General features: G+C 65.2%; 2 protein-coding genes across 3 annotated transcripts; one reads left to right on the forward strand and one right to left on the reverse strand.

Annotated features, from left to right (window-relative positions):
* Window positions 1-2,851: 2,851 nt before the first annotated feature.
* Window positions 2,852-78,691, forward strand: ADGRB1 (adhesion G protein-coupled receptor B1). The gene is given in 32 exon segments (XM_045078201.1): window positions 2,852-3,140; window positions 15,780-16,778; window positions 27,124-27,285; window positions 28,500-28,610; window positions 29,082-29,246; window positions 29,360-29,524; window positions 29,959-30,123; window positions 30,369-30,533; window positions 30,746-30,847; window positions 31,870-31,976; window positions 32,195-32,389; window positions 32,590-32,658; window positions 33,295-33,403; window positions 35,157-35,300; window positions 35,752-35,827; window positions 35,973-36,075; window positions 37,029-37,072; window positions 51,590-51,731; window positions 57,584-57,687; window positions 59,620-59,722; window positions 59,975-60,125; window positions 60,673-60,742; window positions 62,126-62,192; window positions 64,341-64,426; window positions 68,698-68,869; window positions 71,447-71,542; window positions 73,079-73,118; window positions 75,237-75,698; window positions 75,701-75,915; window positions 77,016-77,051; window positions 77,176-77,280; window positions 77,887-78,691. Coding segments are annotated over 31 exon segments (4,722 nt in total). The 5' UTR covers window positions 2,852-3,140; window positions 15,780-15,985; the 3' UTR covers window positions 78,085-78,691.
* Window positions 78,692-88,953: 10,262 nt separating this feature from the next.
* Window positions 88,954-121,276, reverse strand: LOC101689755 (maestro heat-like repeat family member 5). 2 transcript variants are annotated; one of them, XM_045078202.1, is made up of 29 exons: window positions 121,137-121,276; window positions 120,643-120,730; window positions 117,613-117,730; window positions 115,288-115,436; window positions 114,690-114,773; window positions 114,226-114,342; window positions 113,746-113,865; window positions 113,121-113,270; window positions 112,844-112,966; window positions 112,659-112,735; window positions 111,883-112,018; window positions 108,361-108,549; window positions 107,762-107,857; window positions 107,068-107,172; window positions 106,485-106,620; window positions 106,319-106,413; window positions 105,112-105,261; window positions 104,739-104,893; window positions 103,546-103,690; window positions 103,055-103,239; window positions 102,591-102,728; window positions 102,290-102,401; window positions 101,910-102,053; window positions 101,309-101,485; window positions 100,386-100,541; window positions 98,850-98,972; window positions 94,608-94,710; window positions 94,297-94,371; window positions 88,954-93,987 (listed from the first exon to the last, which is right to left on the reverse strand). In XM_045078202.1, the coding sequence occupies exons 3-29, from the start codon at window positions 117,698-117,700 to the stop codon at window positions 93,887-93,889; spliced, it is 3,429 nt and encodes a 1,142-aa protein (XP_044934137.1). In that variant the 5' UTR covers window positions 117,701-117,730; window positions 120,643-120,730; window positions 121,137-121,276; the 3' UTR covers window positions 88,954-93,886. The 2 variants fall into 2 exon arrangements, with proteins under 2 accessions (XP_044934137.1, XP_044934139.1); XM_045078204.1 differs by lacking the exons at window positions 88,954-93,987; window positions 94,297-94,371; window positions 94,608-94,710; window positions 98,850-98,972 and having other exon boundaries at window positions 100,453-100,541; window positions 101,910-102,042.
* Between the last annotated feature and the right edge of the window lie 14,644 nt (window positions 121,277-135,920).

The raw sequence follows: 135,920 nt of genomic DNA on the forward strand, positions 1-135,920 counted from the left end.
GACTGAGCCCATCCTGGGTTTCTTCAGGCTGTGGCCAGGCCTCCAGTTTTGGGTGTGAGCAGTGAGGGTCGAAGGTCAAGGTGGAAGGGTTGCCGGGTATAAATTGGTCGTGAATCTCTGGGAAAGGGGCCCTCGCTCGGCTCAGAGGTCTAGAATCTGGGAGTGTCTGGGCCCCAAGAAGCCTTCAGAACTGTCCAGCCAAGGTGCTCGCGCAGTAACAGGGTTAGACACGGCGCTGTGATGGGGTGAGGGCCAGGGTCTTTATTTCAAGCCACCCGCCGAGAGCCGGGCGGGAGCAGCGGGCAGAGACGACACCGGATCTTCGGGTTGACTCGTCTTTCTCCCCGGGGAGGGGCAGGCGGGGTCCTGGGCCCGCTCTGCCTGCAGGTGCGGGACCTCTCTGGATTCTGGGTCGGGATCCGGACAAGGGGTCCATTTTCTAAAAGGGGCGGGTCGGGGAGGGAGGCGAGGAGCGCCCACGAGGGGAGAGGCAAGGCCTGGCCCTGCTGAGAAGCCCCAGTGCAAGGGGGCGCCGCCTCGCCCTGGGAACCCCAAGCCGAGACCCAGAGCAGGGCGGCGGGAGCGGCAGGGAGAAGGGCGGGTGGGGAAGCGGCTGAAACCCTGACTCAGAGCAGCCTGAGCACCGGCGCTGCCTCGCGGCGCATGTCCCAGGCCCCCTGGTGGCCACGGGCTGCTGGTGCCGCAGGACGGCAAGGCCAAGCAGCTGCAGGAAGGACCCAGCAGAGGTGGGAAGGGTGGGCAGGTGTGGGGGGTGGGGCAGGGAGGGGGCGCTCAGAGGCAGCCCCCCCTCCGCACTGCCTCCATCTCTCCCAGCTCAGAGACTTGGGGAAGGGGGCTCGGTCCCTCAGGAGGGAAGGGACCCTTAAGGGTGTCTGAAGGTTGTCCTGGGGAGGACCCTCCCCTGCCTCGTGGTCTTCGTCTCCCCTGGCCGGTCTGACCAGCCCCTCAGGACGCCCCTAGAGCTTTGGGCCCCAAGGTGGCCTCGGGAGAGGGTCTGGTTTGGACAGACTCCATCTGCTGAGACGACCAGAGAGCCAGGAGCCAGGCGGACTCAAGTTGCCCCCCGCCGCCCCCCAGGGCCTGTGATGGTGTTGGCTGTGATGGGGATATCAGGGCTCTGGGTGGGGGTATGGTGACGATCACAGGGAGAGCGGCACAAGGGTGGATGGTGACGAGGACTATGCATTGATGTGTGACGTGACAGTGATGGAGTCTCTCACTGTGTCTGCCGAGAAGAGCGGACAGTTGGACCAGATGTTGGGCTTGAACAGCGGAAGTGTACGTGGACTGCTATGGTGACGCGTGTGCAACTTATCAGGTATTCAGGCAGAGCCGAAAAGGATCTTGCATTCAGAGTGGACCACAAGTTGTGCAGAAGGAGCGAGGACCTGCGAGGCAGTGGCATCCGAGTAGAAAAGAACCTTGAAGTAATTTCCCTGAGTCCTCCAAGACTCTGGATTTCACTCTAGAGAGGCCCCCTGTGGGGCTCTGGGTACAGGTCTCAGAAGAGGAGGGGTTATGGACACTTTAGGATGTGAGATAAAGCAGCTAAAGGGGCGTCGCCACCAGTTTATGGAAAAACAAAATCCAAATATGGAACTGGGATGTCCCCACTGTCACCAAGTCAAAGGAGAAGGGATGGGGGATGAGGACAGAGTGAGGACAGCCACACAGGGTGACGGGGGCTACACCTTTCCTTTCAGCCCCGCTCCTCTGGGCTCTTGTCCTAGGCGCCTCCCATGGCACTTCCTCGGAGCCCCCCCAAGGAGACAGTGGAGGAACCCAGCCCCAGGGAACAAGTCGGCCCTGCCTTCCCCCTCCCCCCTCTCATCCTCTAGGGTGGCTCTACCACCTGCCCAGAACTCACTGCTCCTTCCATCCAACCCAGCGTCCCCTGCCCTCCGCCACAGGCCACCGCCTCCGGCCCTCCCTCCGCTCTGGGCTGCTCATCGGGCTCCGCACCCGGCTAGCCGGTCCGTCCTCACGGGCCTCTCCTCCGTCCACACACCCACCCTCCATTCTTCATCCAACACCCACCCATCTCCCTGGCTTCAGATCCGTCCATCTACCCTCCGGCACACCTCCTTCCTCTGCACCGCTTGCCTCACCCATCCTTCCGTGGGCCTCTAGTTTCTCCGCACAACACCCTGTAACTTCCTTCCCTCCTTCCATCCGTCCGTCCATCCGTCCATCCATCCGTCCGTCCATCCATCCATCCACCCATCCATCCACCAACCAGCTAGTGGACAGCCACTCCTCGGTTCCTGGAAGAGACAGAGAACAGAGACCCAACTCTTGGCTTTCCTGCTGCATGGGGCAGGAGCTGGGCTCTCCTTGGCGTGCGCGCCTGTATGCATTTGATCCGTCCCCCCCCCATCTCTCTCCCCTCCCCCACACCCCGCCCCCCGCTCGCGCTCCCCTCTAATGTGTGATCTGGAAGCTCTATAAGCCTGATGTAATCCGTAATGCAGTCTCTGGCTCCCGATTCGGGATCCAGTTTCAGAGAGCGAGAGATTGGGGAGCGCCGGCAGCCCGGTGGGGGGAAGCAGCTCGCCTCTCTCTCCTCCTCCTTCTCCCCGTCCTCGGCCTCCTCCTCCTCCTCCCCTCGCCGCCCCGCCCCCGGCTCAGCTCGGCTCGCCCCCCCCTCAGGAAGGGGAAAAAAGGCGAGAAGAGCGGGGCAGGCGAGAGGAGCGGAGCGGCGGCGGCCGGAGAGGGAGCGGCGGGCGCAGGCGGCGGCGGCGGGCGCGGCGTTGGCGGCGGCCCCGGCGGAGCGAGCGCGGAGCCGGCGAGCCGGGAGCACAGGCGGCCGCGCCGCGTCCTGGCCGGGCCCGGGCCCGCGCGCCCCGCATCGCCTGCAGCCCGGGCATCCGGACCCCCCGGCGCCTGGGGGGATCCAGCAGGCGGAGGGAGGGGGAGGGGGCCTGCGTGCGCCGGCGGGGGCACCCCGGGGTGCGTCCGGCTAGGCCTGGAGCGGGCCGGGGGCGGCGGCGGCAGGAGGAGCCCCCCCCCTCCGCTCGGGTCGGGCTCCGGGCTCGGCCGCCGGCGACGCGGGGCGCTCCTGGGGATTTGCAACTCGCCGGATCAAGTCTTCGCTGGCGGAGCCGCCACTACTGGGGAAGGTAAGGAAGGCTTTGGCTGGGAATTGGGGGCTGGGGGCGCGGCGAGAGGGTCGCAGCGAGGGTGGGAGGGGGTCGGGGGAGGGGCAGGCGCCCGGACTTCTTAACTTCGCCGTTTGGGGCTTCGCAGCTCCGAGGTTTGCGCTCAGAGCTCGGGAGTTTGGACCCCCCCACCCCCAGCCCCCTGCCTCCTCCAGCGGCAGCCACGGAATCCGGCAGGTCTCTGAGCGCTCTGCCGGGCAGGCTGAGGAGGGGGCGACCCTGGCCGCGGCAGAGCTCCTTGGCGCTGCTCACCTCCCCCGAGTGCACACACGCAGCCTGGCCAGGCTGGCAGCCGGGGCTGGGGAAGGCATCCGCTCCCCATCACATGCACAGACCCAGGGCAGGCTGGAGAAGGCGTTCCCGTTGTGTCCCCAGCACATACAGATGATGGCAGGGGTCTTTGGGAGCCCCAGATGTAACCCCCCACAGCCACGCATAGACCCAGGTAGGTAAAGGAGAGACACCCCAGTGTGTCCCCCTTCCCTTCACGAGCCCCCTACAGACATTGTAGGGGCCGGAGATGTCCTCCCCCCACGCAGAGCCCCCAGGCAAGCACGAGAAGCCGCCGTCTCAGCCCTCACCCATAGACCAGGCACTGGCTTTGGAGACCCCCGGAGGTTCTCTTCCCCCTGAATCCGCCGAGGGCCACCCTAGCGCCCACCACCACCCCCACACACACACGACCTGGCTCCTTCCGTTCTCGTCGTCTTTTCCACTCGCTCGGACAGGCCGTGCGGATAAGCCGCTCCGAACTTTAGGTCGGCCCTGCGCCCTCTCCGCGCGAAGCAGCGAGGCCAGGAGTCGGGTACTCCTCGGTCCCCATCCCCAGCGGGCAGAGGCCGCCGGCCCTCCGCCGCCGCCTCGCTCTCCGGGAGCTGCGCGTAGCTGCCTCGAGGAATGAGCACTGCCCCCCTCCCGGGGAGGCTGGGGGCTCTGGGCACGAACAGGCGCCCTGTCCCCGGGTCCCCGTGGCCCCCTGGGCAGGCAGAGCGCGCCTCCGGCCTGCCTCAGAACGGGCGGCACAGAGGAGAACCGCCGTGGAGCCAGGCGGCCGGGAGAGCTAGACCGAGGTTGCGGCTCGGAGCCCCGGTCCCTCCGCCGAGCTTCGGCGACTCCTGCTGGGTCACTTCCCAGGCAGCTCCGAGAGAGCGCCCAGCCTGGCAGCCAGGCCCCAGCCCGCTGGGCACCTTACCCTTCCCACTTTTATTTTGGGCTTCCAAGTTTCTTGGAGCGCAAGGACCCAAGCTGGGACCTGACGAGCCTTAACCCATCCCTCCTCAGCACCCTTCGGCTTCGCGCGCTCGCATCACGTCCCATTCCCCCGGCCGGGGGTACGAATTCCTTCGCCACAACTCGGGAGGAGTTGAAAGGCGGAAGGCGCGTGGGTGGGCAGGGGGCGCGCACCCCCGCCCTAGAGGAGCTTTATAGCGTACTGTGTTAGGGAGGTGGCTGGGGGATGTGCGCTCCCACCCCACCCTGGGGACCCAAGGAGACCCTTGGTGCCCTCCCCCACAGACACAAACCCACGCCCCCTCGGAGCAGCGGCCGCGCGGGCGGTGGAGTGGGGGGGAGCACCCGAGGCTGGGGTCCCTTTTTGTTTCCGGGAGGCAGTGTATGGTGTTTGGGGTCTGGAGAAGCGGCCATGGCGTCTCCTAGAACCCCGCAGCCTTCCATTCCCCGACGACCCCCGCAGTCGAGGAGGCAAGGAGGGAGGTCGAGGAGGGGGCCGCTCCCTCCTCGACCGCAGGCGACAGAGAAACTCCGCGCCCGGACGCCGGGTGCCGCCGGGTCCAGCTTTGAGTACCCCGGCAAGGTCAAGCAGGCGAGGGAAGGGGCGGGGGCTCTTGAGCGCGCCCCCGCCCGCGCAGAGTCGCAGCGTGGGGAGGGGATGTGGGCCGCCCGCCGAGTCACCCGAGCACCCGCCACCCGAGCCTGGTCCCCGGAGGCGGGCGTTGCGCGCATTCGGGGATCCCGGAGCGCCCCGCGCCGAGCCCGGTGCCTTCCTTCCCGGCTCGCTCGCTGCTCCTCGGCGCTGCTTTCAGACTTGTTGCGCCTGGATCTGGGGGGCGGGGGACGGCCCGGGAGCCCGGGAGCCCGGGCGGCTGGGGGCCGAGCCCTAGGCCGGCAGGAATGCGCCTCCGCGGCGCGCGACTCCGCGGACGGGCACGGCGCGGGGGACTAGAGCGGGGAGTTTGCTGCCTCCGATCCTGGAGAAGGACGCCTGTCCCCGCCGCGCTCCCGCGCGGGGGCGGACACAAGGCGATTCAAGGCCCTCGGCCTCCCGCCGCACTCCGCGGGCCCCCGGCGAGGAGGGACCCAGCTAAGTTGCCGAGCCCTCCAAGTCCCTTCCCTCGTCCGCAGGCTCCGGCCCCTCTCGGGCCTCCGCGGCCGCGTCCGTGCAATGGGAGCGCGGGTTATGCTCTCGGAGCCCTTCCAGCCCAGGCCCTCGGTGCTCGTCCGCGATCCAGCGTGGTGGGCTCGCAGCGGGCTGGGTCTGCGGCGTCCGGGCCGGCGAGGTCCCGAGGCAGCTGCGCGCCTGCAGACACTCGGCTGCGAGGCCCGGCCCTAGGCGGCCCCGGCAGGCCCGGGCGAGCGGCCGAACGCAGGCGGCCTCGCTTGGCGCCCTCGCCACCGCCCCCCCCCCCCGTCCCCGGCCAGCCCGCCGGGCCCGGACCCGCCTCCCGGAGCCGGTCCGGGAGCCCCCGAGCCCGCCCCCTGGGGACACCTCCGGGCTGGGGCCCGGGCGGCCGGCGTGGGGCTGCGGTGGCGGTGGCAGAGGGCGGCGCGCTGCCCCGGGCGGCCGGGAGAGGGCGCGCGCGCCCGCCCGCCGGCCTGCCCGCCCCTTCCGTCTCCTCCGCGCCCGCCCGTGCCCGCCCCATCCTGGGCAGCCCCGGCCGCCCCGCCCTCCCGCCGGGCCCTCTGCTGCCCGCCCGGCCGGTCACTGGCGTCTCGGCCAGGCCCCGTCACCTGTCCGTCCGCTCCCCCAGCCCCCGTGCCCTTGTGCACCGTGCACAGGCGCGCGCGAGCGTGTTTGTGCACGCGTGTGGCACGCACGCCGCCGGCATGCGTGTGCAGGCATGCACACTGTCACATCTGCGTGCGTGGCGCGGTGCAGGTCTCCCGGGAGTGTGCGCCCCGGCTGCACGCCCGGGATGGCCGTTTTTCGTTGAGCCGCCTTTCACCCTTGGGCAGGCCCTGTGTGTGCACCGTGGGCAGGAGGTGAGCCCCGGGAGCCAAGCTCTATGGGAGCCCCAGGAAGACCCTGAACCTGGAGGGGGCTGTTAACCCCATTGGTGCCAGCAAGCCCACGCTCTCCCATTGTCCTCTGGAATCCTCCCACCTCCGGCCTCCCTGGCTGCCGCTGCGCCATAGGGCAGAGCGTGCTTTCCAGGTAAACACACATGCCTCCCCATGCGCAGTCCGCAGGCACACCCGGACTAAACCTGGGCGTGCCCACGTGTATACTTGCCCTGGGGGCACAGTGAGGGCCATGGGAAGGGCATGGTTGCACCCCCACGCCCCCAGAGTGAAGGCTGACCGGAGGATGTGAGTGAAGACACTTGGACAAGCTCTACGAATCAGCTCTAGGGGGTGAGGGATAGCAGCCGGCCCGCAGGGGTCCAGATGTGGGGCTCCCACAGAGGCTTTAGCCAGGAAGCGACAGTTCACCAGGGCCCACAGAAGGGGTGGGTGGGTGGGTGTGGTGAAGGGAAGGGAACAGCCGTGCAAAGGCCCTGTGGCAGGTGACAGGACAGCTGTGAGGCGTGGACAGGACTTGGAAAGGACCGTGGATGGCAAGTGGGAGCTTCAGAGGGAATGGGGCCCGACCTAAGCCCTAGAGGCTTTGGGCTGCTTCCTGGCAGGTGGGGGAGGACTAATGGGGTCCTCAGTAGGGATGGGGTTTGGGCCCGATGGACACCCAGAGCAGTGGTGAGCTCCCCTGTGGACAGTGGGGTCACAGGAGACAGAGCGCCCAGCCGGCGACAAGGGCTGCCATAGCCCCCACCTGTGCCGCTCTACAGGCTACATTCATCAGGACGGAATGCCCCCCTCCCTGGCCCACCCAAGACCCCCCACATCACCGTGCAACAGGAGTAGACGCCCAGTTGAGTGTGCACAGAAGACCCTGCCCCGGGGCCTGGGTCCCACCGCACATGGGCACATCCCAGGCTGCAGTGCTCCTCGACGGGGACAAGGTCTCAAAGGGGACAGTCTCCATGGGCACAGCGGCAGGGGGCGCAACATGAACCCCTCCCCCCGGGGGGCCACTCTCTGCCAGGATCCCTGAGACCTGCAGAGGTGGCTGGAGGCGGAGCCCCGGGCACGGACCCCTGAGGAGCCTCCCCAGGCTCTGTGTCCTCAGCTGTGTGCTGGGGCCAGCCGTCCCCCCGTGTCACGGGGCAAGACAAAGGCTGGAGCTCAGGGACGAAGCACCATGCGCGCTCAGGGGCACCTCTGTCCTGCTCATCCTCCCTCCTGTGCCCGTTAACCCAAGAAGTGGCAACACAGGGAACAGAAGCAGGGCAGGGGACAACAGGGCGCGTCCAAGTCAGCCCCAAACCCCAGGCCCTCCTGTCCCATGTGAACCTTAGCAGTTCCCTGACTTTCCACACAACAGCTACGTACGTCTGTCCTGAAAATGGCTTAGGCAAATGACAATGTCCAGTGCACACTGTGGGTCCCTGCCTGTCCCCCACCCCCCGCTGTCACCTTTAACACCTCGATTATCGTTGTGCGGCTCCCACCGCCTGTCTTCCTGCCCACGGACCCCTGTGAGCCCCAGCTCCTCCCGAAGCCCGGAGAGGCCTCAGGGCAGGCACGAGAGTTGGGCCCCAGCCCAAGCAGTTTGGGGAGGCTGGCTGCCAGTTTTGGGGTGCCGACTCTTGGCTGAGATGTGGGCTGAGGGTCCCTGAGAAGGAGATGCTGAGGGCCGGTGGGCAGAGGCCTTGGAGCTCTGCAGGGGTCCCCAGGGACAGTCACTGACCGTCCCCCAACCTGGATGGGGGGGCAGAGGGAGAACCAGGCCCCACCCGTTGAAGTCTGTGCCTAGCCCCCAAGCCTGGTTAAGCCCTGAGCCTGTGTGGGAGTTGATGGCCCCAAGCTCCCTCCTGCTTGGCAAGGTGACTTTGGACCAGCCGCTTCTCTGAGACTCCGTGACTCAGGGCCGGGAGCCCTGCCGCCCAGTGCCCCCGAGTGCCGGCACTGCAAAGGGCGCGGCCGAGGTTGGGGATGCCGAGGGCAGGTCTTGGTGAGGATATGGTCTGCCTGGGCAGGGGAGGTGGTGACATCCAGTGCCCTGGGGGACGCACGGAAGGAGAAGGACTCAGCAGGCGGGAGAGCACGCCATCCGCCGCCCGCTGCCCCTGCTCCCAGCTGGTCCCAGAGGAGCCCTGACCTGTCCCTGGCTCCCGCCTCACAGCTGGCACCTCCTGAAGCCTTCTTCTTGACAAGAGCACACGAACTCTTGACAAGAGCACACCCACACGTGTACATGCACACACGTGCAAGCCAGAGACCCGCTCACACTGCAAGTGTGCACACGCTCTCCTTCCCCCCACAAAGCCTCATCCGTGCACACTTGTCCTGGGACACACACTCCCTCATACACAGCACGCACACGTGTGTGCATGTGTGCTCCGCACCCACACATACTCCTCAGAACCCCAGCCGGTCCATCTGGGGGCCCCATGGTCCTGCTCAGGAGCGCCAGGTCCCCTTGTCCAGGTCTCCTCCAGAGCCGGGGGCGGGGGGGGTGGCCTTGAGTTCCAGCCCCTCCCCCTCTGCCTGTCCTTCTCCTCTCCTGCCCCCCACAGAGAGCTGAGGTCACCCGTGGGTGGTGGTGGAGGCCCCGGGTGCAGCCTCCAGCTGGGGGAGCCTCCGCCCCTCCGAGCCTGAGACGGGACATCAGTGCTGCAGCCTGGGGTGCTATGGGGGAGGTGCAGGGACCCCGGGAGCCAGGGGTCCCTGGTTCCGTGAGACAGTTGTGGGCTAAGTTGCGATCTCCACGCGTTCCTTCCTCGCGCTCGCCACGGGACCCGCGTGGGCTCCGCCTGGCCAGGCCTGCCCGGAATGTCCCGGGGACCTCACACATTCTGCCCAGGGCAGCCCCACGACTGGAGTGTGTCCCCCAGCCCCTGCCTGACCGCTTCTTCCCACCTTTCTGCTGTCGGCTGGCCCTCTCCACGTGACCTTGGGCAGGTGACCTTGGACAAGCCCGTCCTGCTGGGGACCTGGGGAGCACAGATCCTAGTGTGGGGGCGTGGAGAGGAGCACCACTCGCAAGCCAGCAGCCGGCTGGGCAGGGCAGCAGGGCTTCCGCCCGTCACAGGGCGGAGGGCTCGCTCGGGCACTGAGCCGGCGATGCAGAGAGGAGAGAGCCCAGGCACCTCTGTCACACTCAGAATTGGAGCGACCCACTCCTCATGACCGCCCCCCCCCCTGCAGGGAGCCCCTAGCCCTGGGACAGAAGCTCTCGCTGTCCCCACATGGGACGCTCCCCAGGAGAGCCAGTCCGTGTGCACGTTTGCACTCGTGTGCGCGTGCCGGCCTCGGGTGTACGTCGCCCCACGTGCCTGTGTGTGCGAGGGCACATGCGTGCGTCGGAGTGCAGGCCACATCCACTCCCAGGAGGGCCTGCAGGGCTCAGGTGCGGCTTCCTGGGGCAGGCCCGTGCCCCGTGGCCCAAAGGGCAAGAAGGCGCGCTGGGCGGGGGCCACGGGGCCCCCCCGGGCAGGGCAGAACAGAGGCAAAGCCAGGAGCCCGAGTGCCCGGAGTGTCCTCAGGGAGCAGTTTGGGGTGATGGGATTCTGGGCCAGAGGAGGTGTGGTGAGGCCCATCAGAGAGCTGGCCCTTGGTTCCAGGCCAGGGGGGCCTGGGGCAGTGGGGGCGGCACGGAGTGATGGCGTGTCTGTTGGCCTCCTTTGTGAAATAGAGGCGAGACCTCCTTGCCCTCCGTGGGAGGGGGGACCAGGTACGAGCCTGTAGGGGTGGCCTGGAGCAGACCAGGCACAGGACGGGCCCCTCCCAGCCACGGACGCTCGGGTGGGGAGGGGGGCTTCCTCTCTTCACTTGCACAGTTCTGCCTGGCTTCCAGCCAGGATCCCCCCACGACCCCCATGCCCAGGCAGGTGGCAAGGGAAGGAGGCTTCCTGAGGGGCTGGGGCTGGCGGGCACAGTGATGGGGGACATCTCAGGGGCCTGGCCTGGGGCTCTTCAAGGCAAGCATGGGATACCCCGCAGGTCAGCTGGGGGATCACTGGGAGCCTGGTTCGCACAGGCTGGGAGCAGGGGCTGCTGGTGGCTTGGGGGGGGGCAAGTTCTCACACCCCACCTGCTTCTGTGCTCATGGAGGGAGGCCTGCCCGGGCTCTCCCGGCCCCTCTGTGTCCTGGGTTGTCCTGGACCAATGTCAGCAGCCCCTCCCCGCCCAGGGACCAGGCTGCCACAGCCCAGGAGGGATACATGGGGGCTCACAGGACCACCCCCCGGCGCAGGGAGGACAGGCCGCTGCGGGCAGAGGTGGTTGCTTGTCCCTGGACGGCCTCTCCTGCTCGCTCTCCTGGCCCCTGCCTGCCAGCCAGCCCCTGGGCTACTGCTGGTGCCGAGGGGGCGCAGCCACCCCTCCCCCAGTGCAGCCTCTTCCCAGGACACACAGGCAGGCACTGTTCAGGGGGCCGGCCGGGACAACAGAGTGCCTTTTGTGGCTGGCATCTGGGATGCCATTGGTGGCCTGGGGTGGGTGGGGAGGGGATGGGGAGGCTGGGCCTGAGGTGGGTCTGTGTGTGCACTGGGCCTGGCGGGGGAGGGTCGGACAGACCCAAATGAAGTTGGAGAGTCCTGGAGCCCGTGGAGGCAGTGTCCAGCCCAGGCCCTTGTACAGCGGGGAAACCGAGGCACTCGGGGCCTCTGATGGCAGGGCAGGGGCACGGACGCCTCTGGGATGGTGTGGAAGGTCGGCGCGGCGCCCCACACTGATGGTGGCCCTGAGAGGCCCACTGTGGGCTTGATTCTGCTCCTACCCCACGGGGGTGCTGTGACATTGAACAAGGGGTCCCTGAGGAGCCGCCTGCGGTCAGTGCTCAGGAAATGGCCATCCCTCTCGCCCTGGCTCCCAGCTTCCTGTCCCCGCCTGGCACAGCCGGTTCTCTTTGTCCCCCTGCCCACTGTCACACCCCTCCTGTTCCAGTGGCCTCTACCCTGTGACCCCACTCAGACACCTGCAGGCTCCCTTGCCCTCCTCCTGAGCCCACAGCACAGGCTCTGGGAGGCCTCCCTGCCGGGCGGGACGGACGCCGGCCAGGGGGTGGGGACTGGACACCAGGAAGAACTTCCCGGCAGCAAAGGCAGTGTGGGAGAGGCAGGACCCCAAAGAGGCTCGGGTGCTCATGCCACCGTCCTTGGGAGCCCAAGAGGGGCAGTAGGCGACCAAAGCTGCAGTGACCCAGGCTGGGAGCTGGGGGGCCGATGACCAGACCAGCGGCCTGTGTGGGGAGGAGGCGGCCCCTGTGAGCGCTCGTGGAAAGGACCAGCGGGAGCCTCATCAGAGCCCGGCACCGGGGGCTGAGTGGGGCCTCCGTGCGCCCCTCACCAGGGGCCAGCCGGCTCAGAGAGCTCTGACGGCTTGCTGATGCCTGGGGGCCAAATGTGGTTGAGAAGGGGCCCGAGCCAGCCCAGGGCACCCCAGATCTGGCCCACCAGTCTGAGGCCCTGCCTTGGGCTCATCAGGGCTCTGGCTTGGCCACTGGGCTCTCCCCAAGCCATCCCCTCCAGGTCCCCTCCTGTCCCAGCCCTGGTGTGCGTCAGGCTGACCCTCACATCCCAGAGAACACGTGCGGAGCCCGGCTCTCCTCTTGCCGTGGAGCCTTGCGTGAGTGTGGTACAGGTGTGCGTGCCGGCGCAGGTCTGTGGACACGCACACACCCCTGTGCTCTCACACACGTGCCCACACGTAGGCGTGTTCTGAGACGCGCCTGCATCCACACCTGTGCCCCATCTCTGTGACCCCGGCTTCCCCCGGCCCAGAGCCCATGCAGGCCACTTCCTCGCTCTCCCTGCCTGCACCTGCCCCTGGCCGTTAGAGGGACCCCAGAATGGTCAGATCAGGCCCTGCCCCCACTCATCTGGGGACCAGACCCGGACACCCTCCCCTCCAGGACCCCACCCTGAGTGCCAGGGGGGCCAGGCCCATGCCTGTCTGCCCCTGCCCTGTGTCGGCACCAGTCCCCCTGGCCTGAGATAGACTCCACTTAGCCTCCCCCGTGGCTGTGTGACCTGGGGCCGGACCCGAGTGCGCCGCAAGCCTGCCCCGCTCCCTGCCTGCCATGGGCCACCTTTGGCGCAAGAAGGCTCAGATGGGCCTCGGGCCCGTTTATCCACAGTCTCCTTGGAGGGGCCTCGGGCCCGTTTATCCACAGTCTCGTTGGAGGGGATCAGGCAGGTGGCTCCAGGGGATGGAGGAGGCCTCGTCTCACTGGAGAGGCCTGGGAGGCAGAGGGCGAGTGCCCGCCGGCAGGTGCAGGAGCCATCACAATGACCGCCTGGGCCTCCTGCCCTCTCGGCCCTGCGACCCTGCCTGCGGAGCCCGCTGGGGCCGTGATGCTCCCCCTCGCCGCTGGGACAGCCTTCTGGCCAGCGGAGCCTTCCCCAACGCCCAGGGTGTGGAGCAGTTTGAGTCCAAGATGCGAGCTGAGCCTAGCTCCCTGGTGGCCCTCGCAGGGAGAACCCCAGAGCTCCCAGGCACACTGTTTGAGAACCCCATGGCTAAACACTTTTAGGTCATCTTCAGGTCCCCGGAGTCCGTGAAGACGAACTCCAGAGCCTCGGTCCTGGGCTGCAGCTGCCCGAGAGGGTTCTGAGCTCTGTCTGACCTGCCCCTTACCACACCTCCACCCTCGCACGCCCCACCCCAGGGTCTAGGCAGGGAATGTCCCCCCAAACACACACACACACACACACACATCCCACAGCCCAGCGGGCCACTGGGACTCTTCTGTCTTCTCTCCCGAGCACCCGCCCCTGCCTCCTACCCCCTCACGACCCCTGCCCCGCCCCGCCTCCCTTCCCTTCCCCCAAGGCCACTCCCTGCCACCGACCACAGGGCGGCCCTTCTTGGGGGCACTGTCCTGCCTCCAGCCCTCCCTGACTCCTCTCTCCTGGTGTGCAGGACCCAGCAGGCCAACAGGTGCTCCAAGAGTGTGTGAGCTGGTGGGGGATGTGCAGAGGACCTTGGCTCGGCCTGGCTCCTGCAGGCCCTGGGACAGTGCGTGGTGGACCGGTAGACCGGGCCCAGCATCCTGGCTCAGGCACCCGGCACCTGGCACCTGGCACCGCTGAGCCCCACGGAGGCACAGCTCCCCAGGAGTTCCAGGGGAAACCCTAGCAGGTGTGCCCAGTTATAGCTCACTGCTGTCACCATGAAATGCCCAGCACAGCTCAGAGCCCCACAGAATGCCCCACCAGCCCAGACCCACCGAACCCGCGTGGGCGTGGAGCGGGCGGCCATGCCCTTGTAGGCAGCACCACGTGGCTGAGCCTCCCTTTGTTCCAGATGGGATGATGGAGGCCCTAGAGGACCCCCTGCCTGGCACAGGCCCTCATGCCCCCTCCTGCCCCCGCTCTTGGCTCCCCAGAACCAGCTCTCCCCCATGGGAACACTGTGGGACAGGCTGCCTGGGGGCCTGGCTGAGGTGCGGGAGCTGGGCTGTTGTGTGCGGAGCTCAGTTTCTGCTGGGCTCTGCCAGCACCCCCCCCCCAGGACTGGGGCATCACGGAGAGTCTGTCCCAGGGCTGGGGGCTGGCTCTCACCTTAGGTCCTGACATGGGGGGTTGCTGCCTCGGGGGTAAGGCTCGGGCAAGGTTCTGGAACACGTGACCATAAGACTGTGGGGACCTCCCGGGTCTGGGATTGGCTGCAGGACCCTGCCCTTTCTGTCCCCATAATGCGGGGACTGGTGGGCTCTTCTAGAGGCGTCTAGAAGCTGGGGGGCACCGAGGGCCTCCCAGAGGTAAGGGCCAAGGGCAGAGTCTGCTCAGCTCTGCCCAGAGGTGCCAGCATGAGAAGCTGCCAAATTCTTTTCTTGGGACCCCTAATGTCTGCCACGAAAGAGCCCCCAGAGGACCAGGTTTGGCCCAGCTCCCCCTGGTGATCCAGAGCCCTGCTCCCGCCTCCTCTCCCCTCAGGAGTCACCTCCTGCCCCGAACACAGGGAAACCCCCCGGTCTAGCTCTTACCCTCTTGCAGAAAGAGTGAGGCTTCATATTCTTTCTACCTGGGCAGCAAGGGACTCGCCCAAGGCCACACAGCCAGGAGGAGCAGCCTGAGTCCAGGCACCCCCACTCCAGTCTGCTCGGGGCCCGGGGCCACCTCTTCCCAGCTCCGTGCTCTGCTACCAGCCCGTGCAGGAAGGGTGCCGGCCAGCTGGGCCTGGGCAGCAGGACGTGGCGAGCACCTGTGGGCAGGTGGCCGCACGGGAAGGTTGACAGAGGGGAGGGGAGGCCAGGCCACCTGGGGAGCCGGCGGCAGCCCTCCCTTCTCACCCACCAGCTCAGCGGCTGCGAGGGACAGACAGTGGCCCAGCTAGGGGCCTTGGTGGTAGTGGGGAAACTGAGGACCGGAGGCAGAGGAGCCTTCCAGAGTCCGCGTGGTGGCGAATCCAGGCGGGGCATCGCCCATTCTGAGCCCAGAGTGGCTCCACTGTGTCCCTGCGCCATACGGCTGGTGGCTGCCCCCCCCCACCAGAGCAGAGGGGGGAGCCCTGTGAGCTGTGGCACCGGCTGGGATCTGTGGGGGGTCCGCGGTGGCTTCTCCTACCAGTCACCGTGACCTCCTTCGAGTCGCTTACCCTCTTAGCCTCGGTCTCCCCGTCCTGAAGCTGGAGGGCCACGGCCCAGCCTGGCAAAGAAGGGGTGAGACAAGGGGCCAGCGTTGGCTGAAGCCGGGTGAATGGGGTTCTAGTGACTCTGTCCCCGGCCCTCCCTGCCCAGAGCTGCAGGGCCCTGGAGCCAGTGGGGGCGAGGGTGGGGGGAGGAGGGGGGTGGCCTGAGAGGCCGCAGTGACCCCATCACAACGGCACGGTCCGAGCCAGAGGCCCGGGTGGCCGGCGAGGGGTAGGGACACCCACCCCGGGATGGGGGGACGGCTTCTCCCTCCACAGCCCCCCACTTCCTTCCTCCGAGGTTTGTGGGTTCTTCCCTGAAAGACAGGGAGGGGGTGGAGACGAAGGGCAGAGAGGGCAAAGACCCGGAGCCAGCGGGCCGGGAGGGAAAGCCAGGCCCCCACCAGAGGCCCCGGGGGCGAATGGCGGCTGTGGCAGGGACAGGAGCAAGCAGGCAGGCCCTGAGCCCATGGGAGCCACGCCAGGCTGCTCAGCCGGACGGACACAGTGAAGGCCCCTATGGCACTCGGCCCTGGCCCGGCGCTGCCCACCCCTCCCCGATCCGGCCTGGCTGGAGGAGGAGGAGGCCCCCTGTCCCGCTGCAGGTGGACACACTGGCAGGAGGCGGACACGGTGCCTGGGAGCCACGCCAGGGCCAGGCCGGGCAGCGGGGCAAGGCCGCAGCGTCCCACGGGGCTCACCCTGTCCCCTGTTCTGCTCTTCCCACAGCTGCTGCTGAAGGCCGCAGGCCCGCGTCGGGGCCCCGGACTTTAGGAGCTGCTGCTGCACTCGAGGTCGTCGGAAGCGTTCTCCTCCTCCGGCCCCCCGGCTCCCGCCCCGCCTGGCACCCCGCCGCCGCCGGACCCTGGCATGTCAAGGCCTGGCCCGCGCCTGCCTGCCCAGCCCGCGGAACCCCGGCGGCCCCGCGAGCTAGGATGAGGGGCCAGGCCGCCGCCCCGGGCCCCCTCTGCCGGATCCTCTGCCTGCGGCTGCCGCTGCTACTGCTGCTGCTGCTGCTGCTGCTGGTGCTGGGGCGTCGGGCGCGGGCGGCCGCAGGGGCCGACGCAGGGCCCGGGGCCGAGCCGTGCGCCACGCTGGTGCAGGGCAAGTTCTTCGGCTACTTCTCGGCGGCCGCCGTGTTCCCCTCCAACGCCTCGCGCTGCTCCTGGACCCTGCGCAACCCCGACCCCCGCCGCTACACGCTCTACATGAAGGTGGCCAAGCCGCCTGCCCCCTGCGGCGGCCCTGGCCGCATCCGTACCTACCAGTTCGACTCCTTCCTGGAGTCCACGCGCACCTACCTGGGCGTGGAGAGCTTCGACGACGTGCTGCAGCTCTGCGACCCCTCGGCACCCCTGGCCTTCCTGCAGGCCAGCAAGCAGTTCCTGCAAATGCTGCGCCAGCAGCCGCCTCCTGACCCCGGCCCCCGGCTGCTGGGGGCGTCCCCGGGCCCCAGCGATGACTTCTCCGTGGAGTACCTGGTCGTGGGCAACCGCCACCCGAGCCGGGCCGCCTGCCAGATGCTGTGTCGCTGGCTGGACGCCTGTCTGGCCGGCAGCCGCAGCTCGCACCCCTGCGGGATCATGCAGACCCCCTGCGCCTGTGTGGGTGGGGACGGCGGCGCCCCGGCCCCCCGCGGGGACGTCTGCCTGAGGGACGGTGTGGCCGGCGGCCCTGAGAACTGCCTCACCAGCCTGACCCAGGATCGGGGCGGAGACGGCGCAGCAGGTGAGTGCCCGGTGGGAAGAGCACCGCCCGCTGGCTCTCTGGGCAGAGGGTGGGCGGGGGAGGGAGTCATCTCAGCAGGGCTGCCCCGGTCCCCTGTCCCTGGAGAGAGCCACCAGGGAAGCCGAGGGCGTGGAGGTGAGGCTGCTGGGCGAGTGTGTTTGTCCCCGGCCTTGGGGTCCACATACCCAGCCCCCAGGTGCTGCCCGCTGGCTGTCAGTGAGGGGATGAGCGACAGATTTCCGCCAGGATGAAGGACTGTCTCTGGCTGGGGGGGGGTCCTTCCATTTTAGGTCAGGAGCAGTGGGCTGCCGTGGCCTGCGGCGGGGTCCGTGGGGCCTCCAGGGACACGGGCCACCTGGAAGAAAACTGAGCCGAGCGGACCGTTTGGAGATGTGGTCGGGACCTTAGATTTGGGGATCGTACGTGGTTGAACCCCTCCGGTCTTGTAGCCTCAGCTGTACTGCGCGCCCGCAGGGTGCCGGGGTGCCAAGGACGCACAGGGACAATGACAAGGGCCCGTTGTGGGGAGGCCGCCCTCAGGGTGGGAGAAGGTGCCGGCAGCCCTGCGGGAGCACATCAGGGAAACGCAGGGCAAGAGTCCCTGGCGGGCCCCGGAGGCCGGGGTCGCCTGGACCAGGGGGCCGTGTTCAGGATTCCGGGATGCGTGCATGAGTCCCGGGGTGTCGAAGGGCATCGCCAGCTGCAGACGGGGCAGACGTGTGTCAGGGGTCCTCGCGGCAGGGCTGATGGGTCTTGTGCGTTCTCGGCCCTGGGAGCACCTTGGCTTCTCCTTGGAGAGCTGGGAGCCCGTGCGGGAGGATGAGACTCGGGGGATGGGGCGCCGGTGGGGCTCGGTGGGCAGTCCTGGTGGTGGAAGCCCCCTGGCAGGAGGCCTGGGGTTTTGTGGGAGCATCCAGGACCCTGGAGCTGTGGCCAGACTGGGGGGGCCACAGGCGACAGCTCTTCTCAGACTGCTGAGCTGTCCAGGCGGCTGAATACAGGCACCAGGCACCCGGGGGCTGGGCCTGGCTGAGGGTTCCACGCTGTGCAGGCCACTCTGCGGCCAGGTGACATTGTCCAGTGCCCTCAGCCAGTGGGGTCAGAGGACTGGTCAGAACCAAGTCTTTAAATGCAGAAAATAAGCTCTAAGAGGTTACAAGGAAGCCAGTTATCTGGGAACAAGGTTCCAATCTGGCCCCCAGCTGTAGATCCTGCAGCATCCAGGAAGCGGTGAGGATAGCTGGAGAGAAGCAGTGGGATGGGGGGAGGGCACCGCCTCTCCCATGGTCTCAGGAGGAGGCCAGCAGAGTCCCCGGGAGATGGGGACTGACGGGGGGTGCCCAGGAAACCAGCGCAAATGCCCTGGGGACATTAGATGTGGGGGCAGAGGCAGCAGCAAGGTAGGAGGCTCGAAGGGCTGACCTTTGGGCTGGGCGAGATGTAGGACACTGTGCCCTTGACTTGGGCAGCTTCTGAGGCAAGGCGGGATGGAAGCAGTCCGCGGGGGGACGAGGAGGAGCAGAGCTTCGGGTCGTGGCCCGTTTGGGAGGTGGGAGGACCCTGCGAGGCAGGGCCAGGCCCTGGCTGGCCTGTAGTCTGGCTCTGCCACTCCCCAGCGGACCTCGGTTGCTTTGTCGGCAAGGAAGGACTGTAGGCCCACATTGGGTCTGACGGGCCCAGGGCCAGCCCCTCATGGCAGCCATGTGCATAAGAGCTGGGTGTGTTCACATCGCGGGGCTTTAAGCAGAAGAGTGACGCGCTCTGGCGGTCCTCGGGCTGTCCGTGCAGAAGGCCGTGGAGCTCGGAGCAGGCTGGTCAGGGTGGGAGGGGGAGGGCCTGGCGGTAGGAGCTGATGGCTGTGCTGGTACGCGGGACACAGGGCAGGAGACAGCTAGACCCCCCCCCCAAATTTCCAGCCAGGAGCTGGGAAAGCACTGGGTAGGGGCACAGTGGGGAGGAAGATCCAGAGGTCAGAGTGGGACTCCAGTGTGGGATTGCTGGGGCACCCCCCCTCCCCAGGTGGGACTGTCCCTTGAGCAGGGCACTCTGGGATCTGGGGCACCAGGACAGGACCAGGTCAGCCCGCCCCGCACTCGCTGGGAGTCCTGGGCCAATCCCAGAAGCTCGGTTGGCCCCTCGGGCCGCTTGTCTTTAAAATGGAAAGACAAAAATAGTCTTTCCTGGGTTGCGTGAGGAACGCAGATCAGGAGGAAGCGATTCTAAGCAAACACGATGCTAGTAATGAAACACCAAGGCCGGTGTCCACTGCTGGGTGCGGGGTGTCGGGGGAGGGGCGCTGGGGCGGAGCCGGAGGCGGGGGAGGACACGTTCGGAAGTGGTGCTCTCGGAAGAGGACGGAAAGGCGTGTGTGTTCACACCTCCACGTGCGTGTGTGTAAGCGTCGTGCACTGTATCATACGTGTATGTGTGCATCAGTGTGTGCGCACCGTGTGTCCGTGGGTACAAGTGTGTGTGCGCGTGTGTTCACACAAGCCTCACCCGTGTGTGCACAGGAGTGCCGATGTGCATGTGCAGGATAGCGAGCATGCACGGGTGCACGTTCACACGTACGTGTGTGTACACGCATGTGCACAGGATGCCACGAGTCCCCGGTGCTCGTGTGGGAACGAGCGCATGCGAGCACCCACGGCCCGTATGCGTGTTTGTGCGTGCACTTGCACACACGTGTGCACGGCTGGTGCATATGCGTGCGGAGCGCGTGTGCATTCTGAGGCTGGGCTCCGCGCAGGGCCGATGCCAGCGCCCTTGGAAAAGGACAGGGCCCAGGCTATGTGGCCAGGCCTGGTGGTCTTGTGGGAAGACCATTTGGAGCATGTGGGCTCGGACTGCACGCCCTGTGGAGGAGGAGCCGCGCTGGGCAAGATGGGCCGGACGGCGTGACCCGGGCCAGAGACCGGGCGCCCCTCGGGGCGTGTCCCCAGACCGGAACACACTGATACTTCTAGGACCTTGGGAATAAATACTCTTGTAGCAGTGTCACCAGCAGCCAGGTCCCGAGGGTGTCCTCTGTGCTGGAAACATCCGCACATATTAACAAGTTTCCTCTTTCCAGCAGCCCAGGAGTTGGCCCACCAAAGCACCCACCTTCCCCCGGGCCTTTGCACTCTCTGTTCCTCTGCCTGCAACACTCTCGCCCAGACCCGAGCAGGGCTCCCAAGTCCTTGCTCAGACATGCCCTCTCCACAAGCCCTGACCGTGCTGTGTCAGACGGCACCAGCCCAAGCCCACGCTCCACCCCCACACACTGTCTCCTTTTGTGAACACACTGCGAACTCCCTGATTTGGTTGGGTCCGTCCCCACCCTCTGTCTCTGCTGGGGCACAAGCACCCCGGGACAGGTGTTGGCCCTGCCCACCCTGGAGCCCCCGGCATGTGGAACGTGCCCGGCACAGAGCAGGAGTTCCTTGGAATAAGGCACAGAGATGTTCAGGCGGCAGCCAGAGTCACACAGCTCGTAAGGGGTGGGCTGGCCGCAGCGCCCGTGGCTCCCAGGGGGTGTCTGGGGGGAAGCTTGCACTTCCGTGCACGTTGTGTGCCGGCACATGGGCCGGGGAGAGGCAGCAAACACTTGGAAGACACACCGCTAAGCTAGGCAGGCGCCAGACCCCAGATCGCGGCCGCTGAGCCAGGTGCCCCGGGAGCTCCGCCCCCTCGCGCTGGCCAGGGGAGGCCGGAGCGGGCGCAGCTCTCCATCTGCACCCCAAGAAGGCCGCGTAGGCCGGCGCCGGGAGCGGGCAGGCGGCCTGGCCAGCCTGTGGCCCATTTTCCGCCCTCCCCCTGCCCAGCCTGTCCAAACGCCACATGGCCGCGTCACGCCTCCGACCCGGCGAGCGCTCCTCAGGCCAGAGCAACTGTCCCCCGTCCTCCCCGCCAGCTGTCTGCGGCCTGCGCCGCAGTCTCTCAGGCCGGTCCCACGGCTCACCTGCCCGGCTCTTTCCCACAGTCTCTCTTTGCATTTTTCTGCCTCTGGTGAGATGGGCCATTTCTCTCAAGGGTTGTTTTAAATATTCATGTTTTAATTAAAGAATTTTATTGCAGAAGCGACACAGAAGATAATGAAAAAGCAGCATCCTGGGGGCTGGGAGCAAGCTCATGTGTGTTCCTGTCTGTGTCCCCATGTGTGTCCCCATGTGTGTGTCCCCATGTATCTGTGTCCCCATGTGTGTGTCCCCGTGTGTCTGTGTCCCCATGTGTGTCCCCATGTGTCTGTGTCCCTGTCTGTGCCCCCATGTGTGTCCCTGTGTGACTGTGTCACTGTCTGTGTCCCCATGTGTGTCCCCGTGTCTGTGTCACTGTCTGTGTCCCCATGTGTGTCCCCGTGTCTGTGTCCTGTGTCCCCATGTGTGTTTCCTCATATGTGGCCCTCTGTGTTTCTGTGTCCCCATCTGTGTCCTTATGTGTCCCTGTGTGTCCCCGTGTGTCTGTGTCCATGTGTGTCCCTGTGTCCCCATGTGTATCCTTGTGTGTCCGTGTTCCCATCTGTGTCATATGTCCTTGTGTGTCCTCATGTCCACATGTGTGTCCCTGTGTGTCCATGTCCACGTGTCACTGTCCATGTCCACATGTGTGCCTATATCTGTGTTTGTGTCCCTGTGTCCTCATGTGTCCACATGTGTCCCCATGTGTGTCCCTGTGTGTCTTCGTGTCCCCATCTGTGTCCTCATGTGTCCATGTATGTCCATGTCCATGTGTGTTCCCTGTGTCCATGTCCCATGTGTGTCCCTGCGCGTCCGTATCCATGTGTGTCCACATGTGTGTCCATGTCCATGTGTGTCCCTGTCCATGTCCCCGTGTGTGTCCGTGTCTCCCTGTGCATAGATGTTTCTGTGTGTCTATGCGTGTGCACCACCCACCATCACATGCCTGCACAAGTAGGGGTGCTGGGCTGCAGTGGGGGTCACCCGCCAGCATGTGGGTCCCGGGGATTTGGGTGTGGGACAAGGCTGTGACGCAGGGCTGAGAAGCCAGACTTGCTCAAGGCCACAGCCCTGGCCCCGGGCCTGTCACCTCTCAGCCACGACACACAGGCCTCTGCAGGGCTTCAGGGTGTCCCAACCCTAAGTGCACCTCGACTCCCCTCAGAAAGAAGGGTCTGGAGCCCCTCCTCGGGGTCGACAGGGTACAGAAAGAGGGTGGGCTTGGGCCGTGGATGGAGGATGGGGTCCAGGTGGAAGCGCAGCATCTCCGGACTTTGGGGGTGACAGGGGGAGTGGTGGGGGCTGGGAGGGTGTGCGGGCCTTCCTGCCAGGGACCAGGGCTGGTCATCTCAGCCAGGAATCTGCTCTTTTTGTACCAAGACCTGTTCACAAAAATCCAGAAAACCAGGTCCAGGACCCTTGTAGACAAGGCCTGTTCCGGATGAAACAGGAAGTGAGCCCAGGAAAAGGACAGACTCAGGGAAGCCACAGGGAAGCCACGCGCGGTCAGAGCCCCCCCCATCGCCCCCCAGCCCAGGCTGCCGGGGATGCGGAGCGATACGGCCCTGTCTGCCTTCCACGTCCCAGGACGATGGTGAGAAGGGCTGTCGGCTGAGCAGCCGAGGCCCAAGGGGAGAAGCAGCGTGCGGGGGCCACTGATGCCGCAGGCCAGAGCTGCAGTGGGCGCCGGCCAGGCTTTTAACAGGACACCCTTCCCAGGACGGGGATAGATACCTGCCTGGCTGAGGGAGAGAGGCCACCAGAAGCATGTACACCTGCAGAGGAGGCCATGCCAGCCACGTAGGCAAGCCTCGTTGTCCCCACTGTGAAGTGGGGACGTGACAGGCCTGGTCCCAGGGTCTGCGTGAGGCTGAAGGAGACAGAGCGTCTGGCACAGGTACTCGCGGGAGCTCTCCCTGTCCCCCATACCTGAGCCGTGGCCCATGGCCAGTGGGCACAGCTCTCGGCCCTGTCCTGAGATCTGATGGTGGTTGCTGTGGCTGGTGGCCTGTTGGCCACTCGGGCTCTGAGAGTGGGAGCCGCGAGCCCCGGTGCAGGGTCAGCTAAGGGTGGTCCCCTGTGGACAGGGTTGGGTTGGAGAGGGCGTCCCCAGGGGTCCACATTTGCGCATTCATGTGGGCACGGGAGAGGAGGAGCCTGGGTGCCCCCTGGATAGGCCCAAGCTCGGTAGGGAGCAGGGGGTGGGGGGGGGTGCTGGAGCAGACAGCGGGTCCCTGGGGAGGGGAGCTGGGCCAGCCCTGGCAGCAGTGGCAGGGACCCACGGGCCGCCCCCACCTGCGGGGCCGGGGAGACCTCTGCTGGAGGACACGGGAAGTGCAAGCCCTCCTCTGAAGGGACCGAGGCCCCGGGGAGGCCTCGGACGTGGGGGGCCTGGCGCGCCCCCGGCCGGCCTAGACTCGGGGCAGCACAGCCTGCAGGCTGGGGCGCCGGGGTGGGAAGGCGGCCGCAGAGGCCCCTCGCCGTTTCTCTCTCCTGGGCGGCCATTAATCGTCTCCATTCATCCATTAATGAGATGGAAATGAGACGCCGAGACAGAGGGGCATTGAGCGGGGGAAGAATACGGCTTCTTTCCGTGCCCGGAGGGGCCGCCCGCCCCCCAGCCTTGCCCACGGCTCCGGCCTCGGGAAGCCCGCTGGGCACTGGGGCCGAGGAGAGCTTGCGGGGGGACCCGCGGTCACGGACGCCTTTGCTCGGCCAACACCGACGCAGGGGCAGCCATGTGTGGGAACGCGTGCTACAAGCAAAAACGGTGACAGAAATAGCAGCTCCCATCTCCCGAGTGATCGCCAGTGGCCAGAGCACGGCCAAGGCTGGGGACCGGTATGTGACGGGGCCCGGGCCTCCGTGCGTGATCGGGCAGCGGGGACCTGCGCCCAGCGTCCCAAGTCAGTCCGTCATGAGGATCGAGGCTCCGAGCGGGACCAGACTCAGGGCTAGACCTAGAGGCTGGCCTGTCCTCCGGGCCGGGCCGTGGCCCCCCTCCCCAGCCTCTCCTGACGCGCCCCCTCCTCCGCGCCCCTCCCCCCCCACCTGGGTCACCAAGGTAACCAGCCCTGAAATAGTGGGTGTTTTGGCAGCTGAGGCCTAACCTGAGTCTATCCTGAGACTCTGCGCTCGCAGCAGTTGCCATGGGAACCGAGTGGCATCCTCCAATTAGCCCGGCTTGGACACCCTCTCTCCCACCCACTGCCAGTTTCCGCGTCACTCAGGCTTCCTTTTGGGGGCTGGGCTGGAGCAGCCAGGAAGGACGGGCGGGACGTACCCCCCGACCCTGTCACCCGGCCTGTCGCCCCAGGCTCTGGGCTTCTCCGTTCCTTTGGGTCCACGTGACGGGATGGCGCCACCACTGAGGCCTGCGGCCCGGGCTGGGGGCTTGTGGGCAGTCCTGGCCGGCAGCCTTAGTCGGGAGGCACAGGGGACTCTTAGAAGCTGATTCTGGGCTCCTATGCTTGCCAGCGGGAGGTACCACGGCCTCCCTAGCTGCACCTGCCCGTCGGCGTGGGCACCGGGCTGCTGCCCGAGCCACCCACCCACCCTGGCCCCTGGCTGCTGGAGACTTGCCACCCCTCCCCGGGCCCCTAGTCTACGCACCTGATCGCGTGCCCAGCCCACCTCCCCACCGGCCGGCCTGCATCTCGGGGGCATAACATGAAACGACATCCACATGTGTATTTCCCACTCGGCACTGAGACCTGGCTTCGTGCACCTCTGAGGCGCGGGCTTCCTCGGTGCCAGCCCCCCACCTCCCAGCCCCTGGCAGACCTTCGTAGCGGCAGCCTGGCACTAGCCCCTGGCTGTTGTGATCACCATTCTCTGAGCCTCAGTTTCCTCTGCTGTAATCAGGGTGAAGCTGGCCTCCTGGGTGGGCTAGGGCTCAAGGCTCCTGTGCCGAGGTGCCTGTCACAGAGGAGGGCCCCCCAGGCAGGCACCGGGACAGGAGGTCCACTGTGCAGGAGGTCCCCCAGAGGAACTGGCCCTGGTGGCCGGGGAAGGAGCCTCCTTCCTTGGAGTGTCCGATAGCCTAGCTCGATTGTCCTTTGGCCTCTTCCTAGCTGGGGGGCGTGGACACCCCTCCACTTAAGCTGGCCTTGGTCTTCATATGAACAGTGGGAGCCACAGCGTGGCCCCTCCACGCTCCCCGCCCCTCCGAGGGAGGAACCAGGTAATGTGTAGCCACCCCCCAACATCACGTGCCTGCACGGGTAGGAGTGGCCCTGGCAGGCCCTTCCAGGGCCTGCCAGCACATCTGGGAGCCCCTTGTGTTCCTGTGGGGGGGCCCCAGAGAGCAGGGTGCACGCCCAGCCCCTGTGGGGTGGGGACTGCGGTCTGAGCCAGCCCCTCCCATGCGGTCCCTGTGGCCTGGATGCTGAGCTGGCCTGCCTTTCCTGTCCGCCAGCACCAGCCCACCGACGGTGAGGGCAAGAGGCTCACCCACCACGTGCCCTTGGCAGAGGTGCTCTGTCCCTCTGGGCCCAAGGGGAGGCAGCACCCACCAGCCAGGCCTTCCCGTGCGGCGGCCACTGGCTCCCCCTGCCGGTCGCATCCCAGCACAGGCCCACAGGCAACGAGGAGGGGCTCTGGCACCTTCCAAAGTGGCCGTTCAGAACAGATCAGCACTGCCCTGAGTCACCTGGACGCCAAGTAGGTTCTCCCCGGGGAAACTCTGACCCCAGTGAGTGCCCGCACCGGTCCTCCCCCAGCCCTTTCTTGCCACCGATCTCCACACCATCAGTTCTGGGAAGTGGCTCCCCGCCACCCTCAGAGAAGAGGCCTGAGGCCAGGGCGGGATGAACTTGACCATCCCACAGCCAGCAAGCGGTGGTGGGGGCAGCGAGCGGTGGTGGGGGCAGCGGGGAACCTGGTCTCCTGGTCTCTGGGCTCCAGCCCCGCCCCCTGCCCCGGCCCCAGGGCCCTGCTCCGGGTCTCCGGCAGCCTCATTCTCTCCCATGGGCTGGGGTCTGCTTCCCCAAGCCACAGACTCAGCTGAACTCCCACAGGCACCCGGGGCCCTTGTCACAGGCCTCGTGTGACCTGCCCTTGGCCCTCGGGACGGCCCTGCCCCTGCCTCAGATGAGCCGCATGGGACAGTGGTCCGCCTGAGCGCAGCTTCCCCGTGGGTCCTGGCAATGCCTTCCAGTTCCCTGGACCCCGTGGAAGCTGGTGCCACGTCGGGGCGCCCCACCCATCGTCAGGGCTTGGCGGAGCTGCTTACCTTGACCGAGTGTGCTCTCATCCTGCTTCTGGGAGTGGGTGTCCTCAAGGAGACATGGGCAGGCGGTGGCCAGAGCCATGGTCCAGGCCCCTAAAGCATGGCCCTTGGACAGAAGCAGCCATCCTCAGCTCATCAGCGTGGCCTCCACTCTCTGGCCTGAGACAGGCCTGACTCGGCCCTTACGGTCCCCCCCGCCCGCTGCGCTGTACTTCGTCCGCTTGGCAAGCTTAGTGGACTCGGGCCACCCGGGGGCTCAGACCCAGGGATGGATTTGGGAGGCGACAGGGCCAGGATGGAGGAGACTCACGACAGAGGCTGAAAGGGGGTGGCTGGAGGCCTTCGTCCCCAAGCCCCCTCAGCAGCCAGGAACCTGCTCTGCCAGGTTGGGGGGTGGGCCTTGGTCTTCATATGAACAGTGGGACCACCAGGTGTGGGACCGTGGTCGCCTCTGGTGGAGTGAGGGAGAGAGCACAGGTCATGGCCAGGAGGTCGGGGGTTCAGAGGACACTGGACGGAGGACCATGGGAAGGGCCTAGCAGGGCTTGAGGCTCAGTGTCTGGGAGTGAGGGCCCCCTCTGCCCTGGGGCCTGTAGCCAGAACCTTACAAGAGGCAGCCATGCTGGGGCAGGTGGGGCAGGTGGGGCAGGTGGGGCAGGTGGGGCAGGTGGGGCAGGTGCGGCAGGCTGTCTTTCATTCATTCCTTCATTCTTCAGACACCCTTGGCGCTCCCAGCTGTGTCCGGCCCCTGCACCGGGGCCCTGGGTTCAAAGCCTGTAGAGACCTTGGCACGGGTACCTGTAGATGGAGAACTGGAGAGCACTGTGGCCTGGCGCCCCAGAGGGACATCTGGGGAGTGGGGGAGGCACCAGGCCCCAGGGCCATCCCCCAAGGCAGACCCTTTCCCCAGCCCCTCTGCCCCTCGCTGACCCTGCGGGCCTCTGCTTCACAGGCCCAGGGCGGCTGTCCAGGCCCGACCTCCTCCCAGCCCGCCCTCCGCAGTGCTGTGCTGCCTCGCTGCCCGCTTCCCGGGGCGCGCAGGCTTCATACCAGCGGGTCCCGGGTGCAGGGACCCATGCCCTATGACCTCTAGACTCCCAGAGGTCACTCCCTGGAAGACACCCCAGCCCTCCGCCCCGCCCCGCGCCCTGACCCCCCGCCCTCTGATTCCTCCCAGGTGGCTGGAAGCTGTGGTCCCTGTGGGGCGAGTGCACGCGGGACTGCGGGGGAGGCCTGCAGACGCGGACCCGCACCTGCCTGCCGGCCCCCGGCGCGGAGGGCGGCGGCTGCGAGGGGGTGCTGGAGGAGGGGCGCCTGTGCAACCGCAAGGCCTGCGGCCGTGAGTGCGCGGACGACGCGCGGGCGCTTGGGCCTGGGGGGCCAGGTGTAGGACCCGGGTCGGCGAGGCCAGAGAGGGAGGGAGCGGCCCAGGGCGGGGCCGGGGGAGGCGCAGGAAGAACCCGGGGCCGGGTGGGACCGGGGAGGCGGGAAAGGAAACCTTCAGAGCAACGTCGGGTAGTGGAGCGAGGGGGTCCGGGGCGAGGCCAGGGGAGGGGAGGGAGGAGCCCGGGGCGGAGCCCGGGGTGGGCGGGGCCGGGGTGTCAGGAGAGGGGGAGGGGACTGGGGCGGGGCCACGAGAGGGAGGAGCCCGAGGCGGAGCCAAGGTGGGAGGAGCCCGGGGCGGGGCCAGAGGAAGGAGTGGCCCGGGGCGGGGCCAGAGGAAGGAGTGGCCCGGGGCGGGGCCAGAGGAAGGAGTGGCCCGGGGCGGGGCCAGAGGAAGGAGTGGCCCGGGGCGTGGTGGGACCCGACAGAGGGGAAGGAAACCTCGTGGGCGAGGCAGGGGGAGGAGAGGGCTTGGTGGGAGAGAGGGAACCGGACTTTGTGGGGCGGGGTCTGGGGCGGGGCGGGGCCGAGGCCTGTCCTGGTGCCCCTAGGACCTTCAGAGAAGACTCAGAAGCAGGGCTGGGACCCCAGCCCCGCCCCGCCCCGCCCCACCAGGAGGTGGAACTGGGTGGAGGACCTGCTGGCCCCAGCCTGACCCTAACTCCAGGCTGTGTTTCTCTAATAAGCCTTCAACGTCCTGATGCATATCTTCCCGCTCCCCTCATGTTAAATCAGCCCGTAATGAGCCTGTCCTTCCGTGGTTTGTCCCGTGAGGGGCCTTTCCTGGGAGAGGAGCTCTTCTCAAGAAGCTGGGGCGGAATCGGGGGCGTCAGGAGGCCGGGCCTGGGAGGCAGGAGCGCTGGCGGGAGGCTGAGCGGGAGAGGGCGGCAGCCACTCAGACGTGGTCCTCTGGAGGAAGAGAGGGAAGGGGCTTAGGGCAGGGGAGACCCATAGGAGGAGTCTCCTGGGGACCTCACGGGCTGGTGTCAGGCCAGGGTGTCCCAGTCCCAGGTTCCCAACCGTCCAGGGGGACCAAATAACCCGGATGTGGAAAGCCTGACCCCACTCTGGCCCGGGACAGAGGGACACAGGGCCCAGAGCGCCCCTCCTGAATTCCCAAGGCGGTGCTGCAGGCGGTGGCCGGGACACTGACCTGAGCCCGTCCTGCAGCGGCCGGGCGTGCCAGCTCCCGAAGCCAGTCCCTGCGGTCCACTGACGCCCGGCGGCGCGAGGAGCTGGGGGATGAGCTACAGCGTTTCGGCTTCCCGTCCCCGCAGACAGGTGAGCCGCGGGCTGGGCGGGCCTGATGCGCCTGCAGTCGGACTGAAACCCTACAAAGTGGGGAAGGTTGGTTTCAGGGCGTGGGGTCTTTGGGCAAGAACTGCATGGTATTAGTTGCCGCTACATCTAGGTAACAACCTTGATGACTTACCTTCCGACTCCCTCTTAAGTGTCCGGCGCTTGTCTCCAAGCAGACTGGCTTTAGGGGATGGGTGCCAGGCAAGGGAGCCTGTTTGGGGCTAGACCCGGGGACCCAGAGGTGGCACAAGGACACCCACAGGGACTGTGAGCCTTGTAGGGGAGACGGCAAGTCCTGAAGGTCAGCCCCGGTCGGAACTAAGCCTCGCTGGCCGCCTGCTGCCCAGCGCGAAGGGGGTTGGGGGAGGTGGGGGCGTTCCTCCTCGGAGTCTGACCGCAGCCTCAGCACGGAGGCAGTGGCAAGCCTTCGATGCTGTCGGTCTGGGCCCGCAGGTGACCCCGCGGCCGAGGAGTGGTCCCCGTGGAGCGTGTGCTCCAGCACCTGCGGCGAAGGCTGGCAGACCCGCACGCGCTTCTGCGTGTCCTCCTCCTACAGCACGCAGTGCAGCGGGCCTCTGCGCGAGCAGCGGCTGTGCAACAATTCCGCGGTGTGTCCAGGTACGTCTGGGAGGGGGCGGGCCTGGGAGCGGGGCGGGCGGGCCAGGGGCCTGGGCAGCTGCGTCCCACCCCGAGGTGGCTGAGCCCAGCCGTGCCCTCCATTCCCTTCGCAGTGCACGGCGCCTGGGATGAGTGGTCGCCTTGGAGCCTCTGCTCCAGCACCTGTGGCCGTGGCTTCCGAGACCGCACGCGCACCTGCAGGCCCCCCCAGTTTGGAGGCAACCCCTGTGAGGGCCCTGAGAAGCAAACTAAGTTTTGCAACATTGCCCTGTGTCCTGGTAGGTGAGAGGGAGGGAGCTGGGCTGGGCGATGGGCAGCCCCAGGAGTCCAGGGGGGCGTGCTGGGGTGCTCAAAGGTCGGAGAGCCTAGGGCATTCTTACTTGTATGTCATGGGTGTTGGGACGGCATGGCCCCCCCCAGGTGGTCACACCCGTGTCCCAGGCTTGGTGGTGGTGCAGTGGGCCTCAGAGGTATTCACACCTAGGACCCAGGATGCATGGTGGACGGGCAGGCCCCTAGAGGGGCTCATGCTTGTGACCCAGGCTCCTGTCCCACCTTCACAGGCTTGGGCGGTGAGACCCCCCCAGGCGTGCAGTTGTCCCCTGTGGCCCAGGCGTGGTGGGGTGGGGGGTCCCCGGAGGCATTCGCACCCGTGCCCCAGGCTGGGTGTTCACGCTGGCTTCCTGTCCCGTGTCTCCCCCGGGCCGGGCAGTGGATGGAAACTGGAACGAGTGGTCGAGCTGGAGCGCGTGCTCCGCCAGCTGCTCCCAGGGCCGGCAGCAGCGCACACGGGAGTGCAACGGGCCGTCCTACGGGGGCGCTGAGTGCCAGGGCCACTGGGTGGAGACTCGGGACTGCTTCCTCCAGCAGTGCCCAGGTCAGGACCATGCCCTGGGTCCCATGGGGGGTACCTGGCGGGCATCTGGGGGGATCCGTGGGACAACGGGGGTGGTTGTGGGGCCTGTGCTTGCGGCGGGGGGTGGGGGGGTCCTGGTTTCTTTTTTCCCTTGTGGCTTCCTGCTGCTACATCCCTGGGTCCCTGTGTCTCTGTGAGCCCTGGCACCCGGAACTGTGCCTTCCTTGTCCCCATCTGTGTGCCCCGTGCCTGGCTGTGCCCTGCAGTGGATGGCAAGTGGCAGACCTGGGCGTCATGGGGCGGCTGCAGTGTGACGTGCGGGGGCGGCACCCAGCGACGAGAACGAGTCTGCTCCGGTCCGTTCTTCGGGGGAGCTGCCTGCCAGGGCCCTCAGGACGAGCAGCGGCCGTGCGGCGCCCAGCGGTGTCCCGGTGAGTGTCCTGCTGCCCACCCCCCGCTGGGCTCTGGGGAGGGGAGCCACCCCCCCCCCAGCAGCTGGGCGGGGCTTGGGGCTTAGCTCGCTGGGAACAGCTCTGCCTGGAGAGTGGGTGTTCTGGAAGGGTCTTGGTTCCCCCGTCTGCTGCCAGCCCCCGGCCCCCCTTCCCACACCCCGCCCCACGTACTGCCTCTGGCCTCTCGGCAGAGCCCCATGAGATCTGTGACGAGGACAACTTCGGCACGGTGGTCTGGAAGGAGACTCCAGCAGGAGAGGTGGCTGCAGTCCGGTGTCCCCGCAATGCCACAGGTGAGGGCTGGGGGGACAGGCCATGTGGGGCTCCCATCCCACCTCACGGACAGGCACCGACACGCCCTCCGGGCCTGCCCCAAAGAGCCGTCAGCTCGTGCCCACTGAAGCCAGGGCAGCACGGCTGGGCCCGCTGCGACCCGCCCCAGTGCTCTAAACGCTCCCCAAGAGCCAGTAGCCCCACAAAGCCCATCACAAGGGATGGACCCTTATTGCTATGTGACGTTAGGACGTGACTTGACCTCTCTGAGCCTCCATTTTCTCGCTGTAAAAGGGGCTCTCCAGATAGTGCTGTCCTAAGGAGAGGGTGGGGCGGTACACGCAGCGCGGGGACCGTGGTGGGGGCGCTGGGGCAGGTGGGCTTGCGTATCCCTGAGCCCCGCCCCATCTGGGTTACGTGTTCCCGGGAGCACATGGCAAACAGAGAAGCAAGATTAAGGAAACACAGGTCACACGATGGTGTGACCTCTGGACTTTGGTCTGCAAGTGTGACCACATCCCCCCTTACTGTGATCCTGCGCCTCACTCTGGAACAGGCGTCCGTTCCCCCACTTCGTGCGGCTCGTGGCCCGTGTCAGGTGGCTGTTCTCTGCGGCCAGCACCATGGTGTGCACGCACAGCCATGCCCGGCCCTGGCCACGCCCCGGAAGTGCGTTCCCTGGCCCCGGGGGCCCCTGAGGTGTCCACGGGATGCCCAAGCCAGCTGAGGCCCCTGCTGTGCTGTGGGTGGCGCTGGGCAGGACCCCGGCTTTTCCGCTCTTCCCGGGGGCTCTGGGCTGAGAGGAGCCGCAGGACAGGCCTCCCGACGAGCCGCGGCCTCCACCTCCATGCAGGCGGCGTGCTGGGTCCTTGCGGGAGCTGCCGCTGTACCTGCTGGAGGAAGAAAACAAGAGAGGCGGCTGTGCGGCCTCAGTGGGAGGCGGCCGGCCCGTCCCTGCTTCTGGGGGCTAGAGGCGCTTGTGCTGGGGAGCGGAGGGTGGGATCTCCCCGCTGCAGGCAGAGATGACCCGCCGTCTCCCCAGGCCTCATCCTGCGACGCTGCGAGCTGGACGAGGAGGGCATCGCCTACTGGGAGCCCCCTACCTACATCCGTTGTGTCTCCATCGACTACCGGAACATCCAGATGATGGTGAGAGCGGGCTCTGGGGTGTCCCGACCTGCCCGGCGCTTCTCTGCCCTTTGATCTCAGACCCGGCCCAACGGCCGACCCCCGCGGCATGGCCTATGGACCTGAGTCAGCTCCGGCCACGGGCTGGGGGCAGCAGGAGGCCCAAGGGTGGGAGTCCTTGGGACCTGCCTTGCTGTATCCGGCGGAACCACGGCATCCACCCTGCTCCGTCTCCCCAGACTCGGGAGCACCTGGCGAAGGCGCAGCGTGGGCTGCCTGGGGAGGGGGTGTCCGAGGTGATCCAGACGCTGGTGGAGATCTCCCAGGACGGGACCAGCTACAGTGGGGACCTTCTCTCCACCATCGACGTCCTGAGGAACATGACGGAGATCTTCCGGAGGGCCTATTACAGTCCGACCCCCGGGGACGCGCAGGTGGGCTCCAGAGGGCAGCCCTGGGGAGGGCGCCTGGGAGGGTGACTAGGGAGTCCCTGACTCCAGCACCCCGCTACGCCCTGACCTGGCCACCTGCTGGGCCCTGACTCCCGTTACTGAGCCCTGATCCCCGGAGCATACGGAGCTAGAATTCTGGTGCCTTTTCCCTGCTCACTGGCACTTCTTCCTCTTCTTTCCAGAACTTTGTGCAGATCATCAGCAACCTGCTGGCAGAAGAGAACCGGGACAAGTGGGAGGAGGCCCAGCTGGTACGGACAGCAGTCTGGGGCCCCCTGGCCAGAGCAGCAGGGTGGGCACAGACATGTCTGCTTCCTTGCTGGGGCCCAGGCTAACCCAGGTGGGGTCCTGGGTTCAAGTCCCAGCAGGACCTCTGAGCTGGTCTGACTTTGATTTTCCGTCTCCCCATCCACCAGAGGACAGTAGCTCACCTGGTGGGCAGGTGCAGGAAAAGGTGTGGGCCACGTGGTACGTGTTGGGGTCACTGGGACATGGTCAGCCTCCCTTCCTCCTGGACTGACCTAGAGCCTGCCACCATTCCTGGCCCCAGGACAATAATTGGTATAGGACTGTGGGTATCCAGAGACCCTGGCCTTGTCCCCAGGCTGACCCCTGCCCACGAGCACAGCAGTCTCTCTGGGCTCAAGGTTCTGTTGTGCACAATGGCAGCGGATACTCAGAGGTCCAACCCTGCTTCCCGAGTTGGGGCCAGAGCTTCTCGGTGCTAGGGAATGGGCGACAGGACCCTGGATAGTGGGTGACAGGTGCAGGAGCAGAGGAGCCGGAGGGTGCGTCCCAGGCTAGGTGTGGGCTTCGATGACACCCTTGTTTCCCTCCGTGGTCCCCATGGGTTCTGAGGCTCCCTGCCCCCCCCCACCCGGTCTCAGATGGGTCCCAACGCCAAGGAGCTCTTCCGGCTGGTGGAGGACTTCGTAGGCGTCATCGGCTTCCGCATGAAGGACCTGCGGGACGCGTACCAGGTCACAGACAACCTGGGTGAGCCCCTGCCCACTCCGCTGACCCCCTCCCCAGTCCTCTCCGCAGCCCTGGGCCACCTTCCACGTCGGTGTCCTTGTCCATGGGAGCAGGCGGCGGCCAGACGCCCTGCATGGGCCCTCCCTGCGCCTTCACATGGACACAGCCCCCAGCTCCATATGGACTGTGGCCAGATGGGATCCCAGAGGGCGACCACAGGGCGTCTCAGCCCGGGACACAGCAGGAGCCCCGGCCAGGGCCAGCCCTCGCTTGCACCCCAGGGCCCTCTCTGCACTGGGACTGCCCGGAGGGTCCACGGCGGGACCGTGCAGCCAGCCCGTCCGTGCCCTCTGCCCCCAAGTGTCTCATCAGAGGGTCTCCGGCTCCTCCCAGTGCAGGTGCACTGACCCAGTGGCCCAGTCTCTAAGATGGGACAGCCACCAGCGATCGCCTCGGGGGGCTGCAGAGAGCCCCAGAGCACCCCAACTACCCTGTCAGACACCTGCGTCTCACGGATCCCGTGGTGTCACCTGTGTGCCCCACGGACTCACACCCCAGACCCACACCCACATTCACACACTCGCACACCCTGCACACTCCCACACACACTGACACCCTCACACTCACACACCTTACACACCACACCCACACTCGCACACTCCCCTCCCACACTCACACGCCCACACACTCACACACCCACATTCACACACACACACACACACTGACACCCACACCTCATGCTCATACCCCCCCACACACATTCACTTCACACCCCACACACCCACAAACCCACACCCCACGGGCCTGCACACGCACACACCCTTGCCCTACTGGTACCTATATACCCCCACTTCACACACCCCACCCAACCCCATACCCACACGCCCCATATCCCGCAGCAGTGGCCCACATACCCCATATCCTGAATTCAGGGCCCTCAGCGAGAAGGGCCCCATCTCTGTGCTCAGGTCCTCCTAGATGGAAGGTGCCCTGGTCCCCAGAATGGACCACGCAGGGACGGGGAGGGCATAGCCAGGGAGCCAGGCGGGAGGGGCTGGGGGAGTGCGGGCGGGGGGCCCCATGGGAGCACAGGCGGGGGTGGAGGTGCAAACTGGCTGCCTGTGCTGGGTTTCTGTTGGGGTCGAGGCCGCAGAGGTGGGCGAAGGCCAGGCAGGCTGGAGCCGCGGGCGGAGGCTGTGGGCTCCGGAGCCCAGTCCTTCCCCCACACCTACTGAGGGCAGGCCGTGGGGCGCTGGGAGAAGGGGGCATGGCGTCCGCCTGACATTGGCAGGCTGGGGTGGGGGGGACTTGGAGACACTGGGACCCCCCACCCCAGTCCCATGCTCCCAATCCCGTGTGTGCCACCTTGCCCCCACCTTGCCTCCAGGGACACCCTGGGGGGGTGGGGTCTGTTCCTTTGTGTGGAGCAGGTGGGGAGGGGGCTGGGCTCCAGCATCCCAGGGAGGAAAAGGGGTCACTAAGGTGACAGTACTCCGGGGGACCCCTCTATGGCCACAGACCTGACTGCAGAAGCTGCCTTTGACCCCTGTGGGGCCATGGGGGCTGAGTCAAAGCCTGGGTCCTCACCGTGGGAGGGCGCTCCTGCTGGGGCCGGGGGGTGGGCGTCCTTCGAAGGCTTGGGAGAGGCTGGAAGGTTACCCAGGTTGGGGCCCCTTCTGAGCTGCGAGCTCCCCAGGGCCAAGGCTCCTGGTTGCACAGCTGCGCTGTCTTCGTCTGTCTCTGTCCCTGTTGTCTCTGGGTCCGTCTACTCCAGTCCTCAGCATCCATAAACTCCCGGCCAGCGGGGCCGCAGACATCAGCTTCCCCATGAAGGGCTGGAGGGCCACCGGCGACTGGGCCAAGGTGCCGGAGGACAGGGTCACAGTGTCCAGGAGCGTCTTCTCTACGGGGTTGGCAGGTGAGGAGCCCCAAGCTGCGGGAGGGGCCCTCAGGGGAGACTCGGGCCCTGCGTCCGAGGGCGCACCCCCCAGAAGCTTCCTTCTGGAGTCTGGCCTGCTGCCTCAAGGGCCAAGGGCAGCCTTCACTTCTTCTCCGTGATCCTGAGGTCACCCCTTCCTCTAGGAAGCCCTCCCTGCTCTTCCTGCCTTTGAAAGATCCTAGGCGACCTTTGCTGAATGCTCCCGTGGACCACAGGGAGGGGAGGGCCTCGCCTGCCCCCCCAAGCCCTCGGGGTCACTTCAGGGGACCCAGACCGCCACCCCAGCTCTCCAGCCACAGTGCTGTGTGTGTGATGGGGGTGGACACGACCAAGGAGCCTGCGCCTCCTCCCGGGGACTTGCCCTTCCCCGCACTGGAGTGCGCCCCGGCTGTGGCAGGCGGGAGAGGGTGACCGCGGTGCTCCCTTCCAGAGGCTGATGACTCGTCTGTGTTCGTGGTGGGCACCGTGCTCTACAGGAACCTGGGCAGCTTCCTGGCCCTGCAGAGGTGGGAGGCCCAGCGGGCCTGGAAGGGACGTGGCATGGGGGGGCGTGGGCCAGCGGGAGGCACTCAGGGGAGGGACAGGGAGGGGAAGCCTGGCCCTTGCGCCCCGGCCCCCCGCCTCCCCCAACGCCTGCTGGCTCTGCCCCAGGAACACGACCGTGCTGAACTCCAAGGTCATCTCCGTGACAGTGAAGCCCCCGCCACGCTCCCTGCTCACACCCTTGGAGATAGAGTTCGCCCACCTGTACAACGTGAGTGCCATGCGCAGGGCCACGCAACTCCCCCACCTGCTCCATGGAGGGCCTGTGGCCTTCGTGGGTCTCCCTTGAGCCTGCTGCTCGCTTTCCTGCACGATGGAGGTGGAAACAGGCCCAAGAGGTGTGGTGATCTGCTCAAGCTACAGAGTGGGGGACGCCAGAGGCAAAACTCAGCCCACTTCTATAGCCACTGCCTTGGTTTCCTGGGGAAAAGCCGCCCCTTCTGAGACACGAGTCTGTCCCAGGCCTCACAGTCCCACTGTGCCCTGCTCCTTGGGGCTCTCTGTCAGGCCTCAGAGGACCCAGGGCCAACGTGCCCTTTGGACCTGCTGAAAGCCAGGAAGCCAAGAGTGTGAGCAGATCCATTACCCACCCAGGACCGAGCAGTGCCACGTCTCGAACCCAAGGCCAGGGTCATGTCGAGAACTGGCCCTGATCTGTCCCACTGTGTGGCCTCTGGCGAGTGGCTCAGCTTCTCTGTGCCTGGGCTCTCCCCTCGTAGATGGGAGCCACAAGCTTGGTGGAGACCTAAGTCGTTCCCACCAGCCCTCGGGGTGCACCACGGCTCAGGGGTGACCAGGACCCCTGCTGCTCTCGCTCCACAGGCCTGCAGGACAGGGTCTGCTGAGGCCCCGCCTGTGCCCACCCCACAGGGCCCCATGGGAGGGGGCAGTCTCGCCAGCACGCTGGACTGGCTGCCTGGGCTCCTGACATGGGCTTCAGCCATCACTGCCCCACTTGGGGAGGGGCCGAGAGTGGCTAGAGAGCAGGGCCAGTGCCTTCCCCACTCTGGGCCTCAGTTTCCTCCTCCTCGTGCTCCTTCTCTGGGGGCGACAGCAGAGTCAGAATGTTCACCTAGCAGGCCTGTGAGTGGCCCTGGCGGTCACCCTAGGGCGGGCCCCGGGCAGGGGGGCGCATGACCCTGACTCCTCCTCTCTCTCCCCCAGGGCACCACCAACCAGACCTGCATCCTGTGGGACGAGTCGGACGTGTAAGTTCACGTGGACTTTGTGGCCTCAGGGCCTCTAGGGTGGGCTCAGGGGTGGCTGGCCCACGGGGAGGGGTATAGTTTCAGGGTCGAGGCCATGACCTCCCACCTGTCCCTGCCCACGTCTGGCTCTGAGGCAGCTTGGACCCCACCCAGCCCGCCCCTGGCCCCTCCCAGGAAAGAGCTGGGCCAAGGCCCCAAAGTGGGAGCAGCCTTCGGAGAAGGAGGGTCAGAATCCTGGGACCAGGCGGGGGCGGTCTGAATCCCGGGGGGGGGTGAGGCCTTCCGTGGTGTGGTCAGAGGGCGGGCGTCACTGTCACCACCCGTCCCTCTCAGCGCTGGCGTCGGCAGCGCTGAGGCATCCCTGCAGCTCTTCCCCAGGCCGCCTGGGGGCGTGAGGCGCGCCGCCCGGCCCTCGGAGCCTGGGGGGCATGCTGCGAACCCCCTGTGCTCGGGGTGGGGCAGTCATGGGCATGTGTCCTGGGAGGGCAGGAAGGCTCCCGTGGCAGCTGATTCTCGAGACAAGCCCGCCTGGCAGAGAAGGGCGTGGAGGCAGAAACACAGCTTGAGCACAGACAGGGGATTTGGATGGCACATGTGGCGTGTGAGGTGTGGCCAGGAAGAGCAGGAGGCTGGAGGACAGGCAAGATGGGGCCGGTGTGCGGGGGCTGTTGTGTCAGGAGCTAGGGACGGTATTGGGATGGGATCAGCATCTACCCATCCACCGCCCCCTCCACCCCCATTCATCCACCCGTCCATGCACACCTCCGTCCGTCCGTCCGTCCGTCCCTCCGTCCGCCATCCTCCAGTGATTACCAGCCACAGAGAAGGCAGTTCTCTATCAGGTTTTGTCCTCAGCCTTGTCCTATCCACGCTGAGGAGGGCAGTAAAGCAGGAATATGTAGATTCCTATGAAAGCGTCAGCTCGTGCCCCATGGCAAGAAGTGGAGCCAGATGGCTCTGGTGACAGGGGACACTTGTGGCACGTGGGGTCAAGTGCCTTTTAAAGCAGGTTCATGGAAGCCTCTCTGAGGGGACGGTGTTTGAGCAGAGGCCTGACCTAGCACCGTGCACTGGAGACAACACTACAGCAAAAGGGACAGGCAGCCCCAGGCTCTATTCGGAGGCCACGCGGAGCCATCGGGCACATCCCACTGGCCTTTACCGGCTCTGGGCCTGGGGTGGCGGCTTGGTTGGGGGAGGGCTGGCCGGCCTGCTGCCCTGGCAAGTGGCCCTCTGGCTTTGGTTGCTGTCCTGCTTTTCTCTGGGTTTTACAAGCAGCAGAACCTCTTGGTATAAAATGGGGTGTCTGAAAAGAGTGATGGTGGCAAGACAAGGAAGCAGGCCCTCATGCTTGCGGCGTCCTGGCCAGCCCCTCTGAGTCCCCATTCCCAGGCAGCCGGGCTGAGCTGTGGCTTCTGGTCTGTCCATCTGGCCCTTCCCCGACTCCCCAGGGGCTGTCCAAAGGCTGCCCGCAGCCCTGGGCCACACGGGTCACCCCTCCTGGAGGGCCTTCCTCTTTCTCCTGACGGCTCCACCCTCATTTCTGAGAGTCTCCTCGCGGGCCAGTCCTGGGACCGTGTGAAGCTCTTGGAAGCAAACTGCTCTCCAGAGAGGTGGGCTTCACCCGCTTTGCCTCCCTGTGCAGCAGCTGCGAGAGCTCCGGCCGGGCCAGCACGTCCCGCTCACGTCCTGAGGGCCTTCCTGTGGCCCAGGAGGACCTCGAGGCCGACCCTGCCCTCCAGGAGCCTCAGCTGCCCACCCTGTAGCCAGGTTCCCACTTCTCACCTCTGGCCATGAACTCTTTCAAGGGCCGGGGGGCCTGCCTACCATCCCAGCATGCCCCACCCACCCACGGTCCCCTCTGGAGGCATGGAATGGCTAAAGTTTCTGTACCTGGGGGCCCAGCAACTGCGCCGTGTTTGCAACGTGCCCCAGGTAGCATTTGCATGCGAGCTCCCTGTTTGGTCCTGGGCAGGGTCCTGGGTAGGGCCCCAGGAGCCTGACTGCACTGTTGCTGCCACCTCGGAGAAAGCCGGGCCATCTATGAGCCTGTGACTCAGTGGAACTCTCCGGAGTGGGGATGGAGGAATCCAATCCATGGCTGGGTAGCCCGGGGCCCACGGGGGACGGTCTGAGACTGGGGTGCTGTGGTAGAGGGACCTGGCTGTGTCCTCAAGACCCACCCCTATTCTGTGCTGGATACCTCCCTTCCATGGCCAGGGTGGGGGGCTGCTCCTCACCCCATGAAAGGGCTCAGAGGAGCCCAGGGCTTCCTAGATGATCAGACAGAAGGTTCAAGTACAGGGCCCCAAGTCTGCTTCCACCTGTGACCCAGGAGCTGAGTCTGTGCTGGTGTAGACCCGTGGGGGGTGGGGGCTGAGAAAGAGGGTCACATGTGTGCGGGATTGTGGGTGGGGGTTTGCCGGAGAGGGAGGCAGTGACCACCTGAAGAGAAATAGTGATTTTCCATCCTTGACTGTGATCCCTGAGCCCAGTCCTAATCGCAGATGGAGTGTCTTGACCCCAGTCACCTGCTGAGCCCTGAGCCCTGGTCACCTGCTGACCCCTTTCCCCAGTTACACTCTGAGCCCTGACCTTTATCAAATACTCAGCCCTGACCCTGGTCCCACTCTGAGCCCTGAAACTGGCCACACTCTGAGCCCTGACCCTGGTCACACTCTGAGCCCTGACCTTGGCCACACACTTAGCCCCGACCCCGGTCACACACTGAGCCCTGATCCTGGTCACTCTGAGCCCTGAGCCCTGGTCATACTCTGAGCCCTGATCCTGGTCCCACTCTGAGCCCTGACCCTGGTCACACACTTAGCCCCGACCCCGGTCACATGCTGAACCCTGATCCTGGTCCCTCTCTGAGCCCTAATCCTGGTCACACACTGAGCCCTGACCCTGGCCCCATGCTGAACTCTGATCCTGGTCACACTCTGAATGCTGACCCTGTCACACATTGAGCCCTGACCCCGGTCACACTCTGAGCCCTGACCCTGGTCACACACTTAGCCCTGACCCCGGTCACATGCTGAACCCTGATCCTGGTCCCTCTCTGAGCCCTAATCCTGGCCACACACTGAGCCCTGACCCTGGCCCCATGCTGAACTCTGATCCTGGTCACACTCTGAGCCCTGATCCTTGTCCTGCTCTGAGCCCTCATCCTGGTCCTGCTCTGAGCCCTGAACCTGGTCACACTCTGAGCCCTGACCCCGGTGACACAGTGAGCCCTGACCCCGGTCACATGCTGAGCCCTGCCCCTGTGTCTTCTCTGGAACCTGTTCAGGATGCTCACAGATGATCACATGAGTGTCACGTGCTTACCGGGCCACCTCCTCTTCTAGACACATGCGACAGTTGGCCATGTGATGTGCTCGTCTTAGAAATACTGAGTCAGAGGCTCCCGCCCACAGCACAGACCCTCCACGGCCTCGCCCCCAGCTACACACACATTTCCACACGAAGCCTCAACACCCACGCTCAGCGGCTCGGTTAACTCTGGTTCCTGACGGCTCCCTGGACCCCCCTCGCCCCAGGCGCCCGCATTATGCGGCCAAATCCCCCTTCCCAGCCGAAGACCCCGACGGCCCGCTCCAAATCCCCGGCTGGTGGCTCGGCGCCCCCCCCCCCCCGTCCCCAGCACTGCAGCAGCCTGGCCCTGGCAGGGAGGCCCGGGGAGCGGGGGCGTTGGGGAGGGAAAGGGGGGTCTGCGGAGCTCCCAGCTGTGCAGGAGGGCAGGTGGAGGATAGACTGGGCGACAGAGCTGATGAGGGCCCGGAGCCCGTCCTGGGCTCCCGTCTTGTGGTCCCAAGAGGCCAACTCCTGGCATCTCCCTCATGGCAGCCGCTAAGTTAGAACCTTGAAGTCAGAGCTGGTAAGATTCCGGGAGACCATCTGCTCTGCTCAGCTGGGACCCTGTGTGCAGGTGGGGGGCAGGGACTCCCCGCCAGTGAGCCTCCTGGGATGCCCGAGTTTTGGGGGAGGGTGTGCGGGGGACCAGCCCCAGGGGGGCCCCAGGACCCACACCCACATGGGCTGCAGAGCCTCTGACAAGTGCTCCCGGCTTGAGGGTTTCTCCCTCTGGCGAGCTGAGCCAGCGGCGCGGACGCCAGGACGGGCTGCCGGAGGGATGGCGTCCTGCACGCACCTGAAGCCCAGCCCCGATCCAGGCTCTTCAGACATGCCTCCTTGACTACCACGGGCTGCTGTCTGCAGAGCAGCAGGCCTGGGAGGCCGCCTGGCCTGGCCCTGCCACCCAGGGACAGGCGGGACCCAGGCTCGCCCCTCCCCTGGGGCCCCTGCCCCCGTGTGTGTCCCAGTCCCTCTAAGAGCCTTGCCCCTATCCTTGGTTTCCGTGGAGAGGGCGGTGAGGGGCAGGCTGAGGGGAGCGGAAGGGACAGTTGGCAGGGTCCCTAGGTCCCTGTCAGCGGCTGGGAGCCAGCCGGAGTCCTCCCACTAAGGCTGGTTTCTGATGGGGGCAGAGGCGGCAGGCAGGAGGGAGATGGGAGAGGGCGGCCCGTGCCCCCCTCCCACCCCTGCAGCCCTGCAGTCCGCCCCAACCCCTTCCCCTGTGCCCTTCCCTCCTCTGAGTCTCCCCCTACTTCGTCCTTGGGGGGCGGGGGCTGGCAGGGCCACGCTGGGGACCTGCCCTCTCCTGCAGGTGCTGCTGAGCCCAGGCCTTCCTGTCTCCTTGCAGGGGCGGGAGCGGGAGGGGGCAGATGGGCCAGGAGGTCATGGCACCCCCCGGCTGCTTCCTGGCTGACAGCCCGGTTCCCCCCGGCCACTGCCCTCCACCCCACGGGCCCCTCGCTGCTGCCCCCCTCAGGGACGGGTGGCCTGTTTGCGCCTGGCCCCTGTGCCCAGTCCGGCTGCAGCCTCCAACACCACCTGCTCTGAGAGGCGCGTCCTGCCCGCTTTCCCACACTCACAGTCCTGCCCCTCCTTCCCAGCTCAGACCCCAGGGAGTATTTGCTGCCTCCTGTTCGCCCCTACTCCTGCGGAACAGGGCCCCCCGGGCAGGGCCTGGGTCTCGTCCACTGCCCACGTGTCTCCCCTGCTGGGGACACACAGTTAAGCCCCCAGGAGGTGAACAGAGGCTGCTGGACTGTGCCCTGTTTGAAGGGGGCCCCTCATCCTCAGGGGACTGGGACTCGCCCGTTCCCTCCTTCCCTGCGGCCAGTCTGCCCCGTGGGGTCTGGCAGCATCCCACTGTCGAGGTGCCCTCACGCCACCCACCCAGCGGGATAGCCACCAAGGTGCGCCCACCCCTCGCCACTCACTTGTGGGATGAGGGGGTCCCCCAGGAGGGCAGGGGCCGAGGAAGCTGCCCCCACTGGAATGCCTGCTGGGCCGGGGTGTCCCAAGGGTGGGAGGTCCTGTGTGTGTCCTCCAGCCACACTTGGCGGGTCAGGGGAGCTCCTTGTTCCAGCTCAGGAACCCCGGTTCTGCCACACCCACCACGCACGCCCAGGCCTCAGCTTCTCTGACCGTATGATGGAGGAGACAGACCCATGCTGGGGAGGTGTCGCCAGCCCCCCAGCCCCCCCCCCAGGCACCTCACAGGCCACGGCAGAGGACGGGACTGCCAGTGCTGGCCCAGAGCTGGCCACGGCCCTATCTGCCCCCTTCCTGTCCTGAAGCTCTCCCTTGCTTTCCCCTCATTCTGCTGGAACAGCGTGCTGGTCACTCCTGGCCGGGGACAGACCCGGGCGCATGTCTAGAGAGGGAGCTCTGGCCAAGGAAGGGGGTGGTCCGGCCAGGAGCACGGCGTGTTGGTGTGGAGGGCGCATCTCAGGGCAGGGCCCTTCCCTGCACACGAAACTCCTTCTGCTGTGTGTCAGCTGGGACCCGAGGCCCCTGCATCCGTCCCGTAGCCTCTCCACACGCGCAGGTGGGTGGGGATGGGGTCCTCTGAGCAGAGCACCCACAGAGACACAGGGGTCAAGGAGAGGGGCCCCTGAGCTCACGAAACCAGGCCGGCAGAGTGGGACCGGCGCCGGGTGGCACGCGGGTGGCCCTATTCCAGAGGTGCCGGCAGGGGCGGGAGATGGGCTGGCGGGAGTGCGGTGTAGACGAAGTCACCTACGTTGCTTGTTTGCGGCCACAGGGCCGAGTGGCCAGAGGCCTGGGAAGGGGGGCTTGGGACCAGGTGGGGCCGTTGCCATCGGCACCCGCACTCCCCCAGCAGCCCCTCCACAGGCTCTGCCACGTGAGTCTGTGCCCGGCTCTGGCTTGGGGGGGTGGGCCACGTTGCTGCAGGAAGGGGTGCACGCGGCGACACACAGGGCCCCTCTGGCCAGCGCACAGAGTTGCTTTGGAGCGCTCCTAGCCGGGCCCCGTCCCCCCGTCCGGCTGTCCTTCCAGGGGCACTGTGCCGGAGACGCATGTTCCCAGTGGCGCCCACCCACAGGGCATGCTCTGCCCATGGGCACACGGGGCCCCCCTGCATCCACCCAAGGGGGGACTCCACTGTGCTCCAACATCTGGTCCCGCAGGGACCGCCCTACCCAGACCCCGTCCTGCCGCCGTCCCCACCCTCCCGGGACTCTTCCAGGTCCGGCCCACCCTGTCGTAACGGCGGCATCTGTCCATCCCTCTCGGAGACCAGGCCCCCAGGTCCAGAGCACCCGCTGTGACCCGGCAGCTGGACCGGTGGGAGGAGCAGGGGTCCTGCCTGCTGCAGGCCTGGCCTCGAAGCCCGGCCCCATTCCTTACTAACCGGGTCGTGGTGGGTGAGCCCTTTTGGCTCCTTGAGACATGGGGTTGCCACAGGGCCGAAATGAGGTGATGGGTGTTGAGGACAGGTGGGTCAGTGGGAAATGGTCAGCAGGTAGGCGCTGTCCCTACCCGTCCTCCAGGAAGCTCGGGAGAGAGAGGGCCCCTCCCTGACCCACACTGTGCCCTGTGGGGTAAGCGCCGGCCTCGGGGGCCCAGTGTGAGGTTCCCCAGCTGGAGCCCACCTGGAGGCAGGCAGCAGAGGCCCTCGGGGCCCCAGCGCAGCATGTGCAAAGGAGCTGAGGCAGGGTCCACGGGCTGGACTTGCAGGGCGGGTGGAGCTCTCCTCCCTTGAGATGCTTGCTTCCCCTCTGCCAGAGGCTGCGACAGCTGGTTTCCTGAGGCAGAAAGGTCTTCATCCCACTCCCCAGGCAGCCACGGCCCCTGCTGGTGGCCTGCGGGGGGGGGGGGCGTGATGCGACTTGTGGGAGGGCGCAGGGTGGGGCAGCTGTGGCACGGCCCGTTCTCGCCCCCAGGCCTCGGTGCTGGGGCCAGGGCGGCAGGAAGCAGGACACGGTCGGATGACGTCGAGTGCCAGGGTCACTGGGCCTTTGGGAGTCGGGGGAACTGCGAGATGCCTGGAAGGTGGGGTGGCGGTCGGGGTGTGACAGGCAGTGGTGACGGTGTGGCTGCCTGTGCGCATCTGTCCCTGGGGGACAGGGACGGCGGGACCTCCCGTAAGACAGGTTCCGTCTACACAGCGCCCCGGACACGGCAGACGCGAGAAGTGCTCGCGGGTGAAAGCTGGCAACGGGCTTGGCAGCCGGTGTCGGTTCGGCGACGGTCGCGGGGCTGGTTCTGCCGAGGCCACGCCCGGGATGCTCGCGGCGGCGGTGACGCCGGGGACCATGAAAGCACAGAGACAGCGGGACAGCGGTGGGGACGATGGTGCTGCCGATGCCAATGGCGGCAGTGCCGGCGCGGATGGCGGTGATGGCCGTGGCGGTGTTGCTGGTGACAGTATGGGGGGTGATGGCGGCGGGTGCGTGGCCGACATCGGGGCTGTGGTGGTGGTGATGCGTCTGGGGTCAGTGGCGGTGTGATTACAGCATTCGCTCGGGGACTGCCCATGGCAGGGGCGACGTGGCGGTGGCGACGTGGCGGTGATGGTGGCCTTGCCCATGCGTCGTGCTGATGGTGGCCATGAGGGCGGCGGTGGCCACGGATACATTGTCAGGGGCATCGATGGGGTTCGTGCGACGTCGTCTCGGCCTCGGTGGCTTCGGAGCAGCTGTGAGGGCACAGACAGCAGTGACAGTGAAGGCGGTGAGCTCGCGGCCCCCTCCCTGTGGGGCCTAGGGCACGCCCGTGGTGCAGTGGCCAGCCGGACCACAGCGATCAGTGTCAGATGCCCCTGGAGTGGAGAAGATTGAGTGGGAGGCTGTGGCATCTGGGAGGGCCTCTTGGAGGCCACCAGGCTGAGCAGGCTGTGACAGGCGGCAGGTTTGGGATCTGTCGGGGGACACTGAGCACAGAGCCTGCCAAAGGCAGGCCGGGGAGGCGCTTCCTGGATGAATGAGTAAGCGGACCCCTGGCGGAAGTGTGGGTGCCAAGGCAGTGATCCATCAGTGGGCAGAGGTAGGGGACAGGAGGGACAGAGCTTGGACGGAGGGGTGCCGGGGGGAGTTCTAAGTGAGGTGACAGGCTCAGGTTGGGTCCCAGGGGTGCAGGCCTCTGAGCGGAGGGGAGGTTAGCAGATGGAGCAGGGTCAGAAGGCCAGACCGCTGGCTTGCAGGGCTGGTGGGCCAGGGTCCCACGCTCTCCCAGAGGCCCAGGTCTGCCCCGGGTGTGGTGGATGTGAGGGGGAGAGCTTGGACCACGGGAAGGACCAGGTCTCCAGGCCTGCAGCCGGGAGCGGACTCCGAGCGTGGCCGGCCCAGGGGGCAGAGAGGAGGCCGGCGTCTCCGCATCGTGGGCAGAGGCTCCCGGGACAGAATCCTGCGGCTCAGACACCGGCCGCACCAGGAGGGCCACCCATGTGCAGGAGCGCAGGCCAGGTCTCACCCAGCAGCACGCTGAGCGCGACCCTGGTCAGGCAGGTGTCCCTCCCCCAGGGTCCACGTGTTGCAGATATCAGGATCCTCCCAGGACCATGGGTGTTGCCCCCAGGACCTGAGCCAAGACTGGATAGAACTGACCTGGGCCAGGCCATGGCGGGGCAGACACGACCTGGCCTGCAGGTTCTCATGAGCTGGTGGCCAGCAGGGATAGGTCTGGGCACAGAGGGAGCTCAAGGAGGCTTCCCCAAAGGACCAGGCGAGCGAGTCAGCCAGGGGACAGGAGGGACCATGGTCAGAGACACTGGCCAAGGTCTAGGGCTGGAAGCAGGAGACGGCGCCTGTGTGCTGGGTCCCCACTGGCTCCGTGCAGCTGGCGTGGGCCGGCAGGTGCAACGGGGCCGGGGGAGCCTGGGGGTCCTGACGAGCTCCGGCTGTGGGCTGAGGCAGGACCCAGGGAGAGGGGTCCTAGCGCAGAAGCAGGGTAGAGCCTGAAGGAGGGGTCTGGTGTAGTGCTCGGGAATTCACAGGCTATCCAGGGAGGAGACTCAGCACAGACCTTGATCTGTGGCTCAGAAGTCAGCAGGGAGAGGTGGGGGGGTAGGCCTTCTGATGGGTGAAGTGTGATTTAGCGGGGCCTCGTCCTAGGCTAGAGGGTGTAGGGAGCACGAGGGGAGGCCAGCCCATTGATGATCTTGAAGACCAGGCTGGAAAGTCCTGAGGGGCCTCTAGAAGCCTCTGCAGCAGATACTTTGCCCGTTTCCGGTTACCCTATTGGACTGTGCTGTGCCCACTCCGGCTTTTTTCGATTGTGTAGGAGGCTACCTATGAGTCATTCACACTCCAGTGTGAATTAGCCCATCAAACCCCAGGGGACCCTGACGGTTCTCGTCCCGTAATAGACCTGCTCCGTGGGCCGGCAGGAGGTTTCATGAATGCAGTGAGTGCCCTGGTTCGGTGGGTGGACGGATGGACGGGCCGGCTGTCAGAGCACCCTCTCTGTTACCGTCCCCTGATGTACTATGAGCACCAGGCCCAAAGCGATGCGGCCCCACGTCTCCCACAACAACGCACTGGCGGAGCCTTGGTTCTCCCCTCACAGGCCCGGCAGCTCAGCGCCGAGAAGCTGGGATGGAACCCGCCTGAGCGGGAACAGTTCCGCCTTCTTGGGCTGGGCACGGGCCAGAAGGCGGGGGGCCAGAGGTGCCATGGGCTGAGCCTCCTCCCAGGGTCTGTGACGCCCCTTGGCTCCCACGCATCCCGAGCGGGGTTGGGGACCAGGCCCGCTGCTGATGGCAGCCTGCTTATCTTCTCTGAGCCGCTCTTGGCCTGGGACACGGGGACAGGCAGCGGCTCCGCTCTGAGTGCTGAGTGTGCGGTGGCGGGGGGCAAGGTGGTTCTGTCCCGGGAGCCCCTAAATGTGGCCCAAGGAGAGCCCCTGAGGAGCAGAGTGGTGAGGTCAGGTCAGGGAGGCTGGACGGGCCCCCGGGGCCCTGGGGTGTCTCAGTGGGGAGGGGGCCGTGGGAGCTTTGAGCTGAGGACGACATGCCTGGCTTGTTTTCTGGCACTGTGGGGAGGCCGGTCGGAGCTGCTGACGGATGGGCCGTGGGCGTGGGAGAGGGCGAGGGGTGAGGTGGCGCCGAGGTTGCCATAGGCAGTGGAAGTTCAGGGGGCGGAGGGCTGGCTGCCCAGTCTGGGCGGGTGCCCCCACCGCTGAGCCGGCAGCAAGGTGAGCAGGCTGGGCCCGGGCCTGCCCCACCGGAGGAGGCTGCAGAAGAGAACGCTGAAGCCGTGAGCAGAGCAGAATGGAGGAGGAGGTTGTGGGTCAGGGACCACCTCACTGCGGGAGCCAGGAGCCGGCTGTGGCCACGGTGGCTGTGGAGGTGAACCAGCCTGGCCTCCCAGCAGGTCGGGCAGTGTGATGGTGGAGGCGTGGCTCTGCTCTGGGCGCCCTGGTCAGATGGGGGAAGACACAGCCCCCCGCCCAAACCTCCCCTGGACTCAGGCATGGACGAGCTCCCGCTCTCACCCTCTGGGTCTCCCTGCCCTCCTGGTCCTGAGGGTGCCACTGCCCCAGCTCCTCCTCTCGCCCTGGACCTAGCGAGGGGAGGAGGAGCAGGTGTCACTGACCCAGATTCCTCAGGCCTGGGCTCAGGGAGGTGGGGGGGGTGGCTCCATGACCCAGATATTCCAAGTTTTGGAAGCTCAGTCAAGAGGCAGCACATGGTCTCCCAGTGCAAGAGGGGAGAGTGACCTGCCTGGGTTGCAGAGACGGGGACGGGGTCCCTAGAGCAGGAAGCACTCCGGTCAGACATGGGAAGAACTTCCAGATGTTGGGGTACAAGAGGAGGCCTCCTAGAGGTTTTGCTGGAAGAAGGACTGAGAATCCCCTGGCCTTTCCCGGGTCGGAGGGGGAGCCTAAGACGCCAGCGACGGGGCTGGGGTCAGGCACTGCCTATCTACCTGTCTGGTTGCAGGTCAGCCCCTGGCTGACGTCTGCATGGCACGGGAGGCTTAGCTAGCCCTGGGCGCCCCGCATGGCCTGAGTTCTTTTCCTGGTGTGTGTGGGGGTGGGGGGAAAGGGCAGGGGAGCCCCTGGGCATGTCACCTCTCTGTGCGCCGCGTCCCGGCTTATCCTTGAGGATCCCTCGGATGTGTCCCCCGCAACCCAGGAGTTCGGAGGTTGTGTGCCTGGAACGGCTCCCGACAGATAAGGCGGGGCGCTTGTCCGCGGGCCCCGCCGCTCGCGCTGTGTGGCCCTGGGCGAGGGTAGCTCCTCTCTGAGCCTCAGCGGCTCTGTCTGCACGGGGCAGCTGAGGGCTGTCATCGCGCTTCAGGGACAAGTCGCACGGGGAAACCCTTATCACCCAGGAGTGGGAGGGAGCAAGGCGAGGGTCCCCGTCCCAGCCTCCCTGACACAGGCCGCAAGGGCTCTCCGCGTCAGGGAGAGGTAGGGCCCGAGGGGGGCCGCAAGGCAGTCCCACAGGGTCCCACGAGCCCCTGAGCCCCCCTGCAGAGTGAGCACCTCAGCCTGCCTCCTGGACAGCTGGCCTGGCCCAGGGCGGGGCCCTTCTCGTGTCCTCTGTGACCTGAGGCTGCGGGAGGCCAAAGCAGGCAGCAGCCCCCCCCCCCAGGAGACCGATAAACTAATTAGCGCCCTCCTCAGTAGCCCGGGCTGGCGCTCTCCCAGGAGGTGGCCTGCAGCTCAGCCTGGCGCCCTGCAGGCCCGGCAGCCCGGCTGCAGACCAGCCCAGCCGGCCTCACCCCCCCGCCTCGGGGTGCCGTTCCCTCCTGGGCTCCCAGGCTGGAGAGCTGGTTTCCGGATGCCCCCGCCCCTCTCTGTGCTCGGAGGAGGGGAGCAGAGGCGGTGTTCACACCCGAACACTGAGAAGCACAGCGGGGACTGGAACCAGGACTGGCCAGCCCCAGACGCCTGCTCACAAGGACAGCTCTAGGGCTGATGTCCCGGACGAGCACGGAGTTGGAGAGCGGGTGGCGGCCTGGCCACAGACAGGGGTGGTCTGTGGGGCTCTCTTGGAGTGGCGTTGTTGGCTATCTCCTGGCCTGCGCCGTGGTGGCTGGCTCAGCATCTGGCCAGCAGCTTGGGCACGTGGGGACGGTCACATGTGCAGCTCCAGGCATGAGGACAGGGAGCTTCTGGCGGGAAGGGGCACACAGGGGCTATGGCAGGGGCCAGCGTTGGCCAGGGCTTAGCGCCCCATGCCCGTGTCCCACGTGGGGCCCTCATACTCAGCGAGGCCCTGATAGGCCTCTGGCCAACGGTGTGGGGAGCACTAGGCTGGACCTGGGGTCTCCCGGGGAGCTCCAGGATGCTCCAGGACCCTGCACTCTTGGGCTCCTTCCATTGTCCTGCTCCTGGTTTGCAGCTGATGGTCTCTCCGTCTCTGGAGGCAGGACATGGAGGTCTCTTGTCTTTGGGTGCGGCTGCCCCCCGCTGTGACTAATGGCTGCTTCCGCACTTATCTCGTGGAAGGGCCCCGACATGGATGAGCTTTGAGCTCCCCAATCCTGGGCCCTTTGAGCTCAGGCCACAGTGCTCTCTTCTCCCTGAACTCTAGACAGAGCGGGCCAGCTGGAGCTCCGGGGTGTGGTGGGGGTACTTTCCAGGGCCTGAGCCCCGGGGCTCCCGCAGAGCCTACGACTGACTCCTGGGCCATGAAAGTCTGCCTGGCCGCCACCGTGAACTCGGCTAGCCCGCTTGGGCCCCAGGGGCTAGCCCCCAGTTTTTCTTCTCCGCAGAATGGGGTCAGGTCCTTCCCTGAGAGAAGAGAATCAAGAGAGCAAGGCCACGTCCAGGCTTCGGGCCCGGCCCAGCATACATCCCTGCCCCCCGGGGCCCGGAGCTCAGAGCAGGGATTGTGTAACATCTCCTGGGCACCAGCACCAGCCCGGGCTCTCCGATCCCTGCAGCCAGTGACCCTCCTCGTTCCCGGAGGTGCTCCCGCGTCCACACAGGCACCGTGCTGGGGGCCTGGCGGTGTGTGCCCGCTGCACCCTCCCCGTTCTGCAGCTCAGGAAACAGGAGCTAGCAGCGAGGGTAGGAACTTCCCCAGGTGGCACCCTGAGGAGGTAGCCAAGGCTGGTGGATTGCAAACCCAGGTTTTGAGCAGAGGCGGCACTCCCAGGGTGTGTGTGTGTGTGTGTGTGTGTGTACACACCTGCCGGGTCAGGGCCCCCATGGGGAGAGCACTGGTTAGGGAGCAGGGCTGGGGAAGGCAGTCCAGCTGGCGATGGCTCTCTGCGGCTCCCTTGTGCTTGGGCTCTGAGGCCTGACACCACCCACTCGATTCTAGGGCAGGTCCTGGGAAGACCCCCGCTGCAGAAACCTGGAACTTTCCCGGAAGTCCTGAGAGGAGGCATGGGGTCTGAGCTATCTGCGGGAGAGCGCAGGCCTTTTGTGGCCCTGGGTTCGCAAGACCCCTCCAGGCTGTGGATCCCCAGGCAGGGTTTCCTGCTTGAGACATGCGGGAGTCCCCTCCCCCGGTCCCTAGTCGGCAGGCCCAGCGGCTCTCGCAACCCCCACCCCACCCCGCAGGCCAGGGGCTCCAGCAGGCAGGGCCAGCCCAGGGCCAGCTGTGGTGGCTGGACACTCCTAAGTTCCTGGGCAGGCCGGCGGGCCTTGCAGGGATGGGGACTGGATCTACAGCGGCGACCGGGTTCGCCGGCGGCCCCGGTGTGGAAATGGAAAGGCGCAATCCCGGCCTCCAGACCGCGGGGAAGGCTGTTGTGTCCCCGGCCTGGGGCGGCGGACGCCAGGGGCGACCAGCCCGCGGAGGGGGAGGCGGGGGCGGTCCCAAGGTCACCCCGCTGCGCCGGGCTCCGGGTTCCGGGCGGAGGCGGCCCCCCGCACCCCTCCCGGCGCGCCCCCGCCGCGCCCGCCGCCCCCGGCTCCGCTGGGCTCGGCTCCGCTGGGCTCGGGCTCGGGCTCCGGCTCCCGCTCGGGCTCCGGCGCTGGCGAGGGGGGGGTGTGCGGCGGGCGGGGCGCTCGGCGGGCGCGGGGCCAGGGCTCGGCGGCCCGCGCTCCCGAGACTCGCTCTCCCGTGGCTCGGCGGCGGCCATGGGGCGCGGGGCTCCGGGGGCCGGCGGCGGGGCGGGCGCGCGGCTGCGGGCGCAGGTGCGGGCGCGGGCCGGCGGGGACAGGGGGCCGGGCCGCCGGCCGCCCGCCGCTCACGCCGCCCCTGTCCCCCCCCAACCCCACCCCGTGTGTCCCGCCCCCCAGGCCCTCCTCCCCCGCCCCCCCGCAGCTCGGGCCCTGGTCGTGGCGCGGCTGCCGCACGGTGCCCCTCGACGCCCTCCGGACGCGCTGCCTCTGTGACCGGCTCTCCACCTTCGCCATCTTAGCCCAGCTCAGCGCCGACGCGGTGAGACCCCGGCCGGGACGCGCGGGGGGCGCGGGGTGGGGGCGGGGAGGGGGCCGCGGGGCGGGCGCTTCCGGCGCGGGAGGGGCCGGACCCATCCCCGCCCGGGTCCGTGCGCCCGGTCGGTGTCGTGGCCCACTGGCCAGCCGGCCTCTGGAGAGGGTGGGTGGGAGCCGGGTGGGTGGCAGCGGGGAGTTGGGGACCGCCCGGGAGAGGCTGGGCAGCCCCCCCTCTCCCCCAGGGGCCGATGGGTGAGTGTCCCCCACTCTCCTTGGAGGCATGGACCTTGGACGGAACCCATCCTCACGGGAGCCGGGCAGGCTGGGCCCAGGCTTTTGAGGACTGGGGGAGGGCTTGGCCTGGCGGAGTCCGTGTACCCCTTCACTTGGCAGTGCGCCCCTCAGCTGGGCTGTGGGGCCCTGGCCTACCAAGCAGAGGAAGGGGAAGGAGCTGCCACCTTGGCTGGGAGACCTTCCCCGCCCTCCCCAAGTGGACCCTGGTCTTTGGAGGCAGCCACATCCCCAGGTCAGGGTCCCTGGGTGGCTGAGTGTGCTGGGTCTGGCCCAGGTCCACGGCTCCGCTGGGGAAGGCCCCATCATCTCAGGGGCCTCCTTTTTGTTCCTGTGATACTTGTGGGGGCTGCTGGTTTCTATGGCAACGGCATCTGGGGCCAGCTCCCAGGCTGGGGCCCTGGGTGCTGGGCTTGGCCCCCTGGGGCTGAGGGGTTGTCTGTTGCAGGGCTGAGCGCCATTCATGGGTCCCAGGAAAACCCCCCCCCCCCCGCCCTACTCACTGAGTCCCCCGAGGAGGGAAAGGGGCTGGGGTCTTCACTCACTAAGACCCCGGGTCTAAGGCCCGTGTGGAAGGATCGTTGAGCAGCAGATGTGGAGGACAGAGTGGGGTGGGGGACTAGGCTGTCCTGGTGTTTGGGGCAGCTGGCCCTCATCCAGTGGGGGCGGCACAGCTCTCCCTTCAGGGGATCCTGGGTTCAATGTGAAAGATGGCTCCGGGCCTTTCTGAGAACGTTCTGCCCACCACCCTTTGTCCAGTGGGACACGGGTAGGGAGAGCAGTGTTCCCCATGGGGTCAGAGCCCAACGGGACCCTGGAGGTCATCACTACTAAAACCTTCCGTCGGCAGGCAGGTAAACTGAGCCCTGGGGAGGGCAACTTGCTCAAGGTCTTGGGGCAAGTTGCTGGATGGGGGTCTGTGCTCTTGGTCCTGACTTTGGGGTACTCTCCCCCATTCTCCTGTCCCTGTGACAGGGCTGTTGGTGTTGTCGGTTCTGGGGAGGGCTCTGAAAGCTGCAACCAGGGGCATCCCAGGGACTGCCTGGAAGAGGTGGCTTTCTGCTTAGGTGGTCATCAGTGGTACAGCAGCAGACTTCTGCATAGGGGAGCAACCAATGGGACTTGTGACTTCCTGAGTCCCTGCGGGTCCAGACCCTGCAGGACGGGGTCCCCAGGTGGCCGCCCATCCTTCGGAGCATGGAGAGGAAGGACCGGGGGCAGGGGAGCCTTCCGGAATGGGATGTGTGCCCAGGGTTGGTGTGGCGGAGTGTCACCGCACAGGCTGGTCCCTCATACACACAGACTCCAGCCTCGTGCCCTGTCACTCTGAGCCTCCCCCTCTGACCCCTGCCGTCAGACGGAAGTGACAGCCCTGAGAGTCGGGCCAGCTGAGGGGGGTGGGGGGAGGGCCCTGCCGGCCCAGGGTTTGTGGTGTGGACCGCGTGCCAGTCAGTGCCTTCCGCAGAAGGTGGCGTCCCACCAGGGGCTGAGCTCTGGGTCAGCTGGGCCATGGAGGCCGGGTCTGGTGAGGGTCAGGTGGCCAATGCTGGTGAAAGCTGGTGGAACCAGGAGCAGAAGGCTTGGGGCCCAGGGCCTTGCCCCCAGCCTGGCCTGCACCCGGGCCGCTGGGGCCAGGCATATTGGAGGTCGATGCATCAGGCCGGGCAGGTCTCGGTCTGGGAGGGGTTGGAGGTTTTGTTTGGTATGGGGGTCGGCAGCCACAGCTGGGGGGGTTCTAGTGTCAGCATCTGTGAAGGTGGGACCCCAGCCCGGTATCCCAGAAGGGGAGCTGAGGCTGAAGGCACAGCCGCTCACAGGGGCTGGAGTCACCCAGGGGCTTTGGGGCTGAGGGCAATGTGCCTGGCCACTGGGAGCCTAGGTGTCTCCAGCAGTAACTGGCACAGTGGTCATCTCTCCCCGACACTGGGGCCCCCCACGGGCATGCGCATGAGCTCAGAGCCAGAGCACCAGAAGGACCAGGGCTCCGCCGCCCACCTGGTGCCGGCCTGCCAGTGAAGCCTGCGGGCACCTCCCTCTCTTCCTGGCCGGCTCTGGCTCCGGGGCTGACCCCAGAGACCCTGAGTGGAAGGGCCCAAGCACAAGGGTGAGATCCCCGTCATGCCGCCTGTGAGGGGCTGGGGCCTGTGCCAGACCCCAGTCCTGCCCAGGGGGAGCACGGGGTCTGCGTCCAGACAGACGGGGTCTGCAGCAGCCCAGGCCAAAGGGACAGCTTCCTTCCCTCCCCCGGGTGGTTTGGGAAGGGAACACCAGGAGGAGGTGTCTCGTGGGGCCTTGAGGGGCAAACAGGAGTTGGCCGGCTGAGCTGAATGGAGAAGAGCAGTGGTCGTGCCAGGGAAGGTGAGGAAGGCAAAAGTCCGTGGGGGACAAGGTGGGGCTCGGAGGGCGGGGCAGGGGAGCAAGGCTAGTGCTGGGGAGTGCTGAAGCTACACCCCAAGGGCCGTGGGGAGCTGCGTGGTGGGGGGGTGACAGGGTGGCGGTGCGATTGTGGTCTCGGAGGGTTCCCAGCAGGAGTGGGGACAGAGCAACCCAGCCGGCAGGTGGGGTGGTGGCAGAGGTGGGCCGGGCCTGGGGCAAGACAGGGCGCCACTCCCTCTTCCCTGGCTGGGGTGGGATGGGCATGGGGACTGGGGTCTGAGCAAGTGGAGGCGTCGGGAATCCTGGGGCCCGGAGTGGCCATGGGGACCAGGAGTCCAGGGGTGGAGAGGGGGTGCGGGGCTCCCACCCCAGGAGCCAGGGAGGAACGAGCTTCCAGACAGAGGCATGGACCCAGGCAACCCCCCACCGCCACTGCCACCCGAGCTCTGTGTGGAGCCAGACCGTCAGAGTCCAGCTGTGCCACTGGCCGCTGGGTGGGCGAGTAGTGGCTCTGAGTCACATCTGTGAGGGGGCGATGCTGTCTGGCTCCGAGCTGCGGTGCGGCCTGGACAGCGGAGGGATCCACAGCCCGGCGCACAGCCTGGCAAGGAGGAGCACTGGAAAGCCAGCTGCTGCCATGATGTGCTCGGAAGTGTGTCCCCCGCCTCCCCGGGGTCAGGGCTCAGCGTGGGACCAGGGGCCAGGACTGTTCTGTGCGGGAGCTGTGAGCCACGGGTGGTGTTGGAGCAGTAACAGGACAGCAAGGACCGTGCTCAAGGAGGGAGGTCTGTGTTTCGGACGTGTTGGCTGCGTAGAGGGTGCAAGAGGAGGTGGACAGTGCGGAGTTGATGGGGTAGAAACCAACGGGGACCTTAAAGACAAAAAAGAACTCCTGGGTGCGTGGGGGCCCTGATCCCCAGGGAGTCTCCAGATGGGGTGATGGGGCAGAGAGACGAGGGGCTGGTTCAGACGGAACCAGGTCAGTGAGGGCCCCTGGGAGGTGGTGACCTCTACGCTGAAGGCAGAGACAGCCATGTGAAGGTCAGAGGAAGAGCACCAAGCAACAAGAGGAGCATGTGCAAAGGCCCTGGGGTGGCACCAAACTTGGCGAGGGAACCAGTCTCCGGTGGGAGGCCGGCTGGCTTCTGCTCTCTGTGTGTGGGTTGGGGCCAAGCTCCTGCCCAGAGATCTCTAGTCCAACCCTCCCAATGAGGGCTAGAGCTCCTTGGCGCCCTGCCCTCTAGTTCTCCCTCCTGCCTTCCCCACATCATCCAGAGCCCGCAGGCCGGGGCTGTCGGGAGTGACGGATGAGCCGGGTGGAGAGGAGAGAGCGGGCGGGCAGGTGGGCAAGCGGGCCGGCAGGTGGCTGCCAGGCTAATGAGAGCAGATGGAGGCAGATGGCCACAGAGGTCGGGGCCGGAGCCAGCCACAGAACGGGTGTGAGCCACTCACTTGGCCACCTGTGACTCGCGTGGCCAGCCGGGCTTTGAGGTTCCCTGGCGAGTGCAAGGGTGTGAGCCATGGCCCAGCTCCCCCGCTGCCCAGGGACCTCTGGCTCCCCGTGTGGAAACAGGTTCACCCTGGGCCGTGAATCCCGGGACCTCCGACTGCCTGGCTGACCTTGGCTGACTTTCTCCCTTTTCCCAGAGCCTGCCTTCCGTGTCTCCATTCATCTAGCCAGCCACGCGGCCTGTGTCCGAGCCGGGCCTGGCCCGAGGGGTTCAGGAACGTGAGGACGTGGGGCTGTGGGACCGGCAGTCCCCTCCAGCGGTTGGACCCGGGCTGGAACCCAGCAACACTCAGAAGGGCGGGGGGGGGGGGCGGGAGGGGGCGATTCCGGTGTGGGGAAGGGCAGCCCAGGCCACGGGGAGGGCAGAGCATGGTTTCGGCACCGTGCTGTCCGTGGGTGGGAACAGCAGTGCGAGGTGCCGTGGGCTCCGGCTCCGACTCTGGGGGCCCAAGGGAGATGGAAGGCGCCGCCATGGGACACGAATGCGGGGCCTTCTGAGGCCGGTGAGGCAGGAGAGCCTCCCTGGGCAGCCCGCCTGGGTCGGCGGGGTCAAAGAGCTGCCCTGAAGAGCGTCAGCCTACTCAGACCGGGAGCGGGGACAGAAGCGTCCCCTTTAGAGTGGGGGAGCTCCTAGGAAGCCCCACACCCGCAGCACACCTCCTCCTCTCTCGAGCGCAGAGCCTGCAGGCTGGGGACGGCCGCGGGGACCGGTGTCCGTCCCTCCGAGTGTCCTTGGCCCTCCTCCAAGCGACCCCTGTCCACTGTGCGGCGGCCCTCTGTGTGCGCTGGGTGGGTCAGGCAGTGACACGGGGCTGAGCTCGACCGACTGGGTGCTTGGGGCTACGTAGTGGGGAGCAGCCGGGCCCCCCAGCCCAAGGCCCCCCCGAGAGGTACCACGTGACAGCTGGGAAGGGTGTTCTGGGCAGAGGGACCGACAGCGGCCACAGCTCTGCCTCGGTGGGAAGGAGGAGGTGGCCGGTGCCGGGGTCAGGCCTGGCTCAGCAGGCTTTGGAGCATTTGGACAGCTAGGGAGGGGATGGTCGGGCGGGGGTAAAACCCTGAGCAAAGCAGGGTTGCCATCTCTAATGGTGTTTTACATGGTTCTCCGGCAGCGGCTGGAGAAGAGCCGTGGGGGCCGGGCTCAGGCAGGAGTGGGCGTGCAGTGCTGGGATCCGGCAGAGCAGGAGGGAGGGGGAGGGAGGAGCGGAGAGCAGGGGTGCTTGGTGGGGCTGTGGGGCAGCAGGTGCTGGGGGTTGGAACTGGCGTGGAGGCAGCAGAGGCTGGACGGATGCAGCTGGTGCCGAGGGGCCCTTCCAGGAAGCCCGGGGTCCTGCTCTCGGCTGGTGTTCCAGAAGCACGCGGCCGGGAGAGCTGTCCCTGTGGTAGGGCTGGCAGCCTCATGAGCCGACTGTGACGGGGGACGTGGTCCTTCTCTGGAATGGTGGGGGGTCCGTGAAGTGCAGACAGAGCCTTCAGCGCTAGGCTTGGCAGGCGGCTCTGATACCAGTGATGGGAGGTGCACAGACCCCGCCCAGGGGCCAGCCCAGAAGCACGGGCAGCGCAGGAGGGGGGTGCGTGGGGGTGCTGGGGTGGAGGGGGAGGCTCCCCAGCACCCCCCAGCCTCAGCCTGCACGGGCCGGGCCCCTCACTCTGCTCTGTCTCCGCCCCGGCACCCTCAGAGCATGGAGAAGGTGATTGTGCCGTCGGTGACGCTCATCGTGGGCTGCGGCGTGTCGTCCCTCACTCTGCTCCTGCTGATCATCATCTACGTGTCTGTGTGGAGGTGCTGCCTGGCGCATGGGCCCGGCGGGGGGGGTCGGGCACGGGGCGGCCGGGGTCAGGTCCTGTCCCCTCCCCCTCTGAGGACAGTCGTCGGGGGGGTGGGCTGGTCCGGAGCCCCCTTCCCAGTCAGCAGCGCCACCCCCCACCCCGTCCTCTCCTGCCCAGGCCATCAGGGATGGACCGCCCCACCGCCACCCTCCGCCCTCCGTCCCCCTCCCTCCCCGACGGCCCCCACCTGCTCTCCGAGTGTTGCCCCCTGGATGCCCAATGGCGGGGTGAGCGGGCACAGGCCCAGGGTGGGCTGGTTGCCCTTCTGCTGCTGTCTTCCACTGCCGCCCACGGGAGGAGCCACGCTTTCTCCTGCCCTTTGAAGGCACTGCCTGACCGGTACCAGCAAGTCCGCTCCCCAGCCTGGTGCCCTGCCCTGGGGCCTCAGAGCCCCCAGATTCCATGTCCTGTCATGTGGGTGTGCATGTCCACAGTCCTCTCGGAGCCTGGGTCATGGCTCAGGGCAAGAACCTCTGCTCACATCCCTGCCCCCCTCCCCCGGGCCGCAGGGCCTCATCGCAGGGCCCTGACCACCTCCCCAGGCAGGGCTGGGGCAAGGCAGCCATGCCCGGCCGACCCCAGCTCTGGGGGAGGGACGCACGTGAACAGGCCTGAACCCGGGCCCGTGACCAGGATGGGCTCAGGATGTGAAGGGTGTGCGAGGGCAGGTGTGGGCCTGGGGGCGGGTCTTGTCTCCCGCCCCCAGAGCCCTGGTGGAGCCCCACTGAGCAGAGGGTTAGGACAGGGCGTCTGAGTCAAGGTCATCTGCCCCCACAGCTGCACAGCCCAGAGCTGATGCCGCCCCCGAGGCCAGCGAGGAGAGATCGATGTGTGTGTGTCGATGGTGGGAGGCGGAGCAGGCGGCCTGTGTTCCCTGCCCCGCTTCCTGCCGGGGGGCAGAAGCCGACCCCTACTACTGGCCAAACCAGTAGGTGCCCCAACGGCACCCAGTGGTGGCCCTCCTCCCCAACCCCTCCTCAGAACACCTGCCCCAAACCCCCCACCGGCCCAGCCCCTCCCTGGAGGCCTCGGTTTCCAGACACCTCTGGGACCGGGGACCCGGGGCCTGACACAGCGTGTCCAACCCTCCCGGCTGCGGTTCTGAGGGGCTCGCCGGTGGTTTTCAAAGCGCCTCCTTCCTGAGTTCTGCTGGCCGAGTCACTGCCCCTGTGAGCTGTGGTCGGGAAGGTGGCCTGATGGTCCCCACGAGGAAATGGAGACCAACAGAGGGAAAGTGACCCACCCAAGGTCACATCTCGGCCCCTGAGGCCCAGCCCTGTCCCCTCTGCCCACCTGCATCTTGCCCCTCTGGTCTCAGCCGCAGCCCTGGCCGCAGGTGCTGTTCCCACCACGCATCTCACAGATCCAAAGACTGAGGCACAGAGGGGTTGAGCCCCTCGCCCAGGGTTCCACAGCCAGGATGAAGCTGGGCCGCGCATTGCCCAGGCTCTAGAGGCTGCCCTCGGAACCGCTCCGTCTTCCTCCCCCGAAGTCAGGATCACACAGGGTGGGAAGGGCTGGGGGCAGGGGGCCGGCAGGGGTGAAGCCAGGAGCAGGCCGAGAGCGAGACCCCGGAAACGAGCTGTGTCTAAGGGATGCAGAGACAGGGAGAGGATCTCACACAGAAGGGGGGAAACTGAGGATCAGCCACTCCCAGCAGGAATGGGCGGCTGGGCCCGGCAGCCTCCCGTGGCCCTCCCCGCGCAGGACCACGGGCTGGAGTTCAGTGCGCGGTAGAGGGTGCGGGGGTGGAGGTGATGGTGGCCTGGCCGGGGGGCCTGCAGGAAGGGGTGGCGTTCTAGTCTCGCCGTGGCCGCAGGACCCCAGTTCCTGGAGACGCGACCCCCCCCCCGCCGCTGGGGCACTGAGCCGCGCTCCCCCACAGGTACATCCGCTCGGAGCGGTCGGTCATCCTCATCAACTTCTGCTTGTCCATCATTTCCTCCAACGCCCTCATCCTCATCGGGCAGACCCAGACCCGCAATAAGGTGCGTGAGCTCGGCCCTTCCCCACACCCCCCAGGGAGCCCGGGCGGGATGGGGTGACAGGACCCCAGAATGCTCCCTGGGAAGCTGGTGCCGGCCCTTCAGTGGCCTCCTGTGAGGGGGACCTGACCTCGTGCCCCACCACGGACACCCGGCTCGGGCCGTCCCGGCCTCTCTGAGCTCCTCCGGTGGGGCGGGCCCAGGAAGGGCACCCGGGCCCCGGCCCGGCCTGAGCCGCCCGCCTGCCCCGCGCAGGTGGTGTGCACGCTGGTGGCCGCCTTCCTGCACTTCTTCTTCCTGTCGTCCTTCTGCTGGGTGCTCACCGAGGCCTGGCAGTCGTACATGGCCGTGACGGGCCGCCTCAGGAACCGTCTCATCCGGAAACGCTTCCTCTGCCTGGGCTGGGGTGAGTGTTGCCGGGGGGGGGGGGCTGCCCCCCGGCCTCCGCCCGCTGTCCCGGTGGGGGGGCTGCCCCCCGGCCTCCGCCCGCTGTTCCGGTGTGGGGGCTGCCCCCCGGCCTCCGCCCGCTGTCCCGGTGTGGGGGGTGCCCCCCGGCCTCCGCCCTCGTCCTCCTGGGGCCTCCACGGGGTTCCCAGGTAAGATGTGGCAGCAGGTTCTCTTTGAATTTCAGATACTGAGTTATTTTTTAAGGATATCCCGGGTGACGTTTGGGACATTTACAAGAAAAATGATTTCTTTTAATCTGAAATTCAAGTGCGATCAGGCGTCCTGCATTTCGTTCGCTGTCTGGCCGCCGTGCCTACAGCCCGTGGGCTCCCGCCCGCGTCCCCCTCCCGTCCCCCTCTCCTGCTCGGCACAACCGCGTTCAGGACGCCGAGGACCCAGTTTGCCCGCGCCCCGCCCCATCCCCAGGGCTGGAAGGAGGAGGCAGAGCGTGGACGCGGGCTTGGATGGCAGGAGGACCAACCCCCTTTCTTTCTGGTCCTTCGCAGGGCTCCCTGCACTGGTCGTGGCCATTTCTGTGGGATTCACCAAGGCCAAAGGGTACAGCACCATGAACTAGTGAGTCGGGGCAGGGTGGGGATGGGGTAGAGGCCGCTCGGCTCCCCCAGACCCTCCCACTGCCCTAGAAGGTGACAGCTGGCTGCTGCCCGTCTCGCAGAGGAGAGCCAAGCTGGGAGAGGCCGGGAGCCCCGGGGCTGGAGGCCGCCTCCCTCCCCAGCTCCTCCCTGGCAGCGGGCAGCAGGATGGGTGAAATGGAGGCTCGGGGCCGTCAGAGCCTCCACCCCCTCCTTTGGTGCCCGTGGCCGGGTCTGTCAGCCTCAGTTTTCCCTCTGCAGCCGTGCGACCTTCCCGCATGACTGTGGTGGCAAGGGAGCTGTGTGGCCCCGAGGAGGGCAAGGCCGGTGGTAAGGGGCCTGTTGCTCCAATGAAGTCAGCGAGGCCCCGAAGGGTCGGCTGGGCCAGGCAGGTCCGGGGCCTTGAATGCCAAACCAGGAAGCTTGGGGAGCCCCTAAAAGCAGTGTAGCGTCCCGGGGTAAGGGGAGCCAAGGCCTGCAGGGGGCTGCAGCCGCAGGCACGGGTAGGAAATGGGGAGCCAGAGGAAGGAGGCGTGGCCAGGGTGGGCCGTGCAGGCTTGGCTCGCTGTGGAGCCCCAGGGGGACAGGCCGTGGCTGGGCCCTGGAGCAGGGCCCCCTGGGGCAGCAGGGGAAGTGGACATGAATGAGGTTCCAGTTACTGGAACCCCTGGTAGGGGGCATGCCAGGAGGGAGTTACAGGCACGGCTGCACAGCTGACAGGGCCGGGCGGATCAGGGGAGCCCCAGGGGTTTTGAAGGCCGAAGACGAGTTTGACTGCGTGGGGTGGACACTCGGGGCAGAGGAAACAGCACGTGGAAACTGCAGCGTCTTCACTGGGCCCGGGGCTCCTGCAGGCCGCCTCTCGCGAGGTCCAGGAGATCTGGGGGACCGTGGGGCCGGTGACCACGGCTGGTGTGAGGAGAGCCCGGGCCAGATGCATGAGCAGAGGCCTGGGCTACCTGGCCACGGGGCCTGGGTTGCGTGGGCAGCTGGGGGGCCGGAGCAGGGACCCGACCCAAAGTTTTGGCCCCGTGACCATAGGAAGGGTCTGTGAGTGAGACTGGGGAGGACATAGGAGGACACTTGGGGGGCCGGTCCGGGGCAGTCAGCACAGCCTCGTGTCTGCCAAGCGAGGACAGCCTCGCGTCTGCCGGTGTCTGCTTCTCTCTCTGTAAACTGGGATTCAAGGGGCCACCGTGGAGGGGGCTTCCGAGGGCTCAGAGGCCAGAGTGAGCTGCTGTGTGCTGTGCCCCGGGGGGCCTGCTGGGTGCCGAGCTCCTTCTGCCGCTCCCCAGCGTCTTGCCGGCCTTCCCCGGGGGGCGGGGACGTCACGACTGGCCACTGACCAGCCCGTCTCCCTCCCCAGCTGCTGGCTGTCCCTGGAGGGGGGACTGTTGTACGCCTTCGTGGGACCGGCTGCCGCTGTCGTACTGGTACTGACCCCCCCCCCCCCGCTGGCCCAGGCTGGGCCCTTGGGGGTACCTATTGCCCCTTCAGGGTCACCGCGGTCACCAGGGGGTGGGTGGCATTCCTGGCCCCCTGGAGCTGCCCTCAGGGTACACAGGTACAGACACGGGGGCAGGGGGGCGCCTGCTATCTTGGTGAGCCCCGCTGCATGGGTAATGGACACTGGCTGGGGACTGGCCAGCAGGTCCATGTGGGCTCGCAGGCCGAGTGGCCGGACTGGGGGGGGATACCGAGCACACAGACGGCTGACCCAGGACGGCAGGGAGTGCCAGCGAGGCCTGGGGGATGGGTAGAGCAGCTAGCAGAGCCTGAGGCAGGGGGGCCAGGACTGGGCCCTTGCTTCCAGCAGCTGTCCTGCTCTGGAGAAGGAAGCGGCTGCCCGCTCTCCCTCGCCACGAGTTCCCAGACACCTTCGGGGAGGGATGCACAACAGTGCCACGGGCACACAGAGTTCCTGCCCCCGAGTTCGGACTGGGCAGGGGGAGCCGGGCGGCTGGGGGCCCCCCTGCATCCACACTGCCTGAGCCTGTCCCCCTCCAGCCCTCCGCCCCACATGGAGTGCCGCACACCACTCTGTGGCTCTGTGGCGGGGAAGCTGGACACCGGCACAGGCACAGGGGAGGCTGGGGGACCCTGCGTGGGAGCGTGGGGCCATGGGCAGCGGGCCTAGCCCGAGGGTCCCGGCTCCTTTATTCCTTGAAGGGAGAGGCCTCCGTGCCGTGCATGTCAACGCGGCCCCTCAGAGACCGGGCCAGCTCACCATTTTAAAGACAGGCAACGTGGGAGCGGGGGAGGCTTAGCCAAGGGAGGCGGGAGCTCCCAGCCCCCATGTTCCCTGCCGGGGTGTCTGTAGGGCAAGGCCGGGGCCCCCTCAGGAACGTGGGGACACGCCAGTCAAGAGCGCACAGAACCTGCTGTGGGCAGGGCGGGGATGGCTGGTGGCCTGTCCCCTGTGGCTCCGGCCTTGTCAGAAAATGAGGTCACCCGGGAAAGATGCCCCAACCCCAGTCAGGCCCTCCAGGGCTGGTGTCCGCGTCTGGGAACTTTCCATTCGCGCAGGGATGAACGGCAGGGCCTGCCCACGCGGTGTGCAGGGTCGGGGGCGCTAAGCGCGGTGGGGCCTCGGGCGGTCGGCCCCTCGCCCTTCTGCGTCCAAAGCGTCCGGGACAAGGCCTCGTTCCTCCACCGGGCGGCCTCTGCAGAGTGGGAGCCCAGGGGAGGAGCCGGGAGCCTCTCCACCCAGGAGAGAAGGCCCCAGGGCTCCAGGGCCACGGCGGGGCCAACAGCTGCCGTTGGCTGTGGCTTGCGGGACATGAACACCGGGGAGCACTTGCTGGGGAGCCGGTGCCCAGCAGGAAGGAGGCAGGGAAGGTGCCATGGCAGAGAGCGCAGGGGCAGTGCACCCCCGGGAAAAAACCTAGACAGGGATGCTGCCCCCGAGACGGCCCCCGAGGTGGGCCTTTGTGAGGAGTGAGCTCCCCGTCATGGGAGGGGCGTAAGGCGCAGGGGAGCTGAAAGGCTGGGGTGGCCACAGGGCACCCCTGAGTGGGGGCGGCAGCTGGATCACCTGAGGCCCTTTCTGCCGTGGGAATGGGCCAGCACTCTAGGGGTGCGTGGGGGTCAGCCTGACGTCCGACCTCCGGACAGCTGGAACCCCAGCTCCAGAAGCTGCTGCTGCCTGGAGATGGCAGCTAGGCCTCGGGGCTATTTCGTGCAGAGCGGCTGGGGATCCCGCCTGTCGGGAGAGCCCCCACATGACTCTCTGCGTCCCCACCCTGGGGCGTGCTGGCCCCTTTTCCTGTCCACCCCCGCCGGGCGGGCCTGCCAGATCCTCACGGATGGGTTGCACGGGAGGGTCACGTGGGGGGCGGGAGCTGGAGCATCGCGCCCCGGGTGGGGTCTTGTGGCAGGAGAGCCCTACCTAACAGCCGGGGCTCTGGTGGGGGGCGGGGGAGAGCGTCGGGGGTGCTGGCGAGCCTGTGCCAGCGGCCCCGTCTCCTGGCCTGGGGAGCGGTGTCCATAGGGCCCGTGCTGCGGGCGGGAGCCCTGGTGAGGAGCCCGGAGCCCAGAGGGCAGTACCCTGCGCCCACACCCCACTGCTCTCTGCCTGGCAGGTGAACATGGTCATCGGGATCCTGGTGTTCAACAAGCTCGTGTCCAAGGACGGCATCACGGACAAGAAGCTGAAGGAGCGCGCAGGGTAGGGCAGGGCCCACTGGGTCGCCTCACCTGCCTCGAGTCCAGAAGACCCAGGGCCCACTCTCCCCGCCAGCCCCCAGAGCAGGCAGGGAAACTGGGGCACAGAGGTCTGTGAAGGCTCACAGCCAGCCCCGACCTTGCCCTGTGCCTCAGTTTCTCCGTCTGGCCTGTGGTCCATCCTCAGAAACTGGGAAGCCAGTTGTTTTCAGGGACCCTGCCCCTGCAGGGTCCACTAGGGTGGGGGGAGGGAGCCCCCGGCCTCCGCCTTCCCCACTGTGGGGTCGGGTAACCCCCAGCAAGGGTGTGACCTGCCTGTCTTTGTGGTGCCTTCAGCCACAGGAGGAGAGTGCAGGGGACAAATAGGGCGTCCCTCCTGCATGGAGAGGCTGGGCCCAGAGAGGGCAGTGCGTGGCCAGACAGCACGTGGTCCCAAGCGGCTGGGCAATGTCCAGCAGTGAAGGCCAAGTGTGTTTGGGACAGCACCTCTTCTCCAGCCCCCCGGGGCATGGCAGTGCCGAGGTCATGGAGGGAGCGGAGGACCGGCTGAGACAGACCCTTTCCATCCTGCCCCTGCCCTTTGAGCCCTCCTCGCCTTGCCCCTGCCTACTGCTCTGTTCCTCCCTCTGCCCTGCTGGTGTCTGCGTGGGGGCTCCGCCCCTGTTCCCTCTGTGCCCGTCCTCCATGTCTGTCTCTGTCTCCCTCCTCCTCGTCCTGCGCTCCCGGAGTACCCTGGCTTCAGGACACCGTCCTCTGGGCTTCCTGATGGCTTCTCGTCGTGGTCGGGAGTCTGCTGTGTGGCTTGGGAGGACGTGTGGGATCCGGGGGCTGGCCTCGCTGTCCATGGGCCTGGGTGCCCCTCTCCCTGGGCAGTGGGCACAGAGGCGGCCTACCCCACCTGCCCACAGGTGTTTCTGGGGGCCCCGGGGCACGCAGGCCGGAGTGCTGGGGCAGCTCGCACGTGACGCCCACTCCCCAAAGGCGCTGTGTGCTTTGTTTCCTACAAGAACCCCTGAGCCGACTCTCCTGCTCTGTCCCCGTCTGTGCGGCCGAGGGCCCCGGGGTCAGGTGGGGTGAGCGGCGGGTGCGGGAGCCCAGTGTGTCCGTGTGGCTGGCCGGCTCCCCAGCCCTGGCCCGGGTGAGCAGTGGGTGCCCTGGCCCCTGGGTGCCCCCGTGGCACCCTGGCGGGTCCCCCACGGACCGGACGCTCCCTGCGTGCTGCCACGGGCTTGCTCGCGCACGCACACACGCACACACGCACACGCTCAGGGCCTGTGGGAGGACACTGGCAGCTAGCTCCCTGAAACCCGGCGCGCTGGCTGGCGGAGCCCTAGCCCCCTGGCTGGCGCGGTACATGGTCAGGGCAGACTTGGGGGCCGTGGCCTCCCCCAGGAGTTCTGCTCCTTTGTGCAAACATGGACAGATTGGCTCCTCTCTCCTTCACCCAGGCATGCATGGGGGCCGAACCCCGACAGCCCCCACCTCCCCAAGGCTCCCCTGCTTCCCCCAGAGCCCCCCCGACCCCCCAGGACCGGCCCGGGGGATGCAGGCCAACCGCTGCGGTCGGTGAGCGTTCCGCCCCATCTCCGTGAGAACTGAGAAGGCGGTCAGCTCTTGTCTTGGGCTTTGCTCTGCACTCCCGGTCAGCTGCCCCAGCCCCTCCGGCGCGCCCTCCAACAGGCCGAGTGTGGAGCCCTCCCTGCGGCCCACGCCACCTCCCAGGGCGCCGGCCGTGCCACCTCAGACCCTCTCCTTCCCCGTGTGCGCCCGTCTCCACGCTGCTCTGAGTCACACAGTTTGTTTTAAGCTTTTTCTGTCCTCTCTGTCACTTGTGCCGTCCACTCTGGGGGTCGTCCCCCAGCTGGCCCTTCGCCAGGCTCCTCTCCCCATCCCCCGGGGCCTTGGGACATGGAGGGTTGGACAGCAGGCGCCGCCCGGACGGGACGGGTGCGGGTCAGCTCGAGAACGCGCTCAGCTGGCAGCTCATTGACGTGTGGCCGTGCCGGGGGCTGGGGTGCGCGGTGTGTGCGTGTGAGCACAAGGGTGTGCGCGTGCGTGCGCCTCTAAGTGTGTGCGCGTGTCAGCATGTGGGCGGGCACAAGCACAGGTACCGTGAGCGTGCGTGGGTGTTGCATGAGCGTGTGCGTGTGTGAGTGGGTGTCGGTGTCGGTGTGCACGTGTGTGCGTGTGTGAGCACGTGTACGTGCGTGAGCGTGTGTGCGTGTGTGAGCACGTGTGCGTGTGTGCATGTGTGAGCACGTGTACGTGCGTGAGCGTGTGGGCGTGTGGACACTGCTGCCCCATGGCGGCTACAGGTTCGGGGCAGGTCAGGTCCCGTGAGGCAGAAAGCTGTGGGAGGACGGCCGGCGGGGACAGGGCCGGAGGACACGTACTGTTTGCTCTGCCCCGTGACAGGCCTGTCGTGAGAGCCCCGGGGACATTCCCTGAGAGGCTCTGCCCCCCCTGCGCCCACCGCTCCCACCTCCCGCGGTGCCACCGCCCCGGGCCTCCCCGGCCCCCCCACCCCCGGGCCCGCACCCGCTCTTCCGCGCGGCCCTTTGCCCCGGCAGAACCCATAGAGGCTGGGCTGCAGGACCTGAAGTGATCTCTGGGTCCCCTGGCCCCAGCCATCTGCTACCGGCCGCAGGCCGCGGGGGTCCTGCCCCCGGCCGCAGGCCCCAGGCCCCAAGGAGCGTGACTCCCAGCAGGAGGAGACCCTCCTGCTCCGAGTATGGCCAGAGAAGGTCTGCTTCTGAAGGGAGGGCAGAGACGAGGGAGCCCCACCCGCCCTGCGGAGCCACAGAGCCTCGGGGTTGGGGAGGGCAGTGCGCGGAGCTGGGGAGGGCCGGCTTCCTGGGCCTCCACCCTAGGAGGTGAGGTGAGGCGGGTCTGTGAAGTCTCCTTCAGAAGCTCCTGTGAGGGCTTCTGCCTTGAGCCCCCGGGGAGCCTGGCCAGGGAGCTGTGCTGGAGCAGAAATGGGGCTGGGGCCGGGACGGGGACCTGGGTCCTGGCACAGGGAGTGGGGAGGGAATGGGGGGGGGCGGAGGGGGAGGAGGCGGGCCTGTCTTCTGTGCCCCGGGTCGGACAGACAGGGTGCAGAAGCCAGGGGCACAGTTCTGGGGAGGGCTCCTGCCCCCGCCCCCTAACTAAGGTCCTGCTGGTTCGGGGGTCCTTCTCCAAGCTGGACTCACGGTCCTTCTAGCCTTTCTCCCATCGGGCCTGTGTCCGCCCCCCCCCCCCCGGCCCCCTGGCTCCTTCCTCTGGCCCCTGTGATCCTGGCCCTGCCCGATGTTCCTCTGTCCCTCCCCCTGCCCACTCCCTGCTTCTCCTGCCCCACCTGCTCCTGCTTCTGTCCTGTAAGGAGGAGAGTCGGTGGTCCTGACCTCAGCCCCCACCCCGGTGATGACAGGGCCCCGGCGGCTCCTTGGAGCCCCTGCGAGCCATCTCCTGCCCAGGCGGCCAAACGCTGGAGGTCGTCATTGTGGTGAGGGTGGGGTCAGGCACATTTCCCGGACACCTGCCACACGCCAGCCGTCCCGCCGGAGCCATCTGCCCTCAGCACGCGCCTCGAGGACTCGGCACAGTGACAGCGCCGTCCGGCGGAGGCAGGCTCAGAGCCGCCACGGTGTAGCCCACAGTGGCGAACGGAGGCACCCGGCGGCAGAGGGCAGTGCCTGCCTCGGGCACTCCTGGAGGCCCGTCTCCCCTGGGGACCAGCAGAGCAGGGCCTGCCAAGAGCTGAAGCGCCCGTGGGTCTCTGTTTGTGTCTCTGCCTCCCCTCCCCTCTCCGTCTGGCCATGTCTGTCTGTCTGTCCCCTCTGTCCTCCTGGAGCAGCTCTCTGGTCCTCTGTGTTTCTCTCCCCATCTCTGTTCAGAGCTCAGAGGCCTGGCCGAACACCCCCTCCACAGCCGTCTTAGAGCTGGGCCCTGATCCCCTGGCAGCGGGGGTGGCGCAGAGAGCCCGGGGAGCTGGACGCAGGAGGGGCCGTGGCCCCCCAGCTCCCGCCTCCAGTGGGCATCCCTCCTGTGTCCTCCTGGACAGTTAGGAACCTGGGTGTCCCCGAGAGGTTCCCTCCCTCCCCGCTGCCCAGCCTCCAGGGACCACGCTCAGAGGCTCCAGCTGCTGGGCTGGTTGGGGCAGGACTCTGCTCCCCAGGAGGGACCACCAGGACCGCAGGGGAGAGGGGGGAGAGGAGGAGAAGTCCAGCAGGGGTGGGGGGTGGAGAGGGCGGCCAGGGCCAGCCCTGACGCAGCCGCCCGCTGCGCTGTCCCCAGGGCCTCGCTGTGGAGCTCCTGCGTGGTGCTGCCGCTGCTGGCGCTGACCTGGATGTCGGCCGTGCTCGCTGTCACCGACCGCCGCTCCGCCCTCTTCCAGATCCTGTTCGCCGTCTTCGACTCGCTGGAGGGCTTCGTCATAGTGATGGTCCACTGCATCTTGCGCAGAGAGGTGGGCACCCCCGGGGCTGCTGCGGGCCACGCCTGATGGCGGGCCCCGAGGCTGCGCCGGCACACGGTCCTAGTGGCTCCTAGTGTCCATCCTTCTTCCTGAAGACGCCCCCTGCGCCCCTGGAGGGCTTGGGCGGTGAGGGGGGCTCTGTCCTCCTAAGTCTTTAGGACCCGGAGCCCCGGAGACATGTGCAGCTTTCAGCAGAGCTGAGCCCCCCGTCCTGAATGGGAGCAAGGGAGGGCCTCAGCCGCCTGTCCCCACAGCTGGCTGCCGGTGACAGCAGCTAAGGTCCGGGACCTGCTCCCCCCTCAGGAGGGTTGAAATGTGGAGAAACGTGCTCTTGGCATGGACGGGAGGGGCCTTGGTGAGGCTGAAGGGGCCGGAGTGGGTGGGGGCGGAACCGCAGAATTCTCTCCCTCTCCCTTTGGAACCTCCTGGAAACATAGCAGAGTGATTGGAGAGCACTTAGATTCGAAAAGATGAGAACAGGACAAGGGTTTTGCAGTGAACCCTGGGTTTTGGGGGAGAGAGGGACAAGGGGCCATGAGCCCAGCCCACCTGAGGAAGCCGGGTGCACAGCTGGCAGTGGGGGAGGCCGGGCAGCCGCTGCATCACAGCCCAAAGCCAGAGCACTTCTAGAAGGGGCTCCCGGGCCCCCGGGATGTCCAGGGAAGGATGCTGCGGACGACTGGCGGTGCACTTCGGGGCAGCTCAGCCCCGTCCTGAGCTGGCAGCCCCGCCCCCACCTGGCATCCCCCCCGTGTAGTCCCACTGTCCCAGGTGGGGCCCTGGTCCCGGGGGCACCCTGTCCCCTGAGGCCCCCAGGCGGGGGGAAGGTGACGGGAGGACAAGAAGCCCGCGTTTTTGGTGTTGGGACGGCCCCACTGACAAGCTCCTGCATGTAAATGCCGGGGTGGCCGTGAGCATCTCCTCTGAGATCCGGAGAGCCTGTGCCCAGAAAGTCAGATCCTTGTAGCCGCGGGCCCTCGACACGGCCCGAGCCGGCATCCGCAGAGAGGGAGAGGCTGCCAGTCCCGGCCCCACGCGTGCCTGGCTCCGGCCATGTTGACTCATGGTCGCGCTTCTCACTGTGGCTTCGGTGGGGTGGGGCCAGACGCCACCGACTCCCCAGGTGTAAAGGCCCCGCTTGTGGCCCTCAGCTGCCCTTGGCTGCCCAGCTTCTGAGACGAAAACGGCAGGTTACCAAGGAGGAACATCCGAGAATAGGAGGGAGCTTGTAGGAATTTAAAACCCGGGAACAGAAGCAGGACGGTCCGGCGCGGGGGTCCATGCGGGGGAGAGTCAGGTGCCTCAGAGACACCTGATTTGCCAGGAAGGTGGGACTTCCCCATCAGCCTCTCTCATCTAGGCTAGGGACCCTGGGGGCAGAGAAAAGTCGGGAGAGGGCCTCCATCCTCTGGCCTCTGTAGGCGGGACTCCAGGGGGCCGCGCTGAGGAAGACAGGCTGGGAGGGGGCAGGTACGGGCGATGCCAGGCAGCTTCAGCCAGCGCAGTGGGCGCGGAACATTTGGGAGGTGGATGAGTAAGGTGGTCATCTGAGTCTTCTGGGGGGAACAGAGGGGGTGAGGCTGGCCAGGTGGCCTTCCTGGAGGAGGAGGCCATGAGGCACTTGGGGAGACCATCTGTTTTTCGTGCCAGTGGAGAGAGTGCTTTCCCTTTGCTGTCTCCTGGATGGTGGCCTGCCTCCACTGGGCCCACGGGAGGTGCTTGAGATGTTTGCTAGGTGGTCAGTGAGTGCACGCACGGGAGGAAGGCACACCTGCCAGGAGGCCAGAGGCTTGGCGGGTGCCTGCGGCCCCGGAGCCAGCGAGACCCCAGCACCGCCTCTCATCAGCTGTGTGGCTGAGGGGAGTGGGGACAGGTCCCCAGGTCTACGCTGGGTCTAGGTCTGGGAGCCCGGGACCCCCAGCGTACCCTCCTCCCAGAGCTCCCCCGCGGACTCCGGATGCCTCCTCCAGGACCCCCTCCATGCTTTCGCCGCCCCTGTGCCTCCCCTTGTTCCCTTTGCACATCATGGCCATGAAGGGGCGGCTTCTTGAGGGCGGGCACTGCTCGCCGCTCCGCCCACACCCAGAGCGCTCCGTGGCAGAGAAGGGGCCGGCCTTCACTCCTTGCTCACGCTGACCAGCCCTGCCTGTCCTCTGTGGACAAGCTCTGTGCTGGCTGCTTGGGTGGCCCCTTTCTGAAGAGCCCATGGCCGTAACACGTGAGACCTCCCTTGATGGAGCGTGCCCCACAGACGTGCTGTGCCCCCCAAGGGCCCTTGTGGACGCTCGGGTGTCTCCAGGGGGTGAGGCGGGGCCCCGGACTTGCCTGGACGGCGTGGACCCCAGTGCCCTCCGCAGCCTGACGGCAGGCTGGGAGGGCCGTGGCACGTTTACGGGGGGTCGAGGTGCCCGTGAAGGGCACAGAGAGACTCTGCGAGAGGGAAGGGAGGCAGGGCCCCGCACACAGGCTCCCCTCGCGGAGACACAGCCCTGCTGCTCGCCCCGGCCTTACCGCCGACTCACGAGGCCACAGTCGGGGACTGCCGTGGACCACTCTGCTCTCCCCCAGGTCCAGGACGCCGTGAAGTGCCGCGTGGTGGACCGGCAGGAGGAGGGCAACGGGGACTCGGGGGGCTCCTTCCAGAATGGCCACGCCCAGCTCATGGTAGGGCTCCGAGCGCGCGCCCCAGCGCTGTCTCCCTGCGCTGCTCTGGGCTCCGGCGGCCCCTGGGAAGAGCTCCGAGCCCAGTGTGAGGCTGGGGACACTGAGGCTTGCCAAGGTGACATCCCCGGCCCGGGGTCTGGGGCGGGCAGGACCCAGACGGTCAGGAGGGGGGACTGGCGTCGGCCCACACTCACCCCCGCTACCGCAGCGTGCTTGCCCGGATGCCAGCTTCCTGGGGCCGTCGCCTCAGCGGCTGCCCCCCCCACCTCCCACGCCCCCTCATCGCCCTCCAGCCTGGCCGGGATGGGGCTGGGCTCCCTCCGTCTCCATCCAGGGGACCAGCCTGGGCTGTGCACGCACCCTGCCCCCACCATGGCCTTGTTCCCAGCCAGGTCCCTCCAGCATTGCACCTGCCGTTCAGCCTGAGGCACAGCGCGGCCCTCCCACCCCGCTGCCCGCCTCGTGGCGTCCACTAAGATACCACCTCCAGGAAGTCCTCCCTGACTTTCCCCCCGGCTCCTGCCGGCAGGCCTCCCATTCAGGTCCTGGTGGTGCCCGGGCTGGATTCTCCGCGCTGTCACTGGGGGCCTGGCAGGAGCTGCTCACTCAGGCCTTGGGGTGCCCAGCCTCCTCACGGGGGCCGTGAGCGTCCCAGGCAGGGCCTCAGCAGAGGCCAGCCGGTGGACCTGCGGAGGCTCCTTGGATCCTCAGGGGTGAGGGCAGGGGTCCCAGACTCCCGGGCCCTGCTCCCGGCCTGACCTCTGACCTCAGACTTTGAAGTCTTCCCAGAAGCCCATCTCTGCGTTTGCGCAGAGGGAACCTCCAGGTCTGAGACAAGGACCCAGCCCCAGCAGCCCCTCCACCCCCCGCCCCTGAGAAGGCCACGCCCTGGCCCGAGGTGCCCAGGCCCGGGTGCCCCGCCCACCAGGCGCTCTGAGGCCGAGGACTGGTTGCCCACTCCCACTGGCGGGGCTCCTAGGCTGGGATGGGGCACACGCTCTAGCAGGGCCTCCGGCTCAAGGGACGGCCGGTGTCACCCGGGCACCGACGGCCGTGTCCGAAGCCCGTTCTGCCTCTCTGGCCGGCCAGCCTCCATTTCCTCGTCCCCAGGGCCTGTGCTGAGGACCACAGGTGACACGGGGCAGGCCCCACAGCTGCACACCAGCAGGCGGCGGGCTGGGCCGCAGGGGACCCCAGCGTGAGACACTTTGCGCCCCCCACCCCATCGGGGGATGTGAGGGACAGAGTGGGCTGCAGTCCCAGGGAGCCAGGGCCTGGGGGAGACTGAGGCAGAGGCTGAGAGTGTGAGGGAGCTGCCATGGGACTGGCCCCCCACGGCCCAGCTAAGCCGCCGACGCCCGGGAGGGAGCTCCCGTGCATGCATGTACACACACACACACACACACTCTCACACTCACACACTCCCACATGCCTCCGAGGTATAGCTCAGCTCCACCGTTTCCCGCCAGCCCGGTGCGGGCAGCAGCCGGGCTGCTGGCTCGCAGGCCCTCACCCCACCCCGCCTCTGTCTTGCAGACTGACTTCGAGAAGGACGTGGATCTGGCCTGTAGATCAGGTGAGCGCCGGCCAGGTGAGAGCGACAGGTGGCCCCCGCCTGGGTCCACGTGCTTCTTCTAATTTTCTCTGTGCGTCTGTCTGTTCACGTGTCTGTCCTCATCCCACCGCGGCCTGCCCCAGCCCATGCAGGGAGGCGGGATCCGCTCCGCCCAGCCGGCGGGGACGCTGCCCAGGCGGCCAGGTCTGCACAGCGCCCGCCTCAGCCCGGGCCGCACCCGCCCCTTCCTGCCTCCCCACCCGCTGCCCTGTGGCCGCAGGCCCCATCTGTGGAAACCCGTCCTGGAGCTCTGGCTCAGCAGGGGTGAGGCCCGCGCTATGCAGGGCAGCGCTCTTAGCCCCGGGGGCAGGCCGTGGACTCCCTGCGCGGGGCCTGGCCCTGTCCTCTCCCTGCCGTGCCCCTTGCCTCGGCGGCCGCACACACACTCCTCTTCTTGGCTTTTCACCATCTTGGGAGGGGCCGGGAGGCTGGGCAAGCTGTGTGAGGGGAGCTGCCCGCCTCCGCCCTGTCACCCACCTCGCCGCCCACCCCTGCCTGCCCTCCCTCGGGGCCCACACTCCGTGTCGTCCTCATGTCTCCACCCCCACTAGCCCCACGGAGGAGGCTTGGGCATGCTTTCAGAATGGGGGTGGGGGGGCGGCAGCAGGAGTGGGGGGAGAGCACAGGGCAGGACCCACCACCGGACCCTGGGCTAGCGCTGAGTTTTCTGGAAGCAAATGGAAAAAGGGACTCAATTGCCCAATGAGAGGGAGCCCCTCAGGGGTCCATGTCCTGGGAGCCAGGAGGTTGGGGCAGGGACAGGCATCTGAGGCAGGGACAGGCAGTATCTTCCAGAACTGTGGAGACCCAGCCGGCCACAACTGCCTTGCATCCGTCAGAGAGAGTCTAAAGACAGCCATGGAGGCAGGGGCTGGGGCGGCCCTAGGCTGGGAGTGTCAGCTACTGCCAGGTGGACCCAGGAGGGCTTCCTGGAAGAGGTGGCCTTTGGTTGGGTTGAGTGAGGAACTGGACAGAATGGTCTTCCATCTCCTGTCTTGGTCTTATGTGGCCTAGGCAGCCGTCCTGAGAGGTGACCCCGAGACTCAAGGGCCTTCAGAGGCTGGGGTCCAGCCCTGTTCAGGTGGTCCTGACCTCTCCGAGCCTCTGATTTCTTCCTCATCAGTCAGCTGGCCCAGCGGGGCCTGTGGCCTCTCAAGCAGCTACTGGCTGGGGGTGGGGGGCACACCAGGGGGCGCTGGGGATCTCGAGGAGTCTGGAGGTAGGGCTGAGAGCGCCTGGGTCTGAGCGGAGAGGCGCGTCCCGGGTCCATGGGGCTTCGTGTGCGCTCAGGAGGACCAAGAGACCCGAGTAGGAGGGACGCTGCAGGGGCGCAGGCTTGGCGGGGAAGATGGCAGGTCCCCCGCCGGGCCGCCCAGAGGATGTCAGCATCTGGAGGCTGGACACAAGCCAGGGCTGGGAGGCTGTGTGCCCAGGGGGCGGCAGGCGACAGACAGCGCCTCTGGTGTGCGGGGGCTGGGCAGGGGTGTGGTCAGCAAAGAGAGGGCCCTGCGGTCACAGCAGGCTTTCAGGGACGGGCCCTGAGGGGGGCACGGGTGCAGCTCTGTGCTCTCTGCCGGCCCAGGAGGCTAAATTGATTGGTAGGGGCAAGGTGGGTAGTGGGCCCATGGGAGCCCCGCTCAGAGGTCATGCGGCCCCTCCCCTGCAGCGGAGCAGAAGTGGGGCAGCTAGGCGTCTGCAGCACGGCACCCCAGGAGCACCTCCCCCTCCATGAGGAGCTGTGTCCCTGCACTTCCAAGACACATGGGCTGGCTGCGGGGCGCTCAGGGGCTCCCGGCTGCCAGGAGAGCAGTGTGTGGGTGGCCGTCACTTGTTCTCCTGTCTGTGGGGGCAGGCAGAAGCACCCCATCTTCCAGCCTCATTAGAAACAGCAGAGGAAGCCGGGCTGCCGTGGCACCGACAGCACATGGCAGGCCCCCACTGACCAGGGCCGGGGTGGCCTGTGGGGCGCGAGCGCCAGGAACTGCAGCTCCAGAGCCGTCAGAGGGCATGTGCCCGATTGGGGCCTGGCCAGGGCACCCTTGAGGCCACCCTGACCCCCACCCCCTCCTCTCCCCACAGTGCTGAACAAGGACATCGCAGCCTGCCGGACGGCCACAATCACCGGCACGCTCAAGCGGCCGTCGCTGCCCGAGGAGGAGAAGCTGAAGGTAGCCCACGCCAAGGTGCCCCCCACCAACTTCAACAGCCTGCCCGCCAACGTGTCCAAGCTGCACCTGCACGGCTCGCCCCGCTGCCCGGGCGGCCCCCTGCCAGACTTCCCCAACCACTCCCTGACCCTCAAGAAGGACAGGGCGCCCAAGTCCTCCTTTGCCGGCGATGGGGACATCTTCAAGAAGCTGGACTCGGAGCTGAGCCGGGCCCAGGAGAAGGCCCTGGACACCAGCTACGTCATCCTGCCTACGGCCACGGCCACGCTGCGGCCCAAGCCCCCAGAGGAAGCCAAGCACAGCATCCACCTGGACCAGATGCCCCAGACCCGCCTCATCCACCTCAACATGACCCCCGACGCCGGCCTCCCGGCCCGCCACCCACCCGCCAGCCTCCGGGCGCCGGGCCCCCGGAGGCCCCCCCTGCCCAGCCCCCGCCGCCGCCGCCCCCCCCGCCCCCACCCCCCACCCTGGAGCCCACGCCCCCCAGCCTGGGGGAGCCTGGGGAGCCCGCGGCCCACCCGGGGCCTAGCTCGGGGGCCGGGACCAGGAATGAGAACGTCTCCACCTTGTCCGTGAGCTCCCTTGAGGTGAGGGCGGCCCGGGGACCCGGGGGGAGGGGCGGGGGGGCAGGGCCTGCTGTGGGCACCGCTGGTTTGGGTGCACGGCCCAGCCGGTGGGGCCCACGGCCAGTGCTAGGAAGTCGGGGCCTGGGAATGCTGGGGACCAGCGTCCCGGCTCCCTGCTGCTGGCAGGTGTCCCTTGACGAGAAGGGGGACAAGCTGGCTGCTGACGGGGCGTCCCCTAGGACTCCCTCCGCCCGCCCACCGTCCTCTTTCTGTCCTCTAGCCACGCTGCCCTCGTCCTGCTGGGCCTCGTGGCAGGGGGCGCCCGGCCTCTGCCGGAACAGGGGTCTCCCTCCCTGCAGAGGCCACCGAGCTGGGCGGGAGTCAGCTCAAGTGTAGCCCATCCCGCGCCTGCGGTCAGAGCAGCGAGTCCCTCCACAGAACAACCTGAAGCCTAGACTTGACCCCAAGCCCGCGCCCCAGCCTGTGCAACATGGGGTCAGAGCCCGGAGCGGGGAGCACCGCCCAGCGCCCTCAGGGAGCCCCACCTCCCTAGGCCATGCTCCCTCCTCCTGGTTCACGGCCTGGGGGGGGGCTCTCAGCTGGGCCGCTGGCCTGCGTCCCATGCTCCTTGTCCCTGGGCGCACGTCGTGGGCTGGCTGAGCCAGAGACCCTCGCCCAGCACCGGCCCTGGCCTGGAGGCCAGAGGTGGTCTGGAGGCCAGTCCAGCTCCTCTGAAAGTGGAGCACCACAGTCCAGCACCACAGAAAGTGGTGACGAGGTTCTATAGACTGACCCTCACTCAGGCCCTGGAATACCAGAGCCCTAGGTTGTCATAGAGCCGAGAGCCTCCTCGTGATGGTCACTGACCTCTGGGGCCCCGCCTCCTGTCCAGCATCTTCTTGGCCACCCCCACTGTCTGAGGCAGCAGGGGGCCCGCAAAGGGCCCAGCTTCAGGGCTGACAGAGGCGCGACCCCAGGGCTCGGGCAAGACCCCAAGAGGAGGCCTGGGGCGAGGGGGTGCCTGGTCTCCCCCATCTTCAGGCAAGGAGAGGCCGGGACCTGTGGCCTGGGAGGTTTTAGGGAACTGCTTGCAAACATGCACAAACCCCTTCTCCCCACAGCGGCGGAAATCACGGTATGCGGAACTGGATTTCGAGGTGGGTCCTGGCATCCCCTCCCCCACACGGCCAGGCCAGGCGCTCTGAACCCTTCCAGCAGGCAGGAAGGGGCGGGGCAGCACCCCTCTTCCGGGCTCAGGCTTCCCCCCCTCCCACCCTGCAGAAAATCATGCACACGCGGAAACGGCACCAGGACCTGTTCCAGGACCTGAACCGAAAGCTGCAGCACGCCGAGAAGGACAAGGAGGCCCTGGGTCCGGACAGCAAGGTCTGCGGGGGAAAGGGCAGGGCCCTGGGGCGCTGGGGGGGCAGCACAGGATGGGGGCGTGCTGTGGGAGAGCCTTTACGTAAGGCTGTCTCCTGATTCATTCATTCTTTCCTGCGACCTTTCCCAGATGCTGGCCTGACCCAGCCCATGCTAGACTCTGGAGGGCAGGACAAGCCCATGGGCCTTCCTGGGCAGGGGGGAGGGCACACTGGCTTCTGGGGATGCCTGTCTGGAGGGGTAGGTGGTGTACTAGCTCCTGGGGGCCCGTCTGGAGGGAGAGAGGTAGGCAATGCACTGGCTTCTGGGGCCCCCCACCCCGTCTGGAGGGGAGGCAGTGCACTGGCTTCTGGGGGACTGTCTGGAAGAGGAGGGGAAGGCAGTCCACTGGGGAATAGTCTGGCATCTCCTCAGGAAAGCCATGGCCAAGGGAGCGGTTTCAGGCAGGTGCCTTTCACAGCAGGCTGTTGCCCCCTACCCCGGACCCAATAGCAGGGGGCTCTCTGCTCTGTCTCCTTTCCCGGTTCCGACTCCGCCTTCTCTCCCCCTGCTCCCTCCGGTCTCCTCTTGCTCCGGCCCCTCCCCCCACCACCGGCCATCGGCCAGCAGCCGGAGAAGCAGCAGACGCCCAACAAGCGGCCCTGGGAGAGCCTTCGGAAAGCCCACGGGACGCCCGCGTGGGTGAAGAAGGAGCTGGAGCCACTGCCACCGTCCCCGCTGGAGCTGCGGAGCGTGGAGTGGGAGAAGTCGGGCGCCACGATCCCGCTGGTGGGCCAGGACATCATCGACCTCCAGACTGAGGTCTGAGCAGGTGGGCGGCGGCCTCGCACCGGGCCACGAGGAGGGATGCTGCTCTGCCCGCTCCTGCCACGGGATGGGCTCAGACGTGCTCTCGGGCTGCGGGCCAGACCCGCGTCCTGGCCTCAGGGCGCTCGGACGGCGGCCAGGTGGAGGCCCGCAGTGCTGGGACCAGAGCCAGACGGGACAGGAGGCGCCGGCGGCCCGGGGGGCGGGCACAGGGCTCCGGAGGCCGGAAGATGCCTCAGACTCTGCCCTTCTCCAGCCCAGCCCCGGCAGGCGGGCGGGCGGGCCGCAGCGGACGGTGGCCGGCCCGAGCGTGGCCAGCATCCCCAGGAGGCCCGCCTTGCTGCCGCAGCAGAGGACCAGCCCGCTTGGCCCAGCTGGCCTGGCACCATTTTTTAGACACCCCTATCCCTCGGGAAGCAGCCAGCCCCCCCCCCAACCTTTCCAGGGCCCGGGGCCCCTCCCCAGACCCAGGTGGAGAGCACAGTCCTCTCTCTCACCTGCGCCGACCCCAGGGGCAGGACTAGAAGCCCACTCCGGGAAGAGCAGGGGTGGGGAATCTATTTTTTCTCTCCTTTTCTTTTCTTCAATAAAAAGAATTAAAAACCCACGTCCCGTCTGTGTGGCCTCTCTCTGCAGCCCACGCCACAGCCCCATGGACTTTCCACCCCTGCCCCCTGCCTGGCTGTCAGGAGCCCGTGATGTGTGGACCTTGACGTACAGGCCTGAGATCATGCGGCCCCCAAGGGCGCTGTGGGAACGTTGATGGGGACCCCCCAATGCTGGGTCCCCTTGTTCTGCACTGCAGACCTTTAGACCCACAGGAGCCGTTGGCGTGGGACTTCCCTGTGCTGGTGCCGTCGCCAGGGGAACAGTCTGGGACTGGAGCAGAGCACGTGGACGGAGGGAGGGAGCCTTGGGCGTCGGGGCCCCCCTCCTTCCAGCCGGCCTTGATCTGCCCCGGATCTCCTCCAGGCCCTGCACCCACTGCCTCACCGCTGGCCCATGCACCTGCCTCTTGGTCCTGGGGCAGGCGTGAGGGACAAACTGGACATGCCCAGAGCTGCGCCCCCTGCCCATCCAGCCCAGCCTTCTGCCACCTCCCAGCTTGGCCAGTGGCCCACAGCTTGGCCAGTTTCTGAGCCTGGACTTGGAGATGCTCCTGTTCGAGAGCAGAAATGCCTGCCTCGCGCGCGTGCTTCCAGCAGGGGGCGGCCTGAGCCCGCACCGGGAGCCCGGCTGGGCGCTGCCAGGCGCGGAGGGCCGGTGAGCCAGGCTCCTCCCCTCGGCTGCGCTTCCCACCGCGGGCCGCAGGGGGCCGTTTGCACCCCGAGATGACAGCCCGACCATGTCACCCAAGGTGAACACAAGGCCGGGCTCACAGAAGGATGGCGGAGCCGCCCAGCGCGGGTGCCCACGGCGCTCCGGACCGCCTTGGGTGGTTACCACAGCGACCGAGGAAGGAGAGGGACCACTGGTGACCAGGCATGGCTGCTGGGGACCGAGGGACCGCAAGTACCAGGAGAGTGGACAGCCAGGAGGGCATGGCAGGGCACGCAGCCCCGGTCTGGGGCACTTTGAAACACCCCCTTTGGAGAGACTGGGCAGCGAAACCCGCCCCCACGGAGGCTTGTTAAAAGTCCATCCAACCACGGATGCGCCCACACTCCTTCACATGCGGCATCTCCCCCCACACCCCCTGCAGCCCGTGCGCTCCCACCCAAAGAGGCCTCGGACTCCAACCCCACCAGCCTTGGGGAGCAGAGGAGGGCGGGGGCCTGCGCCGGCTCCCTCGTCCCCCGCAGATGCCGAAGGAAGCCGGAAGGGCTGGGGACTGGGGTCCAGGTGCAGACTGTCCTGATGAGGGGAACACGGAGCGCAGGGCTCCCCGCTGCTCTTGGGAAGTGACCTGATCTCCCCTGCCCTGATCACAAGCACCACAGAAAACCTAGAAGAAACCAACAAATCAGGTGCACCCGGCCTGGGCTCCCCACCTGTAGTGGGAGTGGCTCAGCGCCGGGACCCTCGGCTGAGGCTCCCCTCCGTCCTGCTCCTCCCGCCCCCCCACCCGCTCCCAGGGCTGAGTCCTTCCAGGAGAAGCCACACCCTCTGTCCTGCCCAGGCCCCACATTCCCAGCTGTTCAGTGCTCCACAGCCACCCGGCATGGGGACAGCGCCCAGAAATCCCAGTCCTCTCGGCCGCCCAGGGTGCAGGAAGCGGCCCAGACCGTCCAAGCCCGTCCAAGCCCGATTCTCCCTGCGCCGGTCTGTCTCCACTGCCTTCTGCCGTGAGCACAGCTCCAGGCCAGTGACCACCGTGTGCCCAGAGCTTGTCTGTGGGTGGCCCTCTGTGTCCATCCAGCTGTCTCAGGGCTGGACAGACAGGGTCCTGACACCCTCTCCGGAGGAGGAAATGGAGATTCACGTGTCTGAGTGATGCTCCCCTGCAGCTCCCCGGCCCTAACCTCTGGACACTCCCGTCGGTGGGGGAGGTCACCCAAGGGCAGCCGTGGGCCTCCCTCTCCTGTTTTCTCCACCACAGGCCACTCCTTTCCCTGGACCTTGTTTTTCTCATCATGTCCACACCTTTGTCCCCAGGCCGTCCTCCTTGGAACCCCGGGACCGCCTCCTGGGTCTCCCTTCCCCTGCAGCCAGCAGGACCACCGTGCCCTGCCAGCCCCTTCCCCTGCAGCCAGCAGGACCACCGTGCCCTGCCAGCCCCTTCCCCTGCAGCCAGCAGGACCACCGTGCCCTGCCAGCCCCTTCCCCTGCAGCCAGCAGGACCACCGTGCCCTGCCAGCCCCTTCCCCTGCAGCCAGCAGGACCACCGTGCCCTGCCAGCCCCTTCCCCTGCAGCCAGCAGGACCACCGTGCCCTGCCAGCCCCTTCCCCTGCAGCCAGCAGGACCACCGTGCCCTGCCAGCCCCTTCCCCTGCAGCCAGCAGGACCACCGTGCCCTGCCGACGGGGCTGGCGATGGCGGCGATCACCGCAGTGGGCGGGAGCGTGGGCAGCTGAAGCTGGTGGGGACACTTGTGACGGGAGCTCGTGGTGCTGTTGGTGGCGGGGAGGGATCCCGGTGCTGGTGGTGGTGGCTCTGGCATGGCGAGGACAGTGTCCCCACAGACGCGAGGGTGGAAAGAGGAAGGCACCGGAGGACAATGACAAGAGCCTGAGTCTCCTGGGGGGCAGGTGCGCTGGCGGCGGCCACCCTCCAGTTACCCAGGCAGGCAGCTCCCGCACCCCTGCATGGAGTGGCCCTTCCTCTGGGTGGCTGGGGACTCTTGGAAAAGCCTTCATGCCCAGTCCCCCCAGGCCTCCTGGGCCCAGCTGCCCAGCCGACAGCAAGCATGGGCCATCAGGAAGTCCCTCTTCCTGTCTAACTGCCGGCCAGCTGCAGTAGGAGAGGCTCCTGTCCCCAGCCATGCAGTGGGGCCACCCCACAGCACCCTCGGGCTCCTCCGGGCCCCGTTCGAGGTAAAGGTCCCGTCTCGGGCTCCCATCACCTCCCCAGCCCTGCGTCCCACACGGGCTTGCCTCCACAGAGAAGCCAATTCCTCAGCGAGCCTCACGCTCATTCCAGGGCTACGTTCTGGAACCTTCCCTGAGCTGGGAGTGCCCTCCCGGCTCTGCTGCACCCACCCCACTCCCTGGGACCTCCTCTTGAACCTGGAGCTCTGTCTGGGGAACGTGGCGCCTGTGCGGCTCCCCTGAGCTGACCAGGCAGCTGGCATCCCACCGCAGCTGCCTCCCACTGCCCTGGGGGTTACCGCGCAGCCCTTTCCCAGCGCGCCTACAGGGCTCAGTCAGGAGCGTCTGCCCTTGGCTCAGGCCATGACCTCTGGGTCATGGGACCAGGTGCTGCCCAGTGGGGAGACTGCTTCTCCCTCTGCCCCTCCCCCTGCTTGTGCGCTCTGTCTCTCTCTCAAATAAATCTTTAAAAAAAAAAAAAAATCCTGGGGTCCCTGGCTGCCATCCCCGCCCCCACCCCTGCAGAGGTCATACCTTAGGCCCTGGGAAGAGTGTCCCGGCCCTGAAAGGACAGGCTGGCACACTGGTCATGACTGGAGGACGGGCCCTGGCCTCCCGCTGCATTACTGCTCTGCCACTGCCTGCTGGAGACCAAGGGAATTCAGACCTCCTGCACAGTGGGGGTCCCCAGCTGGGGCACCTCTCCCCTCACTGGGGTGTCCCATGGCACTGGCCAGGCCTGCTTGGAGTGGCCCATGAGGGCAGGGCCAAAGGTGGGCGGGGGAAGGGGACAGAAGGCCTAGACCTTGGGCCACCCCCGCCCCTCTGGGCCTGAATTTCCCTTCTGGCACTGTGGCAGCAGGACTGGGTGACTGAGAGCCCTTCCGAGGCTAGCTCTGCAGCTTCTTGAGGTGTGGGGGGCAGCGAGCTCCCCAAGAATTCTTTTAGGGCCTAAAAATAACCGGGAGGGGAAGGGTGTCTCTGAAAAGCTCAGGACGTGCCAGTCGCGGCCCCACCCGGAACTGCCTCCAAATAAGGCAGAGCCGGAAGCCCTGAGCCAGTCACTGCTCACGTCAGCTCCCAGCTGCGCGCTCCAGAACCTTCCCTCCCAGCCTGGCCAGCCCCCAGCCCAGCCCCAGGGGTTGCCCCAAGACGGTGGTCAGGGCCGGGGCTGGCCATGGGGCAGGGGGCCCAGGAGCCCCCTGTGGACCACAGCTCTTTGGTCAAAGGGTAAAGAAGTTACAGTCACAGAATCTGAGACTGACTCGTCTAGAAACTTCCATTTACATGTGTGGTATCAAGGAGATCCAGTTCAGACCCCTTCCCCCAAATCCCAGAAGGCGGAAGTGGGGGCCCCTGAGGAAACTAGGGTGGGCTCCGCGCGCTACCCCCCGGCACCCCTGGGCATCCCAGGGAGAGGGCACCCCGACGATGGGGGGCAACTTGGAGCCTGCTCTGACCAGGTGCAGGCGCAGGCGTCCCCAGCTGTCCCAGGAAGGCAGGGGAGGTGTTGCTGGACGCAATATGGCTCTCTGCGCACACCATATGGAGGCAGCCCTGGGAGGGGAGCCGGGAAGAGGCAGGACACAGCACCCCACCCCCTACACCCTCCCCCCTCCACTGCCGGGAGTTTCCTGGGAGGCAGCTGGTGGATGGGGTGGCCCGCAAGTCAGGTTCCGGGATCGTGCCCCTGCCTGTGACCTCAGGGGGCCTGTCCCCTCACCCAGGAAGGGGAGTCGGGAAGGGAGGCAGCTGGCAGACTCCACCCCAGGCCCTCCAATCCTCTAGGATGGATGAGAGTGTGTTTTGGGGGGACCAGGTGGCAGAACAGGAAAGAGAAGGGAGAGAGTGGGGGTGGGGGAGCTCTTCCCGGGAGGGAAGGAGGGGACACGGCATGGTGACAGTGCGGCACGGTGACAGTGCCTGGAGAGCCGGAGCAGCGGTGGGACTCCCCACCAAGGCTTCCTGGAGAAGTGGGTCAGCCTGAGCCCGGAGGTCAGTGGGGTGGCCGATAGGGACCCAGGTGGGCAGCCCGAACCCAAGCTTGAGGCTGTGGGGGGTTGGAGACTCCAGCAGGGCCGTACCTGGAGAGGGGAGCTCCCACTCAGGGCCCATCCTGGGGGGATTCCTGGGACCAGGTGGGCTCTGACCCACCCCAGGTCACCAATAAGTCACCAGGAGAGAGGCCTGGCTAGGGTCCCAGAGCTGGGAGGGCTGCATGGCCAGACCTAGGAGCCCACACCACGTCCCAGCCCCAGCCCAGCCCCCATCCGTCCCCAGCAGGCTCTGCCCACGGCTGCCAGTCACTTCCAGGCGTCACCTTGCTGGAGCCTCCGGTCCCTGCCCTGCCTCCAGCTCTGAGTCTCTCTAGAGTCACCATGCATCCTGCATCAGGTTTTGGTGTAGGGGTCTGGTCCCCTTCAGACTATGGGCCACCCCAAACCCCAGAATGCACAAGATCTCTGTCCCTCTCACAGCTGAGAGGGTCTCTGGGGACTGAGCCCTACCAGACCATGTTTGGGGAGGGTGTGCAGACCCCCTTCACCTACTCCGGGCCCAAGTCCAGGCATGGAGCCATGGGAGGACAAGGGAGACAGTGGAGTGAGCCAAGCAGGCAGGACAGGGAGAGGGGACAGCGGAGGCTAGCCCGGGGTCCAGGCCTGGCAGTGGAAGCATATGCCAAGGGCAGTGAGCCACTGGGCTGCCAGAGACTGAAGGAGAGGGGCCTCCTGGTGGGGCCTAGGCAGGACCTGAGCAGCACAGGATGACCACAGGGTCTGGCACTGGTGCGGGGCACACGCGCGATGACCATGGGCATCGCTAGCAGCCTGCCGGACCCCCCAGGGCAGATGGGATTTTGCCTCCCTGCCCCCCCCCCGCTCCCATTCCCCCGAGACACAGAGAGGGTGAGGGACTTGCCCATGGTTGCCAAGGAGCTCAGGCTTCCGCAGTGGCCACAGCCCCCCAACCAGGCCTCGTTGAGCTTCCTTATGTAGACGTGCAGGCTTTCTACTTTCTCACTCTCTTCTAGTGTGTTACCTCTTCTTAGAAATCCATCTATTGGGGCGCCTGGGTGGCTCAGTGGGTTAAAGCCTCTGCCTTCAGCTCGGGTCATGGTCTCAGGGTCCTGGGATGGAGCCCCGCATCAGGCTTTCTGCTCAGCAGGGAGCCTGCTTCCCTTCCTCTCTCTGCCTGCCTCTCTGCCTACTTGTGATCTCTGTCAAATAAATTCAAAAAAAATCTTAAAAAAAAAAAAAGTTTGAAAAAAAGAAATCCGTCTATTTCAACCAAGTTTTCCAAATGTGTTGGGAAGAAAACAAAAATAATTCTTGAAGCTCGATGCTTGTCACATTGACTTCTAGCTTCCAACTCTTACTGAAGTCTCCAGGCTACACATGTCCCTCAGGGCACTGCTTTAGCTGCACCTTACAAGGCTCCGTGTGTATAGTGTGTATTGTTTCCTTCGTCGTGCAGTTTCAATGGTTTCTATTTATTTAGTTATTTGGGAGAGGCCTGCAGGTGGGGAGAGGGGCGGAGGGGGAGAGAGAGGACCTTGAGCAGGTTCACGCCCAGCGTGGGCCCGGAAATGGGGCTCCGTCTCATGACCCTGAGACTACGACCTGAGCCAAAATCAAGAGTCGGATGCTTAACTGACTAACCCACCCCGGTGCCCCCCGTTTTAATGGTTTTTTAAATTTCCATCATGGTTATTTTCTTTGACATGTTATAGGATTTAAAAGTCGTAAATCATGGAAATTTTCAAACCCGCCTTTTTGTGATTTCCCTTGTAATTATGCTGTCACGGAATCTAGTCTTTAGGAGACCTGCCGGTATGTACCAATTTGGGGGGGGGGGGGAGTATTCGACACAGATTTTTTTTTTCTTTTTTTAAAAGATTTTATTTATCTGACAGAGAGATCACAAGTAGGCAGAGAGGCAGGCAGAGAGAGAGGGGGAAGCAGGCTCCCTGCGGAGCAGAGAGCCTGATGCGGGGCTCGATCCTAGACCCTGAGATCACCTGAGCCGAAGGCAGAGGCTTTAACCCCCGGAGCCCCCCCAGGCGCCCCCTGCTGAGCACACAGTCATCTCTGCGGCCATCCCATGAAGGCTGTCATCCGTCGCTCCAATCTGCCGTCTGTCCAATCATTCCGTCTCTGCGCGACCTACCAAGAGTTGAAAAAGATGCACTGAAAATCCCCACATCATGATAGGAGACTGGTTTTCTTTCTGGAGTTCTGGCAAAGTTTGCTTTGCTCACATGTCCCTTTATAAGAGGAACAGAGTTTAGAACTGACACACCTTCCCAATCAAATCTTTTATTCTTTTGAGGTGACCCTCTCTCTGCATAATACTGTCTTTATCTTTTGACTTAGTCTCTTCTTTGATGCAAATATAAACACCCTAACTGTCCTTTATTAAGCAGTATTTAAATCCCACCAAAGAATCTCCTTCTTGCTTTGGCCTCAGTCACACTGTGCCTAACCACGGCTGTGTGGGCGCCTTCCTCGTCTCCCGGTGTTCTGTACGCGTCCTGCTGCCACGGCACGTCTGGAGTCCTCTTCCTCGATTGCTGAAATAATTGCATTTTTACATATTTAATTTTTTAAAGATTTTATTAATCCATTTGACAGAGAGAGATCACAAGTAGACAGAGAGGCAGGCGGGGGGTCTGGGGGGAAGCAGGCTCCCCGCTGAGCAGAGAGCCCGATGCGGGACTCGATCCCAGGACCCTGAGATCAATGACCTGAGCCACCCAGGTGCCCCTACATATTTATTTTTAATCCATCCCTGGTCCAGAAACCAGACAGGCTCTGCTCCTCTTCAGCTTATCTTAGAAACGTGACCCGCTATTCAACTTGATAAGGTCTGAAATTTACCAAAATATTAACACCCTTTTCAAACACTGCAAGGACCTCTGTGCATTTTAACCATTCTCTTTGGACTTACATGGTCTATTATTGTAGCTCTGTGTTTTTAAACTCCATAAATCAGACATTATTTTTCAAAAAAACAGACAATATTGGGTTGAATTCACTCATGTGCTGAGTAGTAACTTCTCTCTACATTTAAGTGGGTTCTGCACCCGATTCTGACTCATGGGTCTGTGCTGGGGTGGGTTCCCCACCACCAAGTGATTCTCCAGTTCTCAGTGGACCCTGACTGGGTGTGCTCTCAGCTCTGACATGACCTGGAGATGGCATCAGACCCCACGGGTGGAAGGCTCCATCCCACAAGATGCCCCACCTCAGACGCCAACCGCAAGTCCAGCTTGTGCCTTTTCTTCTGTCCCACCAGCTACAGATCGGAGGTTCCACACCCCCTTCCCCTGCCATGGGTTTGATTCATTTGCTAGAGCGGCTCACAGAACTCAGAGAACATCTCATTCCTGGATCGCAGGTTTATTCTAAGAGCAGCTAACCCAGGAGCCGCCAGACAGCAGCGACCCCCAGCCCCGGCGAGGGGAAGGGCACAGAGCTCCCGCGCTCTCTCTGGGCCGGCCACTCTCCCAGAACCCCGACCTGTTCACCAACCTGGAAGCTTTGGAAGCTTCCGGGTGCTAAAGGTTCTGTTACACTAATGACGGATGAGCTCATGGTCTCTTCGCCCTCAGGGCTACCTCCCACCCCTTCTCTCCCCACAGGTCGGCGGCTGGGCTGAAAATCCTAACCCTCTAATCCCAGGGTAGTTCCCAGGGCCACGAGCCCCATCTCCCCGGGGAGGCCCAAAAGTCATTTCGTTAACATAATAAAAGAGGCCTTTCCGGTTCTCCTGTCTTCGGAAACTCCAAGGTTTTAGCAGCTCTGCCCCAGAAAGGAGGCCGGAGGCCGGATCTGGGCTTCCTCTAAACCATGCCACACCAATCCGCCCGACAAGCCCCGTGAAGCTTCCTTTTTCCTGAGTACGTTCTCCCAAAGTCCGTGCAGTCGGCCGACCGTGACGCGCTCTCTTCTGCCACAGGCGAGGACCGGGCCGCCCCTGCTCCGCGCCCCTGCGCCCACCGCAGCCCCATTCCTGTTTCTTTCTTCCCCGGTGTCCCCACAGCCCTCCCACCGGTCGGAAAACAACTACTCTGATTTAATGTGTCTTTTTGTAAGTGCATTTGGGGGGGAAAAAACGTTTCTGGGTTTGGTTGTTGGTTTTTTGTTTTTGTTTTTGAGTTTTTGTTTGAGTTTTTGAAATAGTTTTAGACGTGTGGAAGATTTGCAAAAGTAGCGCCGCGGTTCCGTGCGCCCTCCACGAGCTTCCTCTGATGATAACATCTTATAGAGCCGTGGGACACTTATCAGAGTGCAGAGATTTTAAATGCCTTTAAATTATATCATACATCTCATTCTGTGTTTTACTTTCTCCCTCAAGATCTTTATTAAAAAAAGACCCTTCTGGGGCACCTGGGTGGCTCCATGGGTTAAAGCCTCTGCCTTTGGCTCAGGTCATGATCTTGGGGTCCTGGGATCGAGCCCCACATCTGGCTCTCTGCTCAGCGGGGAGCCTGCTTCTCCCCCTCTCTCTGCCTGCCTCTCTGCCTACTTGTGATCTCTGTCCTAAAACTTTTAAAAATTATGGATCTCTTATGAATCTGCCTGGGTGGCTCAAATAAATGGGCTTCTGCTTTTTTTCAGGTCAAAAAGGGTCCTTCCCCGGGCTCTCTGCTCAGCAGGGAGCCTGCTTCCTCCTCTCTCTCTGCCTACTTGTGACCTCTGTCTGTCAAATAAATAAAATCATTAAAAAAAAAAAAGACCCTTCTGGGTTGCTGGGTGTGTATCTGGCCTATTACTCCATTTTCCTTTTTTGTCACATGATTTAGTTTAATTTTAAAAACCCTCCTGAGCGTATACCCCGATGACCAGAAGCTCCACGTCCTGACCCCCCCACCCCAGTTCATGGTGGCACATGCCAATGTCCGTGCTGGAAGCTTCCACGTTTTAGTCCATGTTACTGACGCGCGATCCAAGCCTGGTTACGACTCACCCGTTTGAGCATTTGAGGAGTTTATGGGGTGTGGACCCCACAGACCCCCCCCACCCACAGTCCGGGTGGTGGTGGACAGAGAGTCGTCGGGCCTTCCAGCTGGTTCTGGGGCTCCGTCCGGGCTGCTAGTGGGAGTGGGGGGCAGTGAGCCCCGCGGGCTTGTCCCCTGCTGGTGGTGCCTCACCTTTCCCTGGCGGCTCCGGCCAAACACGCACCGAACTTGAGAGAAGTCACACGTCTGTCCTTTCCTCTCCTGGGCAGTGTCTTCCGGATCGAACGCACACACTTGCTCCTTGGGCCCAGCGCCCCCAGACTTGCTCCCGGCCGGTCTGGAATTCTAGAAGCTCTAGAGCTCTGGTCTTACAATAAGCTTTGAGGCCATCTGAACGCACGTTTATGCTGGTATGAGGGCTCGTTGGGATTTTTTTTTTTCCTTTAATGAACATGGATGTTCCGTTATCCTGGCATCACCTTTTGGGAAGACCACGGCTCCCCCACGGAGGAACTTGCTCTCTGCTCTCTCGGGCTGGGTCTTTTTTGGCTCCTTCTCTGTGCTCCTGACCTGTCTGTGCCTTCTCTCGCCAATACTGCCCTGCCCTGTCATGCTGCTCCTTTCCTGTCTTGGATGGCCCTACTGAGAGGCTCTGTCTTCCGCCCGTCATGCGTCTCTGCGGCACCGGGACCTCGTCCGTGGAAAATGGTTCCTGCTGCGAGCCCCCTTTCCAGCCTGTACCCCGCATGGAGGTGTCTGTGTTTCTGCACTGGTCAAGGTCACGTGGGCTGCACCCCGGCCACATGGGGACACCTCGTTGTGAGGCTCTACGTCCTCCTGAGACCCCATGAGGAGCCCGGATTCAGGGGCTTGTGTAGACCATGAGACAGGCGAGGTTTGCACTATTGGCCCCACCTTCTGGGAACACTGGTCCTAACACCAGCGGAGTTTAAACTCTTTCCCCCACGTTATTTAGGTCCGTGTTGTGTGGGCACGAGTGGCAAGTGCGGGACCAGAGCGGGTCCACCCCTTGGAGCAATTCTGAAATCGCGTGTGTGCTGGTTAGGGTTGCACACAAACGTGCCCAGGTCGGGGGGATCCCCGCACACACACGCCACTCCACGGCCCGCGCGCTCAAACTCCCTCCTCCGTGCGGTTTCCCAAGGCGTCCTGGCTCTTGGAGCCCTTCGCACCCCTCCTGGATTCCAGCTCAGAAGTCGGGGCTGCGGCCTGACACCCACTGTGCACCTTCTCTACCGGGTTCCGTCCCTCACCAAGTGCCACGACAGAGGAAAGAGAAACACAGATGCGCGTGGCAACCCCTCCCCACACCATGCCTGGCCAAGGAGTCTGTGCCACCAGCTGGGACATGGCCACCTCCTGGGGCCTGGAGTAGAGAACAGAAAACAAGGCAATCCCCATCCTTTTCTGGTCACATTAGGAGCCCCCCATTTCCAGCTCCTGCACCTGCTCAACACACGCAGGCCTGGGCTGGCCTTCGAGTCCAGCCAGGAGACACCAGGAAGGAAACCAGCTCAGGGCTCCTCCGCGCTCCACACTCCACGGGCAGCGTTCCCAAAGTCCACAGGGCACTGCCGTATGTGCGGCGTCCGGGGACTCCAGCCACGCTCGGCGGACAGGCCAGGCAGAGGAGGCGGACTCCCATCACGCCCAGAACCAGAACCGGGTCTGACCCACTTCCTCCTACTGTCTCGCAGCAACCCGTGGCCTCCGTCCCCCCAGTTCATTTGCCTGCCTGCACGTGATTGTGCCAGGCCCTGCTCTGGTCTGCGTCCTTCTGCATCGGCACGAGAGCTGCTGTCTTCCGTGAAGGCAGGTGGGGACAGCGGGGTCGTTGGCCACGTGCGGTCAGAGGGCTGCCCACCAGGTCCACACCCGCGGGCACCCTCGGGACGCACCAGCTCTCAGACCTGCGTGTTCTCCCCACACCAGGCAGCAACTCGCAGGCTCACATCTGTCCGACAGGAAGGTATCAGGCCCAGCGTCTTTCTGTTTAACGCGCGTTTCCTGAATGAGGGGTGGATGTCTGTCTGCATCTTTCCAAACACCTGCTGGCTTTCGGGTCCCCCCTACGTGCATTCTTGCTTCCATCTGGGGCCTGTGCTTCTGTGGGATTGCCACCTCGTCCCGACTGGTCTGTGTGCTCTAGATGACAGCGTCAGCTGCGGTGAGCCCCCCCGGGGCTCCAGCGATCTCTTTGCTTTGCCCCCAGCGCCCATCAGGGCACACAAGCCCCCACTCCAGGGACGCGCCCTGTCTTCCCTTCTGCAGGGCGGTGTAATCGAATACTTCTGCTTGGGCCTCGCAGTTTCCTCTTCCACAGCTGCTTCTGGAGGCCCTTCATCGCCCGCGGGTCCTAAAGAGGTTCCCTGCTTTACTCTGTTACAAGGAAAGCCTGTCCCCGCATTCAGCCCCAGGGAACGAGCTTAGTTTTTCTCCAGGAAGTGAGTTTATCTCCAACACGATCGCTGAAGTAATCCCTCCTTTCTCCACGGAGTTGTCCCGCTGTCTCTACCCCGGACCCTAGGATCTCAGCTGTTCTGTTCATCTGCTCTTGCGCTGAGACTCTCTTACTTACTTCCTGCCGTCATCGCTTCCTAAACCGACTGGACTGCCGTGACTTTGCAGTGCGTCTTCCATCCGGTCGTTGCTCGGGAGGTCCCGAGGCCGTGCTCTTGGCGGCGTCTGGTTTCGGACGGTTCGACTCATCGCAGCCTCCGTTCACCGCCCCCGCCAGCTTTGCTCATCAGTTTCTGGTCTCGGAGCGGATTTCGCCCGCTAACCAGACGGCTCACGGACGCTTAGGAGGCCGGGCTCCGCTCCGGGCTTCCCGGCTCCGGCCAGGCTGGCCCGTGCCAGGTGCCGGTGCTGGCGGTCTGAGCGAGCACGCGTCTCAGCTCCGTGCGCGCTGGGCAGCCGCGCTGCGGGCGGTGAACAGAGCCTCGCCCCCTGCCGCCTTCCACGGGGCGCTGGACTGCGGTCAGCCCAGGCTCTGTGCCTCCCTCCCTCCCTCCCGGCCCCACTGCCTTCTGTTCTCTTCTCTCCAGTGCGTGTCCGGTGGGGTGACCTTACTCAGGCTGCTGGAGAGCCGGGCGCTTCCCGTGCTGCGGACATGCCACCCAGCTCATCGGGCCTCTCTGGACGTCCCTCTGCGGCTTTCCCCTCCTGTCTCCCCCCACCTGCCTCGGCTAGAGGGCGTCTCCCCTCAAGGCCAAGATTCAAACGCAGCCACCGCGCTTTCCTAAAGCTCCGTTTCTGTTTCGGATCTGTTTGGCCATGTCTGGTAAGTCTTTATCTTCCATCCTTTTCTGCTTGTCTTTGTGTCTCTTCAAGTATTTCACGCGCCATCACTCGGTGCGAAGTGCACTTGTCAATCCCAGTCTCTGAGGATCCCGGGAGCCTGGACCGGCTCTGGGTTTGCTCTCACTCCTCGGCTTCTTTCCTCGGGTCTGCAAACTTTTCTCAGAACCTCCAATACGGTTTCACTCGCCCCGTCTGCATGCTGAGGGCATAGGGTGTGAATCCCACCTGCAAGCAGCTCCCTGATCGCTGCTGCTCGGACCCGGGGGCAGGGCTGCCCGCAGGCCTGCCAGAGCCCAGGCTAAGCACATCCGGTCCAGTGCTCCCTCCTCCGGCTCTGGGAACATGGCCCTGACCCCAGCCCGGCCCCCCAGCCCAGTCCCCCAGCCCCCAAGGTCTTGGGTGCTTCCTGCCCATCATTCTGGCTGTTGGCTCAGTTTTGGACACTCCCGCTTTTTTGCTTTTTGTTTCCAAGGCTCTAGAGACTTCCCTTACTGTTCTCAAGCACCAGCAACACATTAAAAAGTACATTTATCATCATCTACCCAAGAGCTGCCCGTGTTTTCAGGCTTCTCGGGAACACTAGTCCGTGCGCGGCGGACGTTGGTGGCTGGTGTCCCCTCGGCTGACCCCAGAGTGATCTGGAACAAGTTGCGGTCCCTTCCACTGTCCTCATCCCCTCTCCGAGGCACTGTGTCCCTGAGGCCACACCCCTGTCCCCTCCCCCACAGGCTGCTGCACAGGGGACCCTCTCCTCCTTCTGACCATAGGAAACAGGCATCCCTCTCAGCGCAGCGTCACGCTGCTTCTCCTCCCCAACACTCGCTGCCCTGATGCCGGGGACACCTCCCCAGAGCTCGCACTGCTCCTCGCCCCAGGGCCTCCTCCTGGCACCGGATGCCCCCATCCTCCCCACCCTGCCTTCTGGCTCTGCCCACTTGGCCCCACAACCACACAGGGCTCCCAGCAGCCACTGTTGGAAGAAGAGCCCCTGGTCCCCCTGGGGCTGGACACGACCGTGGGGGACAGCACAGGCTTCTCTCCCACCCAGCACCCTATGGCCTCCATGTTTCCAGCAGACCCAGGCCCAGACTCGCCTGCATCTGCAGCTCCCCAGCCTCCCCCCACCCCCGTCCGCCCTTCCTGCTCTCTGGCTGGGACCCCAGACTGTCAGGAGCCACCTCCGGCCAAGGCCAAGCGGGCTGCAGCTCAAGGCCTTCCACCCCTCCCCGCCCACCACCACTCACTGGCGACGTCCTCCAGCGGCCCTTCTCCGGGATGCCCCCTCACTTTCCTGGCTGGACTGTCTGGGGGATTCCTGGGCCTGCAGACAGCTGCCGGGGTGCACGGGCACAAGCACACCCCCGGCACCTTGGGAAGATCAGAGCCGTGTCCCACGTCTGACTCACGTGCACCAGGCAACTATCACACGTCCAGAACCTTCTGAGCAGCCGCGGATGCCATCCCCAGAGCAGCCACAGGGAGCAAGGGGGCCATGGGACACAGCCGGATGACCCCTCAGCAGGGGCTGCAGCTGGCGGGAGGCTTTAGGTGCCCGGCTGGGGACCGGAGAGACAGCAGAGGGGACGGGGAGGAAAGCGGGAGGAGGCATCAGGCCGAGCAGCACAGCGAGGGGGGCACTGGGTCCCCAGGGCGTCAGGGCCACGGACGGCGCAGGAGGAAAGGCCGGAGGAGAGGCCACGATGGGGGTGGGGGAGCTAGATCAGGCCAGGCCTGTGGCTGGGTTTCACATGCTGGGAAGTCAGGAGTCACTGGATCTGGGAAGCCCTGGGAGGGCGGGGGCTGCCCGGGCCCACCCCCAGGGCTCTGGGCTCCGCACCGGCAGGTGAGGTTTCGGCTCATGAGGCCGCAGAGGGGCTGAGGACCCGTGTCCTGAGTGTGTGGATCGGGAGAGGAGGTGCCCTAGCCTCACGGAGGAGCAGTGGCGGGAGGGTCCAGGGCACGGAGAGCCTGGGGAGGCCAAGGGGAACTCTGTCGCATTTAATAGAGAAATAACACAGCATATGCCGGGAGCAAGGCCGACGGCCAGGGCTCAATGAGTCACGAACTGGGACAGTTCACTGATGTCTTCCAAAACGCTGTGGTAGAATCTGCGGCTCATGGAGTCTGGGTCCTGCCTCAGGACCTCCACATCTGCGGCAGAGACCCCCAGTTGCTGCACAGTCCCCCCAGGCTGGGGTAGGGCAGGGTGGGGGGCACTGCTCTGTCCCAGGAAACCATTCGGGTGTGGGGGAGACCCGGCCCTGTCCCAGGAAAACATGCGGGGTATGGGAGGCACAGCCCTGTCCCAGGAGCCCATGCGGGGTGTGGGGGTCACAGCCGTGTCCAGGAATGGAATCTCAAGGACAAGATGGTGGCCCGTCATTGGGACAGGCTGGTTGAGGGCCCTTCTCAGGATTCGGGAGACAAAGAGGTGCCACGTCCTCGGCCCTCGGGGCTCACGTTTCCTGAGGACGTTCAGGTCGCCCTTCTTCAGGGAAAAGCAGAGGTCGGTGAAGTAGTCGTGCAGGAGGCCCCCTGGGGCAGAGAGGGAAGGCGGGGGGTACACGGGCGCCTCTGGGGCCCGAGGGAGGCCGGCTTGGCAGGGACGGGAGGTCAGTGCGTGGCTGATAGGACCAGCACCCCCACCCCCTCCGGGGCTGCCCCCCGGGGTCCAGGAGCGTGGCCCGCAGTGTGGCAGCCCCAGCAGTGGGCGGTAGGGTGGTGCTGGTGGGCAGCATGGCGGGGGCGGGGGACTGTGGGCCGGCACGTACCGATGAACTTCATGGCTGTCCGCCTCAGGTTTCCGTGGGGGCTGGCGAGGTAGTGCAGGGCCTGCATGAGGAACTGGTGATAGCTGCCCAAGTTGCTCTCCACCTGGGGGGGGGGGGGACAAGGGTGCCCGTGGCTCCCCCGCCTCTGCGACCTGGCTCAGCCTGAGGCCCCAGCCAGCCCAGCAGTCCCAGGCCTGGAAGGACAAGGGCCCTACCTCAGTCTGGGTCCAGGCCCGGGGACCTGGTTCCTGCAGGGGTGGGGGAGAGGGGCTGGCGGGGCCCAGCTCTGGGCAACAGCTCCTACTCCCACCCACCTCGAGTGGGAGCCCGCGTCAAGGAGTCTGGGACCTTCCCTGTGGTCCCCACCGCCCAACACTGTCCCGAACGTCCTCCGGAAGCCACCTGTGCCCCTCCCAGTAGAGCTCCAGCGAGGGCCTCAGGGTGGGTCACCGCGCGAGGAGGCGGCGAGGTCTGCTGGGATCCTGGGCTCCAGGCCAGGGCGCGGCCTCACCACCAGCCTCGCACATTCTCCCAGGCACGGGCTGGGCGGCTGCTCTTCCACACAGGAGGGAGCTGGCCCAGGACAGACGCCACCCCTGAGGGGGTGCACTAGGAGACGCACACAGCCCAGCTGCCCAGGCCAGCCCTTCTGTGGCCGCCTCCTCGCAGCCTTGCCAGGTTTAGAAACCGGTTTGTTGTACCATCTAAGCCGGCTTGAATCAGTTCTTTGCTGTGTGCCCGCCCCTTACCTGAGCCTCAAGGCCACCCTGTGGCCCACACTTCCCACCGAGAGTCGCAGGCCCCCGCCGTGTGCACGCCAGGCCAGGGTTCCCCGAGTGGCACTACCTCCAGGCCACTACTGGCCGGCCTGGCCGGCCTCTCCGGCCCCGCGCAGGCTGGGCTGGCCCTCACAGCTGCATTCCCTCCACAGATGTCAGTGGGACCTCCAGGTCCTGACGGGAGGCAGCCTGAGGCCCACAGACTCCTCCTCCCACCCCTGAACCCGCCACAGCCAGACTCCTCTTCTGGTCACAAACCCACGTGCTGGGAATTTGGGCGTCTGCTCGTGACCTGAAAAGGACAGCAGCCTCCCCCTTCCGTGCCCGCCTGGGGCCCACCCCCAAAGCTGCGAGCCCTCTCATCCGGACTCTGGGTCCCCATGCCCTCGGCCACTCAGACATCAGGACTTTCTGGCCGCGGCTGTTCCCGTGTCTTGCAGAGGAAAAGCCCTGGGAAGGGTCTAGAACATTCTAATGCTCCACAAAGCAAGAAAGTCTAAAGAAAGAGTCCAGGGGCAGGGCTCACAAGAGAAAGGACTCAAGTTCAGGACAAGCCGGGTGTGACAACTGAAGCGACGCCCCTAACAGTGGCAATGATGTCTCCCTGAAGCGAGCAGGGTCATGAGCCGCAGGGCGGGCTGGGCTGCTTCCCCCAAAAGGATACGCTGAGTCCCAACCTCCAAGACCCCAGAACGGGACCATCCATGGAGATGGGGCCCCTGGAGGCAATGGCATTAAATGGGGTCAAGTGGCGGCCTCGGGAGGAGGGGAGGTGCCCACACAGCCATGCAGGGGGGGCACCATGTGGGGGCAGTGACGCCGCACAAACCCAGGGACCCCAGCTTCCACAGCCGGGAGGTGACAGGCGTGTGGTTCAGGCTGGTGAACCAAACCCGCCGAGCGGGACGAGGCTGGCAGCCCACCCTCAGGGACGGAGGGCGGAGACAGCCGCCACGTGGAGGGCCGGGAGATCCACGACAGGAGCACCCGTCACCGCGTGTCTCAAGAGTGACAGAATTCCCACAGGCACGGGTCAGCAGAAGTATCAGCACAGCGGCACAGCAGGACAGGAGTGCAGGCCCACCCGGGACAGTTAGCTGAAGCATTTGGGTAAATGCGCAGAGTTTTGAAAAGTAAAAAGTAAGTAACTGCCAGTGGCTCCAAGATGGCATATCCTCGCCGACGGAGCTCCGGCCACCAGCAAGCCTGGCCATGCCACCCAGCCACACTCCAAGGACAACCTGGGTCCCCAGACCCAACCAGCCCGAGATGACATTGCTTCCTCTTGGGCAAAACTCCAGAACTCCTGCAAAGTGAGGATGTGGGGAACCCTGCAAACCCAGGGATGCCTCCGTGGGGAAGAGCAGGAAGGCAGGGCCGTGGAGTGGAAGGCAGTGGGGACCCTGTCGCTCCCCCAACACTTGAGCCGCCCCGGGACCCCACGGTCCCACCGAGGCCAGTGGCGAAGGCTCACAGGTGTCTCAAGAAGTCTGTAGCTGCTGAAATACACGGAGAAAGGAGAAACGGAGAAAGACTTTGTGGTTCACGACTGCAACTTAGTAACTTAGCAACTTAGTAACGCAACTTAGTAACCGTGGGATGTTGTAGCAGACAAGCAGCTCAGCGATCAGTAAGACTCAGAAAGTGGCTATCGGGCTTCCACGCGATCTCTACATCTCCACATCTCTTCTGCCACGCGTGAGACAGGGGTCCCCCGGGGCGGACATGGGTGGGATGGAACCAGAACTGGAAGCCCCTCCGGGCACCGTGTCCATGGGGGGGCACCCCACACACCGGGCATCGCACACGCGCCGCTGCAGTCTAGGCCATGGAGGCTCCGAGGGGAGGCAGAGGGAAGCCGACAGGGGCTCTGCCTCTCGCGGCCTGAGTGAGGAGCAGGAGGAGACACCCGAACTGGGCAGCGGCAGCACGACACGGACCCGTGTGAGGACCAGGAGCCGCGCAGATACCACGCAACCGGGGCAGCTCAGAGCCGAGACATCAAATCCTTCCCAGGTCCTACCGGTGGGACAGTACGAAGGACTCTGGAATGGGGCGCACACAGAGAAGGATCCGCAATCCAGAATGACAGGGTACCAGAGCAGGAAAGAGACCCTGGGCCACGGGCAGAAAGCACCCGTAACAAGACTTGACGCCGAAATTCCAGGGACGGGAGCCACTTGGAGCAGGTAACAGCCCAGTGGGTGACCATAACCTCTGGGGACACCAGGAGCTCACCAGAAGAGAGCCAGATGCAGGAACCACGGCCAGGCCAGACCAGTGGAGGGGGCAGGAGGATGGGTGCCAGCAGGGGTGCTGAGGGTGAGGCAGAGGCGGGCGTGGAGAGCAGAGGTGGAGGGAAGACAGCGTGGGGCCACGGGGAGAAACTGTGGCACACAGAGGGTCACCAGCACCCCACGGGCCCCGCAGGGAGTCTGGCCCTGCGCTAGATGGGGGGGCACAGCCAACACGTCCCCCCCCATCCCCGCTGCAGATCTAGCTCTTGGCGGCTCCTGGCACCAGTGCCGTCCCCGAGCAGCGAGGGATTCCTGCACCAGACCCAAGTGCAAACCACGGCCAAGTAACACGTCTGCCTATGCAAAACTCAAAACCGCACGACCAGAGACACAGGAAGCAAAGTCACAAAGTCACAAACTGGGCAAAAACACGAGTAACTCACCGAGTTCCCACCCTGGAGCGCGCAAACGGCTCATCGTCCCCACGCATTCGAGCACACAAACCACAACACCGCAAGCACTGGGCGGAGGGCTCCTCCCCTCGGCCCCACCAGTGAGGCAGCACCCATGGGAGACACTGTCCTCCAGATGCTGAGAAGCCCGGCCTCCCTCTCTCTGGGCACCTTCACCTCCAGACGGCAGGCCTCCCCCCTACCCAGGAAACATGCACCGTCTCCCAGCCTCAGCAGGACCCCCGGACCCCCACACCCCCACCAGATCCCGCGGGGGCCAGGTGAGACAGCCTGCCTGCTGCCCAGCCCAGGAGAAGCCTGGATTGTGGTCCCCAAGCAGCAGGGAGGGGTCCCCGGGGCCAACTGAGAAACAGGCCAACTGCTAGAAATCAGAGCTGCGGTTTCTTGTTCGCGCACCCCATGCACGTCCAGCTCCTTCCCGCCCTCCTCAGCAGGAGACGTTGATGGAGTGAGGGGGGAGTCCTGGGTTCTGGGAGAGACGGGGCCCTCCCCAGGTCTGTGCTGGGGGCATCAGTGGGGGCCGACCCCCGAGGGCCCTCTCACCTGAGCTGTGGGCTCCGCCGTGCCCCCAGGGAGCCAGCCCTCGGTTCACACCCTCGGACTGAGTCAGAGGCCCCCCACGGGCTTTCAGTGCCAAGCCCGCCCTGTCCGGGTGCCCCTGAGAGGGTGCCGGGCCTAAGCCCATTCCCAGAGGCCCCCGAGGAGCGCGGCCCCCATCCGCCTCCCGTGCCCAGGAGGGCGCTGGCGTCGTACTGTGTAGATGAAGATGTCGTTCTCGGCGCCCAGGCCGTGGCCCCATGCCAGCTTCCCGAACAGCTCCTTCCGAAACTCCCACTTGAGCAGAATGGCGCAGCGCAGGAAGGTGAGCTTGGTGTGCTGGGCCGGGGAGAGACGGCCTCAGGCTTCCTCTCGTGGGTGCCCTCTCGGCTACAGCCCAACCGGCTGGCCTTCTGCAGCCACACCGGCCCGGAGACACTGAGGGTCCCCGCCCCGTGAGGACCCCTCTCACAGCTGTGCCCATGCCCTGGAGGGGCTGTACCCATGGAGGGGCGCCCCACAATAGTGTCTTTACCCACCCGTACACCCCATGGGTGTTCCACTCTAATTCACAGGAAAACTCAAGAGGCCAGTGGTCACTCTGGCCACCCCGGCTTCCTTCCTGACCTTGAGGGGTTCTCTCAAGGGCTAGGGGATAGGCTTCCAGGAAAGGAAGACCAGCCCCTCAATCACCAGCACCCAATAGCCACAGCCTGTAGTCCCAGAACCCTCTAGAAAGTCTCTGGGTCCCTCTGTCTCCAGATAACCCCACGACCTCGGGTTGTGGGGTCTCTACAGAACTGATTAAGGTCACAGGGATCCTGGGCGGCCCTAGGGTAGCCTGACCTGTGTCATTGTAAGGACAAACTTGGACACACACACAAGGGGACAACCGCATAAGGACACAGGGAGAAGACGTGGTCTACATACCCAGGAGAGAGACCCTCAGAGGGGACCAGCCCTACCCCACCCTGAACCCCGCAGCGGCCTGAACTAAGACAGGCCTGTTCCCAAGTGGGCCTTTCCCTGCCTTGCTGAGTTGAGGGGGCACTGGCCCACCCAATCTTTAAGCAAAGCTCCGTTTCTTCCCAAGTCTACCTGCCCCGTGCTCGCCCCTACGTCCGCAGGAGACTGAGCTCTCCCCCAGCAACAAGGAGGCCCTGATCACAGGCCAGGCCGGCACTCCCCCAACTCCTGACGTCCGCTGGCTCGGAGAATGCACTGCCCTCCTTCACTAGGAGGCTTCTGGCCTCTGGGCAGCTTATCCAGCTTCCCAGGCTTTATAAGCCCGCCTCCTCCAGGCAGCCTCTCCTGCTTACCTTGACACTCTCCTCCGAACGCCCATCTGTACCCCTCCACCTCCCACGGGCGGGCGACACTGCTGCCTTCTCCTAGTCTCCCGTCCACCCCCTGCCCCCCCCCCCCGCTTCCTCGGCCACGCGGGCTCTCAGCAGCCACCTGGCGCCAGGCCCTCTCTCCGGCGGGAGGGTCTCCTCGCCGGGTCAGGCCACCAGAGAAGGGTCCAGAGGGCTGGGTCCCGGGGGGCGGGGGATGGCCTGGAACTGAAGGAAGCCCCTCCATGGGAAAGAAGCAGTTTCCTGCGGGCTCAGGAGGGACTGGGGAGGGGCAGCGGGCAGGCCTGCGTGGGTAGGGGTGAGGGGTCCGAGCCAAGGCATTTGGTGACTGGAGGCCCGCCCTGGACAGCCGCTCGTTGGGCCCGCTTGCCTGTGCGGCTTGAGGCCGGGCGCTCACCGTGGCCACGTCGGGGCAGGGGTCCGCCAGGTGGAGGAGCAGCGGCACGAGAGCCTGAAAGGCGAAGGGCTTGAGCTCCGGCCGGTACTTCCTGCCGCCGCTGTGGACAACGTCTCCGAATAGCGAGATGGCTCCTCCCCGCACCGGGGCCTGCTCCTGCGGGACGGGACGCCGGAGCCCTCAGCCGCCAGCAGCCCGCCCCCCACCTGCCCCCTCTCCCACCTTCTGCTCTGGCCTCAGACGTGGTGCGCGGCGGCCTGGGCCCTCACGCCCTCTCCAGCTCGCCGCGCGACCCTGTCCGGCCCACGGGGCTGCCTTCTCTCCAGCCGGTCCCCGCTCCTCCCGCCACCCCTCCAGTGGCTGCAGCCCTCCTGTTGGGTTGGCTTCTTGCCCCCAAGGTTTCGCTCCGCTGTTCTGCAGGTTCTCTGCAGGGCCTCGGGGGCGTGCCAGGTCGGGGCTGTGGCATGGGCCCTGTGGCCAGACCTGGGACGGTCGAGCTCTGTGACCCTGGCCGGATGGGGACCCTTCTGGCTTCAGGTCATCCTGGGGCCTCCACGGCCTCACCCAGCCTCGGGGACTGCAACACACTTGCCCCTAGACACCTGCCACCGGGCCCTGTGGTCCCTCCCGGCCTCACCCCTCCTGCCGCTCCTGCCATCAGCTCCTGGGCTGCACTAGGGATCCCCCAGATCAGGGCCGTTCCTGCCCCATCCCCCTCCCCCACTCTGGTCCCCAGCCTCCCGGTGGAGGAGCATGTGGCTTGGGCAGGATCACAGTCCTGGCAGCCCAGAGGCCTCCCAGAAACTTGCACACTGTGGGCGGTTTCCGCAGGGCTCAGGAAGACTCCACCCACAAGCCCCGGGGGTGGGAGGGGGGAGCGGCTTCGGCTGCTCCGATTGGCTGCGCCGCTGCCCCGCCCTCACATCCTCGAACAGCGGCAGCAGGTGCTGGGCCATCTTGAGGCTGGCAGCGCCGACGCCCTGGGTCCCCAGGCGGTGCAGGATGTCGCCCAGGATCTCCATCAGGCCCATGAGGTCCTTGGGGTCGGGCTTCCCGAAACGGTCCAGCAGCCCGGCCAGCTGCCCACGGAGCAGCACCACCTGCGGGGCAGGGAGGAGACAAAGCCACTCCACAGCCACCCTGCTCCATCCCTAGCGGCCTTCTGCACCTGCCCCACCGTGTCCCCCTCCCCCATGGACCCCGAGGCTCTCTGCCCGCCCCGCCTCCCTGTCACAGGCAGCACGGGCCTGAGCCCCAGCCCTTGCAGGAACACCCAGGTGGTGTGGCTGTCAGGTGAGGAAGCCAGAGTCCCAGCCCCCCAGCCCCCTCCATTCCAGAAACCCTAGGAGCCCCAGCCCTAGGCAATACAGCGGGGTTTCCTAAAATTCCCACCCTCTCCTGCCTTGGCCTGACTTGCCTTCCCCGCCTGTCCGGTCCAGTGGGACCATCAGAGGGGGCTCTTCTCAAATGCCTCCTCCTCCCTGCGGTCTTCCTGGCCTAGGAGCAGGCAGACCCTCGTCTCACCTTCTTGGGGTGCATGAGCGTGCTGCTGAGGCCCTTCAGGCTCATGGCCCGCACCAGCTGGTTGGGGTGGTTGAGGCCCAGGCTCAGGAAGCTGTCCACGGTCCTCCGGGACACGTACTGGGTGAGCTCTTGGCTGTTGAGAAACTGAGCGGTGTGGGCACCGTCAGCTGCCCGGGACCAACAGCCTGTAGCCCAAGGGAGGTCGTGGGCTTGGGCTTAAGGAAGCATTTCCAGGCAGCAAGCGGGTCGGATGCGGAAAGCAGAAGTTAGGAAGCCCCCATATTGGAGGGTCCCAGAGGAAGTTCAATTCTCAGAACTTCTTAAGGGCCAGAGGCCAGAGGCCAGGAGCAGGGGCAGGGCAGAGCCAAGGAGGGGCTGACCTCCGTGATGATGAGAATGGCCACGATGTTGTCCCGTTCCTCGGAGCTCTTCAGGGAGATGACTGCCTGCCCCAGGACAGCCTTGACCTCACAGTCATAGTGGGCCATGGCCCTGGAGAGGCAGACACAGGGGCCTCAAGGTCTTCATCCTTGGCCAGGGGTTCCCCCAGCCCCCCTCGACCTTGCTCAGTCAGAGACACGGCCCAGGCAACAGAGTCTAGGGGACAGGTCCCAGGGTAGGGTGCAGGGGAGCCCCATGAGGGATGCCATCTGGGCCGGGCCCCCCCAGGCTCGCGCTCACCTAGCCAAGAGGGTTACTCCCTCTGTGTAGGTTTCCAGATGCTCGAAGAGCTCCCAGCCTCGCAGCAGCTTGAGGTGGGCAAACACCTCCCAGTAGTTGGTGGTCCAGAAGAGACCCTTCAGGGCCTCCAGGCAGGTCCTAGGGGCACGTGGAGTGTTCAGAGGAGGGGAGTCGGGGCTCCAGGCCAGGGTCTCCTCAGCTGCGCCCTCCCTCTCCCATCTGGGCCCGGGGGAGCGGCCCCCTTCCAAGCTGTGTCTTGGGATTCCGGCTTCTGCCGGCTTTGGGTCCCTGGGGCCCTGCTCCCCGGACTGCGAGCCTCTAGCCGGGGCCGGAGTTCACCCCTTTCTGGGTCCCCAGCACTTAGCTCTGGGCCTGGGGCCCACCAGGGCCTTCCACGGGTGCATGGGATGGCCTGGGGCCCGGGGGTGCAGGGCTGGGCCCCGAGTCCACGTTAGAGGTCTCACCTGCAGGGGCTGAGGGGCTGCACCTCCAGGACGTCCTCCTCGTAGTCCGAGATGCCGTCCACCACGCCCAGCTCAAACAGGTAGCGCAGCTGGGTGAGGAGGCCCACCAGGAGGCCCGCGAAGGCCCAGCGCACGGTGGCCTTGTACTCCCGGGTGTACAGGAGCTCGTAAATGGTGCCCAGGGCCTGCAGCAGGCGACAGAGCCGGACTCGGGGAGGCGACACCCTCACCGGGGCCAGCGGAGTGGCCGTCACCCCACCCCACCCCCACCTGGGCCCCTGCTGCCTGTGCCTGGTGGGGGCTGGGAGGTCCACGCTGGGGCTCAGCATCGAGGGTCCTCGGCGGCTCCTGATGAGACTCTCCTCGGCCGGGTCACCCGGGGATCCCACAGGACACCCCCCCGGATGACAACGCCGCTGCGAGGGGGGCGGGCGCTGGGGGCACACGGGGGTGGGGGGGGGGGGGGGGGGGGGGGGGGGGAGGAGGCTCACCAGCAGGGAGATGAGCTCCGCTGGCTGGCTGAGCCTGAGGAGCTTCCCGGTGGGCCGCACCTTCAGCTTCATGTAGAGCAGGGTGAGCACCCTGCGAGCCAGCTTCGGGTTGCCCGCCAGGGCCTTCCACAGCAGTAGGACCTGTCTGGGGAGGCAGGGAGCCCAGTCCCGCCAGGGGTGGAGGGGCCGGTGGGATGTGACCCTCGGGAAAGCAGGGTGACCTCCTCGCCGTGTGGGAGTGGAGACGACTGGGCCCATCGGGGGCGGAGAGGGAGCCCTTCCCTCGGGGAGCCCAGGAGGCTGTGTCCTAACGGCCTGTGAGGTCGCCCTCCCAGCCCCGCTCAGAGCCCGCAGCCCAGGCTAGCTTTCCCTAACATTAGAGCTTGTTCCCACTGTGCTGCCATCCCTTGCCAAGTGACCTTCCCCAGCTTGCTTCCTCCCTGGGGACGTGGGGCTCAGCCCTCAGGCGCCTACGATTAGATGGACCAGGCAAAGGGGCACCACATTGGGTGTGTCTCCCTGGGGACGGGGTGGGGGGCTCATGTTGCTGCATGCCTGGGAGCCCTGCTCCCTGTTGAAGGGACTGTGGCCCTGTGATGGCCTGGTGCTCCCCAAGAGGATCCTGGGGCCACCCTGGTCCCCCAGCACCCCTCAGACTTCAGGCCACACACACACAGACTACTCAGGGGTGCTCTGACTGGGCCTACTCCGCAGCCCAGGGCCCCCCACTTTGTCCAGGGCTCCAGCTTCCTGCCGCCGGGCCCATCTAACATCCCCAGGTGCAGCTTAGAAAGTGAACACTAGCCCCAAGGGGCAGTGGGGCGGTCTGTGTATGGGCCCGGGGCCCTGGCCAGCTGGGGGTGCTGCTTGGGGCAAGTTAGGTCCTTTGGGTCGCCCAGCTGACCTCCGAAAGCCCCTGCGATTTGGCCTCTAAGGGCTCTCTGAGTCTGAGGGACACTTCCATGCCGAAAGTCCCCTTCCTAGGACTGTTGGAGCCTCCTTTAACCCCTCAGCCTGGGACAGCTCCAGGGACCCCCCTGGCCTTGGCTCCAGAGTCTGGGAAGGAGAGGACAGGCGGGCGAGCACACAGCGGCCTGCTCAGGAGCGGGGGAGTCTGCCCAGAGACAGTGTGTGGTGTCTGGAGTGGTGAGGTGCAGGCATCTGCCTCAGGGTCATGGGCACAGGGGACCTACCTCTCGGAGGGGTGACCCAGGGACAGTATCACCTCGACAGTCTCTTGGGTGTACTGAGTCCCCAGCACCGTCACCACCTTCATCATGGTCTGCAGGACGCCCTTGAACATGACAGAGGACAGCTCCTGGAACAGGCCCTGCAGGATCTCGGCCACCTGCGCGTGGAAGGGCAGCGGGGAGCGGGTGTCACCGTGACCACCTGGGGCCGTGCAGTGCTGGGGGCCGGGGGCGCCCTCCGGACCCACCGCCTCTGGGGCTCAGTGGCACTGGTGACAAGGTGTACATGCCCACGGGCTCACGGACACGTCGGAGGTGCAGCTGGCTGGCTGGCTGGCTGCCTGCCCCCGGCCCGGGGCCGGCCACGAGGTCGCACCTGCTCTCTCTTGACGCGGCGTTCCTCCAGGAGCAGCAGGAGCAGCTGCGAGGCCAGGTCGCACTGTGGCTGGCTGCGGCTGCCCAGCCTCTCCACGAGGGTGAGGACGAGCTGCGTGTGCTGGGCCACCGTCAGGCTCCTGTTCAAGGCCTGGGCCGGGGTGCAGGGTGGGGGGTGGTGAGGGGCCACGGGGGCACTAGCCCCGGTCTCTCCTAATTGGGGCGAGGAGAGGGGGCACAGTTCTGACTCCGAGGCGGAGTGAGAGCCAGGATGCAGATGTGCAGGGACCCCCGAAAGGACCCTGCCCGGTCGCCCCTCCCCACCGGACTGTTGGTGACCCTCCTCCCCAGCTTGGCTCCATGGTGACTGCCGCTGCTCCAGACAGTTGCTTTGGGGATGGTGATGGGAGCAAGCGGTTCTGTCCGGAGGTCAGGGCCCCTCAGGAGCCGCCTACAGCCAGGGACTGACTCGGAGTCCAAGGGCCCAGCCGCTGCTTCGGGGGTGCGCTTCACACCGCGGCCCTCCTGTGGCTTGAGCTGAGACCATTCGCCCCCGGCTCGACCCTCGGCTCGTCCCTGCCGCTCTTGCTCCCCCCCTCCTCCTGAGCACACAGCTTCGTCCTCGGAACTGCCTGGGAACCCCTGTCCCCGGGCTGTTTCCAGGGACCCCACCAGGACAGCAGGCTTCTGAGCACCCTGCCCCCCCGGGAGGGATCCTGGGGGCCGTCTGTGTGTGTGGAGGCAAGGGATTGTGGCTCCTGTCCCAGCAGGCTGGGGGTCGGGCCCAGGGACCCTTGCATGAAGGCAGGGAAACCGAGGCAATGGAAGGGTTGGACACCCCCCAGGCCATTGGAGGCGGAGCTCGGACTCGAACCCAAACCCTGGACTGGGAAGGAGACACCCAGCGCAGGGAGGGCAGAGGCCGAGGGGAAAGTGCGGGCCAGTCCCGGCAGACCCACTAGTTACCCTCCTGAGGAACCACAGAGGAAAGGCCATGAGGACCGCCACGGCCGAGGTCAAGGAGAACCTTAGACCCTGACTCGGCGGGGGGTGGGGGGTGGGCGCTGTCTCCAGGTCACAGGCGGGAGGGTGCGGCGTCCAGCCCGCTCCACCTGCCCAGCCCCCCACAGAGGTTAGAGAACGGGCGGGCGGCGCTCCGGGGTTCCACGTGGGGCCCACCGCCCCTCCCCCCGCTGCAGCAGGACCACCTTCACCACGTTGTAGCATTTCTTCTCTGACTGCCTGAAGGCCTTTGCCTCGAAGTTCTTCATCTTATTCAGAAGAATGAACTGCTCTGTGCTCCCTGAGGAGGGGCACCTGTCAGGAAGCCGGGACCCTGGCGGCCGCAGCCCCCTGCCCCCCCCCCCCACTCACCCTTCTGCTGGATCAGAAGCTGCAGAAGCAAGTAGATGCTCTGGCGGGAGTGGCTTCGCGTCACCGGGTCCTTGTCCTGCCACAGCAGCGCCAGCAAGCCGAGCTGGTGGCCCAGCAGGGAGGGTGTGGCCTCTTCCTGGGGAGGCCATTCGGGGAAGCCGGCCTGGGTCCAGACACCCCGCCCCGCGCCCCTGCTCTCCGCTGTCCCTCCCTCCGTCCTGGGCCCAGCGTCTAGGCTGGCCTGTGCTCTTTGTTCCCTGGGCCAGAATGCGCTCCCTCTGCCCCCCAGTCTCTCTCCCCACCCTCCTCCAGGTCTCTGCTCCGAGGCAGCCTTGCCAGCAAGATCTCCCGGACTGTGCTATTTGAACCGCAACCTCTGCCCCAGGACAGGGGCACCACAGGGTCTTTGTGTCGTCCCCCAGCCCCGTGCCTAGCCACCGGATGCTCGGCGAATAGTGACTGTGAGACCTGGGGGGGAGGGTCGGTCCCGCAGGGAGGCAGGAGGCCCCTGGGGGGTGTCCTTGCTCCTCCCCTCGCGCGTCCCCCCCCTCCTCCCCACAGTGCAGGGCAGGGGGACGCTCACAGTGAGTGTCACGTAGTCCACCGTGTACTGGAGGAGCAGGAAGGTGGTCTGTGCCGCTCGCTTGCGCTCGTGGCTCTTGTCTGAGTGCAGCCAGGGCTCCACGTGCTGCCGTGGGGAGGGGAGCCCGTGGGCCCTCGCCGCCCATACCTGGCCTTGAACATGGCCGCTGGGGCCGAGTCACAGCGGGGCGATCCATGCCCGTCCCGCCCCCGGATGGTTCACCCCTCTAGGTCTGGCCACCGGCCCGGCTCCCTCAGGTGAGGCCAGGTCTGGGACCACGGGACCCAGAAAGACCCTGGGGCGGCCTCAGTGGCCTCAGGGGCTGCAGCGGCGGTAGGGGATGGTGGGCAGACCGGAGCCAGGAAGTTTGAGGGTCTGTCTCCAGCTGTGCAAGGGCCCGCATCCCATCCGAGTCTGTTCCTCCCCGCCCTCAGGGGCGCCTGCATTGGAGGTCACCAGATCAAGGTCACCTGATCCTTGCAGAGTCCTTAACTCTTCTGAAACGCCCGCCACTGCCTTCGTGAGAGGACAACCCCTGGAGCCCTTGGGTCAGCGGTGTGGGGCACAGTGGCCAGCCTGCCCCGCCCCCGTATAGGAGGGACCACCCTGAGTGGACCTTAGAGAGTCCAGGGCCCGGATCGCGCTGGGCAGCGAGAGCCGCCAGTTCTGCGCCCCGTGCCCCGCCGGCCCGCACCTGCAGCAGGAAGCACATCTCGTCCATGCTCTTGTTCTCGGAGAGGAAGCTCTGGAGAAGCAGGTCCAGCGCCTGCATGGATTTCTTGTACAGCGCCTGACAGGGCAGAGCGCGACCCTGCGTCAGGGTGGTTACACCAGCCTCTGTGGCCGACCCGCTCGTCGTCTCTCCCCTGGGGCTCCGTGAACTGCCCCTGATGAGGGCTTGGTCGCTGCTCCCTGCGGGGCTCAGGGAGATGGCTGTGACATCCGTGCCGGATCCTATCCTCACCCTGGGCCCCAGGGAGGACCGGCAGCACCCTTGTGCCTGCCAGGTCTTCCCGTGCTAACTGCTGCGGTGTTCCATCTGCCCCCAAGGCCTCAGGAAGGGACCGAGCCCAGAGAGCCACAGATGTCCCCACGGGCGCACCGCCGGCCCGGGCTGCACCCTGAGGCACTCCTCCCAGCACAGAAACAGAAACCAGAAAGTACTTGGAACTGAGTGAGGACGAAAACACAATGTGTCAAAGTCGATCATCTCCACGGATACGCAAAAACGTCTGACCCCGCCCAGCATCCGCCTCGGCAAATGAGCTCAGGAAACCAGAAGGATAAGCGAACCTTCTCAGCCGGACGGGGAGCGTCTGAGGGCCCACAGGAAGCCACAGCCACGGCCCACAGGGCACCGAGGCGGGGTCTGCCCCATGAGACCCAGGGCAAGAGGATGTCTGCTCCCACCCGTGCCGGTCCGCGTGGCGCGGAAGGTTCTAGCGAGTGCGGGAAGCCAAGGAGATAGGGCCGGCATCCACACTGAAGAGAAAGAAGGAGACCCTTTATTCCCAGAAGCCATCAGAGTCCTACAGAGTCTCTAAACGGCTCGTCAGTGGTTCAGCAGAGCTCCGGGAAGATGTAGGATCAATGTACCGAAGTCAGTTGTATTTCTGCATACTGGCAATGAACAAGGGGAAAGGAAAAAAACATTTTTTAAAGATTTTATTTATTTATTTGACAGACAGAGATCACAAGTAGGCAGAGAGGCAGGCAGAGAGAGAGGAGGAAGCAGGCTCCCCGCTGAGCAGAGAGCCCGATGCGGGGCTTGATTCCAGGACCCGGGGATGATAACCTGAGCCAAAGGCAGAGGCTTTAACCCACTGAGCCACCCAGGCACTCCAAGGGAAAGGAAAATTTTAAATATTACTGGCAATATCAGAAAAATATGCAAAATACACAGGAGAGAATCCAACGAAAGGCGTGCAAGACATCAAACACGAAAAACCGGGGAGCTCTCGAGGGGCTCAGAGACCACCGAAGTGAACCGGTCGGCACGTCGAGCACCTCGATTACAAGACAAAATGATTTCCAGATGTCAGTTCCCCCTGATCTATCTATGGAATCAGTGTACGTCTAGAAGCTGACCTGCTGGTTCTGTAACTCAGATGTAAATGCACAGAACCTAGACATGCAGAAACAACTTTGAGAAAGATGAGCCAGTATGAAGGACTTCTACCACTTCCGAACTTACCCGAAGCTCCCAGGGCAGGACAGGGTGGCCTTAGCATAAGCAGATGGACAGAGCCAGGGGAGCCTGGGCGGCGCAGGTAGGGAAGACTCCGTCCCTTGGTTTCGTGCTCTCAGGGTCCTGTGATCAAGCCCGAGGTCGGGCTCAGCCTGGCGTCTGCCTAAGGCCCCGTCTCCTGCTGCCCCTCCCCGTCCTGTCCTGCTCCCTCACTGGCCCATGCTCTCTTGCTCTCTCTCAAACAAATAAATCCTAAAAAACAAAAAAACAAAGAACAGATCAACAGATATGCAGACCAGAACAGAGGCCAGAAACGGAAGCAGACACACGATCAGCGGATTTTCTAGGGGCACAAAGGTGACCCAGAAGAGAAGGGATGATCTATTCCACGCACGGCTGGGCTCTGGGGGGTCCTGGGTCAACCAGGTTCCACGCACAAGAAGCTTCGCTCCAGACCAGACCCCCATAAGAGCTCAAAACGTCATGGACCTGAGGGTAAAACCTAGGAGATAAATCTTGGTGACCTTGGCTGAAGGAAAGAGTTCCTTGATACAACACCAGGAACACGGTCCCTGAAACTAAAAATAGGTAGATAGAACTTCGAGTAAAAAACGTCCTCTCTGCAGAAAAGACAAGATGATACAAAGATGAGCCACTGATGGGAAAAAAGTGTTTTCAAATCACCCGCTACAGGACTCACATCGCAATTAGAAAAGGGACTCTAGGGGCGGCTGGGTGGCTCAGAGGGTTACAGCCTCTGCCTTCGGCTCAGGTCATGATCCCAGGGTCTTGGGATTGAGGGAGCCTGCTTCCCCCCTCCTCTCTGCCTAATTGTGATCTCTGCCTGTCAAATAAATAAAATCTTTAAAAAAGAAAGAAAGAAAGAGAAGAAAAGGGACTCTAGACACTAATGACCAAACAGATAATCCAACTTACAAATTAGGAACAAGATTTGGACAGACACCTCCCCAAAGAAGACATAAAGATGGTGAAAAGCACATGAAAAGATGTTCCGCATCTTCGTCAGCAGAGAGATGAAATTCGAAACCCCCGCTAGAATCACCGACCCCCGCAACAGAATGGCCAGAATGTAAGACCGACTCCAGCGTGTGCGGACGGGGACGTCGAAGGACCCGGAGCTCTCGGCCGCGCTGGGGGGGCTATGAGGCAGCGCAGCCCATCCGGAAGGCAGTTTGGCGAGTCAAACACAGCCCTCCCTGTCCTGGGTATTCACCTCCAGATCGAAATCAGGTTGGTACAAAGAGCTGCACGCACAGCAGACTACCCCAAAGAGTCCCAAACCGGAAGCGACGGGTGAGTACACCAACCCTCGGTCACCCCCAAACTCAGAGCCTGAGCTGCAGCAGAGAGCACGGGGCCGCAAACAGCAGCTGTGCGGTGCGGATGAGCCTCTGGGCCGTTCCGGCGGCAGGGCCAGTCCAGGCAGAGAAGCGCATACTGTGCGCCACAGCAGCACTTACAGGAAGGGAGTTCTAGAAGATCCAGACGATATGACGGCAATAGCAAGGAGGAGGGACTCCACGGTGGCCTGAGGAAGCTTGGGGTGATAAATACGCCCGCCATCCTGATTTTGAGGATAGTCTCAGAGGGAAAATGTGTAAAATCGCATACTCGACTGTACACCCTGTTCCACTCTGGGGGTCAACCCCGTTAACCAGACCCAGGTCCCACGCGGGGTCGTGCCCAGTGGCATCCCGTCTGGCGCCTGGCCCGTCCCTCCTCGGAGCTCCAGCTACAGGTCGGGCTTGGGGTCCAGGCACACCGTCCTAGCTGCTGGCCGCTCCGGACCTGGCCCCCACGCATACGTCCCAGTGGCTCGCTGGGGCTCAAAGTCAGCTGCTTTGGCGCCAGAGCCCCCCCGGAGGGTCAGCGGAGACCCCCAGCGGCTGCATGGTGGTCCCCTTCTCCTGTGTCCCCCACCCTGCCCTCTGGAGCTGCCCCAAAGTGCACCAGCACGGCTCAGGTCCCCGCCTTGACTTGTCTCCATGCCGGTCTGCTGTCTGTCACCAACAGGGCCAGGGACGTGTGTTAACACTTAGTGGGCTGGACATTTCACTGCCTGTTCTGCTTTATTTTCATGGGACCAAACCCAAAGTCCTCAAAGAATAATGATTCCTGGGGGGGGGTCCGCGTCCCCCAGCCTCCAGTTGGTGCACCCCGAAAGGCGGGTCACCAGGACTCCACTTCCCGACGGATGGAGAGCACGTTGGCCCGCACTCTGGATACCTGGGACCTGCATGGGGTGCATGTGTCTCTGCCGGCCCCTGGGGGGACAGCACACTGGGCCCAACAGCAGAACCGGACCGACTGCAGGCAGGAGCGGCACACGCTTGGGGGTTGCTTTTATGCCCTTGTCCTCTCTGAGCCTCAAAACATCAGTGGGGCAGCGCGGAGACCAGAGCCCCACTGCAGGGACAGACCTCAAGACGCAGGCTTTCCCAGGGTCAAGGCAAGGCTGCAGCACAGCCAGGATGAAAGCCGTCCCGGGCCAGGGTTCTCTCCCATGCTCTTCTCGCTCGCACACGCGGCGAGGGCTCGGCAAACCAGCCCAGCACCCCGGACCCAGCACCCAGAGACGGGAGAGCGGCCCGGGAGCAGGCAGTCACCAGGACGTCCGGGGCCGAGTCTAGCGGAGGTAAGCAGCTCTTCAACCTCTCCCCGGGCGGGAGCATGAACAGGGTCTGCAGGCAGGTCTGCAGGATCTGGGACTTCACCACGGGTTTGAGGCTCGGCCGCAGGCTGCTGGAAGAAGGACGGAGATTGCGGACTTCTCCACAGAGCCCCGGCTGAGACAGACGCCCAGCAGGGAGAGGCTCTCAACCTAAAATTCGGAAGTGGGCTTGGATTCCAGAAATTCCTCACACTCTGGCTTGGTGGGGGGGGACGCTGTAGGGGAACACAGAGCTCATTCAGCCTGGGCAAGGCCGTCCCAATGCGTTTGGGCTCACTGGCATCTGCGGTCATTGTCAGCAGTGTGAATGGGGTCAGGGGTCAGCCAGTGGAAAAGGTCAGGGCCAGAGCGTAAACCAGTGTTAAGGTTCAACGTGTGACCAGGATCAGGGTGTGTGGCCAGCGTCAGGGCTCAGCGTGTGACTGAGGCCAGGATTTGGTGAGTGACCAGGTCAGTGCTCGGTCAGTGCCAAGGTCGGCAACCTGTCTGGGATAGGCCACAAGGCAAATGGGTCCCCTGGGGCACCTGCCTGAGCCCCCTGGGGCACCTGCCTGAGCCCCCTGGGGCACCTGCCTTGGCTTCAGCGGGGCCAGCCCCTCCCACGCACTGCGACCCCTTTTCCACATCCATCTCCTCACACACACGCGGACTCCTGCCCCGTCCACAAAGGACTTGGCCTGTCTTCATTCCCGGACCCCAAAGGAGAGTTACCTCAGTTTCACAATGACCAATATGACCTTCTGCCGGAAAAGGGTGGCCAGGAAGTTGGGCTCCTTTTGAAGGATGCGCTGGTCGGGGGGGCAGGGTGTGGTCAGACAAGAGGCGCTTGGCCATGAGTGCCAGCCCGGCTCCCCATGCCGGGCGCCCTGCTCACTGCCCCCGTGGGCACCGCTCACCAGGAGGCACTGGATGAGGTCTGGTATCTGAGTGAACTTGTAGCTCTGGGTGCCATCCTCTTGCCTGAGAGCTTTCGTAAGCATGATGGCCGCCAAGAGGAAGCTGGTTTTCAGGATGTTGTCCTGTCCGTGCAGAGCCGCGGACGCTCAGCAGGGGTCCCTTGTCCCTCCCCCTCCCCCGCAGAGCCCGAGCACCCCCCCCCCAGCTCAGAGGCCGGGCGGCCCCCGTGCACACGCAGACGCCCCGCGCCCCTGCCGCCCGAGCCTACGGGCTCACGTAGCAGCTGCAGGAGAAGTAGTAGACCATCCTGGAGATGATGTTGTCCACCCAGGGCAGGATCTGCTCCCGGGCGTGCAGGGCCATCTGCCCGTAGCACAGCAGGTACGTGCTGCTGACCCACCTCCAGTGCCTGTCAGGGTCTGACTGCTGTGGACGGGGAGCTGGTCGGTCCCACACTCCGGTGCCAGCCCTCCCCCGGGCGCCCCCAGCTCGCGCACCCCTCCAGTCGGGAGCTTCTGCCTTTCCAGGCAGGCCAGGGCCTCTGAGGGTCTCCCGCGCGTCCGCTCTTCCCGGCGAGGAGCCGAGGACCAACAAAACACAGGGGCCCCGCGCAGACCGGCAGGGGAAGTGCCCCAGTGAGGAAGCTGGGGTCAGGGCAAGCCCATGGTCGCCAACCGTCAGACCCCACCGAGGCTCCGGATCACACGTGTGGGGCCCCAGCAGCCAGGGTCACAAGGGCCAGGCCACAGCAAGAACTGAGACGGTCTGAGAGCCACGCACCAGCCGCTCAGGGAAGCAGGCAGGGCAGCGTTCACGTTTCCAGCAAGCAAACGGAAACTCGGGGCGCCCACCTGATGTCTGCGGGCCCCAGGCCCTCCCGCCCGCCAGCTGCCCACTCTACCGGGCACTCCGGGGACATGAAGGTGGTCCTCAGAAACCTGGTGCGGCCCAGGTGCTCCAGCAAGGCCCACACCGCCTGCAGGTGTGAGGAAGACACGATGCCGACAGTCTCCGCGATGCCCTGCGGGGCCGGAGGAGCCCATGAGTTGGTCCCCGTGTGGCTGCGCAGGGTGCGCTGCCATCTCCCGCCCATGCCTCCCACGGGCCCTACAAAGGCAGGCAGGGGAGCCTACCCCAGACCTCAAGGGCGTGCACCCCACTGTGGCCACCAGGTCAGGATGAAGCCAGGCCACAGCTGCCGTCAGTCCCGAGGTCAGGACCAGGCAGCCCCTGCGCCGGGGGCCCCGTTTACCAGCGCAGTGCTGGGCACTGTGAGAGTCGCACAGCCGGGGTGTGGAGGGCGGAAAGGTCAGGCACCCCGAGTAGCAAGGCCCGTGCTGGGGACTCAGGGCCCCCGGGGGTGCGAGGGCAGCAGACCCACCTCCCGCTGGCTGCTGGACTGGTGGGACAGCTCCAGGAGGTCCGCCAGGTGCCTTCTCACTAGCTCCTGGTCGGTAGTCTCTCTGAGGATCAGCCCAAAAACGTGGAAGAGGAAGGTCTGGGAGGAGGAGGCATGGAGCAGGCGCTGGGCCGGCAGCAGGACGAGGGGCAGCCGCCCCCACTGCGTGAAAGACGCTGGGGAGCACCCCCCGGCCGCTGTGCCCACTGCCTGTGTGAGACTGGGGGAGGCACGTGGGGTCACCGCAGCCCCTCCCCCCCACCTGGTTTGCTTCCCGGCTGGGCCTGGGGGGCTGTCCCTGGGCCCAGAGCTTCGGATCATACATTCCCACTTGGGGAGTGGGGCCGGGGGGTGCCTCAACAGCCACGTGCTCCGCCACAGTCAGAGCCTCGTGGGGGTCTCAGAGACCACAAAGGACACCCTGGGCAGCATCACCCAGGACTGACCTTCTCCAAAGGCTGCTTGAGCTCCAGGTTCAAGGGCGCCAGGAGCTCCTGGATGCCGGTGTCAGCCACCTCCTTCCCGATGAGCTGCAGGCAGGACACAGGGCTTGGGCCCCACCCGCCCCACCCCAGGGAGCTGGACACCAACTCCATCAGGAACCCCCAAGGATGGCGGTCACCTGTGGGGGAGCAGGGAAGAGAAGCTACTGCCAAAAGGTAAGGGGAGATTTGGGGGTGCTACCCTCCAACAACCCACTAGGGCACTCGCTTCAAGTGTGATTCTGGCCAGGTCTACTTCTCCTTGATCCCTGGCAACCTGTAGGACAGAGGCTGGTGAGCCCCTGACGGCCTGGCCCCGCTGGCCTCTCCTCCCACCATCTTGCCAGCCTCAGGGCCTTTGCACAGACTCTTCCCCACTGGCTGGATTTCCCCTCTTCCCTGCCTCTGAGCAAGAGTCCCTGAGCCTGGGCTGGCCTTCCGCCAGATTCCAGGTCCCGAAGCTGAGCTCTCTATGTGCTTGGAGCCTTCTCCCTCTGTGCGCACCCATCCTGAGGCAAAGGGGGGTGTCCTGCAGGGGCGAGCGGGTCTCCTAGAATCCCACCTGGGTTTGCTCCTTGATGCAGTGGTGGATGGTGTCCAGCACCACGTTCTTCTCCAAGACAGACATGGTCCTGATTTTGTCAACGAGGGCTTCCTCCTCGAGTGGTCTGTCTTTCAGGGGCTCCTCCAAGATCGCCCTCTCTGGCTGACCTGCAGACCGCAGAGAAGCAACCCTGTGTCGGGGGTGCCAGAGAGAAGCTTCATCCCCAGTCCTGGCTCTGGCTGGGCCCCTGAGTCATGCGGCCTGAGTGACTGTCTTGGCAGCGTGTCTGCATCTGCATCTGCGGGAGAGCGGTGGGAAAGCAGCCAGCCAGACTGAAGGCCGGAAGTGCAGAGGGCAGACGCCTCTCGGGACAGGGGGCTGGGACACAGCTGGGAGGCGTGACCACCTGCAGAAGCCAGCCCCCCAGCAAAGGGAACGCGCCTTACGACAGGAGTGCCGAACGCCAGCCCAAGAGAACAGGTACCCGAAGTTTGTCATTTGGAATAAAAACTTAGGTCTCTACAGTACTTGTCACACCAGAATAATCAGCAGGCAGTGACGATACTGGAATTTCTAAATGAAAACTGCAAACGTTCTGAGCAGACTGGGCTTTGCTATTAGAGAGATTCTCTAATATTCTAACATTCTCTCCCAGAGGAGAGAAGAGCTTTCTCAGCGGGATGCAGAGACCGGAACAGAGTTTTCAGGCTAGCAACGCAGTCAGCACAGCCCACCATGCAGGGGACACAGAAAAGATTTTTGCCGTGTGTACAGCAGGTCACTATTACTGCATAAGGACCTCTCCTACGACCGGAGATGGGGAGGAGAGATGCCCAGAGGAAAGCCTGGCCGACAGAGAAATAAGAAAATGGGACCTCGCTGCTGGTTAAAGAAACGCAAATTAAAACCACCAGAGATGGGGCGCCTGGGTGGCTCAGTGGGTCAAAGCCTCTGCCTTCCGCTCAGGTCATGATCCCAGGGTCCTGGGATTGAGCCCCCGCATCGGGCTCTCTGCTCAGCGGGGAGCCTGCTTCCTCCCCTCTCTGCCTGCCTCTCTGCCTACTTCTGATCTGTCTGTCAAAGAAATAAATAAAATCTTTACAAACAAACAAACAAACCCCCCAGAGACAGGAGATGTGTATCCTCGAGGCCAGGCTGGAGGGGGGCAGGGTGAGAAGTGAGGGCATTTTCCCACCCCCGGGGCCAGAGGGGGCAGGAATTCGTCCTCTTCAAAAGGAGATTTAACAACAGGTCTCAAGCATAAATAAAAATCACATTCAAAGCCACTCCACCAAGAGGCTTCCTGTCTCAGGCCCCAACACAGCCTGGGAGCGAAGAGAACCCTCAGAGCAGGTTTCCAAGCGCTCTAACACTTTGCAACGCTAATCCATACTTCTTTGATCAGGAGAAAGAGGTGGGAGCGAAGCCAGGGCCCCCCAGGAATGGAAACAAAGTCAGGCCTGGGGTCAGGTGTCGCCGGCCGAAGCAGCGTTACCTGCGGGCTCTGCCCTCCCAGCCACGGCCTGCCCCACAGTCTCGGGCCCACTGGTGTGTCCCAGCACACCCACTCGGGGACCCCCCACCCCAGCTGATCCCCACAGCCAGGGTCACTGCTTAAATCGAGAGCCAGGCCCAGGCTGCCTATTAGGCGGCCTCACAGGTGGCGCTGCCCCCTGCCCGCTGGACCCGCCCCCTGCCCGCTGGACCCGCCCCCTGCCCGCTGGACCCGCCCGTCCAACTATCCTGCTCCTTCCTTCATTCAATAGAAGTTTGTTCAAAATCTGCTATTTGCCTGACACCGGAACCACAAATAACCACAAAATGCTTGCGTTTACAGCACTCTCAAAGGGTCTGGGCCCCCAGAGCGGGCGGGAGACCACCCGCCACTCCCTTCCCAGGGTCGTAGGCGGGGCAGCGCCGAGGGGGTCGCCGGGTGTCCCGCCTCCCGCACCTGCGCCCGCAGAGCTGTGACCCTGACTCCGTGGGTACAGGGCCAGCTGCGGCCCTTCGCGTCGCCTCAGGCAGGCCGAGCAAGGCTCCAAATCGAGCCTCGACCACTGGGTAAGGCTCCAGAGACCCTGCCTTTCTACAAGTTTCTGTCAGGTGCAAAGGAGCTGTCTCCACCCCCGGAAGACGTGAGACCCCGACACCCCTCGGTGCGGCCCTAGGCCCTGCGTCCCTGCCCTGCACCGAGCAGACGCTCAGACAGTGGACACGAGGGGCCTGAAATGAGGGAAGGGGTGCGCTCCAGGGGACCAGGACAGTGCCCACCAGAGACAGCCCAGAAGGCCCTTGAAGGCCCTGGACCCCCGCTCTCCACAGCCCCCTGCCCACTCTACTCACCATTGTCCCACTCCTGCTCCTCTGTGGGGGACAGGCAGTTGGACCTCCACTGGGGACAGTGAGGGTCATCGCTGGGGGCAGCCACCATGGACAGCGGCACCTCCTGGGAGCACAGGTCCTGGGGTGGGGGCAGAGGGTAGGACCAGTCAGACCCAGTCACCCCAACTCTACCAGGTACCCCCAGCAGGTCACCCAACCCTATCAGGGGACCCCCCACCTCAGTCAGTCACCCCGAACTTACTGGGGTCCCCAGGGGACATGGAAAGGAGGGAAGGATGGGGTTCCTACCTGGAGCTGACATCCAAGGCCCTCCCACCTTGCCAGGCCCCAGGCTCCCCTCCCTAGACACTCTGGGATTCCGAGTCCTGTGATCGTGTGGCAGTGACCACTCGGTCTGGACTCTCTGCTTCCCACTGTCCGTACAACTACAGCTCAGGGACCAGAGAGAGGTGCCAAAGAAGCTTTAGCGTCTGGCCTGAGCTGGGGGGAAGGGTCATGTGCCCCATAACAGCCTGGGCCCTCCCTGGCCCTCACCAGCCTCCGACCGTCCACACCCAACCACCCGTCTACCAGGCTCCCCAGCATGAGGAGATGGTGAGGGGCCTGGGTCTGGGCACCTTCTGGTTCAGAGGGCCCAGGACAGGCCAAATTCTGCATTCTCAGAAGCCTCCAGGTGCCCCCGATGCTGCCAGGCTGAGCTCAGGGACCGCCTGGAGGCCCCACAGACCCTCTCTGGGCTGGACCTACATAACCCAGACGCCTGCAGATAGACCTCCCTCAAGGCCCTGACCTGGGGACTCTTCTTCTGAGAGAGGGCACCTCTGAGACCATGGCCACCCTAGGGCTCTGGCATCCTGTGGACCCCCTCCCGCTCCCCTCACCTCAACTCCCCGGGGCTCCCCAAAACTGTCCATTCACCCACCACTGCCCCCAAAGGACCCTCAGACCTCTCCCGAGCCCTTACCTCTCTTCCAGCCTCTGCCTCAGGCCTCCCAGAAAGCACGGCCTCCAGGGGGCCGTCTGGCCCTCGCCCACCAGCCCTCACCCGGCACCCTCCCCTCTGGAGGCAGGGGGCGGTCTGCACCCCAAAGCCCCAACGTGTATGGGGATGAGCGAAGGCGCGCAGACCCACGAGTCTGTGCCTTGAGTAGATGCACCCCACGGCGAGCCGAGGAAAGCGGCCAGCCTCTCCCTGAATGGCGGGCACCTGGGCACCTGGGATCTTTCCCCCCGCCCCGGCTCGGTGCCAGCGAAGACATGGGCACCATCTGGTGTTCATGAGTCAAACCTGTGTCTCGGGACCCCGTGCCCCTGTGAGTCTCCCCGCTCCTTCCCTCTGGCCACCTTTCTGCCCCCACTCGACAGACGTCTGGGGTCCCTCTGCCCCAGGCCTGGAGGGTGTGACAGCTGACAAGTTCAGCCCAGTCCTGCCCTCTGTCCCAAGCCACCCTCGACCAGGCGTCCCCCACATCCCAACGTCAGACCCAGACTTCTCGCCCAGACGCTCCAGTGCCCTGTTCCTTCAGGGGCTGCGTCAGACCCTTCCCTCCCCGCCCTGGCTGAGCTGGCTGTTCCCTCAAGTGGGGCCCCTGCAACTCCTTCCCGACCCCAGCAGACCCCACTCTTGCTCTGGCGTGACTCGTGCTGACCCGTCCCCGAGGGCGCCCCCCACACAGGTGCGGGTCCACACGCAGACCCCCGTGGCCTGTGCTCCGGCTACGGGCTCTGGCTCGGTGTTGACGTGTCTGGAGAAGACAGTTTTCCCCGGATGTTGAACCCCCTTCTTGCAGATTGGTCCCCAAGACCCTCTTCATGCTTAAGACAAAGGCCATAGTCATCCATTGCAAGCCTGGGGTGAGGCCGGGCTGCTACTGGGAACGGTGGAAGAAGCCTGGGCAGGTTTCCTGGAGAAGGTGAGGTGAGACCCCAAAGTCAGAAAGGGGACAGTAGACCCGAAGAGGTGATGTTAGGGTGGCTCACGGTAACCAAATCCCAAAGAGGATACTTTGGTCAGAGAGGACAGAGGTCACCTGGGGAGGCAGCTGGGGGAGGGGCGAGGGCGGGTCTCCCTCCTCCCGCCAGACCCCGCCTCTCCCTCCACCTCTGCCGGATCGGTGACCTCCTGCTCCCTGCTGCCCACACCCCCCCATGCCGGGTCCCCTCAGCCTGCAGGCCTTAAGCTCTGCCCCCCCCCACTCCGTCCACCTCTGCGGGGGTCCCCATGGAGGCGGGCTGGGGGGTTGGGGGGGTCGGCAGCCTGCAAAACTGCTCAGGCATCCCGCAAGTCAACTTGGCAAGGAGGGTCAGGCTCATCCCAGAAACGCATATGAAAGATGTTATTCACCCATAAACATTGTTTAAAAGGTCACCGAAGACAACAGCCCTGAGGGGGTGTCTGCCAAGACCCCCAGAGAACACAGTCCTTGACTGGGAATCCTGCTGCCGGGAATCTAATCTACAGAAAAGTGAGAGATGCATGAACAGACTCAGGACTCAACTATGCTTCCTGGGTTTAAAAAAAGCCAGACATGGGGGCGTCTGGGTGGCACAGTTGGTTAAGGGTCGGAGTCCCGATTTCGGCTTAGGTCATGATCTCGGGGTCCTTAGTGGAGAGTCTGCTTCTCCCTCTCCCTCTGTCCCTCCCCCGGCTCACACTCACCTGCACGCTCTCTCTGTCTCTCTCTCCCAAATACATAAATAAATCTTTTTTTAAAAAGCTGTGGGTGGTCAAAACCAGAGGAAGGAAACTGCGGACAGGGGTTAAGGTCATGTTCGTGAAGACCATCCCATGGTGTGGGAGACACTTAGGATCCCACACGGAGTCACGAAGTCCTAGGATTCTCATGGAAAATGACAAGGAGTCTCGAGTGCAAGGTTCAGGGGACTTTGCCCCCAGGCCCCTCTCACCGGGGTACAGCCCGTCTGTGGCGGGCCCAGCCGACCCTCTTTGGAGACGGAATGCCCATTGAAAACCGAAGGCAGTGAGGGGTTAGAACAAAGATAAGGACAAGACAGGTCAATGGACACTACCTGGGGTCCTGAGGGGGCAGGGCCAGCTCCGGAGTGGGGCGGGGAGGGCTGCACGGGGCACTCTGCCCAGGTCTGAGGTCCAGGGAGCCTGAGAAGACAGGAGGGTCAGGCCTTGGAGCAGCCTATGTGGGCTCACAGGTGGGGGTGGGGGAGGGCAGGACGCGGCCCCTCTGGGCCAACCAGGGCCTCCTTTGGGCCTCTGAGGCCCTGGGAGACGGTGCGCCCAAGGTCACTCTGCCTCTCGAGGCCCCGAGTGTCCCGCAGGAGGCCAGCCGCCATCAGACAGCACAGGAGGTGTTCTCTGAGAAAGGATGTGGACGTGGGCTGTGTTCTCGATGACCAGCCACCAGGGGACAGTTTGAGGACAAACCCGAGTTCACAGGGTCCGGAGAAAAGCCAGCCCGAGGCGACGTGAGGGGCGTCGTGGCACATGGTTCGTGGGGGAGCTGGGGAGCACCAGGCAGGACGGAGGGGTGGGTCCAGCCAGTACTTACGACTGCTGGGCTGCCGCTCAGCTGGTTACAGGCACCCCCAAGAGACGCCACTATGAGTCACGAGTCCCTGTCCCCAGGGCTCACTGGGGACTCGTCTCCTGAGAAAGTGAGTCTGTGAACCAAGGTTCCCCCGGGGGCCCTGTCCCCAACAGCCACACGGGCCTGAGAATTCCGTCCTCCAACCGACACCTTGGGCAGTTGGGCCCTCCCCGTGCAGGAGGCCGTGATTTCTGCTCTCCGAGGCCAAGAGGGACCCCAGGCTGGACGCTGACCCAGACAGGACTTGGGACAGTGGTGCCACCCTGGCTCACGGCAGCCATCCCAGAAGGCAGGACCTGCGCCACCCCAGACAGACTCCTTGGGGCTGCCGGCCGGGCCGGGCTCCAGAGGCTCCTTTCTGGAGAGACCTGGGCCTGCGCTGCCAGCACTCTGGAGACCCTTGGGGGTGCGTGGGTCACACAGGTGCTGCCCGCCTGAGTTCATTCCTGACTTTGGGCTCACTGGGTCGCCGGGTTGTGGTCTCCGACCCAAGGTGGCTGTGCTCTCAGCTCCCTCAGCCAAGGACCATGCCCCCCAAGGTGCGGAGAATAGAAGATGGGTCCAGACTTGCCGCTACCTGCCCAATGGCGTCTTCGCTGACATTCCCCCGACATGCACACTGCGACCAGAGGGCACTAGGGGGCTGAGCTGAACCACCAGCCCTTGAGGGCGCCTCTGGGGAAACGGAGCCCCTTCCTGGTATAGGGACCCTCCTCCTGCCTCACCACCCCCTAGGGCAGCTCAGGGACAGAAAGCCAGCTCTGGCCTGGCAGACCAGCAGTGCCCTCCCCCTGGGGCCTCGGGCTGACCCCTCCCCCAGGACCCGCCGGCCACCAGCAGGGATCATCCCTGTAGTTGTCCTGGGGGTTGGGCTGTGGAATTCCTCAGGTGGAGAAAATCCGGCTGAGAGAGAAAGACCCTCCTCCTCCCATGAGCTCTGGGTGAGGCCCAGAAGGTGAGGCCAGTGGGCCGGAAGCAGGGGTCCCAAAGGATTGGGCCCCAAGGAGCCTGGGCGTGACCCCACAAGAGGGTCACTGGGGAGGTTTCCACCGTAAGTCCTGTCGGAAGGTGGACCCCGGGCCCCCTGAGAGAACCGGGACCCTGGGGCCTGTGGGCGGCTGGCCTGGCGCCCATCTCAGAGCCATGTGTAGAAAGAAAGCCTGGAATAAGCTCCCCGCCCCCACCCAGGACGGGCAGCCACCGCCTCGGTGGGCCTGTTGGAAGCTGCAGCCCCGAGGGACTGTGCTCGGGGCCTGCGGGGCCTGCGGGGCCTGCGGGGCGGCGGAGGGTGTGTCTCTCTCTGCGTCCATCACGCCCCCTGCTCCCTGACAGGACCCGTGGGGCTGGTGGGACAGGGGTGGGGAGCACCCGATGCAGCCCAGCCTGGGCTCTGGGGCACTGTAGCGTCATATGAAGTGTTTTCCCAAACCCCACGAACCCTCTGGATCCCCACAAGAAGAGGGGCTGGAGCGGACCCCAGGGTGCGTCGGGCGGGACTTGTGAGAGGCTCAGCACCCCCGCGTCACCATCGGGTGGGGCCAGAGGGACCTTCGGGCCCGGGGGTGATGTGACTCTGGAGGGCCATGGTCACCCAGGGGCAGTTCTGAGCAGAAGTGGGGAGGCACTGGGGCACTGGGAACAGTCGGATCCCCCCAGCCGAGGGACTTAGTGCCCCCCAGGCCCTGTGCTCAGCGGGTATGCCCCCCAAGGCTGGCAGCATGGTGGGGGGGGCGGGGGCTGGGGGAAGGCATCCAGCTCCCCGAAGGCTTTTCCCCGGGCCCTCAGCCCACCCTGGAGGGCGCATCCTGGAGGAGGAAGAAACAGGGACTGGGGAAACTGAGGCCTGACTGCAGTCGGAGAAGAGAGTTTCAGGACAGGGGTGGCCCATTTCCCCAGGAGCTGGCAGACAAAGGCTCAGGGGAGCCTGGGGACGGAGCTGGCAAGGTCCAGCCCGGCTGGGGTCGGAAGTCAAGCAGTGACCAGGACTCAAAGGGCAATTTCTAGACGGGGAGTGTGGGTGCCGTGGTGCGTCCATTGCCCTGTGGTTGGGGACCAAGGATCTGAGGAAGCAAGAGATGGCCCTCATCCCAGCATGGGCGCAGAGTCCGGTGCAGCCCGGGAGGGCTTCTTGGAGGACGCAGAGAGGGACAGAGGAACCGGGGCTCTTGAGGGGACCATGGTGAGAGAAGGGGCAGGATGCGCACACAGGTGGGGCGTCCTGGGGGGGTGACAATGGCCGCCGTGGGCATCAGGGGAGGGGCCGAGGGTGGGGTCGGGCGAGGACCCCAGCTGGAGCAGTAAGGCTTAGTGGAGACAGAAGGCAGTGTGGCTGCTCCGCGGCAGGGGTGGGGTGGGAGAGGGAATCAGGTCCCTGGTGCAGGGAGAGGTGTGGGGTGAATAGGGCGGGACAAGCAGGCCGAGGGGTGGGGACAGGCCCTGTTGTGGCCAAAGTTACGTCCCTGACCTTGCCCTCAGTTCCCCAGCACGCACCTGTCACGGCTAGAGCTGGAAGCCCAGAACCTGGTGAAGAGAAATCTAGATTTACAGCCAGACAGAGCAGCACGGGGCACCCGCACCCCCATCCGGAGTTGCCCCAGGTGGGGGAGGGCCCTGAACAGTCCAAGCCCTTGAGTCACATGGGGGGTGGGGAAGCCCAAGCTGCTCAGTCCCACTGTGCTCGCCGGTCTCACCGTGATGACTCTGCTCCATGCCGCCCAAGTTGCCCAAGATCCACACGGGGGCTGGGGGAGCCGGGGAGGCAGGGCAGCGGGGACCGCACTGTGTCAGATGGACGGATCCCTCCCTGGGTGGGGGAGAGGTGGGAAGGGAAAGACAGGCTCCTCCGAGTCCTGTTACAGCCCACGGCTCCCCACGGCAGGCTGGTGCCGTCTGACTCATTCACTTATTCAAGCAGATGAAAACTGAAGCCCAGAACGTACTGTCCCCCCTCAGCTCGGGAAAGGAAGAAGGTGTGACTGAGGCAGGTTGTGTCTTGGGGGCTCAGCCGGGTAGGCACACAGACGCATAAGCGAACAGTCTCTCCAAAGGGCAAGGGCCCCGTAGAAATGATCCAGTTCTGCCTGGGAGAATCAGGGCAGGCTTCCTGGAGGAAGAGGCATCTGAGCTGGGGCCTGAAGCATAGGTAGGAGTTCGCCGGCTGGCCAGGAAGGGAGAGGTATTGAAGCGCACAACGGGAAACTGCCTATGAAGGCACAGAGCAGGCTCCAGCCAGGGTCAGGGCAGGGCTGTGGTGTGCAGGGGTGTGGTGTGCAAGAGCGGAGCCCAGGGGAAGGAGGTATTTGCAGAGGAGAGCTTGGCAGAGGCGGGGGGCATGGGGGGCTCTCACGTGGCCCACACAGCAGGCGGCAGCGGGCTGGTATCCTTGTTAAACGCAAGGCTCTGGATTCGGGTTTTGCCTTTGGTAACAGGAGCTCTGTGAGGTCCCAAAGTGGCGGGAGCAGGGTCTGGGAGGGAAGAAGACAGTGTCTGGTCTCCACCAGACTCCGGACTTCCAGGCTCCACCAAAGGCCTCAGCAACGGCCCACACTCTCCTCCCAGGTTGGCTCCTGCTCCCGCCCACACAAGCCCCAGCTGCCCCCGCTCCTCCTCCCTGATTCTCCCGGGTCCAACAGGGCCGGGGGGGCCGGAGATGGAGAGGCTGGGGACGGACAGGGACGTGGGGGCTTCCTGATGCCCACAGCCAAGCCACCGGGGCCAAGGCTCGCACCTCCTGGGGTCAGCCCGACCCGGTCCCACAGGACCCCTCCTGCTGCCAGCCTGGGCTCAGATCTGGTCCTCCCCCATGTGCTGTGTGGCCTTGGGCAGATTACTGAGGCTCTCTGGGCCTCAGTTTCCCGTAGAGCAGCTCCTGCTGCCTAGGGCTGCGATGAACGTTGACTGAGCATCTCCGTGTAAAAGGACCCTGACCGCTGACCACCCTGACTGCTGCCTGGAGCAGAGTGGGGTGCAGCTCCTCAGGGCGCCCCTAGGAGGGCTGGCAGCAGGGAAGGCCCGGGAGGGAAGTGCTTGAGGCAGGACCGGGAGCCCAGCACAGCCCGGCAAGTGGAGCGAGGAACAGAACACGCCGGGCACGGAGCCCAGCGGCCGGCCTCCCCGACGACTTCGCCGGCTGCAGCTCGAGGCGGCGCCCCCACGATGATGTCTTTGCCCACTGGCTGCAACGTCCTTCTGTGCAGTCTGGCCCCATTCAGCGCTCTCTCTCTCACAGGAGATTTCGAGAAGCCTGGAATAACACAGACTTTGTCCTAGTTTTCTGGCAACGCTGTGAGGCTCCGGGAGTGTGTGCTGAGCGAATGAATGAGTGAGCGAGTAAATGAGCGGGAGCAGCGGGCAGCGGCAGCGAGCGGGGCCGCGATGGGCTCAGGGCCCAGCTTCCAAGACCTCCCTGCCTCCCTCCTGCTTCCTCCCTCCCTCCTCCCCCTGCCTCCGGCTCCACCAACAGCCCCCCACCCCACTCCACCTCACCCTGCCTCGGGCCATGCCCAGCTGTGTCAGGCGGGCCCTGGTGGCTGCACCCTGTCAGCTGGGCCAGCCTCAGCCCTGCCCTGCTCTTCCCTAGTGCCCCCTGCCCACATGTCAGAGCTGGGACTGGGGGCTAGGCCTGGCCTTGGCCACAGGCCAGCTGCTAGCCTTCTGCTCGGGGTGGGGCTGGGGCACTCTGAGGGCACGGCCAGCTGGGGGCTCCCTCCGGGGGTCCAGAGGACTCTGCACCTCCCAACCATGCCTGCAGGCCAGCCCTGCCCTTTGGAGGTAGCCTGGAGCGAGGAAGGAGAGAAGCAGTCAGGCCAAGAGCGGCCCGCCACGATAGCAAGGGTCCCACGTGGGCTGAGCAGGATGGCAGGGGCACCGACTGCGTCTGTCCCAGTTAGAATTCCAGCCAGCTGAAGTTAACTCCAGCCCAGCAGTAGTGGCTCAAACAAGTGCATCTTCCTCTCCTATCAGAAGTCCAGAGCGGGCAGCCCAGCCCTAGTTTGCAAACCCCATGCCCCGCCAAGGATACTGACGCCTCCTGCCTTTTTAACGCGGGATTTTTTTTTCCTCCCTCTTGTCTCCATCATGGCTGCTTTACCTCCAGCCATCACATCACCAAACAGCAAAGGTCACATCGCAGTGGCAAAAGGGGTGAACGGTTCCACATCAGCTGAAATCAAGCGTTTTCCTGTCAACCCCCCACCCAGGGACTTCTTATTCTGCATTGGAAGAAACTGGCCGCGAGGCTAAAGGTTCTGGAGAGGGGCTCTGGGGACAGCCATGTGGCCACTTCAGACGAAAGCAGGGCTTCAGTGGGGAAGAGAAGGGCATGTATGAGAGAAGGCTGCCGGCAGATCTGCAGAGAGAGACAGTATTGCTCACCGTGGTTCCTTGGAGACCCCATTCTCCCACCTCCCTGGCTCACCCCGTCCTCACCGGCTCCGCGAACACCATGCCGCTGTCACTGCTAGGACACCCCCTTCGCACTGTGTTTGCCAGTGTGGATCTGTCCCCCGACTTGACCCTCTGAAGTCTCCTCAGGGCGCCCATCTGCCCACAGAGATGCCGGTTGGACTCGGGACAGCGATGATGCGGACGACGGGCGACCACCCTACCTGGGGCTTCCCGGGGGCGCAGGGGTCAGATCCTCGGCGCTCCGGCACGTGGTTATCCCGGAGGCCAAGCGCAGGGACACCGGCGCCACTCACACACGTGGGCGCGGTGATGCTGCGTCATTCGTCACAGACAGCCCGCGAGCCCCGGCCGGTAGGACCTCTGCGGCAGAGGTGTGGTTGCTCCCTCAAGGATGACCTCGGAGGCAGCGTGAGGTGACAGCTGTGAGAGGGAGCGTGGCAGAGCCATGGTGGGTGAGGACGTGGGTATTTCCCTCCAACCCCCAGCATTTGACAGTCACTTGATGATTCCTTCACTTTGTCCTTGGCCAGCCCTCCAAGGCTGAAACTACCCCCAGCTACCGGCAGCCACCTTCAAAGGGACCAGCTCAGCGCGCCTGGGGCGCTTGGTCAGCCGGTCAGTCGGGCCAGGATCCCCGGGGCCTGGGATCAGCCCCGCCGGGCTCCCTGCTGGGCGGCGAGTGGGCTTCTCCCTCTCCCGCTGCCCCTCGCCCTGCTCGGGCGATTGCGCTCTCGCCCCCTCTCCCCAGTTGGACGGTGCTGTCTGTGTGACGTCACGTTACCTTGTTGTCCCCCTTCCTTGGCTCAGGTCTTTGTGTCCTGCGGGTTCATTTCTCGAAGCGAGCACCACCCTGGCCCCAGACCAGAGAGTATGAGAGAAGAAGAGAGGGAGGGAGGGAGCGAGCCTTATCTCTCCCTTTCACTCTGTGCATCTTTTAGGTAGTTTTCTTGCCTCCCTTCAGTGGCTAGAACTTCCAGCATTGCTGACGTTGAGGAGGAAAGCGTTGGGACTCCCAGCACTGGTGTGATGTCACGCATACGTTGCCTGTGACTCTCCGGATCGGGTTGGAAGAGCTCCCCTCGGCTCCCATTTTTCGGAGGTTTTATCAACCCGAGCGCCACATTTTCTCAACTATCTTTTCAGCTTCAAGCGTCTGACCTGGGATTTATTTTCTTGAACCTGTTAATACGGTGAATTACATTGTTTAATTTTTCCTTTTTCTTTCTTCCTTCCTCTTTCTTTCTTTCTCTCTTTTTAGGGGAGAGGGGCAACGGGAGAGGGAGAGAGAACCCTCAAGCAGGCCCCCTGCTGAGCACGGACCCTGATTCAAGGTTCACTCTCAGGACCCTGAGATCGTGCCTGACCTGAGCCAAAGTCAGGGCTCGATGCCTAATCCAGTGAGCCGCCCCGGCACATCCTCACTGCTGGATGCGCACACACTGAGCCAGCCTTGCATCCCGGGAACAAGCCTCTCGGTCACAGTACGTGGTTAGTCTCATACACCACTGAATTCTATTTGCTGCTATTTTGTTAAGGATTTTGCACCGAGATTCATGACAGACGTTGGTCTGTGTTTCCCCCTCCCTTCCTTCCTTCCCTCCTCCGACTGTCTGTCTGGGGGTCCAGGAAGGCTTGAAGTTCAATAGGTCCAGGGCTGCTGTGGGCGAGGGCAGGCATGAGCTATGGCTTTCTGCCCAAGACGAAATGCACCTAGGGTCAAAGCTGGCATTTGCCTCCTGTCCCAGGCCTTGGTCAAAGCCAGCAAGACGTTAGGACCAGGTCAGGGGAGACAGAGCCCCACACAGAGACTGGGCAGAGGAAATGCTGAGACCCAGCGTGAAGCAGACAGGGCGAGGCCAGGGCTTGAGACTCCACGTTGGGACAGGCGGGGTCTGCCCTGCGATGGGTTTCCACGACTGGCCACTAGCGCAGCCGTACGGTGGTTCAGAGGTCTCCTGGGAGGGTGGCAGCCCTTCCTGTGGCAGGGCGGGGAGGGGTCCCCTCTGGGAGACGGGGCTGGCCCATGGGACCTGGGCACAGTGGCCATGGCGGCCCAGGGCTGGGCATTATGAACGGCCAAGTCCAGGGTGGAGACAGGCTGGCATTGGGGGGACAGGCCCCCAGACATCGGGGCTCGAAAACCCTCCCCTCCAGGGCAGGTGGGGGAGCTCTCCAGCATCGCCCAGGGCACCAGCATCGCCCAGCCCTTGTGTCTAAGGCTGGGGGACAGAGGAGGCTGTGAGCAAGTGTTCTCTCTGTGGGCTGGGCCCAGAGACCACTGCAGGTACCTCTCCCCTTTCTGGACCCCTTGTGTTTACACAACGAGGGTACCTCTTTGGATTAAGGGGTCACCAACTAGTTGGGGGGGCTTCAGGCAAGGTTACTGCCCCGTGGTGTCCTGGGATCACTGCTGGCAATAATTGCTTGGGGTCTCAGGGTTCTAGAAAACACCCATGCAGCGGTTCTGACCTTCCCAGAGGTGGGACAGAGCCCTCTGGGATGCCGGGGTTCCCTGGCTGGCTGACAGTGACTCCTGGACTTGTCCCATCACCCAGCGGTCAGGCTTAGCAAACCAGCCCCCGTCCCTCCCCAGGGTGCACTGCCACCCCCTGTAACAGAACGAGCGTGAGCTGCCGATGTGACAGAAAATTTTCTAGTAGCCACCATAAAAAATAGAAAAATTCATTTAAATGATCCGGGTTTTTTTTTAATTTTTTAAAGATTTTATTTATTTATTTGACAGACAGAGATCACAAGTAGGCAGAGAGACAGGCAGAGAGAGAGGAGGAAGCAGACTTCCCCCTGAGCAGAGAGGCGGATGCGGGGCTCGATCCCGGGACTCTGAGATCATGACCTGAGCCGAGGGCAGAAGCTTTAACCCACTGAGCCATCTAATAATGCATTTTTTAACCCAATATATCCAAAGCATGAGCTGATGCAGGAAGTATCCTGGGGGAGGGGGAGGGAAAGTCCTCAAGCAGGTGCGAGCCTCAGGATGGTCCTTGGCCAGGTGTCCGGGGAGCAGGTCGTGATGGGGGGGCACAGCCCTGAGCCTGCTCGCCTGGAGCCCAGGGGCCCTGATGTGGGTCAGACCCCCACCCCCAAGCCTGCTTCCCCTCCCCAGGCACCCAGTCCCACTGGCTGGGCCGGTAGGGGTCCGGGGAGGGGAGACTGCAGGGAGGGAGGAGCGCGGGGGCCGGCAGGGGGCCGGCCGTGCGGCTCTCCGCTCCCACCCACGCGGCTCATCAGGACTCCTGGCACGGAGCTCCCAGGTGGGCGGAGGCCGAGGACAGGCGACAGGGAGGGCACTGTCAGCACCGCAGCACTGAGATCAGTGCCACAGCAGCCTCCCCAGGGGCCCCTCTCCCCTCAGCTCCCCTCCGTCCTCTGGGGTCTGGGTCCCAGGAGCAGCGGAGGGCTCTGGCGATGCCCCCCACTGGTGCCGTTGCAGAGACGGGGATGGCAGGGGGAGGAGGAGGCCCGGGGCACAGCAAGGACTTGGGCCCAGTGAGGCTGCGGGGCCTGCAGATCGGGGCCCCCGCGCCACTGCGGGGTGCTGAGGCCGCTCTAAGTCCGCTCCCGAAGCCGCCCCAGGGAGAGGAAGGGATCCAGCCTCAGCCCCCACCCCGAGTCCGAGGAGAGGACAGGGCCTGCCTCGGGGCCCTGGAGGGAAGGGAGGCCACTGGGGGCCATTCTCGGTCCCAGGGCCCAGGCCGATGTCAGCCGGGCTGGGCCCGGGCGGTGAGGAGCAGGACCACGGCAGTGATGGGGTCACGTCCCTGCTGGGGAGGCGGGGGGCACGTGGGGTGACTTTCCCACCACTGCCGCCTTTCTGCACCCCTGCTCCAGACCACACACCCCAGGGGCCCTCGCTGCCCTAATACACACCTGCCCCCACCGCACGTGCACGCACACCTGACACGCACACATGCACACACAAATGCACACGAGCACACCTGTCCCATGTGCGCACATACCCACCACACACACATGCATATGCCTGCCCACACACATATGCACACATGTGCACACGCATACACATACACACACCCGCACACGTGCACACGCACACAGGTGGTCCGGAAACTCATCCATCAAGGATGCCGCGGGTACCACAGCCTGGTTCCCATGGCAACACCTGGAGGCTGGGGCAGGGGAGAAGAGTGGAAACGCAGAGAGACTCTACATGAAGAACAGCAACTTCACAACAGGAGTGCGCAGGGAGAAGTAAGCGTGGACGGATGGCCTTGGGAGGACCTTGAAGGCCGGCCAGGGGGACCCAGAGGTGGCAGCTGACCTCAGGGGAAGCGTTGAGGTCTGGAGGCCAGGACCTCGAGTCCAAGGGGGATCCCAGCCCCAGCCCCTGGGCCGTGTGTCCTCCCGTACACCCAGAGGGAAGGGTCCTTCTGTGCCTCTGTTCCAGCAGGTGCCCGTCTCCAGCCCAAGGAAGGACCCGGGATCCCAGCCCCAGGCAGCTGTGGCCATGTCCCATCGCCTCCCAATGGGGAGTCCCGCACAGCAGTGGCTTTGCGGCTCAAAGGAGCAAACCCAGCTAGGGTCTCTTCGGAGGCTTCGAGGAACAGCAGGAACACAGAGTTCCTGCCTGCCAAGGACAGACGCCAGGAGATGAGGGGGCGGTCTGAGTGGCCCCCAAGCTCTTGTTTCCTCCAGGGATCACAGGAAAGCCGTGTCTGCTCCCCAAGGCCAGATCTGAACTCTCATGGACAAGAACTCCTTGTACAGACGGCTTTAGCGCGCCTCACACGGGTCAGGCCCCGTTTTGAATGTGGGCAGGGCATGGGGGTGGGGGCGCCTACAGTCTGCAATGCCCAGCTGCAGTCCCAGCCCTGATTCCCTCTGGCTGGGACGTGTCAGAATTTCCTGTAAGGCTCTCCTGGCCTCTGTCAGGCAGGGCCAGTGTCACCTGCAGCGGCCAGAGCAGAGGGCCAACACCCCCTCTCCGCCACCAAACTCCCAAGGGTTATAATCAGAGCAGCACAGCCGGCGCCCACCCACTCCATGGTGGGGGTCCCCCTGTCCCTGTTTCCCCGGAGTGTGAAGGCAGACTGACATTTTCTGGCAGATCTGTACCAAGCACAGGGCAAAACAGAGACAAGATAATTACGGGGATAACAGAGGCTAAAAATAGCCTCCTTCACAGCCCAGACTCCTGCCACGGAAGACGCCAGACGAGCCAGCCGCAGGAACACGGGAGCCCTGGGCCCTCCGAGGAGGGGCGGCCTCCCACAGAAGGGCAAAGAGGGCGCACGGGACTGGCAGGGTGGTCTCTCTCTTCAGAGAGCACCAAGCAGGTGCCAGGACAGGGAGGGTCCACAGAGGTGATGCCAAGGGCGGCAGGACGGTGGTGGCCATGGAGGGGAGGGCAAGAGAGAGCAGGGCTTTGGAGGATGAATAGAAGTCCGGCAGGCAGGTGCAGGTGGGGGTCTCCCGGGCAGCTTGGTGGTTCCCTGTGAGACATCCCGACAAGCAAGCCAGGTGCATCCCGGAGAGCCCTGGAGGTCCCCGTCCAACCCGCCCTGTGGAGCCATGTGCTTACGCCTGCGGTCCGGTCCTCACCCCTCCTCAGCTTGCTGCCGTCCCCGGGGAACGGCCTCTACGCCAGCCTCCCCTCCTTTGGGCGCCCTGAGCCAAGGCTTGCCCTGTTCTGTATGGGGCTGTGGCTCAGAGATGGCACAGTGGCTGGAACCGAGCTGTGGCCACGGGTCAGAGCCACACTCGGGGCCCAGCCATGGCCAGGGGAAGGACTCAGAGAGCGACAACACCTGGCACCCGCATCCCTTCCCAGGGCTGAGCCAAGCAGGCTGCGCTTGCAGGTCCCTCGGGGGTGGCAGGGACCTCTGCCCAAGGTCCAGGACTCTTATAAAGAGGCAGGTCAGAGGGAGGAGGTCTTCTGGAGCGGTTCCAGACGGACAGAGGTAGGCAGTGGGAGACAGGTGGGGAGAGCCCGGGAGAGGGCAGGGGCCGATGGGAAAGAATGGGGGAGGAGTTTTCTTCTAAGGGATTCTGGAAGGACACAGCGGCTGGCGGGACGGGAGGGGCCGGAGGAGGCCGGAGGAGGCGGAGGCGGAGGTGGGGACAGAGGGGCGAGGTGGAGGGGACAAGGAGGCCAGGGAAGTCTGCGAACGGGGCGCGGGGGCGCGTAGGCCATAGCGGGGCACCCCGCAGCAGCGCTGGGGCAGGGGACAGGGGCGGGGCTGGAGCTGGACCAGAGGCGGTGGGAGGCGCCTGGGGAGCTGGGCCTTCCTGGTCAGCAGTTCTGGTTCTTAAAGGTCTTTGCCTTCTAGGACTAGAGTCTCTGGAAAAGATATCAGCACAAGGGGACGCAGAAGCAGACGCCATGGGGCTGTCGTGTAGGACCACGTGCCTCCGAGGGCAGGAGCGAGCGGTGCCTGGGAGCAGAGCCGAAACTCCAGGAGAAACAAAGCAGAGAAAGGAAATGTCATCTCAGGCCCTGAGCCTGAATCCACGGAGGGTGCTGGCCTCTGGGGAGAGGCACGTGCTGCAGCTCTCGGTGGCAGGTGGCGTGGGGGCTCTGGGCGGCGTGGGGGCTCCCGGGGGAGGGCTCTGCGTGGTGTGGGGGCTCTGGCTGAGGCTGGCACAGGGTTAGTGGCTGTCAGTGGCACAGGTTAGTAGCTATGGAAGGAACAGGGTACCTAAGCCAGCTTGCCCTGGGGGGAGACCGGGTCTGGGTGCTGGGGTGGGGGTGTCCTGGCCCTTCCTAGGCTCCCAGCTGGGACTTGGGGGTCCCTGTGCACGGGGGCTCAGGCCTGGGGGGCCAAGGGTGTAGCCTCAGTGAAGAGAAAAGAATGGTACTTGCCATGGGGGGCTTTGGGGTGGAGTTCAGGGGAGCAAACCCCACCCTGCCAGTGGCTTTTGCTTCTGGAAAGGCCACCCCCCGGGGGGCCGCTGTGGCAGCGCCCTTAGGCCACGCTGCCCTCAGCCGGATCCCTGGGGCGGCCTAGGTTCAGTACTGGGGCTATCGGCCATCCGGGCACGCTCGGTTTGGGGTGGCTAAGAAGGGGAGGGTTTGGCGGGCAGGGGTCCCCCATGGGGCAGTGAAGGGCACGAGAGGCGGGAAGGCAGAGGATGGAGCCCAGGAAGGAAGGCTTGCTCCCTGCCCTTCCGCTTTCGCTCTGCTGAGAGGTTGGCCCGAGGTGGACCAAGCCCTGAAGCAGGCTGTTTGGTTTGCCTGGTCACTCCCTGCCCTCGGGACCTCAGTCTCCCTCCTGCCCAGGCGGCTGGACTGGCTCCGAGGCTGCGTTATATAGGAAAGCCCTGCCTGAGGGCCATTTGGGGCCTCCAGAGCCACGAGCTGGGGGCTGGGGGCTGGAGGTGCCTGGCCTCCTTCCTGGAGGAAGCCAGCTGGTGGAAAGCAGAGTGCTGGCTGGGACCCCCGCAGTGTGGGTAGGGGGCACTCGGGGGTGCAGGGCCGGTCGGGGGGGGGATCTGGGCCGGGTCTGGAATCAGGGGGCAGTGGGGGCGGGGCCGGCCCCGGGCAGCAGAAGGCAGTCATGGGGACCGTCAGAGGCCCCCAGCAGAGCCACTGCCAACTCAGCCCCCACCGTGTCCTTTGCTGCTGGGAAGAAGAGCATGTTCCAAGCAGGCCCCCCCAGAGGCAGATGGGCTCAGGAACATCCCTTCAGTGGCCGTGACTTCCACCATCTTCCAGGCCATGGGCGTGGGGAGCAGGAGTCTGGCTGGTTCACTACAGTCTTAGGCATGCCCTTGTCCCTCCCTGTTCCTCGGTTTCTAGGTTGGGAGAGTGGGGCTGTGGAAGGGACCCGTTGTAGGGATGCCCTCCTCGGGAGTCTCTCGGCGGGGGCCTGTCCTTGGGGAGCCCTCCTAGGAAACCCCATTCTAGGGGAACTGGTCCTAGGGAAGCCTTCCTGGGGGAACCTGTCCTCAGGAAGCCTCTCATGGAGAAGCCGGTCCTGATGGAGATTGTCCTGGGGCCTGTCATGGACAAGCCTGCCAGGGAGGCTTACGGACGTCACAGGAAGAGACAGACAGAGACAGAGAGTGATAGAGACAAGACAATGGAGACCTGGAGACGTCCCCGAAAGGCCACACCGAAAGGAAGAGGAGGAGGAAGGGAGCCTAAGGGGGCCGAACGGGGGTGAGCCGGTGGGGGGCATCGGGGGGCAGGAGGGGCAGCTGGCGGTGTTCCCCAGTCACTCAAGGGACCCGGAGCTCTGAGCACAGAGATGGAAGCCCTCTTGGAGGGAGCTCGGCCGTGCTGGGGACGGCAGCCGGGACCAAGGGCTCGGAAGCCACTCCGGTCTTTGCCTGAGTGCCAGCGCTGCAAATTACCAACCCCCAGCTGAGTTTCCCCTTCAGAGTCTAAGGGACACTCAGCAGCGCCACACGTGTGCAGCCGACTGAAGGGGACTTGAAAGTAATGTCCGGTCCCGCTGATGTCTCCGAAACTTTATAGCTACATCCGTAAAGTCAATATATTCTACACGGAATCTACTTTTCCAGATTTTGTGTAATTTCCAAATACTTAAAAATTATTATAAATTCAATAAATTAGGCTGAAGAATATGGTGATTCTTAAGCTCTCTCCAATGTTCCGTTACTATACACAAAATTTCATATGGTTTCTACCCAAAGTCACACGTCTGCCCCGCAGCCCCGTCAGACGCGCGTCGGCGCCGTGAGCGCCGTGAGCTTGTCCCTCACTCCAATCAGCCTGATTCTCTCCAGTAGGAAAACGCCTGAAATACGGGGCACATGCAAATTCTTGACAAACACGGTAACATTTTGGGTTTGAGTCTGTTAAATTTCTATGATAACACTAAACACCCTGGCGTTAAAAGTCGCTGATGGACTAGCAAGAGTCCCCGTCATCTGTGAAGCTGTATCACCTGGGAACGGTCTCAAGTCCACCCTTACTTCTGAGACCAGCTGCAGAGTCTGGGGTCCCCGAGACCCCGTGGGGTCTGCTAATTCAAGGGCTCCCAGAACTCACGAGAGCAGTCAGGCTCCCGGTTAGGCTCATCGCAAGGAAAGGACGCAGACGCCCTCAGCCAGGGGCAGGGGCGCGCGGGCAGGGCCCGGGATGGGGGGGGCGTCCGCACCGCCCTCTCCCCGTGGAGTCGCTGGCAGCGTGTGCTCTCCCGGCCCGAAGTGCGGCTCGCACGAGTGCTGCCTGCCAGGGAAGCCCCCGCCTCCCCGTCCAGGGTCTTCGTCCGGCTCCCGTCACGCTGACCTGGTCGTCTTCCTGCGTGGCCGACCTCCGTCTCCAGCCCCTCGGGAGCCCGAGCTGACACCGTGTGGCCCAGAGCCCCGGGAAAACAGGACACTGTGCTCGGGACG

This window comes from Mustela putorius, unplaced genomic scaffold, assembly GCF_011764305.1.
Source record: "Mustela putorius furo isolate JIRA1106 unplaced genomic scaffold, ASM1176430v1.1 tig00000228_pilon_pilon_pilon, whole genome shotgun sequence".
Classification (NCBI taxonomy): domain Eukaryota; kingdom Metazoa; phylum Chordata; class Mammalia; order Carnivora; family Mustelidae; genus Mustela; species Mustela putorius.

Coding starts and splice junctions, on each gene's coding strand:
- LOC101689755 (XM_045078202.1), bottom strand. CDS start 117,700: ATGGTGGCTGCCCCCAGCGATGACCCTCACTGTCCCCAGTGGAGGTCC. Junction 113,271..113,745: donor TCATGTCCCCGGAGTGCCCG/GTAGAGTGGGCA, acceptor CCCCGTCCACAG/CAGTCAGACCCTGACAGGCA. Junction 102,054..102,289: donor CCATTCTCATCATCACGGAG/GTCAGCCCCTCC, acceptor CACACCGCTCAG/TTTCTCAACAGCCAAGAGCT.